The sequence below is a fragment of the Rhinolophus ferrumequinum genome, chromosome 6 (genome assembly GCF_004115265.2).
Source record: "Rhinolophus ferrumequinum isolate MPI-CBG mRhiFer1 chromosome 6, mRhiFer1_v1.p, whole genome shotgun sequence".
Lineage (NCBI taxonomy): Eukaryota > Metazoa > Chordata > Mammalia > Chiroptera > Rhinolophidae > Rhinolophus > Rhinolophus ferrumequinum.
Window position 1 is genome coordinate 86,524,187 of NC_046289.1, and position 144,179 is coordinate 86,668,365.

At 35.6% G+C, this 144,179-nt stretch overlaps 2 protein-coding genes across 12 annotated transcripts; one reads left to right on the forward strand and one right to left on the reverse strand.

Moving 5' to 3' along the window:
- The first annotated feature begins 7,690 nt into the window (after nt 1–7,690).
- MIA2 (MIA SH3 domain ER export factor 2) lies at nt 7,691–92,404 on the forward strand. 11 transcript variants are annotated; one of them, XM_033107814.1, is made up of 30 exons: nt 7,691–8,010; nt 10,042–10,175; nt 12,895–12,981; nt 16,117–17,332; nt 22,727–22,945; nt 23,045–23,145; nt 34,654–34,785; nt 39,440–39,461; nt 40,148–40,236; nt 44,529–44,600; nt 46,466–46,492; nt 47,056–47,166; nt 47,806–47,877; nt 48,423–48,527; nt 49,035–49,157; nt 50,685–50,802; nt 52,043–52,089; nt 52,836–52,926; nt 54,972–55,110; nt 59,122–59,223; nt 60,345–60,405; nt 60,958–60,993; nt 64,320–64,387; nt 65,590–65,672; nt 67,319–67,447; nt 71,019–71,177; nt 86,663–86,785; nt 89,741–89,799; nt 90,488–90,722; nt 91,837–92,404. In XM_033107814.1, the coding sequence occupies exons 1-30, from the start codon at nt 7,896–7,898 to the stop codon at nt 92,001–92,003; spliced, it is 4,242 nt and encodes a 1,413-aa protein (XP_032963705.1). In that variant the 5' UTR covers nt 7,691–7,895; the 3' UTR covers nt 92,004–92,404. The 11 variants fall into 11 exon arrangements, with proteins under 11 accessions (XP_032963705.1, XP_032963708.1, XP_032963706.1 ...); XM_033107817.1 differs by lacking the exon at nt 67,319–67,447; XM_033107815.1 differs by lacking the exon at nt 46,466–46,492.
- A 15,706-nt stretch (nt 92,405–108,110) lies between these two features.
- On the reverse strand, nt 108,111–127,662 carry FBXO33 (F-box protein 33). Its single transcript, XM_033108366.1, has 4 exons — nt 126,730–127,662; nt 113,173–113,283; nt 111,927–112,612; nt 108,111–110,142 (listed from the first exon to the last, which is right to left on the reverse strand). The coding sequence occupies exons 1-4, from the start codon at nt 127,326–127,328 to the stop codon at nt 109,871–109,873; spliced, it is 1,668 nt and encodes a 555-aa protein (XP_032964257.1). The 5' UTR covers nt 127,329–127,662; the 3' UTR covers nt 108,111–109,870.
- Between the last annotated feature and the right edge of the window lie 16,517 nt (nt 127,663–144,179).

Here is a 144,179-nt window from a genome sequence, read left to right on the forward strand (position 1 = left end):
CTTTCTATTCTGCTAAAGGATTAATGAGCCTCATGAAGAGAGAACTGGTGAAGTTAAAAATTCTCCCCTTAATTTAAATAACTTAAATAAAATAAGTGTTTCGCTTAAATATTAATTTCGAAATGACTTTGAATTGTTTTATATGGTATAGTGGTAGTGGATACATAACTCAGAACCCATATAACTGTATGCCATAAAGAGTTCATTTTACTGAATGCAATTAAAAAAAATCAACTTGGATGGCAGTGTAGCCCAAGACAGAAGGTAGGCTATGACAAATAAATCTAACTGTATTACAAATGTCTGACACGCCACACTGAAGAGGGTGAGGAAGAAAGGAGCTGACCTAAATAACTGTAAAAATGTTTTTGATTAGATACTGTTAAGGCTCTAGACAAAAAGAATTATACACAAATATTTGACTCTGGTAAATTTGTTTATCACAGAGTATGGGTTATCAATTTTGAAACTACAAGTATCTGGCATTGAGCTAATAAGTAAATATATTCTAGATAACAAGCCACATTTCTTACAGTTGGAGAATTTACTGTTGAGTTCTCTGATACTCCTCCCTCCAGGACATGGAGCTAAATTTCCATCTCTTGAAAGTGAGTGGACTTAGTAACTTTCTTCAAATGAATAGAGTATGGAAGAGAGAAATAGTTACTTTACGCTAGAGACACCTAGTAGACATCATCTTAGCCAAGTGACTAAGGTTAACAATACCAGTTAGACATCGATATTATGTCTAACTGATAGGCTGTGATGAGAAGGGCATGCTACTCTTGGGATATTCTTTCTCCCGAATCTACAACCTTGCTCTAATCATGAGAAAGCATCAGACAAACACAAACTGAGGGACATTCGAAAGCCTCAAGACAAGGAAAGGATAAGAGACTGTCACAGAAGATTGTCATAGAGGATTGAGGAGGCATCATGACAACTAAATACAACGTAGTATATTGGATTTGATCCTTGAACCAGAAAAAGGACATTAGTTGGAAAATTTGGGAAATTTTCCCTACACTAAACTACAACAAAGCATGTAGTTTAGTTAATGTTTTGTATTAATGTTAATTAATTGTTTTTGTTGTACTATCCTTACATAAGATGTTAACATTAGGGGAAGCTAGGTGAAGAAGTATACAGGTAGTCTATATTTGCAATTTTTCTGAAGATCTTAAATTATTTCAAAATAAAAAGTCTTCTAAAAACAGGCTTATGAATAATTTTCCAAAAACATTGAATTTTGATTTTATTTTTCCCACGAATAACTTGCTTCTCTTTACTTTCATTCACTCAAACTGTCCTAAATCAAACTCAGGATCTTCCGCTGCCTGTCTTCCAAACCTGCTCCCCTTCTGTGCTCCTATCCAGTAAATGGCACCAACATACTCTCTCTCAATTGTCTAACCAGGAAGTTGAGAGTTACCCTGTTTGGGTTTTTTTTTTTTTATTTCAATCCCATTAATTTTCTTTTATTTTTTAATAACAGTTTATTGGGATGACAATAGTTAGTAAAATGACATAGGTTTCGAGTATACAAGTCTGTAATACATCATCTATATATCACGTTATGTATTCACCACCCAGAGTCAGCTCTCCTTCTACCACCATATATTTGATCCATTTTACCCTCATCTACCATCTCCCTCACCCCTTACCCTCTGGTAACCACTAAACTATTGTCTGTGTCTATGAGTTTTTGTTCTTTGTCTTGTTCCTTTGTTGCTTTCAGTTTTGTTTTTGTTTTTTGTTTTGTTTTGTTTTGTTTTTTGTATATCCATTTTTACTAGCTGGTCTCACTTTTTTTTTTTTTTTACTTTTTAAAAAAATTAGTTTCAGATGTACAAAACAATATAAGTTAGACAGTTATACCCCTCACAAAGTGATAACCCCACACCCAATCTACTACCACTCTGGTATTGTGTATAGCTGTTACAATTCCATTGACTCTATTCCCTATGCTGGACTCCATATCCCATGATTATATATATATATATATTAAATTATAGTTGACATTCAATATTTTCAGCTTCAGCTTCAGGTGTACAGCACAGTGGTCAGGCATCTACACCTTTCATGAGGTGGTCTCCCTAATAAGACAAGTGCCCATCTGACACTCTACAAGGAGAGTCACCCTTGACTTTTCCTTCTCTCTCGCTTCACAGTGAATTAACCACCAATCCCTAGCATCCTGAATATCTCCATCTTCTTGAATTTAGTTGTCTTGTGTGTCTTCCCCCGTGGATTATAATCTCCATGGGAGCAAGGGTACTGTCTGCTCTTTTCTCCATGCGTCCCATGTGCCTAGCACAGTGCCTGGTGCATAGCAGGCCCTCAAAAGCTATTTGTTAAATAAGAGATTGTAAGCATGTTTTATTGTATCTTACTATTTAATGGCATTTTCACATCCCAATCCCTTTGTATCTAACATAGTGGGATGCATCCATAATCTCGTGTGTTAATTGATTTTTAATCTGTGGTAAAATCAACTTTTGGAAATGAAGTGTGACCTTCTCATGAACAGAAGTTTCACCAAGTCCAACTTGATCTTCTGATTGTAGAAGTCAGTAAAATTTCAGAGAATTACAGCATATATGAGCTGGAAGGACTTGTGGAGGTCATTTCATGTAAGTCTCTCACTAGTAGGAACAAAGACTTTGAGGCTCCAAAAGGCTTAATAATTTGCTAAGTCCTAGCATGAGTCCATTGACCAAAGGGGAATTTATTTCTGTGTCCTAGAGAATCTGGAAGAAGAAAAAAGGAAAATTATGGTAGCAGATCCTTATTCTATACATCTTTGACAGAAATGGATCAAATAAATAATCATAAGGAATTTATTCATTTCCATGCCGAAATTGTATTCTATAAACTTAAATTTTTAATTATTTGGAGGAGGCATACACATTGCTGATATTTTTGTGAATTAGTTAATTTTTTTTTTCTTAAAAAAGCTTGGGAGTTTTTTTAAAAAAGCTTATGAGGTACTTAGGGACATGGACACCAAAAAAAGCAAGAAGATACATAAATAAGAGGGTAGCAGTAGGGAGTGAAGGAGGAGGATTCTGGAGGGGAGGGTTTAAGAGCATATAAGATTGACCCATGTGGGTTCTTAAAAGACATTCAGGGGCGGCTGCAGTGCTCATAACACCAAGGTCGCCGGTTCGATTCCCACATGGGCCAGTGAGCTGCGCCCTCCACAACTAGATTGAAAACAACGACTTGACATGGAACTGATGGGTCCTGGAAAAACATACTGTTCCCCAATATTCCTCAATAAAAATTTAAAAAAGACATTCAGGTTATTGGTAATTGAAAATTAGTAGGAATATTAAATATTTCTGTATTGTTGCTCATTAACTTACTCATATGTAGCAACTTGTCAAGCACCCCTTATGGTATTTGGGAATCCAAAAGGTTTTTATAGCTTAGCTTGCTGCATATCTAGAGTTCTACTGCTGCTACTGATGCCAAGCCAATAATAAAGATAAATAGGGGATCCAATTCTTTTTGTCAGAACTTTTTTTTACAGAAGAGAAAATTTAATCAAAAGGTTACTTGACTTTCTTTTTGAAATGAGAGAGCAGTTGAGCTACACAGCTGAAGATAGAATTTCATTTAGTCATGAGGCATGAAGAGTCTTGCTCGAAAAGAAATCAATTCATTTATTCACTCATGCATGCATTCTTTCATTCATTCAATAAAAAGTTATTGAGTGATGTATTTATTGATCTAACCTAAGAGACTTGAAGAATAAGTAGGAATTAGCAAAGCAAGAAAGTGAAGTTATATGATAAAAACACAAATAACGCCATTCCCTTCCTTAAAACTTTCTATGGCTTCCCATTGCACCTAGAATAAAACTCCCATTTCATTTCCACAGCCAAAAGTCCCTGGATGATTTGACCTCTGTCTTCATTTCCTAGTTTATCTCCTACCACTCTCCACCTGCCTTTATGTTTCTTGATTCTCTATGCCAAGTTAGTTTACACCTTAAAGCCTTGTTTCTGACATCCTGAAATGTATCCAAGATGCCTCTGTTTTTTCTTTAAATCTTTGTAAATCAAACTTCAGACAATGAAGTATGACCTCTTCATTAATTCTTCCCTCTGCACAGAATGTTCTGCCTTCGTATTCCCCCACTGTAAGTCTATTGTCACTCTCCCGAGATGCCTTCCCTGAAAAGTTTGTCTAAGTAGACACTTTTCTCCACAATAACTTATTACTACCTGCAATTATTGTGTTTACTTATTTGTGTGCTGGTTCTTATCTGTCTCCCTTCCTTAGCATGCAAGGTCCATGAGAGCAAGGACTTTGTCCTGTTCGCTCCTGTATCTCCAGTCCCTAGATTGGTGTCTGACACATCATGGGCCCTCCATAAATAATACCCATCCTGGAAGATGAGATTTGTATGGTACAAAGTTGGTGCTCAACAAACATTAAATCTCTTTCCTACTTCCTGATAAGACTAATCAGCTCGGACCCTTGCTCAGCAAATATCACACAGGTATCATCTTGGCTGGATAGCTTGGCTTGTTCCATACTATTATTCAAAAACACACAGTAAAGGATAAGGACCGTGTGTGGGGTTTTCTCTTTTTGTTCCTCCCAATCCATTCTCCACTCTTTGCCATGTCCTGCCATCTCCTTTTTTTTTTGCATCTGTGGGTCACTAGCTTCTGAGGTTGGGTCCTCTAGAAACAGACACTAAAACAGAGTTTTAGTTTTACGGGATCAACACCTATGAAAAGAAGGGGGAGAGACCCGGACTGGGCAGAGGGGAAGTTGAACTGCAATATAGGCTCTACAAAGCTTTAGTCAACCCAACAGGGAGGGAGCTCTGGAGTGAGGCGTGCCTGCCAGAGTGTCTCACATGAAGCTGAAATGGCCCTGTCTTTGTACTTCCTTGTCATTTACTCACTAGGTTCACTAGATCACCTAGGAAGGGGTAAGGTGGCTCTCTGCAACTGATGTAGACCTTGGAGTGGCTGCCAGGCAGAGGCTGTCTGCTAACTGCATTTCCCGCAGCTGAGCAGAAAGTCTTAACTTGAAGAGGGTGTGTTGAGAGCCATCTCCATGTCTTCCACACCAGTTTGAATCTCAGTGTCTCCTGGGCCTTGTCTCTCTGTGCATGTATCTACCATGGGAACTGTTTCCAAGCGCTCTGTTCTAGTGCCTCTTCACTAGTAAACAACAACAACAACAAATCCAGCTTCATCAGTTCAAGAAGTTCTCCCAAGTAACTTCTAATCAAATTTCTCTTTCTTATAAATTACCAGAGTAACAGGCAATTCGTTGAAGGAAATATGCTCCCACTTTAGGAAATGTGAGATATTACGAGAGAAGATAGTACTATACAGTATCAGAAACAACATCACCAAGAAGTACAAGAGCAGCATTCATGATTATGTCTTTCTATTCTCATGAAAAGGGATGCTCTGTGATATCATCTCTCAGACACTGAACATGTGGGTGGCTTTCATGATTCCTTCTTTAGCTTGATGCAGTAAGTTCTCTTACCTCCTGTATGGTTTCTGAAGGATGCTGTAGGCCTTCCAAACCAGTATTCCTGAGTGAGTGTTACCATGAAACCTTCTTTAGCAGCAGTACTATATTTTAATATTGACACACACTTGATTTGCAAAATGCATCAGCCAGATAATATCTGGCTAAGTTAATATGACTGTTTTTACAGTGAAAACTGATACTTTATTTAAACTAAATACTCTTATCTCTTGCATGCACTTCCTCTTCATTTGGGTTTATTAGATAAGTTAACATTGTGCTACTGTATTTTCATATATAATTTCTTGTTAAATTATATTTAAGTAATGAGTTGAATATAAAATTAGATCACCTGAGTGCATTAAGTAGCAAGAAAGTGGGAATATTTCTAGCACGTACCTTAGGAGCAAATCTCTCCAGGATGGTATCTTAAGCAAGGATTTTCTTCTCATTTTTCTTGAATCAAATCTCATGTAGGCCAATCAATAGACAAACTTAAATTTATCTGGGTTCTTTTCTCTCTTAACTTAGAACATAATTAAGTCAGTTAGTTCAAAATTTAGCTGTAGTATCTTTAATGTTGAATACAAAAAAGGATAAAGTACATTAATTATTGAATATTCTCAATTTGATATTATAAATTACGCAAATTAGCTGAAGAGCTAATCCTGTTTTAAATGTCTTTGACAACTTATATATTTATAGATTTTCAAAAGCATTCAAGAAACCAACCTATACCTCTTTGAGTGTGCGTGTGTACAGCTATGCAGTACTCTGATTACAAGCCAAATGATCTGCAAATTCATGCCATATTAGATTCTTCCTAAGGACATAAAAATCTTTGATTTGAGAAAGCAGGCTTCCTACTAATTGTTGTTTTCGGAAAACAAGCAAAAAAGAAGAAAACATACTTCCTTTTTTTAGGACTTTGAAAGCAAATGTCCTTCACTTTAGCTTGCTCAGGTGCTGGATATTTGTCTCTCTTATGTCAGGCACTAGAGGGGAGTGTGGTGTCATACATACAAGAGCTACATTCTGCAAACCACACACACGCTGGCATGCCCAAATACAGGGGAAAGCTACAGCAAAGACGGGCTTAGAAAACTATTTCCTCAAGATTGAAATAGGACAACTGCGATTTTCAAAAATCTACTGAGATCTAGTGTTATACAAAAAATTCCCAATATAGGGCTTTGATCCCTTTTAAGTGACAATAGCATTCAAATAACTTGTTTGCCTAACTTTATTGGTATTTTTGAAAGGATATATGCTCGCTGATTTTTAAAAGAAAGTCCAAAACTATGGAACAGTACAAAGAAGAAAGTGAATACAAGTTGAAATCACATCATATAGTTCCATTGTATGGGGGAGCATTCTTTCAGACATCTCTAACTCTCTCTCCATTTATAGAAATATGCAGACAATTTTACATACATGGAATAATACTGTACCTGCTCTTTCTGGAATAGAACTGTTGCGGACGATATCTTTCTGTGGCAGAAGTAGATATCTTTCTGTGGCAGATGACTGGATTCTTGGTAGGAAGGCATGGTGGTTGTAAGTAGGGGGAAACACAGTGCCTAGGTTTAAGTTTCTTCTCTACTAACTATGTGATGTTGAAGTGATTTAACCCTTCTCTATGTACCTCAGTTTCCTCAAATACAAAAATGGGGATGATAATATTACTTACCTTAGAGAGCTGGTGTGAGGGTTAAATCAGATCACATATTTAAGTGTTTAGGACAGTACCTGGCACATAAGTACTACTACATTTTAACTAGTATTCTTACCTAAATACAAGATTCAACTTCATAGTAACACTGAAATTTTTTAAAATATGAAAGTGGGATAGTTTTTCAAAATAACTTTCATCATGATATTTCAAAAACTTTTTGTGACATAAATTGTTACTGCTTCTACATGTAATAATAATACGTACTTTCTCCATTGATGCTGATATTTGCATGCAGCAAATACTCAGTTTGTACTTATTGACTGACTTACCTGAAGTTTTTAACAGAAAGAAATGATCTATCTTTTCGTAGAGGCTTGTTTAAGAAATGTTGAACGCAAGGTGCCTTTAAGAGAGACAGTTTCACATAGGCCACCTTTATAAGACATGAGTCCAACTAAAAATTCCTGTTAATTATTAAACCCCAATGTATTATCTGGATACCTGACACTGCAGATTGAGAACAGACAGTGTTTGTCTCGAAAGTTAAGCCTAAATACCGATAGAAAAATGTAGTTTTCAAGGGATTTCTTTAAAAAAACTATACCTTTTTCTCTGGTATTTAGAAAAGAGAGTGGGGTATCTCCTGTTTTGGGAGGCCATATCTACAACCTATATGGTTTAAACCTCATTTGGGATTCTTGCTTGTTTTAGCATGGCGGAGCTTGGAGTTCACAGAATCCTTCTTTTGGTTATTTCTCTGACAAAGTGTCTGGAAGGCACAAAACTGCTGGCAGCCTTTAAAAAATGTGGTGACTTGGAATGTGAAAGTAAGTTTGCTTTTCTTTTTTTTCTTTTCCTCTTAAATTGAGGCTCTGAAATGAAATAAAATGTTATTGTGGACATGCATGGTAAAAATGAGCATTGATATCATTGAGAATTATTTATAAAGTATAGTTCAGTAAAAAAAGAAAATGTTGAAGACATTTTGTGATTTTTTTTAAATGTAAATATACAAAAAGGCAAAGATCAGCCTGATGTATAATTATGTCAGAAATTATCAATATATTAATCCAGACCTCAAACTTTTACTATTTTTTAAGATAAATATAATTGATTTATATTAGAAAAGATATCAAGCCATTTGATATTTCTTGATTTATGAAGCCCCGATATTTTTCAGTTTCTATTTCACAATCAGAACTTTCTGATTCTCATGAGTTCTCTAAAAATGAATTTATTTCAAACCATCAGGATATACTGTCTAAACTTTATCAAATATTAATAATTTCTAAGTTCACTAGTTATATAAACATATTGAAATCAGTGTTGGCAATATATAATTTTATTTATACCCTTGAATATTCAACTTTATATTCTATAAAGGTATATTAATGTTATTTTATTTATTTATTTTCATATATATTTTGATTTTATTACAAGATATTTTAAATTTTTGGCAGATACAATTGTGACAGAAAACCAGCTTCACACACAAAATTAATCTTATTTTCTTGCTTAAGAACTTAATTTATTTTCTGTTATTAGCATTCTGGTGTAAAATGAATTACATACTAATATATTATAATTGCTTTAAATAAGGTTTATCTCTCCAGTATGTGAGAATTATTTCTGATTTGCAATATGTAAATTAAAAATGGAAAATATTATTAGTGTAAACAAATAATTTACAAGCAAATGTTTTATGAGTAAATATTTTCTTTAACCATTCGGATGTGTAATTTAATATGTTGAGGTTTACTAGATAATGTTTTATAATAATAATAATCTTTCTTTCCCTCTTTACAACCTCATTTTAGTTACCTTAAGGCCAGACGCAGAACATGGAATGAGAATATTCAAATTTATAATGTTATTTTAACTTTGATTGCATAACTTAATTAAAATGTTTTACATATATTAATATAATTATAAGTTAATTTGGTATGTATATTACTGTATGTATTAAATCTAGCATATGGGTTATGATCATTCATAGTTATTGAGGGCCTGTTATGTGCTGAGTCTAGATGGGGGGGATGAATCTAAGAGAATAAAATGAAATGTTAAGATAAGTTTCTTGACCTCCAGGAATTTTCATTCTACGGAATAAGTGAGACAAGATATTGATTAATTAGTAAACACTGATACAACCTAAGGATAATAGGTAATACTGAAGTTCAGAGAAGGGGCAGAGTAAGCTAAACGGATTAGGGATGTCTCCCAGAGGCAGTAGTTATGAGTTCACCATGAAGAGAAACCGAAGGGTTTCTAGGTTTAGGAAAGAGCAGAAAGAAAAGCTGGGAATACAGAAGATAGATGATACAGCGAAAAGAACCTCAGTGCAAATCTTGGCTCCACCATTTGTCAGGTGAGTGACCAATTCTCTGAGACTTAAAGTCTCATTTGTTAGACTGAGATGAGATGAGATTATTTACCTCATAGGTCTGTTTTGAGGATTTAATAAAATAAAGATATAAAAGAGCTTAGTATAATGGCTGGAATACATAGGTACCAGGAAAAACATTAATTATCTTTTCTTTCCCTTCCCTATTCACTGGAAAATGATAATGACACATTCCAGGGACAATGGATAGAGGAAATTGACTGTAAAGGAATCAGAGGATGTCATTTTAAATAGGGTAGGAGGACCAGGTAATGGACAGCTTTGGATACCGAGCTAAAATGTTTTGAATTGATTCTGTGTGCAGTGAAAAGTCTATGTAGGTTTTTGAGACCATAAATTATATAAAGAAAATTAGCATGGAAATACATAGGATGGATTGGAAAAGAGCAAGATGGGAGGGGGAGAAATAGCATTTTAATTTAAATTGTGTGTTTTTCTTTACATGTTTACATAGCGTTAATAAGCAGAGTCTTAGCCATAAGAGATTACAGAGGAGCTGACTGCCGATACCTGAACTTCACTAAGGGAGAAGAGATATCTGTTTATGTCAAACTTGCAGGAGAAAGGGAAGATTTGTGGGCAGGAAGTGTAAGTATCTAGTCTTAAAATCTGAATGCAGAATAAATGGCTAGCTTGTACAAGGATGCCTGCTTTTCATCTCTAAAGGAACTTAAAGAATTCCAAAGTACTTTTTATACATTTTAAAAACCCTTACCATATTTAAACAAACAAAAATGGTCTTGTTTCAGTATTGGTTCCAGAATATCTATGAAGTAGCTTTTGGGAAGGCAGTCTGGTTGGCATGGAGAACTAAGAGTGCTTTGAGATTATTTTTACATAGCATTCGTAGTTTTTGAACGTAAATTTTTATATTTACTTGGAGAGACTTTAGAGGTGCCCATAGAAATTATGGGATGACCCCAGCCTTCCCTTGCATCCTATGGTGCTGCCAATGGCCAAGTTTAAGAGAGACTGGGACCTTTTAGCTTATCATATTAAAAAGGCACATCTTGGGGTGACTTGTTGGCTCAGTTACTTAGAGTGTGGTGCTAATAACACCAAGGTTGCCGGTTCAATCCCCGTTATGGGCCACTGTGACCTGTGCCTTCCTTAAAAAAAAGAAAAGAAAAAGAAAGGCACATCTTTCTGAGCAAATAAAGGACTGAATTGTTAACTGAAAAGGTCCTCAGAAAAATTAGTAGCCCAGGGAAGCAAAGTATATGAACTTTTCATGGAAAACAAGAACTGGCCCAAAAAAGACTTTGACCCAAAGTCCTATTACACTGAAATTCATTGAAGCCAGAATCATCTCTCTGAATATATAACACAGGAAAATTAATGATTAATGTTTTCAGTTGAAAATAGGTTTGTATGGGGCAGCCGGTTAGCTCAGTTGGTTAGAGTGCGGTGCTCTTAACAACAAGGTTGCTGGTTCGATCCCCGCATGGGCCAGTGTGAGCTGTGCCCTCCACAACTAGATTGAAACAACTACTTGACTTGGAGCTGATGAGTCCTGGAAAAACACACTTAAAATAAATAAAAGTTAAAAAAAAATAGGTTTGTATGTTTGATTATATCATTATGCTTTATAATGAAAAAATGCTATGATAAGCATTTTTCCCAAGCTGAATAAGCATGACCAACCTGATACATAACATTATTTCCATATTGCATATGCATCAGATCTCTCCCTCTCTCTCTCTCTCTCTCTCTCTCATAGACTCTGTGGTCACTATTTGAAAGAACAGATTCTATTTGGATCCATCCTGCTTTTTAGCATCAGGGGCTGTATGACTGAAACTGACTGTCACTGGCCAGAATTGTTTGTCTGGCCTCTGCAGCTCCCAAGATTCCTTACTGCTCATGGTCCCTTAAATATGCCAATCTATGTCTTGAATGCATTAGAGACACCCCATGCACCTATAAGAAAAATGACACAGTAGGTATAAGAGGAAAAGAAAGCATTCTTTCTTGTTTCCTATGCCTGAAAATGATAGTTCCACACAAAAGCAGCGTGTAATGTGTGGAGCCAGGGTGAAGTTTCAAGCATATATAATTTTATGCATTAGATGTTTAGTCCAGGCAGATGACTGTTTAAGGAAACACACTGTCAGTTCACCCACAGGCTGTCAATTTCCAAATAGTTGCAGCAACTGCAGAGCTGGAAGAATTACAATGAAAGTGTAATGCTGCTGGATTGAGGGACCAAAAGAAACATGTTATTTAAAGCTTGATAGGGATAGGAAATGGGCTGAGAATGGTTGTGTGAAGCCCTCACTCTCAGGGGACATCCTACATGTACTTAAACCGGATTAAGAGGATCTCTGTTACCAAGGTAGCCTCAGAAAAGTTGAATGGAACCAAATCCTCCCTGGAGGACTCACAGATCTTTACTATCTTGATGAATCTGTCTCGGTCCTTCAGAATTTAAACCTTTCACCTAATTTTGACATCCTGAAAATGCTGAATACGTCACAGCTTTATCTAGCTTGGCTACTCCCACCTTTCGATATCCCAGGTTTACTAGTGTACATCTGTGGTCCACCTGGGCAGGGAAAGTCATTAAGGAACACAAAAAGGAAGAAAACGAGTGTGTGGGATGGTTCCCCTCTGAAGTTTAAAAAAGTGGCATTTGATAGCTTTGCCTCTTTGTTTCCTCAAACTAATGCTGTTCTTTTGAATAACAAAAGGAATATAATATCACTCACTTTCTCTTAGATGGCATATTAAAGCCACTTAATATTTGTGATATTTAAAATAGATGAAAGCCAAGGACATGGGGCAAAATTACTTACTTTTTTTTTAAAGATTTTTTATTGGGGAAGGGGAACAGGACTTTATTGGGGAACAGTGTGTATGTACTTCCAGGATTTTTTCCAAGTCAAGTTGTTGTCCTTTTAGTCGTAGTTGTGGAGGATGCAGCTCAGCTCCAGGTCCAGTTGCCGTTGTTAGTTGCAGGAGGCGCAGCCCACCATCCCTTGCGGGAGTTGTACCAGCAACCTTGTAGTTGAGAGGTCTCACTCCAACCAACTGAGCCATCCAGGAGCTCAGCAGCAGCTCAGCTCAAGGTGCTGTGTTCAATTTTAGTTGCAGGGGGTGGAGCCCACCATCCCTTGCAGGAGTTGAGAAATCCAACCGGCAACCTTGTGGTTGAGAGCCCAGTGGCCCATGTGGGAATCGAACCGGCAGCCTTCGGTGTTAGGAGCACGAACCACCTGAGCCACCAGGCCGGCCCCCAAAATTACTTTCAATAGTTTATTGCTTTGATTACTCTTCCTTGACGACCTTTTGTTTTTCATTTTGATAGAAAGGAAAGGACTTTGGATATTTTCCCAGAGATGCAGTCCAGACTGAAGAGGTGTTTATATCTGAGGAAATTCAAATACCAACTAAAGTGAGTAAACTCATTTTGGTTATTAATTGAATTTAAAATTTCTTGACTAAAACAGTTTTCTGACGTATAAGTGCGCACTGGTTATGTGTCTTGTATAGTGAATATATAAAATCGTTGGTCTGAGAACACACATTAGGAATAGTTGGAGAATGTAAATAAAATTAGGTAAGACGAAGCTGATGACAAACAAAGATTTTGCTTCCTGAAAAATGAACAGACAGGCCGTGGAGTATAGTGGCTAAGAGCATGGATTCTGGGGGTGGACTCAGTTCAAAGCCTGACTCCGTCACTTAGTATCTAGCTATGTGGTCTTCATTTTCTCATGTGTAGAACGAGGATGATGATTATAATGTAGTGCTACCTCATAAACTTATTGAAGAAAATATGAGCATATGTAACGTACCTAGAACAGTAAGTGCTACGTAAGTGTTAGATATTATTACTAACGTGATTGTGCTACTGGGACAAAGTTTATTTCCCCTGACATTCTTGTTAAGAAACATAATATAAATGGATCCACTTTAAAATGGAACCGTAGCTGCCATCCCAGAGGAACTGCCTTGCATGTCTTATGCCTCAAACTGTTGGAATGTTCAAGCAGGGCAAAATAACCTTTGGACTGGGCCTGTGTCCCAAAGAACTGTTGGCAATGATAACAAGAAAGCAGATATTCTGACTATATGACTGAAAATTAAAAACATTGTTTAGAATTAGCATCACCATGTTAGCTTATCTGCACCAATAGAAATGCCTTCCTTCTATTGATATAATTGTTCCCCTTCCCTTCCTCATAAATACCCCCTTCCTTTGCAGTCCAGACTGAAGTCCAGACTGAATTGGAACGCTACCAGTATTTGGGTTTCTGCCGGAATCAGTGATTCCTAACAGCTATTTTTTTTTTTAATATCTCACATAAATTCTTCTTGCCTCTCACTTTGAAAGGCCTTGTATTTTTTGGTTAACACTCTCTAGATCTCGTATCTGTACAACCTCTTTTGCTGTTAGAGTTTTGAATAAACTTGATAATATTGGGCTTGATAATGAGAAAGGGAATCAGAAGGTGACTTTTTAATATATGAATTTGATTAGCCCATTTAATTCAGATTCCAGAATAAGCCAATTTACCTTAAGTGAGACCAGTGTCAAGCGAGGCTGCCTAGTTAGGCAAACTATTATCTGGCTCTTTCCCAGCACTAATTCTGGGATTAACTGTCCACTTACTGTATAATCACTGGTCCTGTTAGTTCTATCTCCAAAATACATCTGACTTTATTGTATTCTCATCATTTCACTCTCCCGCAGAGCCCTAATTCATTATCATTATCTCTTAATTAGAATACTGCAATAGCCTTCTAACTGATCTCTTTCCCTCTCCTTTTGCCCTTTCCCAATTCATTTTTCAAACAGCAATGCATCTTATAAAAACAAAAAAATCAGGTCATGTCATTCCTTTGGTTTAGAGCCCTTTGATGGCTTTTCATTGAAGCTGGAATCAAGCCCTGTCTTCCTTACCCTGGTTCCACTTGATCTCCTGTCCCTCTTGCTGACCCTATCTTATGTCACTCTCCACTCACTCGCCATCTCCTGGCCGCCCTGGACTGTTGACTGTTCTTAGAACGGGCCAAGGTCTTTCCCAGCCCAGCGCCCCAAATAGGCGATTTTCTCTGGTTGGAATGCTTTCCCCAAGTTCTTCACTTTGCTAGTTCTCTCTTATCCCTTAGGTCACAGCTTAAACATCCGTGCCTCAGAGAGGCCTTCCGTGGTGATTCTTATGGAATCACTGCTTCTTAGTCACAGCTTCCCGTTTATTTCTTCCATAGCACTTACAATTTACAATTACTTTTTTTTATTGTTTACTATAGAATTTCAGCACCTAGCACAGAGCAAAGCACATTGTAAACATACAGAAGCCCCAAATTCTTAGGTCAAGTTCCTTGGGAAATAAGATTCTAAGATGGACCTTTGTATCCAAGAAGTTTACTGGGGAATCCTCTTGGGAACAATAGCAGCTGCGAGGGAACAAAAGAAAAGACAGGACTGGCCAGACAGAGAAGTTGAACTGTGAGGCAGTTGCAGCAAAGGTCTCAGCTGATTCGATAAGAAATTCTGAATCTGGGATGTCCTTTGAGAGTTGTCCTGAAAGAGACAAAGGGGTGGACCTTTTTCCCCTTGCATTACTGGCTCATCTGGGGTAGTGTAACCTTAGGCTAATTTAGGCTGGTGTTTACTAGAAACAGTTATTATTCTAAGCACTTGATTCAATCAATCCTCAAAACATCCCTATTAGGTAGGTGCTGTCATTATTCTCATTTTACAGATGACAAGACTGAGGCATAAAAAGGTCATATGATTTACTCAAGGTCACAGAGATAGTAAATGGCAGAGTCAGGATTTGATCCCAGAGGGTTTGACTCCAGAGTCTGTTCTTAATCACTATATTGCAGTGCCAAAAACATATTGTAAAGTTGCCAATTCTTATTTTCAAAAATTCTAAACACTATTTTCATTTCATAATGGTGATATCCAAAGAGCAGTGCATTTCAAACAACGATATGAGTTTAAGAAAATAGCTTTTGCATTTTCTTCTTGATGATTTGGTTGTTCTGTAAGACAGGCAAGGGTATCCCCACCTCCATTGAATACAGGCAATATCTCAGTAAAAGAAATCTAAATATCTTAGTGCAACTCTTAACCAGGCTTTCATGCTTTAGTCTCTGGTCTGTCTGAGCTGTGACCACGTGCTGTGGAATTCCCTTCCCTCAAATCACTACACAGCTGCACGTGTCCGTTCAGTACACTCTCAGGAGGAGCAAGATTTTATGGATATGTATGCTTTTCATCAGAGTTTATTTGCAGAATATACTCAAAGACTTGATTGTCTCTGCTTCTCAAATTCTTCAACTATTTGATAACAAGTAAATCCTAATGTAAAAGGATTTTCATTTAAGTTTAATCATCAACCTAAGAAGTCTGTTGCAATACAAGTGTCTGAGATTAGGAGATCTGATGTTAGTTTTTGCTCTGCTGTTGAGTTAGTTATGTGGTCTTGAATCATAGTCATTCATTTAAAATGATTTAGAGAGAAACAAGGAGTTTTAGTAGAGTTATGTCAATCATAATTTTTTTTCTTTTTAGGAATCTGATTTTCTTTGTCTTCTTGGAGTAAGCTACACATTTGAAAATGAAGATAGTGAGTTAAACAGTGACGATGATGGTGAAAATATATATCCATATGAAGAAGACAAAGACCAAATGTATGAAAGTGATTTTCTGAGAGAACATGGATTTTATTCAATGTCTGAAAGTACTTGGTTTGAAGACCAATTTCCAGCATCAGAGGCTCCTGAAGATATTAGAAGAACTAGTGAATCAAAAAACTGGGAAGGAGTAGAAGCTGGAAATGTGAAACAGGATCCTATTCCAGAAACCGATTATGTCCCACCATCCTCACCTGTGCCTGAAGTGACAGGATGGTTTGGATTCAGAAGGGAACAAGCTGAAGGGAAGACTTTTGAATCAGTTATTGAACCTCTGCAAGAAGGCTCATTTCCAAGTAGAAAAATAGCAATAGAAGATGAGAAAGACCTAGAGGAATTAAGCAATGGTGAGCCCCAAACAGAACATAAGCAAGAATCTGAATCAGAATTCAATTCAATGCCAAATAAACAGTCTGAAGCATCTGAGTCAGAGCACATTCTCAATCCTCAAGCCACTGGTTGGTTTGGCAATGGATTTACAAGTTATTTAGGTTTTGGAGGTGAAGATGCAGGGCTTGAATTATTGCCCAAAGAAAGTGACCCACCACTACAAGATGTTCCTAATTCCATATCATCTGAGGAAGAACCCACAGTTCCATGTACAGAAATATTAACAGAAAAAGGAGACACAATCAATAATGGTAGCTCAATTCTCAAACCAAGTTGGTTTGATTTTGGTTTTAATATGCTAGGCTTTGCATATGACAATGAAGATAAAATTGTAACAGGTAATGGAAAAAATGAAGAAAGAGGTGAAGGAGATAAACATGAACATCCTCCAATAAGTGAATTTGACCCTGATAAAGAACAAGAAATAAAAACAATACAAATTATGGAACCTGAAGATCAATTAGGCAAGGAGAGAGTCTTGGAGAAAACAGATGATTCTGATACCTTACCATATTTTAAAAATTTCTTGTATAATTTTGACAACCCTTGGAACTTTCAGAAGGAAACAGAATTGTCATTTCCCAAAGAGATACTGGATGAAAATAATATAGTGGAAAATGATGAAACAGAAGAATTTTCAGCTGAAAATGATCCCACAGCTAATATGAAAGTTATGATGTTGAAAAGCAGATACAGTCAGTCAGGTTTGTATAAAAATATCTATAATATAATTTACTTTTTAAACATAATTTATAAGTAGAAATAAGATAAGTACTTTTATAAGTACAAAAAGTCCAGGAATCCATGTTCTTAAAATAACAATCAACAACTTTATTAATGACCCTTTTTATCAGTTTCTGGTTTACTCTGGGACTTAGATCTTAATATTATAAAATAAAATCCTAAGGGAAAAAAATGATTTGAAATAGATGGATGTTCCAGTAAGATCTTAAAGTATTTTACAATAATTAAAAAATTTTTTGCGAGGCGCGGGGGTGTGGCTGGTTAGCTCAGTTGGTTAGAGCACGATGCTTATAACACCATGGTTGCCGGTTCGATCCCCGCTTGGGCCAGTGTGAGTGAGCTGCGCCCTCCACAACTAAATTGAAACAACTACTTGACTTGGAGCTGATGGGTCCTGGGAAAACACAGTTAAAATAAATTAAAAAAAATTTTTTATTAAAGTAGTATGTGTAAACAGGTTTAAAAATATAGTACTAAGGCTTTTTTTTTTTTACCGATGGAAATTTTGTTCCCTCTGTCCATCTTTACTCCCACCTCTATCCCAGGGACAATAATTTCGTTTCATGTTTTTAAGCAAATTTCTTTTACTATTTATCTCTATTTTCAAAATAAAACCTATATCATTCAACTTTGATTAATCTATTTTAGATGATATCCATCGACTTCCTATTCTGGTAGTTGAGGATGTTAGCTCATTGACACACTTTTTAGGTCATTTACACCTTCCCAATATAGCTATAGTTGTTTTTTTTTTGTTTTGTTTTGTTTTGTTTTTTTAGAAACTTAAGCTAAGGGAAATTTCAGTAATTCATAATAGTCTTGATTCCTAAATTTTATTCTAGGTCTGTACTCCACCCCTATCGCACCCCAACAAGAAGAACTATGTTAGCAAGGGTTTTTTTTTTTTTTTTTTTTTTTTTTTTTTTAAGTATACAAGATAATAAGGAAACCCAAGTTTTCAACCTTCTCAAGTTTTTCAATTCTGGCAGCTCAACAGAGGGCAAAAAAAGAGAGAAGAGAGTATCAGAGGATACTTCTAGATCTAGATGTCCAGTTCCTAGCAACTCCTATTATTAACAATATGTGGATTGTATTTTTAAGTAAAGAATTATATAACATGACTTTCCCACATCTCCATTATGATGTCTCTATGATGGACAGATTAGAAACTCAGCAAATATTTGCCAGTAATACAGAAACAAATGAACCCTAGAATGACAGAAATCTTTCATAAGCAGAGGTCAACAACATTGCAAACTCAGAAAGAAACACATTAGAACGAGTTGATTTTCTTGAATTTCCAGAAGAACTACTTGTTGTTTCTTAATATTCTCCAAAATGTACTTTTCCCCCTCAGATTTTAACCCTCTCTAAATGAGAAATATGTGGGTGTAATGTGTTTCATGACTAAAAACATTAGAAAACTAAATTGTCAAAGGCTGAAGAGGAAATTATTTTGTTCTAAACTTGTTAGATTCTAAAGGAATACTGTGAAAAAGTAGATAAGAGTAATTGGAAAGGAGAAGAACTAAAACAAAGCAAAACAATATCAGGTCCAGAAATGCAAGAGATTTAAAATAAAATGCAGAAGATTATAACTATATAAAAATGTTTTAGAGCATATTTATAGAAACTCCAGGGCCACCTGAATAGTATTTTAGTAGAATTTATTTATCATTTCATATAGTGATACTGGGAAAATTTCTAAATATGAAAAACTTGATGAATAGTCAAATGAAAATAGGGCATTTATGCAATTATAACTAGTTTTGGGGGACTTTTACCATTAAAATATTCAAAAATTCCTTTAAGTTTTCAGAAAAAAGATATACTATATAAACAAAATGGATTATTTCAAAACACTACAATAGTAATCAAACAAAAAACAGCCTGGGGTCACACAAAATTGGTTTAAAAAAATACCCAAAAAAGGATTCAGATAAAGGCACAGGCCCTATTTTCTGGATATTGGAGAAATAGCTAAAACAGCCAGTATTTTCAGATAATTTCTACAAATCTAAGGTAATAACAAATGAAAACTTGCCTTAATTAGAAAAAGTGCATAAGAAAAATGAATCACTGATGTTTAGTTAATATTTGTGAAAGGCTGAGACTTGCAATAACTACATTTACAGAAAAACTGATATGCTAACATAAAAATTTACAAAACAGATAAATTAGGGAACAATTATTTATGTTATAATATTAATAACTATTTTACAAAAGGATTCCAATTGAGTATATTTAAATAAGTTTCCCAAGTACAGTTAAATATGAAAAATTATTCATTATTTTATTTGACTTAAATTTTTGTTTATAAACAATTGTAAGAAAGGCATATCTGTAACTAATGTAAATCATAAAGTTTAGCTTTAAGTCGGGTGAAAATGATACCTGACTGTAATTAAATATAAAAATATTATAGGAAACATTCATTTTTCCTAACATATATATTATTTCAAATGTAGTTTAAAACAATATTTTAAAAAACTAATATAGCTACATATAAATTTGAGTGCATTTAATTATCGAGTAAGCCTTTTTTTCCCCTACTGCCATTAAACAGTATGGTAGGTAGATCACTATGTGAGTCCTGTATTTATAAGAGTCCTGTTGGATTCAGATTCCTAAGTTGATTGTTCATTTTTAATTTTAATGTTCACAAGTGGCATTTAGATTACTAATAAATGTTTGCTTACTTGGGACTTTCATCTTTTAAACACTGCTAAGTAAATGACAACATCAAAGTGCTGTGTTAAATTCATAACACAAAGAGCAAAATTAGACATTAATTCACTTGCAACTCTTTAATATTTTTTTTCAGGATTGCACTGATACTTTTATCTCTGTCTTAAAAAGTAAAAAGTAACTGAGAAGTAAATCCCAAAGTTTACTTGAATACTATACTTCAGACTAGAACTAGTTAGAATTTGTTTTTGTTAATCCTGTTTGATTAGTTAATTCAATCAGTTTAAACGATGAAAATTGAATTGTCTTAAAGTAAGTTGATGGCTCTTTGACATGACATGCACAAAAATATAGGATGCAACATTACAAATACAGCAAAATTTGATGTTTCAAATTTAAAATTTTTAAATTAATTTTGGGGAAAGGTAATCCTTTTTAAATGAAGGTTCTCGAGATATATGCATACATATTTTCATTTCAAATTTGAACTGAGGCATATTATCATTTAAAGGTATAAATCATTTAAATATTTAATATGTATCATAAAAGCAGAATAATCAGGAATATTTTATTTAAACCTGTATCAGCTTTGTTTTATTGAAATGCAAAATAAAACTTTTATTTTTCCTAAAGTAATGATCATATTATCAGTTGGCTAATATGCATTTTTATCTGATAACATAGGTTTATCTGACTTCTGTAAAATAGCAGTGATAAGATTTATAATTTCTTGAGTTCCATTTCAAAAGTCAATGACACTCTCATCTTACTGAAGCAATATGTTGATTTCATGAGATCACCAACTTAATGAAACATCAGTCTCATGTGAAGTTTTGATACACATTCATAACAGAAATTAAATTCAAAATACAATTTAATATTGATTTTAACTTGATTTCTCAGCACAGCCTTACGCTGTTATTGGGTCTGAAAGAGCAAATAAGCATATAACTGTGTATACTCATGGCAGCATGTATTGTACAAAGAGTTGAATGAGAAATATCTTGTAATTGTTATTTTTACATTCTATTTATATGATCAGTCGTTTCCCTCTACTGGGCCAACACAAACATACAAAATGTTGTTTTAATACAGTCAATCTTTTCTTGATAATTTCTAAAATGAATGGATAATTCCTAAAATAACAAATAATGACGTCAATACTATATTTTGGACTTATGTTATCTATATTTGTTTTATACAACACACTCCAGTAAATTAGTAAATAATATAATCTACTTTAAAATCTAAAACATTCTAGAAGTGCTAAGTAGGAAGGATTGCTCTCAATCAATTTCCTTTAAAATTTACATATAATATAAAGAGTGTGTTTGATTTGGGGATTTAAAAAGTTTCTGCTTATTCATTGTTACTTTTAATATACTCACTGAATGATATGATACAGCATATGATATGATATATAATAATATAATATACTGGACATGGGATGAAGGGGAAAATAAAAGTTGGACTTTGAAAAATATAGTTTCTTTAGTAGTGGGTGGTTCTTCCACCTTTGGAGCAAACTCATTAAAAGTCTGAGCAATAATGGCCTTTATATTTAACAGTAGATATTTGCAAATACGTACTGTAGATATGCATGATCCAGTGGGCTAGATTGCAGAACTTGGAAATTAATTGCTGTCAGTTCTAACATTACCTTTCTTTGTGCAACTAGTTCAGTTTGTTCTATGTATTAAATAGAATTAGCTATTAATATCAAGTAGGCTGTAGATACTGTAAATAATTTTGGTCATTTTGACTCTCTTTCTGGTTCTCTAACAGATGAAGTAAGAAAAATGATCTCACCAATTTTCTTGAATGGTGGGAATATATATTTTTACAATGGTATTTAGAAGTTACACCTTCTTGGATAATAAATGTATCCAAAAGGAATGAAATCCTATGGGGATCTGTCTTATTCTTAGTTATAAGCTTACACTGTATAGTATAATAGAATTGTTGACAGTTACGTTATTTTTTTTCTTTTTAAATAGTTTTTAGGACGATGTAGAGAATAGAATTGTATACAGTTTTAAAAATTCTTCCTTTGTCAAGGAATAAAGGAAAGGCTATGTGGGAGGCTGAATAATGGTGCTTCAAAGATGTCCATCTCCTAACCCCCAGACCCTCTGAATATGTTACTTTACAAAGCAAAAAGGACCTTATGGATGTGATTAAATGAAGCATCCTGAGATGGAGAGATTACCCTAGTGGGCCCAATATAATCACAAGGTTTCTTACAGGAGGAAGGCAGAAGGGTCAGATTAAGAGAGAGATTAGAAGATGCTGCAGTACTGGCTTTGAGGATAAAAGATGGGGCCATGAGCCAAGGGACACAGGTGGCTTCTATAAGGTAGAAAAGACAAGGAAATGGATTCTCTTCTACAGCCTCCAGAAGGAACACAGCCCTGCCAACACCTTGGTTTTAGAACTTCTGATCTCTAGAACTCTAAGAGAATGCATTTGTATTATTTAAGCCAGTAAGGGTGTGGTAGGAACTAATACAAGCTACAATTTATGTTTTAGTGAAATTCTTTTTTCCAAAATGAAGCATCATAATGATCACAAAGGTTCAAAGAATGACCTGCCTAGTAAACAAAAGGGAAGCCCACAACAAAGCAAATATTAAAAAAAAGAAAAACATCTCTCTTATTTATTTGCAGATATGGTCTCTGAAATAGGGTTACCTATGAGAATTCATGAAGAAGTACACTTCAAAACTCCATCTTCTAAAAATAATGATGAAAAATCAAAAACATCACTAGATATGGAAGGGCCGACTCTGGAGGAAATAGACAGATCTGTAGAAAATACCCTGCCAAACAGTCAGATGTTTTCAACTGATTACTCTTTGTCTTCTCAAAATCAGATTGCTCAAAAAGGTAAGAAACAAGTTATTTGTTTTTTAATGCAGAAACTAGGGAAGAAAGATTCAAAAATTACATCATATCAAGTATTAACATTTTTTTATAAATCCATAGAAGATGCTTCTGAGTATCAGAATCTGAAATATTTATTTCAAATTGATGTTTATGATTTCATGAAGTCTGCATTTTCACCAGTTGTAATTCTTACAGAAAAGGTAAGTTGACCTTTTTAATGTTTTGCAAGAATTTTACCTATTTTGCTAAATATAGAAGCAGCTGAAAATTATGTTTGAGTGAATCCTATGAAAACATTACATAATGTTTCTTTTTTCCATAAAGTCTTAATAGGTAAGATGTCTCCTTACATGAACATTTTGTTGCATCATATTGTTAAGGATTTTTTTTAAAAAAACCTTTCCTTAAGCTTTGGTGATCTTGAGCTTTGGGTTTTTTTTTTTCTTCCCTTTTTTCTAGTCAGGGAAAATGATACTAAATGAGTTAACTCAGGAATAATATTAACTAAAAATTAGTCTTAAGCACATTATGAGTACAGTCAGCTCTCTGTATCTGTCAGGTTCGGCATCTGCAGATTCAACCAACCACAGATGGATATATTTGAAAAAAATGTTACGGTGTTGTCGACATATACTACCGTGTTTCCCCGAACATAAGACCTAGCCGGACAATCAGCTCTAATGCATCTTTTGGAGCAAAAATTAATATAAGACTGGTCTTATTTTAATATAAGACCAGGTATAATATAATATAATATCCGGTCTTATTTTACTATAAGACCCGGTCTTATATAAGACCGGGTCTTATATTAATTTTTGCTCCAAAAGACGCATTAGAACTGATTGTCCTGCTAGGTCTTATTTTCAGGGAAACACAATATGTAGCTTAGGCCTATGATGGTTTGGTCTGTAATGAATATGTATAGATTTTTTTTTTCTTGTCATTATTCCCTATACAAAATAGTATAACAATTATTAATAATTACGTAGCATTTTCATTGGATTTAGTATTTTAAGTAATCGAGAGATGATTTAAAGTAATGGGAGGATGTCTGTAGATTATATATGCAAATACTACACTGTTTTACATAAGGGACTCGGAACATCTGCAGATTTTTGGTATCAACCAGTCCGCAGTCGATACCAAGGGATGATTGTATCCGAATGACAGCTGTGACCTCATAATGGTATAATGTGAGAATATTATAAAAGCAACTAATATCTCAAAATTTAACCAAGCCATAACTAAAATTTCAAAATCTGTATACTTTTTCATTTACTGTAAATCTTATTAAATCTTATTTCATTTTTTATTGTAAATGAGATATTGAAAAAGGACCTAGATGTAGTACTTGGCACATCGGAAGTCTTTTACAAATGTTAGTTCCCTTTTTTATCTGCTGCTACCATATAAATAATTGAACATGTTTATCTTCTCATTTACATTTTAAGATGGAATTTAACAGTGGTAACTTTCACTCTAACTAGCTCACTCTAGTTGGAGAACACAGATTTTAAAAAAAAGCAATAATTATAATACAGTACTGTAATAGCCATAGAAAGCTACTAACGTAGCCTGGTAGACTGAGCGGAAGTGGTAGGTAGAGAAGGTTGGGAGGAGAAACCTGGGAGAGTGTCCCAAAGATCATACTTGAGCTGATCTGAAAGGAATAGTAGCAGTTAGCCAGGCAAAGAAAGGATGGGTGTTCTAGGTTGAGGAGAGAACAATCTTAAAAGTACAGAAGTGGGAGAGATCATGGCATTTTGGGAGAACTGAAAGCAATTTGGTCTGACTGGATATATGGTGAGACTGAAGATGCACATAGGGATTAAGTCAAGAATAGCTTTCATGTTTTGATAGGAAGTTGAACTCTATCTTGTAGATGACGCGGCACCATTGAAGGATTTGAAGCAGGGAGTACAAGGAAAAGGTTTCATTTACGAAGTCTATTTGTCAGCATTGTCAAATTAAGAATTGAACAGGTTCAAACCAGAGGCAGGGAGCCCAGTCAAGAAGTTATTGCATTCGTTCAGGAAGTAAATTATCAAAGTCTAAATCAGGGTGTACAAACTCAAGCAAAATTAATGATGTATAGGTAAAGGTGAGAACTGTAACCAACTAGAGAGTGTATGCCTTCTCCACAGGATGGGGCTGCTATTTACCTTCATCCTGGTTTTTTCAGATCTTCTGATATTCCAAGAAAAGCTGGAAATCTGGTTTTGTGTGTGTGTGAAATCTCTCAATTTTCAGTGCTGGCAAATATTCACATTTTAAAAAAAATTTCATGCACGTCAGACAAAATGTTCTGTGGGTTGAGTTTGGCCCACTGGTCACATTCTTTAACCTTTGGCCTAATATCTGATAGTGGTTATTAAAATGATTGGATGGACAGACAAGATAGATCTCTTGAAGATGGACTTCATTGGATTTAATGATTGATTGAATGCAGCAAGGAGAAGAATGTAGTGAGGATAACTTACCAGGTTTCAAGCGAGGGTGACCAGGTAAATGGTGGTGCCGCTGACTGCGATAAAAGTTATTGTGAAAACTGGGCTTAAATGGCATGTATCATTTGGCTTTCAGAGTCTTGCTCCATACTTTATTTCTTTGCTAGGTTCCAGAGAGTTGATATTACCTGATAAATAAGCCCAGAGAAATGATTAATTTTACTCTGTATGATTTGGTCATGAAGAGATTGATTTTAAACTTTACTTAGAAATCTGCTCCAGCATAGGAGAACTGACATATCCCTCACCTGTCCCTCACCTTTCCCCAACAATTATACAAATGAAGTTACTAAAGTACAAAAATAATTTATTAATCAGTACACCATGTTCACCTCTCATATAAAGTGCTTATTTAAAAAAGGTTATGCTAAGTATGCTTATTTTTGAGGACTCAGTAAATATAGTCAAATACATCTTACTTGAACTATTTTGGTTGACATTTTTTAGATGTGAAAATATTGAATTTAAATTTATATTAATTATCTTGTGGCCTTGGAAAGTCACTTATTTTCTGGGAGGAATTTCAGGTTTAAATCTTAGTTTCAGAATCTGAGACTAGATGACAGGCTGCTGATCAAAACTGGCTGGTACATTGCTTAAAAATTATGAACCGGTTGCCAACATTTAAAAGGTGAGTTCATATAAAAATCTGAATTCTCTTGAAAAAGTAGAAGACTGTAATATATCATCTCCCACTCTCATACAGCAACAATCTTAAGCTGAACAGTGCTTGAATAGACATGTATTCTTCATTTGCCTACATTTATTTGGCCTCTACAGCAATTTAAGTTCATAATATTTAGACTAAATGTTCTGAAGAGTTCCTGCTAGATCTAGAATTCTAACAATCTTAGTGTATCTATTAAATACCCATATTATAGTTTTTTAATAGCTGTAGTAAATTGGAGGAATTTTCCAGTTAAATTTAGGTGAAAGGATTGCCTTTTCTTCTTGCTTAAATATTTCAGGTAATTGTTTCTATTTGCTGGTATTTCAGTTAGATTTTGTACATAAGATACTTTCTTTGAATTGTTTAAGTAATAGGAATCAACACCACTTTGTCTACTTGATTTTATAATTGAGGAAGCTCTTTTAGTTCCAACAGTTATATAGTCTTAACTAGAATGCTTTAGTTACATGTGGAATAAACAGTGGAAATTACCTAGCTCTTGTTCAACAGATAGTTAGCTCCTGATTCAATATGTTCTGAGAATAACTCTTACATCACAGTTCAGAGAAGCAAAATGTGGCTCAGCATGTTTGATTTTCTTCCAAAGGACTAGATCTTTTAGACTTAAGATTGCCTGTTTAATTAAATGGGAGTAACTAGAACTTAAAGCTTTGCAGTGGGGCCCTTCATAAGGGAATCATTCCTAGGTTGCAGACAACGTTTACTGGTTAGCACATTTTTAATGTTCCTGGATGCTTTCTAGTAGCTGTCACAAATACTAACACCATTTGTCTTCATTTCCTTTAAAGCAGGCCTATATAAGACAGAAAAACCCCATGTCTACTTAAGGAAAACAATCTTTGAATATCTTTTACGTAGTAAAAATCATGTACTCTATATGAATAAACCATAGAATAAACCATTCAATTTAATTTTTAACACTTATCATACTCAGTATTTCTCTTTGTAATTGTAGATTTTAAGAGGGTAGTAATAGTATGATATTTAATCAGGAGTGATGTCCATGAAATTGAATTATGGTTGGTAGTCACAACTCCACCTATAGCACCCCTTTACCACACAAGTGTCAAAACAGGATCAGTCAGTGTGGAAATAGAAGAGTGTAGGATATATTAGAATCTGAACTCTTTCTCAAGGGTATGAAGTGCTTAGCAAAACTTTATTTACATGTTAGGATATTTTAACATGTATTTAAAAAAATGGAATGGAAAGATCTAGAGGAAGAGGTAAGTTTCTATATAACTATTAAGTGTACTGGAAATTAGGTTAGAATCTGGCACTGAGTTGAAGTTTTACTGTTTTTGCTATGGGCGAAGTGAAACTTTTAGGTTTTTCTTTTTAAAAGTATTTATTTATTCTTTTGTCCCTCATCCATGTTTTTAATATTTGGAAAGGTAAATATTGAAAAATTGGAAAAAGGCACAAACTGCCTTAGGGAGAGCAAAGAGGTGTTTTTTTTTTTTAAATGTTTTATGTTGTATTTAACTCCTAAAAGGTGCAAATGATTCTGGAGTTCCCTAAAGACGTTGAGACTTATTAAATGATTTTTATAGAGTACTACAATGTTCTAATTGAAGCATATACTGTTCTAAGATTCTGTGAAATTCTAAAGATAAAATTTTGATTATGCTTCTGTTTTGAGCAATAAGCTATTCACATAATTTCAGTGCACATTGTGTAACTAACACCTCTAGAGGTTGTCTAAGAGCTTAAAAATCGAGAATTATTAAGCAATTTCACCGAGTCTCTGATACTGATAGTTCCTGAAACTCTTTAGGCTGATGTGGCAATGAAGAGAAAACACTTTTGAGTTCCAAAAAAACTAGGCCTCATTTTAGTCCTGAAAATCACTTGCCGTGAATTTGGGCCACTGTTGATCCTTTTTGGCATAATTTCTGTTGCTGTCAGTTTACATTAGGGAAATTTCCTAAGGATTTAAGATTTTGTTCAACTATTGAGTTCTCTTGGGGGATCTGCTTAGGAAGAAGTATCGTTCCTTTTAAAGTTGCTTCACTGGACTTGAGTTAGAAGGCCGAATATGGTGAAAAGGATTATTATGCTGGCAATGAAGATTCAGAGATGGGTTATCCTTTACAACTAGGTCAGCTAAAACCATCTCCCACGAACAAATCCAGCCCCGCGTACTTTATTCAACATACCTAAAAATAGGGTCCTAAATTTAGAGGGTAAGGTGCTACTTCTAGCTCCCCTTCTCAGGAGGAGAACAGAACTTGTCCAGCCAAGGTCCACCAGGGTTTGATTTAGCATTTGGGTAAGTAACTAGGAGGTCATGGAGTTTAGGCCAATTTTGTCTAACAGGTGTCCAGGTAACTCAGGTAAAAGTGAGTAACCCTCTCCACCCCTCCGCTGAGTAGAGAGACCCGATCGATGTTCTCTTGCGTGGGTGAGGTTAAACTCTGCCCAGACCAAAGGTGACCAAAGATGCCTTCCTGTCCAAAGTCGAAAGTCCGGACACCGTTGGCAGGACACACAGGCACGGGTTCTGCAAGCCATTTTCTAACTGGAATGGAGGCGGCGGCCGGTCATCCTGGACCCCGCGGGGTACGACGGGATACCACGCTGTCAGGGCTTCCGTGGGGTGTAGAGAGCAGACTCTAGCGGGGCTGGGAGAGGAAAGTGCTGGAGGTTGAGGCTCGGCCTGCTGCTGGCCTCTGGGTCGAGGGGTCGCGCAGCGCTCAACCTGCCAGGCTGCACCAAGGGGCCTCCAGGAGAAGCCTCAGTGCCGCCGTGGCCACCCGATGTGGGGAGACCTGGGCCATAGCCTTGTCGTCGGGGCTGTGCATTCCACAGTTCAGCGCAGAACTTGAGGCCGAACCCCATTCTCTCAGCCCCTTAGCCCCTCGAATTCTAAGGGTGGGTAGCTTCGCCAGGTAGAGCGCCGGTCCCTTTAAGAGCGAGCGCCCGGGACACGTCTACGAACCTCGCGCGAAGAAGGAGGGGAAATGCACGGTGTCCCCGCCTCCCCGCCTCCCTTCCGCGGCCTGGCCTAAACCAAACCGAGGGGTGGGGCGGCGAGGAGATGGCAAGTCGCAGGCTTGTGCGGGGCCAGCTTGGACCTTCGGATCCGGCGGACGGAAAGCGTAACGTAGGGGCTGAGGCTCCCCGTGTGGGCAGCGTGGACACTTGAGGCCTGTGGGCACCGTTCCCTCCAGCAACCCCCCGCAGCCGGCTCCTCAGTGGTCTGCCCCGGTTGCCTAGTGCGGGTTTGGGTTCCGGACCGAACGCTGCGTGTTCTCTGCCGGTTGTTGAGGCTTGGTCAAGGCCCTGGCTGGGGCCACTACAGTCCAGGCAGCCTTGGCGCCATGGAGGGGTCCAGGGCTGCCACTCAGCCGTATTTGGGGCTGGTCCTGGAAAAGCTACGCAGGGTGAGTCCTGGCGCGATCAGGGTTACTTGGCCCCGGGGTCGCGGAAGCCGCCCAGGGAAGGAAGCATCAGACTTTGGCTTTGGGGTCTGAGCCGCAGTGGTCCGAGGTTCCGAAGCCAGTCTTCACCTGCCGCCGGGCTCCGGCCTGTGTCCCAGGCAGTAGCCAGGTTCGTAGGATGCTTGGACGTTTTTTTTGGGGTGGGTGGAAGGGGACCAGGAGATGAGGAAGGTTAAGAGAGCATTTGCTTAGTGGGACTTTGTAAAGGTGTGTTAAGTGTTTCCCGATTCCTAAAAAGAGTTAGCCTTTCCATCATGTTATTTTGAACAGGGTCCCGTGACACTTGGTCCTCCCAAAGGCCCCCGCCCCCCGACTGTAAGAAACTTAAGGGTAAGGAGTGATCTTCCGAAATGAGTTCCCTTTAGTGATGAAACTTCTTCTTGTGCTGAAAGGGCACCTAAGCCTGGACTGGGAGTTAGGATTCTAATTCTGCATTTTCTTTTAATAAAGAATGCTCTTCTGAGATGCTTTACCATAAGTGAGGTTGTTTTTCGCTTCTTTCAGTGTCTTGTTAATGTAAAAGGTCGTGTTAATGTAAAATCTGAAGACATTAAACTTCCAGTGTTCAAAATTTATTTATTTATTTTTGGTTCAGTTTATGATCATGTTGCAGGGATTTTTCTAAGTGTTTATAGGTGTCTTTGTTGACATGTTTAGAGACATTTATGTCGCCGGGTTTTTTTTAAAAAAAAACACTATTTGTATTAAAAATGTAAAAAGCCCCTTTCAATATTGGGGCAGTTATTACTGGTTTCTTGTCATGTAAATTAAAAAGTACCGTTGCCGTGGTATTCACATATATGTATACATATGACAGTTCTATGGAGATTCTAAATGGACCAAGACAGTTTGGGTGGGAAACTGATACGCTGTCTGTTAAGGGAGACAAGAAAAGAAAATAGTACGAAGTAGAAACTGAAGTGCTTACTGAAGCATACACACCAAATGCTAGGGAAATTGAGGGATGGGAGAGATTACATTTTCTTGACTCTTTAGGAAATCCTTTTGGGAGTAGCTTAAGAGGTTGTATGAAACAGCATGGTATGTGGAGCTGTATTACTAGAGTGTAAAGTGGGCTCAGGGAGTGATGTGCAGTGATGCTTGCTGGAGACATAGTAGGTTCCAGGTAATGCAAGTGATGGAGAGACAATGTGCTTTTATTTAGCACTTTCCACTAGGCCTAATTCCTCATACTGTAGCTGAAACAAGCCTGAAACATGTAAATAAACCTTTACTTACTAAATGTAAATTGGTTCTAAATTTTAGAAGTGATGGTAGTAATTAATCACAGAATACTTAAAACCTTTTCCACTCTCAAACAGGAGTACAAAAGGAGTTCTAGACCAAGTATCTTAAAAGACTCAACCAATCAAGGTGACGAAATACTCTAGGGTTAAATCAAAATTGTTTTTCATCTACCTCCAATAAGCATGATATATATTAATAAAAACAAAATAATAGAATGTCAACATGCATGCCCTGAAAATACTTGATTATAATGCAAAGTTCCATTGAAGGGTACACCTCTCCAAGTTATAAAACTTGAAAAATAATTTCCCCTCTACATATTACTAAATGTTAACTAAATACTAAAAAAGAAACCACGGAGAAAAAGATACAGACAATTCAGCCTACATATAATAGGGCTTCCTCTCCAGGCTCCTAGGCTCTGTCCCATTTTAAGACTTGGCATATTTTTATATGCTGAGCACCATTTAGCACCTTTCTCAAAGTCTGTGTTTCAAAAGAGAATGACCAAAGTAGAAATGGGGGTTTTACCAGCTTAAGATCAAACAGTGGTTTCCTTTTAGAGGTCCTCTCCTGTATGATTGGCTTTGGGAATGACTACCTCCCTCCTCCCATCAGGGGTCCTAGACCATATCCATTTGCAGGAAGTTTCCCTGTTTCAATAGAGCACAGACTAGCAGATGATCCTTGTGTACAGTGACTCCTCCAGATTTGTCCAATTAACTGGTATCATAAAACTCAGAGTTGCAGTCTTAGATTTGTGAGCTATCATCATAGTGGAAGTTGAAACTATGAAAATGGATAAGAGTAAAAGGAGAGAATATTTTTTAAAAGTGTCTGGAATATAATTTGTTAATAAATGTAGAATGTGTGGATGGGCAGAGGACTAAATGAATACTAACAACTTCTCATGTAATTATTCATTTTGCAATTCCTGTTTCAGGCTGAACTCTAATTCTGCCTTAGCTCTTTTTAGACCATTTGCCCCAAAATCTCTTTTGATCCCTTTATAAAGGGAGAGTTATTATTATTATTATTTATGGTCACCAGTTTACATTTGGGTAAAATAAAGACCTGAGAAAATTAAGAGGCATATTAAAAATAGGTTTTTATCAAACTTGTGAATAATGAGTGAGTCAGTCTCCCTTTTAAACTCTGATGGTTTACTACTAAATTACAGGGAAAAAATATTCCAATTTTTAGCATGACTAATATGTAAAGAGGAAATTATTTTTCAAGTTTTATATCTTGGAGAGGTGTACCCTTCAATGGAACTTTGCATTGTAAAGTATTCTCAGGGCGTGTATTCCATTATTTCGTTTTTATTAATATATATCATGCTTATTGAGGTTAGATGAAAAACAATTTTGATTTAACCCTAGAGTATTTTGTCAACTTGATTAGTTGAGTCTTTTAAGATACTTGCTCTAGAACTCCTTTAGTACTCCTGTTTGGGAGTGGAATAGGTTTTAAGTATTCTGTGATTAATCACTGCCATATTTATGGAGAGTTGCCCATCACTTCTAAAATTTAGAATCTATTAACCAAATTGTGTAATCGTGAATTGTATTATACAAGCGTGCCAAAAAAAGTATACACATTTTAAGAAAGGAAAAAAACTATTAAAATTGTAATAATATATACTGGTAACAAAATATGAATACAAGTCATGTGTGTACATTTTTTTGGCACCCCCGGAATTTATTGATGTTTGATAAATCTGGTTATTCTTTCTGTGCTGTTGTGAGATAGAGTGCTATGTTGTAGTTAATATTTAAAGGTGAAAATTCTCCATGAGAAAGCCAGAACAAGTAAGACTGGAGCAATGGATTTGAGATGAATTCTTGAGACCCAGATTCGTTGCTGTTCCTCAGTCCAACCAGCTCAAAGCTTGAACCTAGAATTTACCATCTTTTAGAATAGAAGGGCTGATAAATGCTATTGAATTTAAGAAATATCATGTACTAAAGATAATTGCATGTTTGATCTGAGAGATGGTTTTAGAATTGTTGCTTAAAGTGTCGTAATATTGTAAAGGAATCATATTGATTATTACATTTTTGAAGTGTACATTTTATATTTTGGAATAGCTGAAATTAAGATTCTTGGAGAATATATACACTAAAGAAAACTTGTCTACTATGTGTGTTAAATGCCTCTTTTTTTTCAGAGGCAGAAATAGATTTTTTTTAAATAACTGATTGGCTTTAGTGATGTGAATTTCTGTTAACTGGTAACTGGGATAATGTAGACAGAGACAGAGGCAGACTGCGTTCAGGGTAAAGGTATTTTTAAGAAGCAGTATAATCAGGTGTATTTAATACAGGTTAATGAACTATAGATAGCAATTTGGAAAGAGTATGTATATAGATTAGAACTATAAACAAAAGCTTTTGGATGGGGAATAGACATTAAAGGGGGTTTTTCTAGGTAGAAAGGACCTAAAAAGGGAAGATACGCTCCAGAGGTTTTGGGCTGAATTGCAGAAAGAATCTAATATGATTAGACTTCTCGTTGTTCCTTAAAAGGGCATTTTCCTTTTCTCCCCTGCCTTCTTTTTATTATGTGATCGAGTAACATCTGGGTTTTGGTAACAGAAAAGAAAACCCCATTGGGTGAGGAGGAAAGATGAAATACTGAAGCAATCGCAAAAGCCCAAGCTGTTTTGTGTAGAAGACCTGCTAAGTAGTAATGTGGAAAGGCCGTGGATACAGGATCATGATCTTGAAGGAGGAAAAATAGAAATAGTTGCCTTTTTGAGTACCCACAGGCCTTGCATGTTGCAAGCATTATTCCCATTACGGATAAGAGAAGGGAGCCACAGAGGTAGGATAGAGGGATTCAAATTTCAAACCCAAAGCTCCATCGTGGTTTTTAAACTTTTTTTTTTTTTAAAGCTGCAGGTCCATGTTTTTGTTTTTTTCAAATTAAGAGATTTTATTGCTAGTTACAGATGCATGGGCAGGGTTAACAGAATTATTAGGAAATGGTGAGGCACCCAGCAATAGTGGGTAACTTTTGCCACCTTTAAGTCTGAGGGGTTGCAGATCCTTTCTTTTTTTTTTTTTTTTTAATTATAGGGAAATCTTATATGAAACCCAGTGTGCTCTATAGATAAAACCTAAACTGGTTGAAATCAGGATAAGAGCACCTGAACTCTTCTTCTTTTTTTGGCCTTCTTTCCTCTTATTCTCATCCTCAGAAGTTCTGAGGCATCTTGTCAAACCCCAGTTTGAAAATCAGTGCATTTCACCATACTGCTGTTTTTCACTTGGTGATAGTGTTTGAAAGTTGCCAGAAAAATATTCTCATACATTCTGTTTGGTGGTAATCTGGCAACCTGTTTCATGAAAAGGGTGTTAATAATATTTACATATAAACTTGTACTTATGTTTGTGTCTTAGTCTGTTTAGGCTGCTATAATAAAAATACCATAGACTTGGTGGTTTAAACAACAAACATTTTTATCACAGTTCTGGAGGCTGGGAAGGCCAAGATCAAGGTGTCACAGATCCGGTGTCTGGTGAGGGCATGTTTCCTGGATCATAGTTTTCACACTATAACATCACATGATGGAAAGGTCAAGGGATCTTTCTGTGGCTTCTTCTATAAGGGCATTAATCCTGTGGATGAGGCCGTGACTCATAAGCTAATCACCTCTCAAAGGCCCTACTTCCAAATACCATTACATTGGGGATTAGGTTTCAACATACACATTTTGTTTGGGGGGGACACAAACATTCACTGTATAAGCAGTTTGTAATCAATACTTCTAATCAAAAGTACATTTAAAGAAAGTTAATTTTCTTTGTCTTGAAGGTTGCAGCAGCATTACCTGAAGATATGACACCAGGTCCTAATTCCTATGGTTTTCCAGGGGAATTGCTGATATGTGCAGCTACTGTTGGATTTTTTGCTTTTTTCTTGTTTTTGTGGAGAAGTTTTCGATCGGTAAGTAAGCAATGCTGTGTACTAAGGGAATGTTCATGTTTGTTTTCAGGTTGAACAAGTTATATGAGAAACACATCTTTTAAGGAAACAAGTTAGGTTGTAGTTATGTGGGTTATTGATGTTAATGTGTGGATACTAGAAGCAGTATGGATTTAGAGGAATTTTTTTAATTTTTAAAAAGAAAATTTATTCCCAAAACGCTGGAGTGCACAGGCCCAGGAGGAGAGCGACTGTCAGGAATTTTTTTAAGTGTAAAAATTTTAAAGGATTTCTTTATAGAAGTATTCTACACTAATACTAAAACCCTTCATTCATTCATTCATTCATTTTTGTTTTGTGCTTGTTTTTAACAACATACTAAGCATCTGTGAATATACCACCAACCTAGAAACAAAAACACTAACTATCACTTACATTTAGGTGATCTTCCTTCATTTCATCCCCCTGCTTCCCTGTAGTAAAGGCAACCCTGTTCTGGATCTTGTGTTGATTAATACCATGCCTTAAAAAAATTATTTTTGGTCATATTTGCATATATTCCTCAAAAGTATAGTAATGTAATTTTACTTGGTATCATGCCATATGTCATGTTTTGGAACTTTTTTACTCCATCCTATGTTAACATGTTAATCTTATGCTAAGCTTCATCCCTATTTTTGGATGAGGCTTTAATTTTTTTCTGTTTTTTTTGCTCTGGAATATTACAGGAATATGCTAAAGTTTATAGATTTTCTAGTCTTGGACATCTGGGTTGTTTCGAGGTTTTTTTTTTCTGTTATAATTAGTGCTGCTGTGTGTATTCTTATACATATCTCCTATACATTTTTAAGTTTCTCTTGGGAATATACTTAGGGGTGTGGTTCCTGGGTTATAGGGTCTGTGGAGGTTCTCCTTTTAAGAGATAATGCCAAATTCTTTTCCAAATTGTATCAATTTACACCCTTACCAGCAATATATAAGAGGTCCTGGAGATCCATTTGATTTCTGTCCTTTCCAACACTTGTTATTTTGCCACTTGAATGGGTATAAAATGGTATCTTGATGTGATCTTGATTTGAATTCCTCCATCAGTAATGAGACTGAAAACTTTTTTTAATTAAAGTTTATTGGGGTGACAATTGTTAATAAAGTTACATAGATTTCAGGTGTACAATTCTGTATTACATCATCTATAAGTCCCATTGTGTGTTCATCACCAGAGTCAGTTCTCCTTCCATCACCATATATTTGATCCCCCTTACCCTCATCTCCCTCATCTCCCACCCTGCAACCCCCTTACCCTCTGGTAACCACTAAACTATTGTCTGTGTCTATGAGTTTTTGTTTCTCATTTGTTTGTCTTGTTCTTTTGTTGTTTTTGGTTTATATACTACATATCAGTGAAATCATATGGTTCTCTACTTTTTCTGTCTGACTTGTTTTGCTTAGCATTATAATCTCAAGATTGATCCATGTTGTCACAAATGGTCCTATTTCATCTTTTCTTACGGCCGAATAATATTCCATTGTGTACATATACCACAACTTCTTTATCCATTCATCTATCGAAGGACATTTTGGTTGTTTCCATGTCTTGGCCACCGTAAATAAAGCTGCAATGAACATTGAAGCACACGTGTCTTTATGAAAAAATGTTCTCAGATTTTTTGGGTAGATACCCAGGAGAGGGATTGCTGGGTCATATGGTAATTCTATTAGTAATTTTTTGAGGAACCTCCACATTGCCTTCCTTCCATAGCGGCTGCAACTTTTTTTTTTTTTTTAGTTTTATTGGGGAATATTGGGAACAGTGTGTTTCTCTAGGGCCCATCAGCTCCAAGTCGTTGTCCTTCAATCTAGTTGTGGAGGGTACAGCTCAGCTCCAAGTCTAGTTGCCATTTTCAATCTTTAGTTGCAGGGGTCCGCATCCCACTTTCCCATGCGGGAATCGAACTGGCAGTCTTATTGTTGAGAGCTCGCTCTCTAACCAACTGAGCCATCTGGCTGCCCCTCCAGCAGCTCAGCAGCAGCTGGTTGTCTTCAGTCTAGTTGTGGAGGGCGCACCTCACTGGCCCATGTGGGAATCAAACCGGCAACCTATTGTTCAGAGCTCATGCTCTAACCACTGAGCCATCCGGCTGCCCCGAGACTGAAAACTTTTACTAAATTTACTGGCCATATGTATTTATTATTTTGGGAAATAATTGTTTATTTCTTTTGCCTAATTTTCCATTAAGTAGTTTGTTGTTTTTTTATTTGTAGGTGTTCTTTATGTATTCTTGATGCTGTCTTGGTTGATTCTGTGTAGAGTAAATGTCCTAGTATGAAACATCTTTTCATTTTCTTTCAGATGTTTTCTGATGAACAGATACTCTTAATTTTAAAAATTTGCTTTTAAAATTTAATTTTAAAAATTTGCTTTTAAACACTTGAGTCCTTGATTCATCTAGAATCCTTTTTTTTTTCCCTCTGATACGGGATAGGGATTCAGTGTAATATTTTCCCCTGAGATATAACCATTTTTTCACTTTCATTTATTGAATAGTTCCTCTTTTTCCTATTCATCTGCCATGCATGTTAAAGTTCTGCATGCATATAGAGCTTTTCTGCACTCTTAATTCCATTCCATTGATCATTGTTGAAAGCAGATACATGGATACCATTCTGTATCCACCCCTTAGGTCAAATGTACTAAGTGACTAATTTGTGTTGTTCATGTATTATATATTCTTGCACTTTTTTTGTTTGTTTTCTTTACCAAGAATGAAGAGAAGTGGGTTGAATCCCACTGTCATGAGAGATTTATCACTTTCTGTAATTCTGTTAGTTCTTTACATATTTTGAGCATATTTTGTTAGGTGGATACATGTTTAGAATTGCTACGTTTCATGGTAAATTGAACCTTTTATCGACATCTAGTGACACCCTATAATTCTAGTGATGCTTTGGTCTTAATATCTATTATTTGAGATTAACATAGCCATACCAACTTTCTTTTGGGTGACATTTAATTTTTCTTTTTTCATCCTTATACTTTTCAGCCTTTCTTTGGTCTTTTACTTAATGTGTGCCCTGTATCATTTCTTTTATATCTAATCTGACAACCTCTGTGTTTTCACTGTTGAGTTTATCTACATATATTATGATTATTGATGTATTTGGATTAGTTTCTTCCCGCTTAGTTTATTAATTTGTTTGACTTTTTATATTTCTACTAATTTCTTTGTACATTGGTAAGTACATCTTTCTGCTAAGAAAATAAGGACCATAGCATACTCTTACATTCTCACTTTCTAACCCCCATCTTGTTGTTATAATCTAAAACTGTAGTTCTAGATATGTTTCTCTTTTTCTTTTCTTTGTTCTTTACTTTATCCTCCACCCATCGTTACCCATCACTCAAGACTACAAAAATAAATTACCAAGATATTTGATAACCCTTAATTAACATATCTCTTACAGGATCTTCTAGATTTAATTCTTCCCGTATTTGAATACTTCTTTCAAGATTGTTTTAGTGTGAGTCTTTATGTGACAGAGCTTCTGAGATTTTATTTTGAATGCTTGATATTTGAATTAAGTCCTCACACTGAAATAATTTGTTCGATATAACCATTCTAGGTTTAAAGTTCCATTCTTTTAATACTTAAAAAGCTGTACTTCCTTGTCTTTTTACATCTAATGTTACTTATTGAAAAGTCTAATGTCAGTCTGATTTTTATTCATTTGTAAGTGATCTGTTCTCTGTGGAAGCTTTTAGAGTCTTTTAATTTGATAGTTTTATTTCAATATAATGTGTCTACGTTTGAAAATTTTTTTTCTTATTTCTCCTTTAAAATTTTCTGGAATCTTAATATGAGATCTTTTATAATTTTTTTAATTCTGGTAAATTTCTTCTGCATGTTACATTTTTATTTCTCTTTTTGGGACTAGTATGTTTTAGATGTTGTTCTTTATACTTAAGACTTCTAAATCTCTTAATGTTTTTCCCCCAATTTTTTTGTAGTTTCCTGTTAACCTTTTGAGATAGTTCCTCACTTTGATGTTTCATTTAAATAACTTGTTCCTCATCTTTACCTATTATACTGTACCTTGACTTTTAAATTTTGTCTCTTTTAATTTTATCCCTATACATTTTCTGTAGATGATGTAAGTCCCCATTGTTTTTTATACTTACTTATATTACCTCAACCCTAAACCTGACCTTCTTACAAATGGAATTTTTCCTTCATTATTTGAGAAGAGAGGCTAAAGAAGAAAAAAACCTTTACTGTTTCTTTATAGTCATTTCAGATACATGGCCCTGTGGTAACATTTCTGAAATTGTGTTATTTTGGATATTAGCACTAGGGGAGATGATAATAGGAGCTTCCTGAAATAGTTTGTTTTAGGGTCAAATATGTTTGAGGAACAATGGGGTAAATGAAATTAAATAGATATTTTTAAGATAGTTATTTCAGAATCTTTAATATGCTAATACACAATGTGAACCTTCAACAGGGATACTTTAATATGTAACATTTATCTCGTTGGACATAGAATACTAGGCTAATTTATATTCATACTAAGGCAATAAGAAAAGTATTGTTTTTAAGTGGGCAGTATAAGTTAAGTAAATCATATTTACTTGAATGTCTGTCTGTTTTAACGTAATTTTGTTTAAAATTTGTTTCAGATTCAAAGCCGGCTTTATGTGGGTAAGCTCTTTTTTATACTTTAGATCTCACCGTTGTTTATAATTCTAAAACTTAAAACAATTTAAACATGATAATATTAACTTCAAAATAATTTATTGGGGTAACATTGGTTAATAACATGATATAATTTTTAGGTGTACAAGATTGTAATTTGACATACATGTATGCTCACCACCCGAAGTATATTCTCCTTTTGTTACTATATATTTGACCCCCTTTACCCGCTTCGTCCTCTCCCTATCCTGTTTTCCCGCTGGTAACCACTATTCTGTTGTCTGTGTCAGTGAGTTTGTTTTTGTTTGTTTTGTTGGTTCATTTGTTACTTTTTAAATTCTACATATGAGTGAAATTGTACTGTTTGTCCTTTTCCATCAGGCTTATTTCATTTAGCATACATAGTACTCTCAAGATCCATCCATGTTGTTGCAGATGGCAATATTTCCTCATTTTTTTATGGCTAAGTAGTATTTCATTGCATATTTATGGCTAAGTAGTATTTCATTGCATATATGCAATGTGTATATCTTAAAGAAGATATACACCACATCTTCTTTAACCAGTCATCTGGCAGTGGACACTTAGGTTGTTTCCATGTCTTGGCTATTGTAAATAAGGCTGCAGTGAACATAGGTGTTCATATATCTTTATGAGTAAGTGTTTCACATTTTAACTTTTTTTATTTTTAGGAAGAGAGAAAAAGCTTGCTGTAGAACTTTCTACACTAATTGAAGAAAAATGTAAACTACTTGAAAAATTTAGCCTTGTTCAAAAAGAGGTAAGACATTTTTGAAAATGTTAATATTCATGTTAGAATCAGAGGACTTTATACTTCTCAATGCAGGTACTTCTATGTCAGTTTATTATTAATGATTTGTTTGCAAAGTATGAGAGTTCAGTTGCTCCTCATATTACCAATCTTATCAATTTTAACCATTGTGGTAGGTAGGTGCGCAGTGGCGACTCATGGTTTCAATTTGTGTTTTCATGACTTATGAGGTTTCATGTTTCTTGGCTGTTTGGATATCCGGATATCCTTACTGTGAAGTTGCCTGTTTTTTTTTTTTTTTTTTTTTTTTTACACTTTTAAAGGTTTGGTTGTCTATCTTTTTCCTTTTTGATATGTAGGATTTTTTTCCTGTATTTTGGATACGAGTCCTTTGCCAGATACATGTAAATATCTCCCACTCTGTGTTTACCTTTTTATTTAAGATGGTGTCTTGGTAAGCAGAAGTTCTTAATTTTAACATGGTCTAATTCGTCAACTTTTTCTTTATGATGACTGCTTTTTGTTTCCTACTTAAGAAATTTTTGTCTTCTCAAGGATATGAAGATATTCTTCTGTGTTATCTTTTAGAAACTTGAATGTTTTACTTTTCTCATTTAGTCTTTGTATTAGTTTGCTAGGACTCATAACAAAATACCATAGACTTGATGGCTTACACAGCAGAAATTAATTTTTTTACAGTTCTGGAGCTTAGAAGGTCAGGACCAAGGTGTTGGCAGGTTTCTTCTGAGGCCTCCCTCCATGGCTTGAGGATGGCCGCCCTCTTTCCCTGTCCTCACATGGTCTTTCTTCTGTGCCTGTACCAGTTTCTGGTATCTCTGTGTCCAAGTTTTCACTTCCTATAAGGACATCAGTTAGATTGGATTAGGGCCCACCCTAACAGCCTCAGTTTAATTTAATTACCTCTTTAAAGGGCCCATCTCCAAATACAGTAAAATTCATACTGGGGGTTGGGCTTTAGTACATAGGAATTCATACACAGGAATTTTTTTAGGGGGAACTATTAAGCCCAAATTTAATCAGTTTTTAATCTATTTGAAATTGAATGTGAGATGGTATGACTTGGAGGTAAGAGTCAATGATTTTCATGTGAATATTTTCATGTGAAAAGACCACCTTTTCCTTTTGTTCTGTAGTGTCATCTTAAATTGAGTGACTGCATATATCTGTGTCTGTTTATCTTTTGTCCTGTTGGTCTATTTTTTTTTTCCTATTCTCATCATGTCCACCATTTTTTTTAAAATCTATTTTATAACAAGTCTTGCTATCTGACAGTGTTTGTTCTTCAACATTGTCTTGGTTGTCTTGGCGTTTTGCCTGTCCATATACATTTTAAATCATTTCATCAGTTTACAACATGCACGTTGCCTGCTAGGAATTTCATTGGGATTGCATTGAATATATAGTTGAATTCTTCTCAATGGACTATGGTATATCCCTCCACTTATGTCTTAAAATTCTCTCAGTATTATTTTATACATTTTTGAGTTGCACATCTCTTGCACATCTCAGATATATTCCGTGGTATCTGATGATTTTTATAGTGTAGTGTTTTTTTTATAGCTTTGTTGGGATATTATTCACATACTGTACAGTTCACCCATTTAAAGTGCACAAATGAGTGGCTTTTAGTATATTCGCATGTTACATGTATATATCCATTACCAAAATCATTTTGTACATTTTTACTACCCCAGAAAGAAAACGCTGTACCCCTTAACTATCACCCTTTCCCCAATCTCCTCCATTCCCAAGCCCTAGACAGTTAATCTACTTTTTGTTTCTATAATTTTTCCTATTCTGGATTCCATTTCACATAAATGGAATTGTTTAACATGTCCTTTATGACTGGCTTTTTTGTTTAGCATGTTTTCAGGGTTCATCCATGTTGTATACAGATTTACCTATTCTTGACATCACACATAAATGGACTCATATAATATGTGGTCCTTTGTGACTCGCTTTTTTTCACTTACATAATGTCTTCAGGGTTCATCCAGGTTATAGCGTGTATCAGTATTTAATTATTTTTGCCAAATAATATTTCATATCACAGTTTATATATCCATTTGTCAGTTGATGGACATTTGAGTTATTCTTCTTTTTGGCTATTATAAATGCTGCTGCTATGTGTAAGCTTTTGTGTGGATATGTTTTCAATTCTTTGGGGTATATACCTAGGAGTGGAATTGCTGGGTGTATATTTAACTTTTGAAGAACTACCAAATTGTTTTCCATAGTGACTGTACCAGTTTACATTCCCACCAGCAGTTTGTGAGGGTTCCAATTTCTCCATATCCTTCCTGACACTTGTTATTATCTATCTTTTTGATGATAGCCAATATCTGACTGAGAACTCCATTATCTGTGTCCTCTGAGACTATATATTTTTTTTTTTTAATTGGGGAAGGGTAACAGAACTTTATTGGGGAACAGTGTGTCTTTCCAGGACTTCCAAGTCAAGTTGTTTGTCCTTTCAATCTTAGTTGTGGAGGGCACAGCTCAGCTTCCGTTGTTAGTTGCAGGGGGCACAGCCCACCATCCCTTGAGGGAGTTGAACCGGCATCCTTGAGGTTGAGAGCCCGTGCTCCAACCAACTGAGCCGTCTGGCCACCTGGGAGCTGAGCGGCAGCTCATTGACTTCATCCTAGTTGCGGAGGACGCAGCTCACTGGCCCATGTGGGAATCGAACCTGCAGTCCCGTTGCCCAGAGCTCACGCTCTAACCAACTGAGCCACTGTCCTCCCCGAAACTCTATTTCTTTTGCTCACTTTTTCCCCGTGGCTCTCAGTTAAATCTTGTCTTCTTGAATACCAGGTTATTATTTTATGTTGAGTATCAGTGATAGTATAACAAAAGCTGTGTAGATAATTTTGAAGCTGTAGGTGATATTATCTTTCTCCAGTGAGGATTTACTCTTGCTTCTCATAGGCAGTTGGGCTAGGGACATTTTAAATCTTCGATTACTTTAATCACTGATTAAGGTGTGCGGAAAGTTGACCTATTAAAAGGATTAGTGTGTTTCTGGTTTAGACTTGCTTATAAGGTAGCCACTGTGGATTGATATCAGTTTCTTATTGCTACTATAACAAATTACCACAAACTCAGTGGCATAAAGCAACACAAATTTACTCAACTATAGTTTTGGAGATCAGAAGTCTAAAACCACCAGTCTCATAGGCTAAAATTAAAGTATCAGCAGGTCTGCTTCCTTGTGGAGGCTCCAGGAAAGAATCTGTTGTTTGCCTCTTCCACCTTCTGTAGGCTACCCACATTCCTTGGCTAATAGCTGCATCACTTCATTCGCTGCTTCCATCTTCACATCAACTTCTCTCCTAACATTGATCCCCTGGCCTCCCTCTTATAAGGACCCTTGGGGTTATGTTGAACCCACCAAAATAACCCTGTATATTCTCCTCATCTCAAGATCCTTAACTTAATCACATCTGGAAATTTCGGGGATTGGGGCAGAATTTGGAGAGGTCATTATTCATTCTGTCACATGGTCCCACCCTGAAACCTGAGCTCCATGGCTCATCCTACTCATCAGGTCCTGAACTTCAAATTTTGTCTTCTCAGCTCCCAATTCTACTAAAATCTCTGCTCACTTTCTTAGCCTATTGTTCTCTACTTTTAGGGATGGGGGGGTGGGTGAAGGAAATGTCAAATGCTGGACTTGCCTTTCTGAGGATGCCCATTTTTGTCACAAATTGTCACCATTTTGATAACTCAGAGGCCTTCAGACATATCCTGTTTTTTGGTATTTTTGTCCAGCTCTTTTTCTTGTTCTTAGCAGGAAGGTTGATCCAGAACAATCTGGTATTTCCTTTAATTACTTTTTTTTTTTAAAGCATTGAAGTGAATTTTGCTACATTTGACAGCATTGTGTGTTTCATTGTCTTAATTTTACGATATCCTTGGTTCTCTTTATCTTTGAGACATTTTCTATTCCTTACTTGCCTTATTTGTTGTATGATTTGAATTAGAAGTGAAAATTTCTGATGGCTCTTAGTATAAATTTTTCTTTAATGGATAGGTAGACTTGCACACCTCTCTTAATCTTAAGTGTGAAGTTCTTTCATGTGTTGCCCAAGCTACTGGGTTGTGATGTGTTAGCTGCCCGGGATTTGTTTGTTTTTAGTATTCATATTTGAAAAATTGAAAGTTAAGTAAATCCACGGAAATTTAACAGGAAGTAGATTCTGTCTGCTTCTTAAGACACCTATCCAAATAAAATTTGGAATAAAATTGGTAGAGATTTAACAGTGTTGCTTTCTTTTCAGTATGAAGGCTTAGAGTCATCTTTAAAGGATTCCAGCTTTGAGAAGGAGTCAACAGAAGCACAAAGTTTGGAGGTAAAAACAAATAGTATAATTATGAAAGCTGGGGGAGGGTTCTTACTAAATAACATAAACTTTACAAAAGTTATGTGTCTTCTCCAAACGATTTCAAAGGAAATGTGAAAGAGCATCTCTGTATGTTAAATGTGAATAAAAAGTTAAATATAGGAAATAGTAAGTAGCATAAAATATTTTAAATATTTGAGCACTTTTTGCTAACTTGTTTTGAGTGAGGCACGTTTAGTTCACTAGAATCTAGGCTATATAGGAGCTCTTTAGTCTTCATTCCTGGGAAGTGTATTATTTTTTGTGACCATTTTCTTCTTTTCTTTTTTCTTTTTTTTTTTAGATTTTATTGGGGAAGGGGAACAGTACTTTATTAGGGAACAGTGTGTACTTCCAGGACTTTTTTCCAAGTCAAGTTGTTGTCCTTTCAATCTTAGTTGTGGAGGGTGCTGTTCAGCTTCAAGTTGTTGTCCTTTTAGTCTTAGTAGTGGAGGGCGCAGCTCAGCTCCAGGTCCAGTTGCTGTTGCTAGTTGCAGGGGGCGCAGCCCACGATCCCCCGCGGGACTCGAACCGGCAACCGTGTGGTTGAGAGCCCACTGGCCCATGTGGGAATTGAACCAGCAGCCTTCGGAGTTAGGAACCTGGAGCTCTAACCGGGCTGGCCCTTGTTTTTTTTTTTTTTTTTTTTTGATTCACTTTCCTGTAGAAAGAAAAACAGGATTGTTTCCATAAATTTAGCAATTTAGCAATAAATTATGTATATTGTGGTAGTACTTGTCATTACTTCATCCCCAGTATATTAGGAGCTGACTAGAATTAGACCAAAGATTTATATTATAAGCAGTGGTGTGCTGGTAAATATTTAACAATGGGCTCTCTGAAAGGCAGGAACCCTTATTTGTAGCATTTTGCTGAGGTCTGTTGTGTAAGTACTCTGTGACCAATTTCCAGCTGCCAGCATGTGACTGAGTGTAGAGTTTTGGAAGAGATATGCATATATGATTTGATTAATAGTAAGGAAGGAAAGTATGATAATTTGTCGTTTAGCTAAGCTATGACAAGTTAGGATACTGGGAGTGCCTTACTGTTTTGAGATGGAAGTGTTATAAAAAGCTTACTAATATTAAAGTAGGATACAGTGGACTCTGTACTTTTGGTGGACGTGTTCAGTCAGTCAAGCTTAGCAATTCTCAATCACTGATGTCTAACCATCAGAAAGTCCATATGTCATGATTCAAAATTTCCTAGTAGAGTGCAGAGTAGGTTATAAATTGAATTCCAAATGAAATAAATTTAATCTTTTCTTTCTTCATTTGTTACCTATTAATATTCTCAAGAACTTGTTATATTTGTTGTTGACCTCTTTTAAATTGTTCTAGTGATAATTTATTAGTTTGATTAAAAAAGAATTTTAAAAAATATTTGGCATGCTAACAGGAGAGCAAAAACTGGATTACATAGACATTTCCTCAAGATTGGTGGAATTGTGGATAAAATAAAAGCAATTTTTTCTAAAGGCATTGAATTTACATAATCTAGCAATAAGATTAGTTGAATTTTACTTTAAAGTGAACATTTTGGAAAATTTTCTCAATTTTATTAATTTGTAAATACATAGTGTTTATTTTCAAGATTGGTAAATATAATTGAATATAAACTAAAATACAATAAAAAATTTGATGGTTGAATCTGTGGATAAAATCAAAACAATATGGTAATTTGGATTCAAGTCAGAGAATTCATATAATTAAATAGTCAAATTTGGGGAAATATATGTAAATAAGTTTTTTAACCAATATAGTATGTACTTGTTCTGCTTTTATTTTGGCCTGCATTAAGTTCTTTGAATTTTGGGTTTGTTTTTTTTTATCAAGTTTGTTGAAGGATCACAAATATCCGAGGTATGTTTATTATAGTATTTAATATCCAATTAGAATAATCTAATAACTCATCATTTTAAATTCAAAAACGTCACAGAAAATATGTCTTAATTCAATGTGGAATATTATTATGAAGCAATCTTGATTGGTTTTGGAATTTATTTATTTTGCCTTTAATTATATTAAATTGTATTTATTTCTCCTTTTCCCCTTGATAATGCTTTAGAGCAGAGGTTGGCAAACTGGACTCTGGGCTTTCTACCTGTTTTTGTGAATAAAATTTTATTAGAACATTTTTGTTAATTTACATATGGTCTTTGCTTTCTCATTACATAGGCAGAGACTATTACATTTGGGACAGAGACTGCATGGCCTGCAAGACTAAAATATTTACTCTCTGTCTCTTTGTAGAAAAAGTTTGCTGACCGCTGTTAGAATTGCCATTATTTCAATGTTATAAAAATAAACAAATACATAAACTAAACTTATTTAACTTCTAGCATATGTGTTTGATTATACTCACCTGATTTACCCTAACCAAAAATTCCTATGTCTGTCTTAAAAAGTTGGCTTCTTTTTTTTAGGAAATCTGTGAAAAGCTGAACTTGTCCAAATCTGAACTTGAGGATGAAATTCTCTTTCTAGAAAAAAAGTTCACAGAGGAGAAGTCTAAACATTCTGAGCAAGATGAATTGGTAACGCTTTTGTGTTTGAGGAGACTATAGGAAAAATAAAGTTACTAAATTTTAAAAAATTAATATGACTTTGGTTAAAGTATTACATACACTGTGAAAAATCAAAGAATACAGAAGGCTGTAAAGAGTAGAGTAAAAATTTCCAGATCCTCTGGCTCTTTCTGTTCACTGGAGGTTACCATTATCATGTTAAGTTTCTTGCATATTCTTATAGAAATCTTCTATATGCACTATGGAAGTAGCTCACATAAATAAGTTGAATAATCACATACGTAGTGGATTTTATTTTATCACTCAAAAGGTATGTTGAAGAACATTAACTTTCTTTTGTCATCCTATTTTAAAATCTGTCTTCAGGAAGATCTTGTGTGTGAGATTATTTAGTAAGAGATGATGTTAATGGACTTATCTGAAGCCTATAAAACTTAAATGTTATGAAATATTAAAGATGAGATGGATTACTATTATGTAACTTTCACATAAAGTCCCTTTAAGCATATGGCTGAGAAGGTTTCTTAATTTGAGCCCTCAGCTTTTTGAGAAAAAGTGTTAGGTTAACAATATATGTAATACATGTGGCATCTTGGAAACTGAGGAGTTTGGTAAATACTTGTTTATTGATTGATACTGTATTTCCAGATGGTGGATATTTCAAAAAAGATACAGTCCTTAGAAGAGGAATCAAAATCCCTCAAATCACAAGTAGCTGAAGTAAGTTGAATTAGTTAATAGGTCTGTTGCTTTTGTTAGTCATTTTAGTTTTATTATTACTTTTATGAGTAAAGAATAAGATATAAATTAGAATTTGCGATACAAGGGACTTAGATATATATTTTTTATACAAGGTACCACAGGAAAGTCCATTTTTTTATTGGACTGTTTATTGAGCTATTGCTATATGCTGATCACTGTTGAAAGGTTCTTGGCACTTAACATTAGTAGACAAAATTCACAGAAAAGTTCTCATAAAGTTTAATTCTGGTAAGAGAGACAGATAATAAAAAGTTAACAAAACTTGCTACATAGTACATAGAAGGTTACAAGATGTTAAATCAAAGTCCAAGGTCACATGGCAAGTTAGTGGCAAAGCCATGACTAGACCCTGATTCTAGGCCAGCCTTTTTTATGCTGTACCATGCTGTGTCTCCTGTTAATATAGGCATGTTTTTGACTTTAATTCCATGTTATAGGGAGTATATGTAAAAAAGAGCTATTAAACTAATTGTTGTAAACTTGATATGTTTTATTTTACTTAGGCCAAAACAACCTTCAAAATATTTCAAATGAATGAAGAACGACTTAAAATAGCTATAAAAGATGCTTTGAGTGAAAACTCCCAACTTCAGGAAAGCCAGAAGCAGGTTTGTACTGTATAGGGACTCTTCAACTTGTGAGTATTGTAATTATAAATCTTCTGGGCATACTCATGGCTGACCCTTGCTAGGAGCAAGAATAGGCTTTTCCTGGAGAGCGGGAGAGCAGGACGGTCTCCTTTTTAATTCTTCGGTGTCTCTCTTGGTAGGATAAATTTTCATATAAGTAAGGTATGCATGTTATATGGGATATAAGGAATGTTAAGAAATGACCAAACCTAACAGATACGTGTCAGAAAACCTTTTATTTGATATAGATTTATTATGCTAATCAGTAGAAGGTTTAAGAGTCTGTTATTTTACATTCCCACTCCTTTGAAAGTTCTTTGAAAACAAGAGCCTACTCTGCCTTCCCTTCTTCATTCCATCCCTTCCTGTCTTCTTCCCTTCCTTCTCAGCAACACATTATATTGTATAATATCTATTAATGATACATAAATACATATGGATGATAATATGAATTGCTCTTCTTTTTTTGTCGGGTTTGAATTTTAGCTTTTACAAGAAGCTGAAGAATGGAAAGAGAAAGTGAGTGAACTTAATAAACAGAAAATAACATTTGAAGACTCCAAAGTATATGCGAAACAAGTTCTATGTGATAAAGAAAATCAGATCAAGGTAAATGGTCCTGCTGATTACCGAGTGACCAAGTCAGCTAGAATTTTATACTTATTCTGAAATTTGAAAATTTTTGTTTTCAGAAGCTTTTATTTTGATCATTTATTTGGCCAAATTTGAGGATATGTACTTTTTTGGCATATTTTCCAATTTGTACCTTACAGATTTGTAGTATATGTATCAACATTCCATCTATCCCTTTCCCCCTCTCTGTATTTAAGCCTCGGTATTGAATGAAGAAAGAAAAAGAATAATGGATTTTATCTTTGTCTTTAGACTGTCATCTGTTTCTAGTAAATATTATTTATTGATAAGAAGAGGTTGGAAAGAATTTTAGAAATTGGACAGATGGAATTATATGTATTGATTGAATATCTTTAATACTGAAATTAGCTGGTATATGTACTTACACAGAGATGAATACTTAAAAAAAAATAAATCTGATTGAAACTTTAATAGGAATGAATAAAATAATTGATACTACTGTTAGGATTTGTTGATTCTTTCCTATTCCCTGCTCCCCCTCCTAGCCCTTTTTCCTACCTTCTCTTTTAAATCTTACGTTTTCAAGCTGCAAACAGATACTCAGATATCAGTATCAAGTAATAAGATGTAAAACTAACATTCTGTAATCTATACAACAAAGTGGACATTACCATCTTGAAAGCTTCACATTTATGCTGTTTTATGTTGCTACTAAGAATGTTTTCAAGATTTCGTCTTTAGGAATTGTATTCATAATTTGGCATATTATTTATTTTTTTCCCTATATTTAGTAAAGGACTTGGGATTCTTCCTAAACAGAACAAGAATGAGATGCTAATCTCAAGCTCTACACAAAGCGATAGGCCATGTTATTTGTGCTTGGAACTCTCAAGAGGGAGCTGATCGAAGGGTGGAAATTATAGAGCAGAATGGGTTTTTAGGTGGGTCCCTCCACAAACATATATGGCACACTCATTTTATTATCTGTAGTGCTAGAAAATCCTTCTCTATTCAAGAAAATTCTAAAAGTATTGTTGGAAAACCTTTTATGCTCCAATTTAGATTCTCTTTTATCATTTCTGTTTCTTTATGTGAGCTGACTTCCCAGCTAGTTGTTTACTTGAATAAATCGAATCCGTGAAATCTGATTTTTTCATATATCATGTACCTCACTTGCAGATTTGTTTGACTTCACATAGTTTATTCTCTTGTAAGTGGCCACTTTTATTTGTGGCATGTGAGAAATATCATATAAGAAAATGTTTGGTCACTTTATAGCAAATATGGGCCGTTACCAAGAATTGTATTTGGTTTAGGAATAACCGGTTTTGGTTTTTAACTTGAAGAATTGAACAGCCAATGAATGTTAAATTTTTCAGAGTTATTTACGTATCTTGATACCAGATGGAGAATAAGAGTTCGTGTACTGTTATTTATGTGCATTGGTTTTTAAACTACAACTATACCTTCAGAAGTTGTAAATCATTAGCGTGAGGTATTAATTACCCTCTCTTTTTTTTCCCCCTTTTGCTAAATGTCAAGACCCTGACTGAACGCTTGCTGAAGATGAAAGATTGGGCTGCTGTGCTTGGAGAAGACCTAACGGATGATAACTTGGAATTGGAAATGAAGAGTGATTCAGAAAGTGATGCACACTTAGGTTTGAAATGACTTGCCTCTTGTTAAAAACGACAACTAGCTCTTGTATTTCCTTTGAGCTCCCCATGTTCACCCTGTTCTTTATGCACTGCTTTGGCCCATCTTGTCCACCTTTCTTTAGTACTCTGTCCCTTTCTCACCATTCCTCATAGTTAAGCTCCAGCTGGAATACAGCCTTTTCAGTAAATCTCTCTCCAACTCCTCAGACAGACTTACAGCCTCTTTCCTCTGTTCTTTTCACATGTTGTACATACCTTCATTATAGCTATTTTAACATTGCATCATAATCATTATAATGCCTCTTTTTACCTGTACTGTAAGATAATCCAATGGATGGGTGAGTAGTTTGAAAAAAAATGAGTGTTATATAAATGAATACCTCAGGACACGTTTTTTTTTTTGTTTGTTTGTTTGTTGTTTTTTTTGGTTTATTTAGTTAGATGGTTCAGATGGTTACAGTGCTTTAACCTTGGCCATCCCAAATTGTTACTGCTGTCCTTGGTTGCAGTGTGGAAACTGAGGAAAAAGTTAGGTTCACCATAGCTACTCACTGTATTCTCAAACCAATTCCTTTGACTTAAATTGTTTTTTTATTATAGACTCACAGAAAAGACTTGCAAAAAGAGTACAGAGAGATCTTATGAATCTTTCACCTAGTTTTCCCTAATGGTAGTCCTTTTCACTTTGTGTCTTTTCTCTTTTTCTCTACCTCCACCCATGCATAATTAACAAATTTATTAAGGAGGAGAAGGTATGATTTTTAAAAAGTTTTCTTTGATGGTAACATTAATGTACTGGTGGAAAATTACATTTCCAAAGTAAACACATACAGTTCTGTTTGTACTTTCACTTCCACTTTTTTTGTAAGAAATAATTTTTTAATGAGAAAACTGATGTTTGTTTAATGTTAATTTGGAGTATAATTCCACTCATGTTTTGTATGGTGAAGGATTCCAAGAATAGTCTGTCTGTGGACTGTATTTAGGTGAATACCAAATCCTTGATATAACTGCTTGGGGTGATGAAGGACCTTGTTAAATGATACTCTTGTGCCTCTGGTGCTTTTATTCTTTAACTTCTTGGGAGCAGATTCAAGGCCATTCTGCCTGATATCAAATTCATTACTGTAGTGAGGAGAGAATTGTGAGGCTCTAGTTGAGTGAATTAATAAAATCATTTGGATGTCTATTGTGGCATTGCATTTTCCCCCCAATTTATTATGTTTTTGTTTTTTACTATAGATAATCAACCACAAGGAGCTTTGAAAAAACTGATTCATGCTGCTAAGGTTTGCATTACTACATAAATATTAAAAAAAAAGAAGTAGAGCATAGATTAAACCTGTATGTCTTTAGTAATTATTTTAAAAGTCAATTTTATATTTATAGTATGAGAGAGATCAGAATTTTCAGAAGTGATTAGAATTATCTTCATTAATTTCTTTTCTTTTTTATGATTAGAAATTCATATTGTTAATTTTTAGAAATTATAACAAATTTTCAAGGTCTGAATTAATTTCTTTTGTATAAGGAATATAAAAATGTTTACTCTATTTTTCTCTCATACTTCCCTCCTTGAGCATTTTTCTTTCTCTGGTCTCAGTATTTTCCTCTCTCTATTGCCCCATATCCTATTTTGAGAGGTAAATACTAGGTTCCTTTTCTTCTGCTTTATCCCTTCTCTTTTCCACTCTAGTCTTGGTATCCTGATCTTTACTGATCTATGAGAAGTCTTGGTAAGACTTGAAGATTGCTTTAATCAAAACTTATGTGTTGAAAGTAAACAAAATGAAAATAGCCACTGTGTAAGCATCTGTCACTTATCTTCTCTATCCCTGATCTGGAATTTACAACTGTTGAGGACTTTGGTACTTTGTAAGATGGAAACTGCTTTGTTAGTTTGCACATTTTAGGCAATAATTTCATCAAAGTTATAAAAGAGCTTCAAAAGGTTGGGATGGCATATTGAGATTTTTTTTTTTTTTTTTAGTATAACTGATTAATGTTGCTTTTTACTTTCTTCCATTCTTTAAAGTTAAACGCTTCTTTAAAAACCCTAGAAGGAGAAAGAAACCAAATTTACACTCAATTATCTGAAATAGATAAAGCAAAGGAAGAACTTACAGGTTGGTAATGTACATACTTTTGAAGTTTTCCTAAATAAATACATCTTTTATAGAGAATGGCACCATGAATTGAATTAATTATGGGAAAATTTTATTGTGTTTTTTTGTTTGTTTGTTTCTGTTTTGTTTGTTTCATATTTGGGAAAAAATCCTGAGCTTTTTATCGTTGTTAATAAAGCCTTATCAGTTTCCTCCATATTTATATGAAATTAAAATAATTAAATCATTTTAAAAAATGTAAAACCATACTTACCTTTGAATTTCAGTGTTGTATGTGTGGTATGGTTTGAGATATTAAAGAGTAGCAAATTAAAACTACTGGTTTCAAGGTCTTTGTTAATTTCAAAATTAACCTTCAGTAATGATATTACTATATTTTATAGATTTTTTTACAGTATAGTTTTCTCCTTTAATATACATGAATAGTATATTAGCACATGCAGGAGTGATATTAGACCTATAGAATGAAGTTCTTTTCATTGAAAACATTTGTTTTGATTATATTTTTTCTCTTTTTCTTAATTTTTAAAAAATTTTCAATCACAGTTGGCATTCAGTATTATATTAGTTTCAGGTGTACAATACAATGATTATAGACATTTATGTAACGTGCGAAGTGATCACCCCAATCAATCTAGTACCCATCTGACAGTGCACATAGTTATTACAATATTATTGACTGCATTCCTTATGTTATACTTTACATCCCCATGACTATTTTGCATCTATCAGTTTGTATCTCTTAATCTCTTCCCCCCTTGACTCATCCCTCCCATCTCCCCTCCCATCTGGCAACCATCAAAATGTTTTCTGTATCTCTGAGTTTGTTTTTGTTTTGTTTGTTTGTTTATTTTGATTTTTAGATTCCACATATAAGTGAAATCATTTTGTATTTGCCTTTCTCTGTCTGACTTATTTCACTCATCGTAATACCCTTTAGGTCCATCCGTATTGTTGTAGATGGTAGGATTTCTTTTTTTATGGCTGAATAATGTTCGAAAACATTTTTATTTTGCTGATATAGTTGATAAAAGTAATAGCCCATTTTGTTCAAAAAAAAGAATTTCACCATAACCACTTGCATAAAAAAAAAAAAAAAGGAAGGACATATACTCACATGTCAGTAATGATTATCTTTGAATATGACATGAATAGAGTTCTCTTTTCTTTTTACTTGTCTATATTTTCAACAATTTCTACAATAAGTGAACTATATTTATAATAAAACACTTTTGAAAAGCTTGAACCACCAAAGGTACAGATTATTGAAAACAAGATTATAGGCTTATTCACATGAGATTGGTAGTTGGATTATTTTTGATTTTGAAAAGTAATATTAACTTAAAAATAAGGTTTTGCTGTGTGTAATGCATAGTAAGTACTAAAAGCCATGGGAGAGTCCCAGAGGAAAAGATGTGGGGCCTGCTTTCAAGGAAGCTGTATTTTAGAATATTAACAGACTCTCAGCAAGGGATTATTTAATAAGTGCCAGAATACCAATTTGCTCACCATTTATCCTGTTGATTAATAAAATTGCTTGGAAAATCTTTATTATTTTCTAAAGCTAGTATTTGGAGACTCTTTCTGCCTGTACCCTCCTTTCAAATCTAACTCTCTTTTTTTTAATGGATCATGAAAGAAATTTCTACAATTGGTCTTCTCTATTCTTAATATGAAGGTTTTCTTCTAAACTGTTTCTTCTCATTGGTAATCATTTACAGTGCTCTTTTAGGATACAGAGGATTTAAACAAAATAGTTACAATAGTAGTACAAAAATATAATGAAGATTGAAGTGTTGTTGTTTTTTTCCCCAATAGGGATGATCTAGTTTTAAGAGATAATACCCAACATTAGTACCCATTAAGTGACTATTCTTGGCACTAGCTTAAAACTTAAGTCAACAGATATATATTTAAAAACATCTTAGGGATTTTCTGTTGCTGTTGGAAAGAATTTAGTTTATTATTTTTATTTTTAGTAATTTTTATCTGTATGAAATGTTAATATGCAATTTAAAATATTTACTTTTAAAAAATTTCTCTAGAATGTATTAATAATCTCCAGACTGAACAAGCATCTTTGCGGTCAGAAAATGAACAGTTTGAAAGTGAGAATCAAAAGCTTCAGCAGAAACTTAAAGTTATGACAGAACTGTATCAAGAAAATGAAATGACACTTCACAGGTAATAAAAATCATGTTGATAATGTTACTGAATGGCAAGTAAAATAGCTTAAAAATGTTGCATATTCAATTTATGTGATTATCCAAATTTCTCAGTTTATGATTGTATTATATTTCATCAGTTCTTTTTTTAAGGAAGTTATTTGATCTTGAAACACTTTTTTTCAAGGAAGACTATGTAAGTGACACTGCACTTTGCAAGCTGTTTCACAAAATCGTCTTTAACTTCTTATAGTCAGCAATTATGGCTAATTAATCTTCATAATACTATAAGCCAGGTCAGGGAATCTGAATGGACATCCTAGTAATTAAACTCTATCCATTAGTTCCATCTCTGATATATATAAAACTGATTCCTTTCCCCTGTGTAAATTGTTCCTGCCGAACCATTCCTTGTCTCAGTAAATGGCAGTATTATTTGCTGAGTTTCTCAGGGCAGCTGATGAAGCCATCCTTGACTTTCCTCTTTTATATCTTCAAATTCTGTCAGCTTTCCTGTATCTTGAAACTGACTACTTTTCTCCACTGCCTATATTATACTCTGATCCAAGCCATCGTAAGTTAGGACCTGGTTTATTGCAGTAGCATCATGAGTGGAGCATCTCTTTATACTCTTAGCTTCCTGCTCTGTTTTCGGCAGCATGGCCCTTCTAAAACATAAGTAATGCATATTGTCCCTCTGTTGTTTGGAACCTCCAAGTGGCTTCATATCACACTCAGAATTTAAATCAAAGCTTTTGTCATGGCCTGCAAGACCCTACAAGATCTGGCCCCTGGCTACCTCTTTAATTTTACCTTTTTAATTTTCTTTTTTCCTCACTACGTTACAGCCATACTGGCCTTCCTGATGACCTTTACCATACCAAACCCATTTGTATTTCAGGGCCTCTTATATTTGCTCCTGCCTAGAATGGTGTCCAGATTCTAATGTTTCCTCAAAGAATCCTTCCCTGGCTAGCCTAACTAAAATAATACCTGCCACTCTCTATCCTCTTAATCTTGCTTTATTTTTCTTCATAGCCCCTTTTCTCCTCTGAAGATCGATTGTATGTATGTATGTATGTATGTATTTCTTTATTTATATCTTTCCCACATTCAATGTAAACTCCATGAGAGAATTATTACCTTTTGCCTGAAACTATGCCTGGCAGATGGTAGTTATTCAATAAATATTTGTTGACTATACCTTTGTATTTTGGAGTGAGAGACTGTGTGTGTGTATGCTGATGCTTGATTGCATAGGTGCACAGAAGACCCCTGAGATACCTACCTATTTGGAGACTGCAGATATTCAAATACCACTGTAGCACATATTTTTCAATCATAAAAAGAAATAAAATGTAACAGACTTTCAAGCCCCTTTACAAACTTAATGAAAGATACTATAGTTGATCCTCATTATTTGTAGATTCTGTACGTATGGAAATTTATTTGTAACCCCAAATTCAGTATTCGTGGAGCTTTAGTAGTCATTTGCAGACATGCACAGAATGGCGAAAAGTTTAAATTGCTCGATGTGCTTGTTCCCAGTTGAGGTCGAACAAGGTGACGCTCTGCCTTGTTGTCTGCTGTCATCCTCTAAACAAGTGTCCTTTTCGTAGTATATTTAGTGCCGCATTTTTATGCTTTTTGTTAGTGATTTATCTGTTTAAAATTCACCCAAGCGTAGTGCCGAAGTGCTGTCTAGTGTTCCTAAATGTAAGAAGGCTATGGCACCGAAAGTTAGTTATTATTATTAAGAGAACCAGAAGTGGTAAGCAGGACTACTCCTGTGCCTCACAGAGCAAACACATGTGTCAGATTACCTTTGTTCAGGCCTTAGGTACAATTCTGTTACAGACCAGGAGTGCACTTTAATGAATTAACAACATGCATTCAATAAGGTGTCTTTAAACAGAAATCCATAAAACAGTTATATACTAATGGGGACGAAAATACTGTGACCAGCGCTCACAGGAACCTAATCCTGTACTTCTCTTAAAAGCATTTGCTAATTTAGGATTTGTGGTGACTTTTACACAATATAAGTAGTGGGAATAATGAGACTCTGTTGTATATATTTGGAAAGTGGTAGAGAATATGAACATTCCCTTGACGTCAGGCCTGAGTGGTTAAGTTCTTCCATTGCCAAGTTGTATACTTCAATCATGCTTTGGATTCTATTAAAAATTTGAACACTTGATATTCATCGTGGCCTTCTGGGCCACTTAAAACTGCTTAGGATATAAAAGAGAAATGAACTTGACTAAATGATAGAACTATGAAATAGCCTCATGGTTTATATCACTAAACCTAGGAATGAGCCGTTCTTTTAGGTTAGGATGAAAGGTAGTGTGTGAAAAATTTGGACATAAAAGAGACTTACTTGAAGTGAAAGAAATACTTTTGAGTGTATCTTCTGGACAAAAAAATAGTGATTGATTATAGAATTTTAATGAGTAGTGTTTAAAATTTTAAAGAAAAATTTCTGGAGCTACTTAAGGGTGGGAAGCTGACTAAAATCCTAGCTGTATGTGTCGTGTTTACATTGTGATTTCATTCATTCGTTTGAAATGCTTTGAATTCCCAAAGTATTGCATATTCCATTCTTACATGTAAATTAAATTATTTACCACTCAAATTCAGTGAATTATGCCACTGGTTGTTCTTCAGAGTAGAATATAGAGAGTTGACAGTAGAGTAAAATGTTAAACTTCTTGCCTGCATACAGTGTGATTTAGATTCGGTCATTTTCTAGATGCTAGATGTTAACATTATTAGCGCTTTTCCACATTTAATACTGGAGAGAGGTGAAATAGTATAGAAGCTTGATATGTGGCTTTAAATATGTGAAGTCAGATGTGATAGGTTTTTTAGTCATATCATTGGGCTTTGTTTCACAGTGTAATTTTCATCATTAGTAAGCCCACCCAAATTCAAGGGGGGAGTGGTTCATAGACTACCTCTCAATGGGAGGGGTGTCAAAGAATTGCTGGCTATTTTTATCTACAGTCTGTAAAAACACTTCTCGTCCATCTCCAAGCCCATTATCCTTCTATGCTTTTCCTAAGGCGATGACTTATTTTCTTATAACACCTATGAAATACTTGATCTGGGAAGTGCTTTCTAAGCAATAGGTAATGTAGTGTGTACAGTATACAACATTTACTGCTGCCCTGTAGAATTTCTTCAGTTGTTTATCATGTTCCTCCCCAAAGTTCATGAAGAAGGGGAGACACCCACAGTTAGGACTCCAAATGTGTTTTCCTGTGGTGTTTAAAAAGTATTTCTTGAGAGACCAGTGTTATTAATGATATCATATGAAATAACATGGGGAATATAGTATAATGAAGACACTTGCTAGCTCTATGTGTTAGTTTCTTTGTGCTGTTCTTTTTTTTTTTTCGTAAATAGTACCCTTCTTGTAGAGTTGTTGTGGTAATTAAATAAGATAATACATGTAAAGGTCTAAGAACAGTTTCTGGCACATACTAATGGCACAATAAGTTAGCTATTATTATTAAAAAAACTAAAAGTAGTAAGTAGGACTACTACTAACTTTGGGTTCGTTGTAAGTTTTTTTTTTGGTGAAGGGTCTGGCAGATTAATCACTGTTTTAACAACTTACCAACCAACTTAAAAATGATTGAAAAACAGTTCATTAGTTGGTGACTTCTTGTCTACTAAATGTAATACTTCTATATACAATAAGTCTTGATAAAATATTTCATAATAGTTTTTGCTAATGTTTACCTTTGATAATCTTATTTTTATGATAAATTCTTATAGAAAACTCTTGAAACTTTTATATTAGTAGTACTGTTATTAGACAAGATGCTTTCTAATTTGAGTTTGTAATATTAAATTGCATGCCAGGAACGTTTACACAGATACTTTTTTCCTTGCATGTGATGTTTTTAGTGGTATTATGCAACTTGCTTTCTGGGAAGCACCATTTGTGATGTAGTGAAAGATATATAATTAATTGTTTTATGACATATAGTAAAAGAAATAAAACATTTTTTGTTTTAAGGAAATTAACAGTAGAAGAAAATTACCGGTTAGAAAAAGAGGAGAAACTTTCCAAAGCAGATGAAAAGATCAGCCATGCAGCTGAAGAGCTGGAGACCTATAGGTATTAAATATATTTTACCCCTTTCTTTTTGAGGTTGGGAAAGCCCAATACCAGAAGCCCAATACCAAAAGCCCAATACCAGAAAAAATAATACAGCAGGCAAAAAAACCCCCAAAAAACCCAACAACGAATTTCTGTTTTATTACTTTCATTTAGATGTCTTTCTATTATGAAGTTATGCAGAAAATAGAAAAAGAAAAAATGTTTTTCTTTCAGTGTGTGAGATTTTAAGTCTTTCACATTAGTTGTATTTGAACATGAGCAATCCTGTCTTCTGTTAATCTCAAGAAAACTATGAGTAGCTATTGATTTCAAAGTCTTTCCTCTTTGGTTCAAATGGGGAAGAATGTATACAATATGAATGAACTCAAGAAGTATGCCCTCCAAAAAGAAGAGTGAACCACAATTAAAGTTCTGAAGTGTTTATAAGACTATAAGTCTATCAGCAGCATACTGAATAGTTGTGATACTTCATTTTACATTAGGAAGAGTAGCTTGAGTTTTATCCAGAAGAGTTATCTTGTTAGTCTTATGAAAGTAGCAAGTAACATTTTATTTCACACGTATTAATTTCCTAGAATTCTATTACGATTACAGACATCTGAATAAATCTTGCAAGGTCATACTTCTTAAAAATAAAAATAAGGGGCGGCCGGTTAGCTCAGTTGGTTAGAGCATGGTGCTCTTAAAACAAGGTTGTCGATTTGATCCCCATATGGGCCTCTGTGAGCTGCACCCTCCACAACTGGATTGAAACAACTACTTGACTTGGAGCTGATGGGTCCTGGAAAAACACACTTAAATAAATAAAAGTTTAAAAAAAGATAAAATAAGAAAAAATAAAAATGAACCAGTGTACCATATAAATCTTTGCATGACCTTTGGTTTAGGTAAACCCAGCTAGTATTACTTTTAAAGCTTAATTAATACTAAAATTGTATCAGAAAAAATATATACTTTAGAACCTCTTAAAGGTGGTTAACATCTGGAGTTCTAGTGTTTTTTTTTTTCACATGAAACAAAGCACTTTGGGAGCTTTAATTAGTATTTTCAGTAGAGACAGTGTGTTCTGTCATTTCTAAATATATGTTAATAGTAGAATAATTATTTCTTTCCTGTAGAAAGCGAGCCAAAGATCTTGAAGAAGAATTGGAGAGAACCGTCCATTCTTATCAAGGGCAGGTATGTGTGTGTGTATGTGTTTTTATGTTTGTATAATTTAAAACAATTCTGACTTGTTTGAATTGATATCTCTTTTGATGCCGGAGTATAGTTACTTGACTAGTTGTGTGTCTATCTCTCTTGGGGTTTTGCATGTGGCGGAGGAACATTTCTAGGGAGTCAGAGATTCTGGGAAAAGAGATCTTGTTTGAAGTTGCCATGTCTTCTGCTGCTTTGGGAATGTGGATTGGATAAATAAATAACCTATCAGCATTGGGGTCGCATATTCAGTCAGGCTGGTTGTCTCTTAATTGGGAACTCATATTGTTGTTATAGTTAACTATTGCATAAAATAGAAATTTACTACACAAAAATTTTTGTTGTCTTTACATTCAGTTTTGCTTTAAAAGTATAATAGAGTAGATCATGTGTATATGAAAATTTGCTTTAAAATGACTTCAGAGATGCTTGAGGTATTTTTCAGTGTGTAAGTTGTATACAAAATCATAGTTATAGATGTGCATGCATATATATGAGAAAAATAGTTACCAGTATTATAATTTTCTTTTTCAGATTATGTCCCATGAGAAAAAAGCACATGATAATTGGGTAAGGATTAAATTCTCTTAAGCTCTTTTATCAAATTGTTCTTTTTCCTAATTTAAAAGAGCAAGGTAAAAGATACTTTTACACTGAAAATAAAGGTAGTATTTAAAAAAGATTATTTTCTTTTATATGTTCTTTATGAACTAAATACTTTTTACTAAATACTTTGCAGTTATTCATAAAATCTGATTTTTCTTCTCTACTTTCAGCACATTGCACCTTTGCAAGGAGTTTGTACTCTCTCTAGGGGAGGTGGTATAATGTTCATGGATTTATTGTTTCAGGGCACTGGATTACCACTAATTACTGCGGACAAATCACTTAAAATTCTCGGGCCTGTTTACTCATCTGTAAAATAGTGGCATCGGACTAAGTGATACCTAAAGTCCTTTCAAGTTCTGAAAGTTCTAAAAAAAAATCTAAAAATTCTCGTAACTAATTCTCAGTATTGAATTACTTGATAAACATTAAGAAAAAGACCATCATGAGAAATGGCATGTCAGTACTCCAGAGGAGCTATGTAATGAAATCATAAGGATGCAGATTTTGACCGATTATAAAAGTGATCCCTCTAACACGTAGAACTGCTGTAATAGCCAGCCTGTGGAGGACTTGTCTCAGGCATATTTAAGGGCAGACAGTTTGCACAGTGGGTGAATACATGGGGTCTGGAGTCGGCCTGTTGTGCTTGGTATCCTGGCTTCATCACCTATTACCAGTTTCCTTACCTATAAAATAGGGACATCCTTAGGACCTATTTCATTGAGTTATCGTAATGATTAAGTAAGGTAATTCTTGTAAGGTATTTAGCCCGGTGTCTGACACATAGTAAGCGCTCAGTAAATGTTAACTGTTACTATCGTTGTTATACTGAAGCTTGGAAGATATTTCTTAGGCATGGATGTTTTTTGGAGTGGAGATTCCAGCTTAGGGTGAGAAATTAGATATATTGAATGTCAAGGTCCTTTCCAGATTCTAAGATTTTGTATGTTCTGTATTGAGAGTTCATGTGAAGATTTGTTATTGAATTAAGTTGGGCTTGGATATGAATTTAGTCTTTTTCACCACTCCTCATCACTTTCTAAATATAAATGCTCATATGTTGATTATTTTTTAAAGATAGATAGGAATTGATGTTTATTAATATCTCTCATGTTCTAGGCACTGTACCTAAAGGCATTTTATATATATTACTCATTCAGTCCACACAGTAATTCTGTGTGGAGGTATTATAATTCAAGTTTTACAGATGAGGAAATAGCCCAAGGTCACATAATTAGTGGAGATTGAAATATTAACCTTTTAAATTCCAAGTCTTGTGTTTTTTCTGTTACTTTACTTTGAACTATTTAGTAAATAATGACACTGACTTTAAAATATGTCTCAAAATGAAGATATTTTTCAGATTTTATAAAACTAATACATATTCATTAAACAAATGTTCAGACCATATAGAAAGATACAGAGAAATAATCAGTATTATTTTCATTTATTCCATACTTTTTTGAATACATTTAGACATAAAAGCACATAAATATTTTTAAAAAATGGAATCATATTATATATAATGTTTTTTAACCTGTTTACTTAATAGATCAGATATTTTTCTGTGAATGTTTCATAATTTATATAAACCTTTTCCTTTTGCTAAACCTTTAGTTTGTTTCCATTTTTTACCCTTAAAAATAATTTCACAATTTCAGTTGTTATTTTATCTACTGAGCATTTCTTTGCTCCATCCTGTGAGATTTAATCTTTGCTTTCGAACTCACAGAGTACTTTGTTTATTTGTGTCCTATGGCAAGTACTATGCTCATTTATATTTGTCCTTAACACAGATTAAGCTTCTAAAGATAGGGACTATTTCTTTTTCCTTAGCACCTGTAACTAATGGAATGCTTTTTGCATATTGTAAATATTCACTATCTGAATACAGTGTTTCAGAATACATTGTGGTCCATTCACTGAAATTGTAGTTTTATCTAGCCTTTGGGTGTAAGTTTTTCAAAAGTCTGTAGTCATTTGCCATCAGTTTGTTTTTAAATTTTTTGTTGTAGGTATATCATTAACACATACTATCCTATAATCATAGTTGAACTTTCTTTTGACTTATTAACTGTACATTTTTTGTGCCTTATCTTAAGGGTACATGTGTTATACTATGTAGAAAATATTTAGAAGTGATTTTGGCTCTACATTGTTAAAAATTAAATGAATTGGCATTTTATTAGCTAAAATTGTTGTGGTGTAATTTTTTTATTTGTTAGTACAAAATTGATTACGATTATATACTGGAAAAGGATTTACACATGGAATCTTTTTAATGAGTGCTAAAGTATGGTTAAGCTATATTTTTTTTGTGAATATTTACATAATTTATTCTTTGCCAGTTAAAGTCAGTTCTCATGTAGTTCATAACTTTAAGTGAGCACAGTGATAGTATAGTTCTTTTACTTGTAAAAAGTTATGGTTATAGACTGAGTTGATTTACCTATCTATCGTATGATAGATACATTGGCCCTAGAATTCCATGAGTTGAGCTGGTCTGATGTTCCACACACACTGCTGCTTCTAGTCTGGAGAATCCACAGAATGACTAGGAAACGTGCAGGAGTCTGTATAGGTTTAACCTTTGACCACAACTATTTGAGAATATTGCATGTTCTTGGTAATTATTATAAGTGTGAGCTTCGTTTTCTATAACACAAATTCTGATTTCTAACCTTTTATTTTACTAAATAAAAGTGCCACTAAACAAATGTAAAAGACTATAGGAATATTATTGCATATAGTGCCGTGTACTTAGTAGACTTGCAGCATGCTCTGATTATATTCAGCCATTTAAAAAAATGGCCTTTACTGGCATGCTGTGAAACTGTTTTAGATCTTTATGGTTTCACAGCATTACAGTGATTCTTTCCAGAGATGGTTACCTTGTTCCATAGCCAGTGCTGCTATGTATAATGATCCTGAGTCTCCATTCCCGTTACCCTAAGCCTGGGTCCTTAACGTTGCTCTCTTCATTCTATTTGGATATCTACAGCACCAAATAATGCTAATCCTTGACTTCACATCGAGATAACAGCTTTTATTGGGAAGTACATGATTGAACTCTAGCCTTAGGCTCATCTCTTCTGGTTACAGGAAACTCATGCCCTTTTAAAATTATTCCCTAAATTAAAATTGTTTTCCATTGAAATTTTCAATTTATAGAAATGGATACTTACTTAAATGACTATGATATTTGTATGCCATCATATTTATGTACATGTATCTTTCATTTTAAGTTTGTTTAAAAAGTATTTGTAAAAAATATTACTTTCTTCAAGTTGGCAGCTCGGACTGCTGAAAGAAACCTCAATGATTTAAAGAAAGAAAATGCTCACAACAGACAAAAGTAAGTATCTTAGGGGGAACACTTTAAAAACTAGTTATTACTTTTATTCTTAGTTGTTATTTTATTAATAATACTTTTGTAACGATAAACAAGAAAATTTTGCAGTAAATCCTACTGGTAAAATATCTATTAGTTTTACTAGGATTTATTAGAATTTTTCGTTTGAAACACTTGTCTTAGGTCTAACAGAAGGAAACTGTTCACTGATTCTTTTGTAAAAAGTGTAACAAAACTTAGAAACAAAACAGGGTAGGTAGAGGGAGAATTTATGGGATGGAAAAAGAAAGGATGACTCTCTCTGACATAGTAATTCTCAGAGTATCAGCATCTTTTAATGGGTTAATGGGATAAACGTTTATTATTACTTGTATCCCCTGATTTTAATGTATCGAGTAGCATTACTTTATAATAATAAAATGAAAAGGAAAATAAAAGTGTACAATATACAGGTGAAGGGAAGAGTAAGTGCTTTTCTGTGAGGATTGTAACATTCTTCCCAGAGTGTTATAATTTCTTGCCAGAATGTACTATTAACTTTATCCAATATTAGCTTTAGTCTTCTTGGTTGCCTTTTCTACTCAGAAATTAAAACCAAATGATGAAATATTTTATTTCAGTTCTAATGGTCAAGAACTAGAAATAAAATTCTTTTAAAATAGCACATTTCTAAGATAAAAAGTTTCTAAGATAAAAAAATTGTAGCATGAATTTAATTGGATTCCAATTTTATGTTACGGTTGGAATCATATGGGTAACATTACAATGGGAAACATACATGACTTAGAGACAGGAGTCCAGTGTTTTAATCCTGGCACTTTCATTTTGAATAAATCGTTTAAACTCCTACGCTCAGTTTCTGTAGTTGAAAAATGATAGACTTGTATTGGTTGACGTTGGAGGACCCTTCTATTTCTAAAATTTGGATTGTGTGATACTGTACTCTTTGTAGCCTTTGAATACAAAACAATTCCAAACCTCAACAAAATATCACTATCACTAGGCAAAGAGAAACTAGTAATCTTAAAATAAGTAGTGGGGGATATTGAAAGGTATTTTGGTCAGAATAATTGTAAAGGGTATGTTTCTTTTATGCAGATATTGAGAAAATGAAGAGTAGCTTGTACTTGATAGTCTCATTTTTCTTGAAATGTGGGTGCTTCTTTTGGATAAGTAACTTAGAGATGTTTGTTCTTTATTTGCAGATTAACTGAAACAGAGTTTAAATTTGAACTTTTAGAAAAAGATCCTTATGCACTTGATGTTCCAAATACAGCATTTGGCAGAGGTAGTCTTTTTTTTTTAACTCCTCATTAAAAAATATATATTTATATATATGTATATTGCACATACAGTTTTTATTAGTATAAATTTAACACTGTTATTTATAAGCATTTTAGATTTTTGAGCTAGAGTTCTAATCGGAGTTCTCTCACAATCTCCCAAGTTTCTGAGTTGTGTTTCCCTAGCTCTACTGTAAATAATTGCTTCCTCTCTTTCTCAGTGGGATTTATAAAATGATGTATATTTAGTACCTTGAGCTTTTTGAAAACTAAAGTGCTCGGCACAATGTCAGGTACTCATTAATTATTTTGGGGGAGAATGAATAAGGAGTGCTTAAATAGAATAGCATTGTGACAGCTTACATAGTAACTATTCTTTGGTGTTAGCTTGAATTATAAAAATGAAAATTAAAACAGTTGGTTTTTAATTACTTAAATATATTAATTAAAAGGTGGGAAAACCTGAGTAATCTGAGTTTTGATTGTTTTAATACCCCCGAAAGACAACCACTTTTTTGGAAGATGTATTTAATATTTCTGTTCACTCATAAATGAGTTAGCATCTTTGATGATCTCATACTATTTCAAATAGTTTAAAATTTTCAAAATAATTTTGTTTGAATTAGAATTAAGTTTCTGAGGCAGTGAAAATAAACCTATCTTTATATAGGTAGAATCCCATTATAATAACCTTTGAAAAGTTATAAAAATCATCTTGGAGAGTCCAGTTTCATTAAAATGAAATTCTATTTCTACGTTTTAAAGATACCAGATTATTACGAATTTCAAATAGTAAAAAAATTAGGAGAGGGAGGAACTGTACAGAAAGAATTTTTGTCTGAAATTAATGCGGAAGTCTCAGGGAGGGTAAATAATGCTTTGATCTTTTGTTGTAACTACATTTTAATATTATATGAACTACATAATAAAATTTAGCATATTTTAAAAGTGTTATTTTGATGGTATATAAGTTTGTTTTTTGATGTAGATTTTTGATTTTCTGAGGCATAACCATTATTTGGGAATGGTGAAGTTTGTGAAATGATAGGGCTCTTGGTCATATGGTTTATAGATAAAGTAATAATTTTTTTATGAATTAGTATATGTAAACTGACTTTTCACTGGTAATGAATTAAAAGTAATTTCTGATGCTTTAGAGTATTTTATGCTTTTCGTATTCCGAAGCTTTACTCAAACAATTCATGGCCCAACACAGGCCATCAGGTCCTGATTTAAACTGAGCCCTTCCATATTACAACCCTCACCAGCTGAAATATCAAGAAGCGTACTGCCATTAAAAACCAAACCAAACCAAACTAACTTCATGCCCCCCCAAGTCTTATAATCCCCAAAATATCACCAGTATCCTTTGGTTAATGCTTCATGGTTATATATGTATATTAATTATCAAGAGGATAATGTTTTTATTGACTAAAATATATATTAGGTAGACAGACTTTATGAAACGTAGAGTTCCGTATTTAATTCTGTCCCATGCTAGCAAAACCCAAGGCATAGTTGGTGATCAGGACATGGATTAAACTTAAGGTGGCAATAGGATGACCTGGTGGTAATTGTTGAAATGGGATTCTAAACTATAGTGTAGCTAATTGAAACTATGAATTTAAATATGCTGTTTTAATTATTCCAGAGCATTCCCCATATGGTCCCTCACCATTGGGTCGACCTTCATCTGAAACGAGAGCTTTTCTCTCCCCTCCAACTTTGTTGGAGGGTCCACTCAGACTCTCACCTTTGCTTCCAGGGGGAGGAGGAAGAGGTATATTGTTTAAACATCTTTATTACTCTAGATTTCTTCCTTACTTTACATTTTCATCTCAACTTATCTTTAAAACGATCTTTAAAATAATCCTTTGGAAAATACAGGCATTCCTTGCACTTATTTTGTGGGGTAGGTTTTTTTTGGAAATTATGGCGTCTAATTTTAATATTTTTCTCTTATATACAATATTATAATACATTACATTTTGGTCAAGCACTTATTGTGTATCTTTTTTAAATCATATTTTGACTTCTTAAAAACTATATTACACTACAAAATATAAACGTTTATAAAGATTACCCAAAATAGCAATATACTATAGCATAAAATTGTATTTTAATGAAACATTATTAGAATGTAGAGTTTTAAAAATCTTTGTTACTTCATTATCATGATCTTTTTATTGTAGAAAATCAAAGTGAAAGGACCTTTTTTTCAAATTGAGGAATTCAGAATTGCTTTTTTGTAGGTAGTTTTCATGGGAACCTTAAATGAGACCTCTAAATCATTTCTTAATACTTTGAAAAACCAACTTGAGATTGTCTGCCCGTTTGTGTTTTTGAAAAACCAACTTTGAAAAACCAACCTAAGATTGTTACCCGTTTGTGTTTTTGAGAATTTCCTGAGCTACTTTAGGACTAATCATTAGCTGTTGGTTTTTCTGCATTTACTTCATTAGCTCTCACCCTGGTGTTACCTATGTACCTGGAGTTTTCCTCTTTTGATTTATTACCATACTTTGTTCACTCTGTCAAGTTGCTTTAAAATTTTCCCTTAAATTGTGGCAAAATTCAAAGATAGAGAGCCCTGTCTATTCCAAAATCAAAAGTCTTAGGTTTTTAGCCCCACGTCTGTTTTATAAGAGCTGATAGCATTTTTCACCAGTATTACATCTCTATTCCCCATTTTTATCAGTAATTTTAGCATATTGAATCTGAGAGGAACAAAAAGTAATGAGACCAAATAAAACAAACTAAACCTAACATACCAAAGCTCAAGTATTCACAGGGATATTACCCATTGAAGTAGCCTCTCAGAGAGAGTGTGTACTGCCCTGTTGAAGCTGTCATTATTTTAAATATCTTTAGAACTCTTTCTTTGGAATTGCCTTCAAGAATATGAAAAAAAATAAATTTTCCTCCTTTATGTTCATGAGATATTCTCCGTTTTCCCGTTTCTTATTTATATCCTCTTTCCCCATCCTCAGTTTGCTAAACTTAGCCCTGGTCCTTTCCAGTACCACAGTTGATTTGGCCAACAGCCTGGTGACACTTTTATTGGCTTTGAATTGAAAATTCCAGGGAAAGAGACTGAGTTGCAGACTGACACTTGGAACCCTAGGAGAGCTTTTTTTTAAGCACTCTAGGAAGGGGACTAATTCTGAAATACACATGTGCACTGCAAATGCCCTAAATCCATTCCCCCACCTCCCCAATTTTTTGCCTTGACCTACAGCAAGAAATAGATTTTATATCATCATATTACATACTAATATCAAATATAATTGAAACCAGTTACACGAAATAGTACTTACACTGATTAAGACTAAATTAATTTCATACACCAAAATGGGTTGTAGCCAGCAGTCTGAAAAACAGTGCCCTAGAAATAAGGGTATAATTGGCTAGATTGTGAATCACTGGAAGTTGAATGACATAAGTCAAGGATTGCTTGTAGTCAATTGAATATTTGGAATAAAAATAAAAATTATCTTTAATTTCTCCTCTCCTGTTTAAATTACTTTCCTTTCCTTTATAATTACTTTCAAGATAATATGTGTCTAGGTTATTTGCAAAGGTGTTTAACTACTTGTTAGAAAAGCTACAGAGGTTTTAGGTAAGTAATCAGCAGGTGTTAAAAGACTTGCTTTGAACTGCAAGTTTCTGTGATCCACCAAAGAAGGATGACTAGTACCCTTCCTTTTTCTTCCTTTTATTACCTTTTTAAATTTGAAAGTTTGTATGAGATGTATGTTTGAATAAAATTGAGTATAAGGAAAATAATTTCTTTTTAGAGTAAATTGTATATAACATTTGGTCTGAATGAAAAATTTTAACCTTTAGCACTTTAAAGTTTGTAATTTTTCACTTGGCAGTCAGTTGGCCTGTACTTGGTCTTCTGTAGGTAAGCAGTCAGAAAGCCTGTGAATGTCTCCTTAAAGAACTGTGCTTCACTCAAGATGAATTTAGCGTAATTGACTCTTGCACATTTCTTACCAATTTTCTGCTTTCCCAGCCTTTTTTTCCCTAATGGAGTGATTAGAAGGATGAACAAGCTAGAAGGAAAGATTTGGGGAGTTTAACAGAGTGTACAACTATAAGGAAAAGAGATAACTGACCTTCTAACATAAAAGTCAGTTTACCTCTTGACTCTATAAAAGAGAGCAGATAGAAAAAAATTTTAGAAGATAACTACATATTTTTTTTTAAAAAATGCTTAAACTGATTTGCACAAATTACCAAGAAAAGGTCAAATTAATTTTTGTTCCCTCTTTTTAAAGGAAATACTGAAATATGGGAAGCATTTTAGAAAGACTTCTACTAAAAAATGTTTTTCTTTTAAAAAGCTGTCCCTTGAAAGGAATAAGCTTTTGTTTTCTGGGCCATATAATTTTGAGAAGACCTCATTTACTCCTCAAAGATGGACAAATGCAGTATTAATATATTGTTATTTAGTGTTAAATTTTTTTTTATATTTGTCTTTTCTATTTTCATTGAATAAGGATTATTGAGATACTATCCTTTCTGTAGTCATAAGAAGGGAATTTTAAAGTGATTCCCCTTCTTTTTTATTGTAAGCATAGCAAATTTTCATATCCAAGTGACTTATTACTTTGCTTGAAGTGATTGTTCCAATAGTCCTATTACTGCTGAAACTCTTGGTAGAGACTTGCCTTCAGAGTATGAGCTCTTTTTGAAGGTGAATTTGACATATAGAAATTGCTAAAAGCCATTTATAGCAAAATTTATCTGATGGCATAAAGTTTGTAATCAGACTGGTTGAAATCATTTTTGGGCAGAAGTAGAGAGTCATATTACAACATTGAGATGCAGTTTCTTGAGTGGCTATAAAGTTAATCTGAGTACATTTCCAAAAGAGTTTTTCTAAAAACATACTTTGAGTAGTCAGAGAATTATTGAAATATGTGTATTGCCCCTAAGATAGCTGTTTTAAAGGAATCATGCTGTTTTTGATTACTGGCATATTAGTTTAAGCAACAAAAACTTCATTTTATAACTATTTTATTACACCTGGTTTAGAAATCTTTACTTTGCAATTTACTTTCTACATTTACTTTTCAAACATGATTTATAATTTGCAATTTAACTACTGATTTTATGTGTAACACAATTATGGTAACATTTAAAAACAAATTTTGTAGTGTTTGTTTATGCATGTGGCAGAATTGCCCTAGAAATGGCTTTGGTGGGATAGTTACAGTCTAATGGGTCTTAGGAAAACTTCATTGGAATCTGACTTTTCACTTTTAAAAAAGTGTCTGGAATTTGATGATAGGTCTTATAATACTTTTTTAGATAAAACAATTATATTTTTTTTCTTTCATTAGGCTCCAGAGGCCCAGGGAATCCTCTAGACCATCAGATTACCAATGAAAGAGGAGAACCAAGCTGTGACAGGTTAACTGATCCTCACCGAGCACCTTCTGACACTGGGTCCATTTCACCTCCATGGGAACAGGATCGTAGAATGATGATCCCTCCATCAGGTGTGGAAAGAGTATAGTTATTATTTATATTTGAAAGGCAACCAGTATGTGCAACATACAGCAATGGAAGAAAAGAGTACATGTGTGCCCTGTGTTAAGAAAAACCATGATATTATGTATTAGAACATAATAACAACACAAATTCCAAACAAACTAAGTGAGGATAATTGTTCACATTACAGAAAGCTGTTTTACGCCCACTCTCTTCCCACCCCCTCCTAACCCCCCGCCCCCCATGGAATACCGTTATTGTTTTTGTTGCTTATGGAAGATACATGTTTATTTTGGAAAATCTAAACAATACAGAAATACGTAATTAGGGAAATGAAAAAATCCCCCTTATCATCTTAGCATGCCCTTCCCAGAATTACATCTTTTAGGAATTTTTCTTTTTTGGTATGCATTCATAAACGTAGATATATAAATTCCTTCATCATTTTTGTGCAATTACACTGTCCACTCTCTTTTAATTATCTTTTTTTATTGAATAATGTATCTTAGATATCTTGCCAAACTAAATATATTTCCCAGGAGAATCACAGCAGAATATCCTGAAATAATGCAATTACTAGTCTCATAATAGCCTCTACTCTCCCAAGGTCCCTACTCTCCCAAGGAAGATATTTCAAATCATTTATGTAGTTTGCTCACTTTTATTTATGCCCCTTATTTCAGGGACATTGTTATGTGAAGTAAGCTATGCCTACTTTGAATAAATTAGTTACATTTAAAACAATATACTATTTCATATTTCTTCCTGAGAAGCTGGAGAAGGAAGAATATTATGGTAAACTTTAATTCCAAGAGTTAGCCTTTGCTGTGGTAGTACGTGTCTGTTCTGAAAAGTGATGGCTCCTTATACTGTGGCTTCTCCTGTGTTTGATATCACTAAAGATAGAAACTTGTGTTACTTTTATTCACAACACCTACAACAATGCCAGGTACATCGTATATTCTCAGTAAATATTTGTTGAATGAATACCCAAATAATTCTGAGAAAGCTGAGTATTTTTTCTTATTGTTTTTATATTTAGAAATATATATGAAGTGACTGACAAACTTAAGAACTTGGAAAGGGGTGGCATAGAACATCTCTGAAAGATTCCTTCTTGACCTTTAATTTAACATTCTTTTAAAAGCTGTGATTAAAAATAAAGATTAATAAAGTACAGCCCTTGTCCTAAGGGACTTTATTGTAAGATTTTGGCAGGTATCATGTCTCATCTGTGTAGAGGACTTTCCTTTAGAGAATGCAGAAGTTATTATTACCAAGAGTCTCTGTCATACTCTGTCTTCCTAAAGTATCATCTAGTGTAGTGTTCTCAAACTTGGCTTATCATCAGAAATAACCTAGGGAACTTTAAGAAAAATGCAGATATATGGGTCCAACCTCAGGTCAGACTTTCTGAGCATGAACTCAGGAGGTGAGGCCTGTATTTCTAAAAAACTCCATAAAGGTTCTGAGGAAAAGTTAAATTGAAAAACCACAAATCTGGCCATAGCCCTTATTATATGGTGAAGGGCACTGTGTCACGAAATAGATAAGCTGGCAATCTTAGGTTAAAATAGTTAGCTAACAGAATAGCTCGGGCTAGAACTCAGAGATCAATGACTTTGTTATTGTTGTTCATTTCACCAAACTAGAAAATATTTTACATGTCCTTTAAAATTTTTTTGAAACCTGTAATTTTTCAGACCTTTTGATATTGTCTTACAGATCCATGAGTTTCATTTTGTTTCCAGTTGTTTTCTCTTTCCTTGTTTGGTTAAATAACTTCTGTTAATCTATCTTCAAGTTTACTGACCCTTCCCTCTGTCATCGCCATTCTGCTATCAAGCACATCCAGTAAAAGTTTTATTTATTTATTTATTTTTAATTCAAAAGCTATTTATTAGACATTCAACCTGTAAACAAAAATTCTAAATTATTTCACAGAAGAACACAAGTATGAACCTGCATCAAAATGGAAGTGCTTGGAAATCACTTAGAGTCTATTTAAGGTCTATGCTCATTTCCTTATTCTAACCTGTATTAAAGGATCAATGATAAATCAATGGATTAAATAATTAAGTCAGATCAACCAGATGAGCTCTAACTGGTCCTACAATTAAACTCAAGTTAGCTGTTATTTGATCTAAAAGTTTTATTTTAGATAATGTATTTTTCAGTTCGAGAATTTCCGTTTGGTTCTTTTTTATTATAGTTTTGATTTCTCTGCTGAGATTTCTTATTTTTTAATTAATTATAAACTTTTTAATCCTCACTGAGCATAGTTTTATACTAGCTGCTTTAAAGTCTTTGTATGATCATTCTAACATCAGGGTCATTTTGAGGATAGCCTCTATTGATTGATTTTTCCTTTAAGCATGGGTCACATTTTCCTGTTTCTTCCTATTTAGAGTAATTTAGGATTCAAAACATTGTGAATATTCTGCATTCTACTATATTTCTCTGAAAAGGGTTATTGGTTTTGTTTTACAACACAGGTTGGTCAAATTATAGACTGTTTCTTTCCTGAGTGGGCAGCAGCTCAAATATCAGTTCAAATATCAGTTTTTAGCCTCTTCTGAAAACTGCTTAAGTTTGCCTCACACATGTGGGTCATAGACTTGGGCAGAAAACTCGGAATTTTGAGCTCTACTTCTCTGACTTCCTTGGGCTCTGTCATTTAGTTTTTGAATCCAGAAAGTTCTGTGAGTTTTGACTGTTCTGTGTTGCATCTTGACCCTGGATTTCCTTAAGGCTACACTATAAAAATGGAAAACTCACCTCATGATGGTCCCTTCTTCCCAGTTCCCACTTGTTTACCTAATCTACCTACTTTTTTTCATGTATAAGAGCCTTAAGGTAGTTATTTTTTGTGTATTGACCAGAGTTACTATATGTGGGAGGGTCAGTCTATTATGAATGTAATGGAACCTAGTATCCATTACTTTAAAAGTCTGACTAAAAATTCAAAATTGTGAGCTTCTAAATTGGTATCTTCTTAGATGATACCTATCGTATTTGTTTTACAGTATGTCTCCAAATAATGTACCTGATCCATTCGGTTTGACACAAGAGTCACTTATGTCTATTGTAATCTCAATGAAATAAGTAATTCTACAGACAAAGCAAAGGAATTTTACATACTATTCAGAACTTTATGATTGAGTTGCATTAAATGTCTCCTGAGGTTCTAGAATGTACGTAGTTTGAATTGGAGTAATGTTGATGAATGTATTTAGCTATTAGCCCTATTCTCACCAAGAGTAAATTTATAAAAATATTCTGTTTGCTCTTGGTGCTTCTCTGTCCCATCTAAATAGTCACTGAGCAGGTTTCTGGGTTGGTTCTTTTATTTTGTATTACAGTTAGCTAATTGGTAAATTAGAGCACTGAACAAGGAATGAGAAGACTTGGGTTTTTATCTTGTCTTTACCGTTAATTTCTAATGTAATCTTGAGCATTTCATTTTGCCTGTCACTGTTTTCTCAGCTATAAAATAAGGACTTAATGTAAAATACAGGGGTAGTGATAATCTAAAGTAATCCCATTTCTGATGGAATGGGCACTGAACAAGGTTAAGTCACATTGGTTAAATTTTTGTTGCAGTTTAGTATTTATTAAGAATTTATAATGGGTTTGTTATTTCCAAAACATATTCCTGTTAAAATTCTTACTCCGATTGCTGTATGATAGAGGCGTATTAACAACTTATATTATGCATCAAAAACATCTTTTCTGCTAAAATTGTAAATATTTCTAACTAAATTAATAAGTAAAAATAAACTGAAAACTGTCACTTGATTTGAATGCTAATTATACATGTATACTCAAATTGTGAAAAAAATCAAGTTATATGCTTAAGAATACTTGCACTTTTCTGTATGTGTACTGCATCCAATAAGGGTTTTTTCACTTTTGATTTTAAAACTTTCTTTTTTTCACTTTTTCCCTTCTTACTTTTACTATTTTTACTGTAATAAAATAGCTTTTTATTACATTTACAGATTATTACATAATCAAAATCATCTTGTAACCTACAATTATATAGGAACTTCAAAAATAGGAAAATTAGCAACAACCTTAAAGAAATAAATAAAAACTACAATTGAACCATGGTCCCCTGCTGGCACATATAACACTTATTTTAGAAGTTTTCTTTGCAAGCATGAATTTGTTAGAAAAACACTCCGGTTTTGTTTTGCATAGGTCATGGCTATTTTTCAGTTTGCTTTACGGTTCAGTGATTTGTTAGATACAGGTTTATGTCCAGATGCAAAAACTCTTTCATCCTAGGAAATAACCATAGTTTAGTATTTACCGGCCAAGGTAAGTCTGTAGAAGTTAATAAAAACATTTTTTAAGGCTGTGCCCAAATGCAAAGAATAGTTGGAATTCAGAAAAACACACGTGTCAGAAAGGTTGAAATTAGTCAGTGTATCTTTCCAATGTTTTATTTATTCCTATTGCTAGTTAGAGATATGAGCTGCATTCCTAACATTCATACCAAACTTCTACATTTCTGAGCTTATGACCTATATTGACATATTAATTTTTGGTCCACTGATTTTTCTTAGCCAGCTTTAGGTTTAGATATATTCCACCTTGCTAGCTACTTCAGAAACGAGCCTCTTAAGTTCAGTGTGATCTGTCTATCTATCTATTTATCGATATCTGTAGTTCTGTTTTCACAAATTTATACAGAAGGGGAGCGATCATAGCTTTGAAATGATTTAAATGGGACCTATAATGTGAGTACTGAATGTATCGCTAGCCCTTCAATGGGAAAGGTTTCCTTTCGATTTAAGTTCAGTTTCCATATCCTTAGGAAAGGATGCCTTACCTGACCTTTCTGACTAGCTCAAGTCCCCTTGTTATGTGCTTTCAAAGCAACTTGTAACACTCCTCCTTGTATTATGCTATGTAGTATTATCAGGGTTCACGAAGAACCCTGCTGCTTCCCACTAATGATTATCTTTTAAGATTTTTCTTAAATTTTAAAATATTTTAATTTAAAACACTTATGTTAAAAATAATATGACAACTAACATAACTAAGTTTCTGAAGAATATGGATTCTGTAGTTGTTTGAGATTACCTGGAATTTAGTCCCATCATGCATACTGTGTAAAATTTATATATTCCCTTAACATCTTAGTACTTAGAAGAAATTTTTAAGATTTTCACGACTTCAGATGAGTAAGCAGAAATAATTTAAAATGGTTCTGTAATTCCAAGGAATCATTTGTTTTTTACACTGTTAAATACTCTGAAGAGGGGAAAAATACTTTCTTACCTTATATAGTCAGAAAAGATATGCTATAACTTGTCTTTTTTTTCTCATATATTCTATTACAGACATTTTTATTGGTTAGAGGATCTATAAGTATAGATTATTTTCTTCAAATCAACATTTTCTCATAATTTTCAGCTGCAGACTCTTCTTATAGACCAATATATGTTTTAATTATCTTTTCTTCTAAAACTCTGTGTAGTATATAAATGATTAATAAAGATTAATACACCAATTTGACTACCATATTAAGATAAGGCTTATTATGCTTTGACATAATTTGTACACGGAATTGATTTGAATAGCCTACAGTGCAGTGTATCTATTCATTTAACGTTTTTTTTGGTGTGTTTATAACTTAGATTGAATATTGTAGAGCAAGAATGGTTTAGGTGAAAAAACATTTGGACTTGAAGTTAACAGATATGGTTTCCAGTCTTCACTTTATCTTTTTGTGTGATTTTTGAGACTTGTTTCATCTTTTTGGGCCTCAGACCTTTTATACAGTGAGAGAGTTGAACTAAGTGATTTGTCTAGCTGAGTAATAATAAAATTTAGCCAGGTATTAGTGGTTAATATTGAGATTTTTAAGATAATTTTCAGTAGTTGGAAGACCAAATAATGTATAATGTCAGTAGAATCAAAGGCTATTAATCAGCACTTAAAACTTGTAAATCACTCTTCTCTAAACACAATTAAAAAAGACATCTTTTTTAGTTTTTAAAAACTTCTTACTGGGAGACTTCCCACTCCAGATCAAGCTATAATGTATTCGAATTGATAAATGTTGACACTAGTAAACTGTGAGAAGTTATGTAATACCTAGAGCAACTACATACTAAAAAATCCATTTAAAAAGGTACATTCGAAAACACTATAGATCAGATAAATCAAAATGGAATTCTAAAAAATGTCCAAGTAGGGGCCAGCTGGATGGTTCAGTTGGTTAGACGTGAGCTCTGAAAACAGGGTTGCCAGTTCGATTCCCACATGGGCCAGTGAGCTGCACACTCTAAGTCACTGAAGGACAGCGACTTGGAGCTGATGGGCCCTGGAGAAACACCCTGTTCCCAAATATTCCCCAAAAACACTAGGAAAAAAAAAAACTCCGAGTGACTAATATGAAGGCAGGAGAAAGAAAACAGAAAAATCAACAGAAAGAACAAATAGAAAACAAAAAATAGCAGATGTAAGCCCTAACATATCAATCACTATGTTAAATATAAATTGTCTAACATCAACAATTAAAAGACAGATTGGCAGAATGCATGAGAAAAAACCTACAAACAAACTGACTCAACTATTTGCTGTGTATATAAAACTCATTTACATAGAACAGTGTAGGTAAGTAGGTTGAAAGTAAAAGGAAGGGGAATGATATACTATGCGCACGTTAATAGAAAGAAAACAGAAGTAGCTAATAGTAATATCAGATAAAGCAGATTTCAGAGCAAAGAAAATTACCAGGGACAGAAAAAGACATTACATAATGAAAAAAAGGATGAAGAAGACATAGCAAATCCTAAATGTGTTTATACCAAACAAAAGAGCTACAATGTATGTGAAGCAAAAAGTGATGGAACTGAAAGGAGAAACAGTTGCACAGTTGGAGACTTCAGACCCCTCTCAAAAATTGATAGAACAGCTACACAGACAATTCAGCAAGGATAGAGAAGAGCTGAATGATACCTAATCTTATTTATAGAATATATCACCCAACAGCAGCAGAACACACATGCTTTTCAAGCTCCAGTGGAACGTTTCCCATGATTGATCAAATGCTGGGCCTGAAACAAACCTCAACAAATTTTAAAAAATTGAAATCATACAATGTGTTCTCTGACCAGAGAGGAATCAAACTAGAAATAATAAACTATTGATACATGCAACAATTTGGTAGATCTCAAAGGCATTATGTTGAGTCGGAAAAAAAATCTCAAAAGGTCAGATACTGTATGATTCCTTGTCTGTAACATTTTCAAAATGACAAAATGATTGAAATGGAAAACATAGTAGTGGTTGCTATGGGTTAGGTTTAGTAGGGGGAGATGAGTGGATGTGACTAGAAAGGGTAGCATGGGGGAGATTTTGGTGATAATTTGATTGCAGTGGTGGTTACACAAATCTTCACATGTGATAAAATGGCAAGAACTATGTATACACATGCATTGTACCAATGTTAGTTTCTTGGTTATTATATTGCACTATAGTTATGAAAGATGTAAACATTGGGGGAAACTGGGTAAAGGTTTTGCAGGACCTCTCTTATTTTTGCAGTTCTGTGACTCTTTATTTTAAAATCAAAAGTGAAGGGGCCGCCCGGTGGCTCAGGCGGTTAGAGCTCCATTCTAACTCCGAAGGCTGTCGGTTGGATTCCCACATGGACCAGTGGACTCTCAATCACAAGGTTGCCAGTTCAATTCCTCGAGTCCTGCAAGGGATGGTGGGCTCCGTCCCCTGCAGCGAAGATTGAACATGGAACCTTGAGCTGAGCGGCCGCTGAGCTCCCAGATGGCTTAGTTGGTTGGAGCGCATCCTCTCAACCACAAGGTTGCCAGTTCGATTCCTCGACTCCTGCAAGGGATGGTGGGCTCTGCCCCCCGCAACTAAGATTAAACACGGCACCTTGAGCTGAGCTGCTGCTGAGCTCCCAGATGGCTCAGTTGGCTGGAGGGCGTCCTCTCAACCACAAGGTTGCCGGTTTGTCTCCCACAAGGGATGGTGGGCTGCGCTCCCTGCAACTAAGAGTGAAAGGACAGCAACTTGACTTGGAAAAAAGTCCTGGAAGTACACACTGTTCCCCAATAAAGTCCTGTTCCTCTTCCCCAATATAATCTTAAAAAAAAAAAAAAAGTGAAAAAAACCCAAAAATCCCTTATTGGATTCAGTACACATACAGAAAAGTGCACGTATTCTTAAGCATATAACTTGATTTTTTTCACAATTTGAGTATACATGTATAACTAGCATTCAGATCAAGTGACAGTTTTCAGTTTATTTTTACTTAACGAATTTAGTTAGAAATCTTTACAATTTTAGCAGAAAAAAATGTTTTTGATGCATAATATAAGTTGTTAATACTCATATATCATAAAGTAATCAGAGTAAGAATTTTAACAGGAATATGTTTTGGAACTAACCAACTCAGTATAAATTCTTAATAAATACTAAACTGCAACAAAAATTTAACCAGTGTGACTTAACCTTGCTCAGTGCCCATTGCATCAGAAATAGCACTTTATTCTGTGAGTCTCTCATCCTTCTTGCTGAAGTACAGTAGAAAAACAAAAACATGCAAGTGGTTTTTTAAAGCCTCTCTTTGAATCACAGCAGCTAACATTTGATTGACAGGTCCCATGGCAGAATATAGAATTAGTGGGCAGGAAATATATTCCACTTCTCGAAGATAAGGATGCAAGGAGGGATAAAGAATTGAGGTCATGAATGCAGCTACCAGAGGGATTCTACTTTTGTAATGTTTTCACTTAGGATGTATGTATGTTTAAAAAACATATTTGTGTACTATAATTTCTTAGACTTTAGAATTACGCTTTGGAAGAAAGGAATACATAATATTTTTTTGTTTAACTTTTCTAATAGCTTTTAAGTAATTGTCCTGTTTTCTTTGCACTTGCTCTTGTTTACAAAGCTGTGCATATTAAGCAATCTTGAAGAGTAATAATTTCAGCAAGTTTTTAGAAAATCTTAAAAAAAGATCTCTTAACTCCCATGTTTAGTAGTCACTAAAACATTTTAAGAGACATGGATATTAAAATATTTTTATGCCTCATATAAACTATATTAACATTTTCCAACAATAGTAACAATTCAAATAAGAAAAGTCATGCTAGAATTTAAATGAAAGGTTTTTGACTGGGGAATGAATTTGCTGAATTCTTGGCTTTTAGGCTTTTAGCTGATTTTTTTTTTTCTTTTTAAAGATTTTTTTTTTTTTTTTTGAATTGGGGAAGGGGAACAGGACTTTATTGGGGAACAGTGTGTACTTCCAGGATTTTTTCCAAGTCAAGTTGTTGTCCTTTCAGTCGTAGTTATGGAGGGCTCAGCTCAGCTCCAGGTCCAGTTGCCATTGTTAGTTGCAGGGGCACAGCCCACCATCCCTTGGGGGAGTTGAACAGGCAGCCTTTTGGCTGAGAGCCCACTGACCCAGGTGGGAATCGAACCAGCAGCCTTTGGCGTTAGGAGCACGGAGCTCCAACCGCCTGAGCCACCGCGACCTTTAACTGATTCTTGAGAATTGTATCTACAGGGCAGTTACAAATAATTTATAGTGCAGGTATTAATCAGAGTAATGATTCATCACATATAAATGATTATGTGCATGAATTTAACAAGAAAAATATTGTGTCTAAGTCATATGAATGTTTTATTGTGGTAGTATTTTAACTTTAAAAAAAAATAAGAAAACCACAGATAGTTTAATGAAAGCAGTTTCAGTTTTTATCAGTTTTTTTACTATTTGGTATTCTTGATCTCTCAGGGCTCTTGATCTTTCAGTGCTCTAACTTGAATATCCTTCTATTTATCTAGCCTTACAGCCTCCTTTTCCAACAGGGAGAAGTAATGGAAAATAATAAAGAATCTTAATTTTCAGCAAATCTCATGCTATGTAGATTAGACAGATATAAATTAAAGGGGAATTATGTCACTTCCCCTTCTTGTACTTTTCAGAGCTTTAATATTCTTAGTTTTAATTGTTAAAAGAGCAGGGAGTATGTACGTGGGTTCTATTATTTTTGTCAGTGCTTCTCTTTTACTGATTTTGGAAATAATGTTACGTGAAGGGTAGCAAAGAGACTTAGCAGCTATACCTTGGTGGTATTATCATGAATGAAATCTGGTCTTCAGCCTTGGCATGTTTAAAAACTTACTTTGATCTCTTTTTCTTGAAGAGCTGAACAAATAAGAGGCATACACAGCCAAATTGATAAGGGCAGTTTTAAATTTTACTTTGAGAAACAAAAGCAGTCTAAGCAGATCAAACACTTTGCATACTTTAGAAGCACAGTTATAGCTTTTACTTTACTGGCTCTGATTTGTAGACATTAATACAGACCATTGTCTTGCATTGTGAACTTTTCTTTCTAGACGATTCATTGGATAGAACTACAGTTTAAGTTAGGCGCATTTTGATCTCCTTGTTGGGATTTTGTAGCCTTCATAAACTTAGTAAGTTGTCCACAAAACTTCAGCAATGCTTTTATCCTCTTAGAGGATGATATTTACTTTAACGTTGTTTCCAAATTTTGGGACTACCACTTTTTGGGGGAGTGTATATCTCTTGTATCACATATATTGTATACTGATCCTGTATAAATTCTAATGATTAATATTTGGTTGATGAGTTATGCTATATATGTTTAGAGAAACTTCAAAATTCTGTGTTTAATTCTTCAGTTTTACCGAAGAGAGTAGATTGAGGAGAGATTAGGATGTGGGGACAAATGTAGACAATGTTTCGAAAAATTTTGTTTTCAATTAAAGTGAAAGATGAGATGGTAGTTGGAGGAAGAGGTATTTTTGTTTTTTGAAGTTGGAAAATACTACATAGTTATTTGTCGATGAGACTAATCCAAGATAGAATGAGAAATTGATGATGTATGGGAGAGGATATAATTATAAAAGTGAAACCCTGAGTAGTAAACAAAAAGCATGGGATCAGGAGTGTAATTGAGAAATTAGATAGGAGCTGAATCACTTTATCCATTGCAAAAAGAAGGAAGACAGAACAAGTGGGTACAGATGTAAAAATTGGGTGAGCATGACTGAGGATGTCTAATTGCATCACTTTTCTTGATGTGGCAGGATTATGAACTTGAGATGGTAGAGGAGGGGATTATCAGAAATTTGGAGAGAGAAAAAAAGGTGTACAGTAGCCATTTAGGACAGTGAAGGAGCTCAAACGTCAGTGAAGTGTATGATTAAGGTAATGTTGTGTATCCATTTGAAATTTATGATAATAAATTTGAATGAGACCGGTCAATACTATACTATAATTATTCTAACACTCTTGAGAGTGTTATTCCCATTTTACACAAGAAACGAAAACACAGAAAATGTAGCAAAATTCTATATATTACCTCCCCGATTTACATGTTAATATTTGCTTCAGAGGGTGTGTGTGTGTGTGTGTTGTGTGTGTGTGTGTGTGTGTAAATAAAACATAAAAGAAATAGCACATGATATAAATGAGTTGAAGTCATCTATTTCCTTTTCCAGGACCATTACCTTCCTTGTTTCCCAGAGGCAACTACTCATAAATTTAGTATGTATAAATGTATCGTCCATATATTTCTTTTCTTTTCTTTTTAAGGAGGGCGCAGCTCACAGTGGCCCATGTGGGGATCGAACTGGCAACCTTGGTGTTATTAGCACCATGCTCTAACCAATTGAGCTAAGCGGCCACCCCCATATATGACTTTTTTTTCATACTTTTTTTTAATTTTAAGTGTGTTTTTCCAGGACCCATCAGTTCCAAGTCAAGTAGTTGTTTTAATCTAGTTGTGGAGGGCGCAGCTCACAGTGGCTCATGAGGGAATCGAACCAGCAGCTTTGTTAAGAGCACAGTACTCTAACCAACTGAGCTAACCGGCTGCCCTGATTTTTAAACAAAGTATATTTCTGTTTTATTAAGTTTATCATTGAATTATTTCCATTTTAATATATATGTTTATTACTTTAATTTCTATATAGTACTTCAATATATAAATCTACCATAATACATGTATCGAGTCTCCTTTAATGAGCATTTAGGGTCTTTCCAGTGTTTACCATTACTAACAATGCTGCAATTAATACCCTTTTTGCACATATGTTCTTTATAGATGATTTGAAAAATGAAATTTTGGGGTAATAGGAAATGCATATTTTTGATTTTAATAGATATTGCCCCATTGTCTTCAAGAATGGGTATGCATGAAGTATTTGAGAGTAGCTAGTTCTTCAAAACTTGATGTAAAACTTTTTTGAATATTTCCAGTTAATTGAGTTAAAATTTTATCTCATTTTTCTCTGTAGTTCTTTGATTATTAGTGAGTTAGAGCATCTTTTCATGTTTATTTTCATGTTCATTTTTATTTCCTCCTGTAAATTGTCTGATCCATTTTATCTCTTGCTTAACAGGAATTCTTAGTATATTTTGAATACTAATCTTTTGTCTTTTGTAAATATTTTCTTGAATCATTATTAATGGATGTTATTGTTATACATAAGTTTCAAATTTGGTTTTAAATAAGTTAACCCATCTTTATAGAATTTTTTTAAGATTTATCCCTATATCAAAAAGATATTCTTTGTTTTCTCCTAAAAATTTAAAATTTTGTTTTGATTTCAAGCCTTTAACCAGGATTTTATTTTTTAGTGTTTAATGTGAGGAATTATATTTTTCCCATTGGCTAGACAGTTAATATAATACTATATATTGGTTCATCACTTTAAATGATCACTTTTATCTTGAATTATCAATTCAAATTATCACTTTTATCTTAAATGTCCATATTTGCTTAAGCCTGTTTCTTAGACATTCTTTTTTTCTATACAGTTGGTCTCTTTGTTCTACCATAACCTATCCATACTCATAGCTTTTTTCAACTTATTTCTGGAAATTTTCCTTTCCATTCCATTTAAATTCCTTAAGCATTAAACTATTTCTTCACATTCTGTTTTAAGTGAAGATGCTTATTGTAGTTGATAGTAACCAGCACTAAACCAAAAAAAATTCTAACCCTTTATCCATCTTTATGATTCTGTTTTCAACCATGTTGATGTTCCTGTTATGTTATAGAACCCCACAAATATTAAAGTAGGTATTCAGGGAACAATTGGAGTCCAAGTCTTGAAAAGAGATGAACAGCGTTTTTGTTTAAAACAGACCTCTTGAATTTTATTCTAATTCATAGTCTGTGAAACTGCTTCAGAATTCCCTGTACACTTATTCCCACTCTTTATTCATTTTTTTCCCTGATCCTTTTCCTTCTCCAGTATTTTCTTTCTAACCATCTTTTCTCTTATAAGGGTAGTACTGTGTTTCCCCGAAAATAAGACCTAGCCAGACAATCAGCTTCTAATGTGTCTTTTGGAGCAAAAATTAATATAAGACCTGGTCTTATTTTAGTATAATATAAGACCGGGTATAATGTAATATAATATATAATATAATACCAGATATAATATAATAATAATACCAGGTATAATATAAGATGGGGTCTTATATTAATTTTTGCTCCAAAAGATGCATTAGAGCTGCTTGTCCACCTAGTTCCTATTTTCAGGAAAACACGGCAGAAAACAAAGATAAGAAGGCAAAAAAGAAAGAAAGGAATCATTCATGTCCTTATTTTCTGTATTTCAGCCTTCCATTGGTCATATGCCTTCCACATATTTCCTCTTATTACATTGTGTATATATGTATGTGTATATGTATATATATATGTATGTGTGTATATAGTTGAATTTGACCAGAATACCCTTGTTTACTTGTTCCTTCCTTTTCTTTCAGTGCATGCTGTACCTCTTTGGTGATACCATTTCTGACTCCTCCAATTAGAATCAGACAGTCCCCCACCTGTCATATTAATTGTATGCCCTATTATTAAGGCATCGATCACATTGTATGTATTTGTTTCTGACATCATTAATCTATAAGAGCACAGACTATCAAAATTAACTTTGTATCATGTATAATACCTGGCACATAACAGGCCCTGGTAGATTTAAGGAATGGATTAGTTTTACCAGTGGAGGGCAACATGGGTATATGATTTATAAAATAGTAAGCTTTTAGCAAAATTTTGTGTCTCTAAAGTTGCTGATATTGTGGGGATTATTTTAGAAGCAAAATAATGATATGGTTTCTGAGGTCTGGGTAAAAAAGAGTTATGAGGTTTTCAGGTTTCCCCATTTTTATCCCCTTGCCCAACTCTGCCATTTAATTAATCCCATGTTTGAAGTAGAAAGGGAAAACTCAGTTTCGATCATGGGGCTTGGTATTGGCCTTTTCTTCCGTTGGGCTAATTCAGACACGTGAAGATAGCTCTTTGCTAAGATTCTGAAAGGGGGAGGACATGAGCCATCAAGCCTATCTGGTTCTTCTCTTGAGGCACATTCCTTGACCCTTGGGAGCTGGTTAAATATAATTCTATCAGCTGGTTGATGCCAGGTGTTTTCTTGGCTTTGTGTGGGAGAGTTGTCAGTAAGTTCCCATGTGACTGAGTCAAATGAGGAGTGACATATCCAACATTGTATGGAGTTCACATGATGAACCACTGTCTAGGACTGTTATGGAAGGTAGTTTGGGGTTATTTCTCCATACCTATAAGGATAAGAGAGAGTCACACAATTCACCCCTTTTGACCTTCCCCATATTTTTGGAGCTGGGCGTATGCATGCCTAATCTAGCAAAAGTCTGCCATCACCTATCAAAGATGAGATAGACTTACCTATATTTTTTTCAAGAGTGATGAGTGCCACAGGGACCCAGGAATAACCATTTTGTCATCTTAAATGACCCCTGGGGACAAAGGAGGGTGGCTGTAGAGGTACCTGAGTCAGAGTCTGCGCCCAAATTTGTGTCTGTCCAGATGTCCTTAATCTGAGCATTGCGAACCTTCCATTCATCTTTTGCATCAGAGATCTTCCCCTTTATTTTGGAGGGATGCTAAATTTCAAAATATTTAAGTTACTAAATTTACTGAAGTTACTAAAAATTTGATCGCCACTAATGACCTCTAAATGATACTCTTTCTGTTTTGGTGACCATTTCTTTTGTCATTGTCTGTTGTGTTAAATTTCTTGCTATGCTAACAACATATTCTGTTTTTTCTTTCTTTGCTTTCTTTGATATCTTTTCAGAATCATTTTGATACATTGATGTATCCACTTCTATTATTAAAACTGAAAGTTAAATGAATACATATGACTAAATTCTATTCATATATTCTGATTTACATATAGTAATTGAAATTTTAAAAATCCAGGGTAGCATATTATACCTGTGTTTACTATAAAAGCAAATAAAGTTATTGCCTTCAGTACAATATGTAATTTTCCTAAAATTGTTTACTATTGTCTACCAAGAATATGGGTCAAAGTCTTTAGGAAGCAAGAGAAATGTGTACATTCAACATACTAAACTTAAGTAAACTTGATTTATTTTTATACTAATGAAAATGCTTTAAAACTTGTTTTCTAGGCCAACCATATCCTGATTTAACTCTTCCTCCACAAAGGCAAGACAGATTTTATTCTAATTCTGGTAGACTATCTGGACCAGCAGAACTCAGAAGTTTTAATATGCCATCACTGGATAAAGTAGGTAAGAAATACTTTGTGTGTGTGTATGAGTTTTCTAATAATGGTGGAAAACTAAAGAATTAAAAGCTAAATAAAGGACTAGTATAATTGCTATTTCTGGTAACTCTTAAAGCCAAAATCTATTTCCTGAAAACTTCCTGATTTTATGTTTTTTGTTACACTGTACACATTCATGGCATCTGCCTATACATAGGTGATTGGTTTGGGCACCATGGTAATAGGTTTACTGTATGTACCTATGATGGAAAATTTTAGTGTGTTCCATGATTAATTTTCTAATTTTTCCAGTCTGCTTACATATATCCTATTTAGTAATCAGGGAAGTTAGGCTAATGTGAAAATCCACCAGAAAAATAATTTGGGTACATGCTCTGTTGCTGGTTTAATCAGTTATCTTATCTAAACATTTCATACTTAGATAGATTTAACTAACATTTACTCATGAACCTACTATTTGTAAGGCACTCTTTTCTGTAAACTACCTTACAGCAACCCACTGAAGTTGGGAAGTATGTATATCCAATGTATGAATCAGAAGTGATAACATTAAGAATATAAAAAGATTAAAACATTAAGTAGAACGTTAATATACATTTATTGGTAAATGTTTCATTAATTTCATTAATTAAATGTTAATATACATTTATTGGTAAATGGTAGGAAAAGGTATATAATTGGGGGAGGGAAGGACATTATTTGTTGAAAATGTTTATTACTTTAGAAAATTTTTTTGAGTAATAAGCAGAGAAGCAGACCTATGGCCTGATTTCTATTATTATTTATAATTAATGCTTTCTGTTAGGCTTTGGAAATTGTTTTTCCCCGTTAATTCAAGCTCAATGGAATGAAAATAGATGTATAATTGAACATTTATTTATAAACTAGTGCTGTATAAAATTTTGTACATGTCAGTTTTTTTTTCTGTAGTTGAACAATATCTAAGGAGATAATTTTTAAGTGTTTATTGTTTAAAAGGTGCCCTGCATGACATGGCAGACAATATAATTATAATAAGATATAATTTATTATAATCACATGAATAATTAAATAGGGGAGAAAGACTTATATCTGTAATACTGGTCAGAATAGTAAGTCCCATTAGAGAATATGCTGTGTTCATAGAAAGTGAGAACTCTTCATCTAGTTGAAGTATCAGGGAAACCTCTGTGAAGGAAGTGTTGTACTGTGTTTCCCCGAAAATAAGACCTAACCGGACAATCAGCTCTAATGCGTCTTTTGGAGCAATAATTAATATAAGACCCAGTCTTATTTTACTATAAGACCTAGTCTAATATAATATAATACAATGCAATACAATATAATACCCAGTCTTATTTTACTATAAGACGGGGTGTAACATAGTAAAATATAATATAATAAATATAATATAATATATAATACTGGGTCTTATTATTAATTTTTGCTCCAAAAGATGCATTAGAGCTGATTGTCCAGCTAGGTCTTTTTTTCGGGGAAACATGGTATGAGCTGCTTTTGAGGGAATTTGAAAAGTTAGTTGAGAGATTTGGGGTCTGTGCCAATAATAATGAACAGTATAAGCAAAAAAAAAAAAAGAAAGAAAGAAAGAAAAGGAAAAGGGACAGCCTGAATCATGGATAATGGCCTTAAAACTAAGATAGTAATCACTTGAAAGGCCTTCTGAGGATTAAATGAGTTCATGTATGTGGAAGTGTTTTGTGAGTAGAAAAGTTCTGTAGAAAAGTAATATGTTACTGTTGGTTTGTCAGTATATGGTATTTACGTGAAGGAGAATGATGCAGAGAGATGGGTGAGACACATTGACTAGCACTAGTGCTCAGTAAGCATTTATTGAATGAAAGTGAATTATCTCATTTAATCTTCACTATGAACCTATGAAGGAGACACTGTGATCCTCATTTTATGGGTGAAGAAACCAAGGCTCAAAGGTGCTCCAGGTGTCAGATGACGAAGTATCAGAGGCAGCATTTGAACACATGTCAGAGGTAGTGGAGCCCACCAAAGAGACTGCGAAGGAGCCCGTAGAAAGAAGAGATAGAGAGAAGGAAGGGTAGCCTCACAGAAATGAAAGGCTGAGAGGATTTGAAGAGGGAGGGAGTAGTCAGCAATGATGAGAAATACTATAAGGACTAAAAGTGTCTGTTTTAATTTAGCAAACAAAGAGATCATTTTTGATCTCGGGGAAAATAATTTCAGTGGAGCAGTTGATGTGGCACATAGATTATTGTAATGACAAAATGGGAGGAATTCTGGACAATATTTATAGAACCATTCTTGATTGTGAAGGAGATAGGTAGCTAGGGGATTCTCTTTTTCTGTTCCACTTTTAATTCGTTGGGAGAGACTTGCAGATAGGATAGGTCTAGCTGAAAGGGAGGAGGTGGGTAACACCGGAAGATCTCTGTGGAAGCTGGAAGGAAGGGTTTCAGAAAACAGAATGGGGGTTATAGATTGTCTAGATGGATCCTTTTCCATGATAATAGCAGGAAAGATCATAGGAATATGGTTGCTGTTATATTTATATGTTTAATTACAAAAAGTTAACGGAGTTTCTAAGTAACTGGTGTAGTAGGTTTGAGGAAGATGGAGGTTTGAAACTGCTGAGGAGAAAACTGGCATAGAAGCTACAGAAGGAAGGCTAAGCCGTGAGCAGCTGAAGTACGGCTGGAGATCTGTCAGCTTGCTGTGGTGCTGGTCTACGTGGCTCTGTGTTTTCTTTTACCCCCAGAAGAGCTAAGTGGCTCAGGTATAGGCAGAGTGGCAGCAGAGAGCTAGGGAAGTCACTGCCAGAATTTCCAGGGACCGTAAGCTGTTCTTGGGGCCCTAACACAGGTTGCCGGTGTCAAGCTGGTTTATGTGCTGCCAAGGGCAGTGGGGAAGTCCTTTGTGACCTGCAGCCATTCTAGGAATGGAGTGATAAGTCATGTGTTTTTCATGATTTAACTTTTATCTCCAGATGGGCCAATGTCTTCAGAACTGGAATCCAGTAAAAGTGATAGCAGAGACGATTTTGGGGTAAGTATTGAAAGTGGAATTTTATCCATTCTTCAGGAGCCATCTGATCTCTTGGTTTACTAGAATAGAAATTTAGCTGGCAATCTAGTTTTTGACATAAAGCTGTTTCTTTCATTTTGACAGACATACTTCCTATTTAGCCTTATAGCTGTTTCTTTTCTGGACTTTACCCAGTGGTGGTACAAGTACAACTTACATACTGTAACCTAGCTACGGATGAGAGACTTGAGTTAGTTTATCATAGTTACACAAGAATTTGGATTTTCCCCCTTGGATTTTTATTTGAATATTTTAAAATATACTTTTGTTATTGTGTTTACAAGTTTGGTTTTGGTCACCTTATTTTATGTTGAAAATAGTAACATAAGCTTTTTTTTTTTCTTCCAGTATAAGCTTGATAAAAGGATGTATATTTTGGTACTCTTGGATTATTCTTGTGTTATATCTTTAGCTAGAATATTACTTTGTTCGTTAAAGCTGTTTTCTATTGAGTTAATAAAGTATTTGTGATGGCAGAAATCCATCTGATGCAGAAAACTGTTGGAATCTTTCTCTGGAGCCTTTTAAGACTATCATAGACTTTCTGCCTAGGTGCCTATGTGCTTTCTTCTAAGCCTAAGATTTTTCAGGAAGATGATTACAAATTTTGCTCTTGTTTTAGTGACTGCCATGTGTCAATTTGTTATAGAATTTAAATGTGCCTGATTCATCTCCCCCCACCGAAAGTGAAGCAAGTGGCCCTGGCTTTGTTCCTCCACCTTTGCCTCCAGTCAGAAATCCCTTGTTTCCAGTGGATACAAGGAGCCCGTACATGAGAAGAGGTCCTCCTTTCCCTCCACCTCCTCCAGGAAGCATGTATGGAGCCCCCCGAGATTATTTTCCTCCAAGGGACTTCCCTGGTCCACCACCTCCTCCATTTGCAAGTATGCTTTTTTTAAAAAAAACAAAAACTTAATATGTGTTTTATAGAGTAAATCAGAGACATGAATTCTACTTTCTATTCATGTAGTAATGCAGTAGAGGAAAATTTTTCTCACATTCCATAAGTGTACCATTGCTTTCCCAAATTGGGAAGGAGGCTAGCCATCAGTAGACTGTAATGATGCTTCAACTTGATTCATCTCAATAATGTGGAATTTTTTCTGTATTTCACTTGACAAGAAAATCATTGGCTTTTTGCAGCAGTCTTATGTGAAGACTGAAATTATTTGTATCTTATTTGATAGAAACTGCTTATTATGTCAATTAGTAAAAATAATTACAGTTTATATTTTAGCATAAAAATTCCTGGCTAAAATGTTTTTTAAAAATCTTTTTCTTAAGTATTTCTCATACAGTCCTACTTATTTAAAACCTAAAATGTGTTTGTTGTGTTTGGACTAGTTGTTGAATTTGTTGAAATTCTTTTATAGCCTCACATCAGAAAAATGGAATAATTTATTGCTTTTATAGCTATTCATTGCCATTTTGAACTGTAGGTTTCTGCAGAATAAATACATGGTTACCGAACACGAGGCAGAAGCCTATCATTAACCTGATGTGGTCATTCCTTCCCTTATTCCCCTTGCATTTTGAAGTTTAAGGTGAATTAAAATGAATTTTGTTTGGGGAATTTTAAGATGGTGTTTTATGTAACATATAAATGTTTTAGGATAATATCAAATTAGGACTGGGAATTACTGGTCTAAATTTTAAGTCTGCTGAAAATGATATTATAGGAAAACTTATTTTAAAAGTAAGTTTGTATAGTTTGAAATACTTCTCCTTTTTAAAAAGTGTTAAGATGTTAGATTTTTCATAGGACATAAATTGTGTCTAAAATGAATGACAGTCCCTTTAATAATGTGTAGTTGGACAGAGTATGTTTTTCTCAATGTTGTAAAAATTCGTTTGTTAGATTAAGTAATTATTAAGTAAATTAAGTATGAGTATTTGAATATGAAGATAGGTACTGGAAGTTACAAGCTAATGATTTATTAGAACCGCAGTACAGGTGCTTGAAGCTAAAAAATGTCTTTTGTCAATCTCTTTGAACAGTGAGAAATGTCTATTCACCAAGAGGTTTTCCTTATTATCTTCCCCCACGGGCTGGATATTTCCCCCCACCCCCACATCCTGAAAGTAGAAGTGAGCTCCCATCAGGGTTGATTCCGCCTTCAAATGAGCCTACTACTGAACATCCAGAACCACAGCAAGAAACTTGACAATATTTTTGGTGTCTCTTCAAAAGTAATTTTGACATCTCTCTCATTTTCAGTTTAAGTAACTGCTGTTACTTAAGTGATTATACTTTTGCTCAAATTGAAGCTTAATGGAATTACAATTCTCAGGATAGTATTTTGTAAATAAAGATGATTTAAATATGAATCTTATGAGTAAATTATTTCCATTTTATTTTATTCTAGATAGTATAATTATTTTAATCTGATTAACAAATCCACTATCACATAAACAATAATGGGAGTTTTCTATATGTAATCTTCCAGTCAGGGATGTTTTAAACTCCAAAGGCTGTGTCTTTATGCCAAGAACTGTATTTACTATGGTTGTAGACAAATGTGAAAGTAACTTTATGCTTAATTAAATAAATTTTAATTGATTTAAAGACTTGTTTGGCATTGATAATAATAATAGTAATAAAATCAGCTAGTTTTTCCTTAAATGACTCCATTAGTTAGTTTTCTTTTCTCTCAATGGCTTTGAGGCTCACAACTAATGCTTCATATTGGTCTTTCCCATTCAATTATCTTACCAAAAATGTGCCGTATTTCTTGCAAATAGAAACGAATGACCCAACACAACAAATTAATAGTTTTTAAAAGCCAAAATTGATTATATTTTAAAGAAAACCAGGATATTATCTATTGGTGAGTTTCAGAATTTGCATCTTCTTAGTTCATTCACTGCTTTCCTGTACAATTTTTATTCTTATGTTTCTCTTCATTTGTAAGATATTTATTTACCGTTTTCAGTAGGAGAATGTTGAGATTTACTGTAGGATAACTGTATTGAGGCAGTGTATCATCATTTTGAGCTTTGGACTCAATATCTTTAGAATGTTTCCCTAACTCGGGTTGGTATTCTTAGTTTTCTTACAGATTATGAAAGACTAATAAATATGACAATGCTTAAGGTGGAGAGGTTGGTTGTTTGTAGTTGTTAACTTGGATTTTTTTCTTCAGTGCCATAAGACAGAAGATTAAATATTATTTTTTAAAATTTGTTTATTCTTTATTCATTAATGTATTCAATCATTTAAAAAATATTTTTATTAAAAAAATATAGCTAACTTACAACATTATATCAGTTTCAGGTGTACACAATAGTTATTCAACACTTACATACCTAAAGAGGTGATCACCATGATAAGTCCAGCAACCACCTGACACCGTACCACGCTATCACAATATTATTGACTATATTCCCCATGCTGTACATTACATCCCCATGACTTACTTGTTTTATACCTGGAAATCTGGACCTCTTATTCTCCTTTACTATTTTCCCCACTTCTTAAGTATTTCACTAATGTTAACATCCAGTATTATTTTGTGTTAATTTCAGGTGTACAGACATATTGGTTAGCAGGTTCTAAGCTGCAGCTTTCTCTACCTTTTTTATCCTCTAACCTAGTCCCTTCTGTTCCTTCTGTCCCTTACCAAATTTTGAAACCTCATTTGTTGGTGATCTTTTTTATTCTTTTCATGTTAAGGGGTTTATTTCTCTAGGCTCTTGTGTTTATTTCAGTGGGGACTTGAGGGGCAGCTGGTAAATGCATATGATTAGTCTGTCACCTTGAAACTTAAGTTTTCCAAAGCTGTTGTTATCACCATCAAGGCATCAAAGTTCAAGATACTGAACAGGACATTATTTTGGACTGATACGCAATAAGCTTGGACATGTCAAGAAAGAATACTTTTTGGTCCTGGTGGGACAATTTTCCCTCCACTTTGATCTTACAATTTTTAAAATAGAAGAGTAATACATTGTCCTATAAGAAAAGTTAGCAAATGGTCAAAAGCAGAAACAAAAACAATCATCTACGGTCATCACCGAAACAAAATACTTTTTACGTTTTATTTTGTATTTCCTTCAGGCCTTTTATCCTTCAAGTATCTTTGTATGGTTGTAACTATGAGTTTATAATTTTATATTCTTTTCTTACATTTAATCTCCTAATTGTTTTATGTAGTCTTTGTAAACTTCATTTTTAATGGTTGTATAACTTTCCCTTTTGTTAATATGATTTACTTGACTATTCTCTTCTTGCTGAACACTTAAGTTGTTTTCATTTTTTTTAGAATTTATAAAGACCTATTAGGTTGGTGGAAAAGTAATTGCGGGTTTTGCAATTATTTTTAACCTTTTAAAACACAATTACTTTTGCACCAACCTAATATATAGGTTAGTATAATATCTCTGTGCATATACTCCTCCTCTTCCCTCCCCCCCGGGTTTAAGATAATTTTTTTTAAGGGATATATTCCTAAAATATATTCTTGGGCTAAAATTTGGGGCAGAGGATAGACGATTGTTAAGAGGAAAGGAAATCACATTCTTTGAAATGAGGTTGGTTGAAAATAAAACGGACTTTTTTTTTTTTTTAAGCCAGGCAATATGTAGACACGCTTAGATGCTATGAAATTATTTTGTGGCTATGGTCAGTGATTTTTAGTGTGCTTCTGCAGGTGTGGTTCAAGTTTCACCATGAGTCTTTTCAGAAAAACCTTATAACCTATCTAGCTTTATAACCTTTGCAACCTAAGTCTTCTGTTTCTTTCAAAGTAGCAGCTACTTTGATGGAATTTGATACAAGTGCTAGAAAAGAGATGGTGGGTTTTTTGGTTGTATATGAGAGCTCTCTGATAATTGTCTATAAAGAACAGTGAAGCTTATTATATTGTATTAGATTTTTTGCTTGCAAGACAGAAATGCAGCTCAAACCAGTGTGAGAAAAATAAATGGAAGAATACTGGTTTTTGTGTAACTAAGAATTTCAGGGTCTCACAGTTATATCCAGTAGCTTAAATTATATCATCAAAACATGGTCTTTCTCTGGCCGGCCCGGTGACTCAGGCGGTTGGAGCTCCGTGCTCCTAACTGAAGGCTACCGGTTCAATTCCCACATGGGCCAGTAGGCTCTGAACCACAAGGTTGCAGGTTCAACTCCCGCAAGGGATGGTATGGTGGGCTGCACCCCCTGCAATTAAGATTGAACACAGCACCTTGAGCTGAGCTGCCTCCTGGATGGCTCAGTTGGTTGGAGTGAAGGCTCTCAACCACAATGTTGCCAGTTCCATTACTCGACTCCCGCAAGGGATGTTGGGCAGCGCCCCCTGCAACTAAAATTGAACATGGCACCTTGAGCTGAGCTGCTGCTGAGCTCCCGGATGGCTCAGTTGGTTGGAGTGCGTCCTCTCAACCACAAGGTTGCCAGTTCGACTCCCACAAGGGATGGTGGGCTGCGCCCCCTGCAAATAGCAACGGCAACTGAACCTGGAGCTGAGCTGCACCCTCCACAACTAAGATTGAAAGGACAATAATTTGACTTAGAAAAAAGTCCTGGAATTACACACTGTTCCCCAATAAAGTCCTGCTCCCCTTCCCCAAAAAAAAAAAAAAAAAAAAGAAGAGGTCTTTCTCTTCTAATCTCTTAGATCTGCTTTACTCTTAGTTTCGTTCTCAGGTATATTGTGTCTCATTGTAGCATTTCCACACTTACATGGTACCTAGTGTTTACAATCTCAGTAGGGGAGAGAGCCATTATTTTGAAAATTTCAGCAAAATTCCAGGGGATGGCTCTTACACTTCTGGTTTGGGGTAAAGTCCCATTTCCAAGCCAGTCCCCTATGGGAATATTGTCTTCTTCAATTTCATTCATTGATTTGTATTTTTTTAAAAATAATTCTAATATTTTCAATAACAGTCCACATACAATCTTATATTAGTTTCAGATGTACAACATAGTGATTAGACATTTATATAACTTAAAAATCTAGTACCCATCTGACACCGTACAGTTATTACAATATTATTGACTATTCCCTATACTTTATAGCTCCATGACTGTTTTGTAAATACCAATTTGTACTTAATCCCTTCACCGTTTTCACCCCCCTCCAACCGCTTCACATCTGGCAACCATCAAAATGTTGTATCTATGAGTTTGTTTCTGTTTTGTTCATTTATTTCTTTGTTTTTAGAGTTAACACACAAGTGAAATCATATGGTATTTGTCTTTCTCTGACTTACTTCACTTAGCATAATATCCTCTAGGTCCATCCATGTTGTTGTAGCTGGCAAGATTTCATTCTTTTTTTATGGCTGAGTAACATTCCATTGTATATATGTAGCCCTTCTTCTTTATCCATTCATCTATTGATGGACACTTAGGTTGCTTCTATGTCTTGGCTATTGTAAGTAATGATGAAATGAACGTATGGTTGATATGTCTTTTCAAATTAGTGTTTTGGGTTTCCTTGTGTCTTGTTATAGCTTCTGTTTAAAGTCAGTTTTGTCTGGTATAGGTATTGCCACTCCAGTTTTTTATTTTTTATGTTTTATTCCATTTTCATAAAATATCTTTTTCCATCACTTCACTTTTTTAAGCGAGTCTCTTGTAGGCAGCATATGTAAAGGTCTTGTTTTCTTATCCATTCAGCCACCCAGTGTCTTTTGAGTGGAGCATTTAATCCATATATATTTAAAGTAATTAGTAATTTTTGATAGATACGTAGTTATTGCAATTTCATATTTTTTATTTCTTTTTCTTAAAGAAGGTTCTTGAACATTTCTTGTAATACTGGTTTGGTGGTGATGAACTCCTTCAGCTTTTTATTATCTGGTATTTCATTGCTTTCTTACAGTTTTCAGTGAACAGATCTTTCACTTCCTTGGTTAAAGTTATTTCTAAGTATTCTTTTTGATGCTGTTGTGAATGGGATTGCTTCCTTAGTTTCCTTTTTGGATGAACTGTTGTTAGTGTTTAGAAATGCAACTGATTTTTTTTTTTATTAGTTTCAGGTGTACAAAGCAACATAATAGTTAGACATTTAAACACCTCATAAAGTGGTTACCCCTCTGACATCTTACACAGCTGTAGTAGTAAAGCTACTACCCCTCTGACATCTTACATAGCTGTTAAAATACCATCGAATACCTTCCCTATGTTGTACTCCGCATCCCGTGACTATATACACCTATAAATTTAGTTGACATTCAGTATTATTCTACTTCAGCTCTTCAGGCGTATAGTGCATTGATCAGGCGTCTACACAGTCTATGACGAGATCCCCCTGATAAGTCCAGTGCCCATCTGGCACCTTACGTGATCTTTACACACATTGTTGATTATATTCCCCATACTGTATTAACTATCAATTTATATTTCTTAATGCCTTCATCTTTTTCACCCTGACCCCAACCCCATTCCCATCTATCACCATGATAGATCTAGTACCTATCTGGCACCATAACTAGTTATTACAATATTGTTGACTATATTCCTTATGCTATAACCTACATCCCCATGACTCCTGTATAACACCCCATTTGTTCTTAGTCTCTTCCCTTTTCACCTGTCCTTAACCCCCCCTCCCATCTTAAATAAGTCCCTCTAAGAGTCCTTGTAATACTGGTTTGGTGGTGATGAACTCCTTCAGCTTTTTCTTGTCTGGGAAGTTCATCTGTCCTTCAATTCTAAATGACAGCCTTGTTGGGTAGAACAATCTTGGTTGTATGTCGTTGCTTTTCATCACTTGGAATATTTCCTGCCACTCCCTTCTTGCCTGCAAAGTTTCTGTTGAGAAATCAGCGGATAATCTTATGGGGGCTCCCTTTGTAGGTAACTAACTGGTTTTCTTTTGCTGCTTTTAAGCTTCTCTCTTTGTATTTAACATTTGGCATTTTAATTATGATGTGTCTTGGTGTGGGCCTCTTTGGGTTTCTCTTATTTGGGACTCTCTGTGCTTCCTGGGCTTGTATGTCCATTTCCTTCACCAGGTTAGTGAAGTTTTCTGTCATTATTTCTTCAAATAGGTTTTCAATTCCTTGCTCTCTCTCTTCTCCATCTGGTACCCTTATAATGCGAACATTGGTATGCTTGATATTGTCCTGGAGGTCCCTTAAACTCTCCTCAGTTTTTTGCATTATTTTTTCTTTTTGCTGTTCTGGTTGGGTGTTTTCTGCTACCTTATCTTTTACATCACTGGTTGGATCCTCTGCTTCATCTAATCTGTTGATTCCCTGTAATATATTCTTTGTTTCCATTATTATATCCTTATTTTCTGACTGGTTCTTTTTCGTGGTTTCCATCTCCATTTTTATGAGATCATTGAGCATTCTTAAAACCAGTGTTTGGAACTCTGTGTCTGATAGATTGCTTATCTCTGTTTTGCTTAGTTCTTTTTCTGAAGCTTTGTTCTGTTCTTTCATGTGGGACCTGTTTCTTTGTCTCCCCATTTTGGCTGCCTCCCTGTGTTTGTTTCTAAGTATTAGGTAGGGCTCCTATGTCTTCCGGTCTTAGTAGAGTGGCCTCATGTAGTAGGTGTGCTGTGGGGTTCAGTGGCACAGTTTTTCTGGTCACCTTTTCCAGGTGTGTCCCTTGTGTGGGTTGTATGTGCTCTCTTGAAATTGAGCCTTGGTTAATAATTGCACACCAATGTGAAGGACTGATCCTTGGGCTCACTGGTTGTGAGGACTGGCCTTGACTACAGTGGAAGGTTGTTATGTAGGGGCTGATCCTACAGAGCAGGATCTGCCTCAGCAGGACTCTGGTGCCATACTGGGAGATGGCTGGGTGATGCTCCAGCTCGTTTTGAAACTGGCCTCTGGGACCGCCAGCCCCAGGACCACCTTGAAAGGGATCTGCTGTAGGTCTACTTCATCCACAGCCCGTGCCCCACCTAGGGGTACCCAGCGGAAGCCAGAAAGAAATCCGCAGATGTCTGCCTCCTGTGCTGTACTTAGAAGCGCCTTTGAGAGGCCAAGCTGTGAACCAACGCTGGCTGCCACTAGTGCCAGCTTAGGGCTGCTCAGCCAGAGGTACAGGACACGCTCAAGCCAGATGCTGCTTGTCTGGGTTCCACGAAACTTTGAGAGACCCGAGGAGAAGTCTACAGCTTGAGCCAAGGCGAGTGGCCACTGAAAGCAGCCTGGTTGTGTCCGAAAGTTGGGCGGGACCAGGTCTCAAATCTCCAGGGCGGGGCAAACGAACTGCAGAGACTCAGAAGTGGAGTCCACCTGTGTTCACGCCGGGAAGGGGGAGGGCTCAACAATGAAACAATGGTCTCCACCAGCTTCCCTTCCAGAAGAAAGCCGCCTCTCCAACCCCCATCCCAAGCCAGACAACTCAGTTCCCCAGCATTTGTCCCTGTTGCCTTTCCAGCTGCTGCCCCAGTGCTGGAGCTCAGAACGAGTGATTCCACTTGTGGGTAAGTCCGCGCGGTCCCTTTAAGAGGAGCGCCTGTGAGTGCAGCTGCGCTGTCTCACTCAGTCACAGTTTCTGCTGTTTTTCACAACCAAAAATTACGGGGACTTCTCTCCCTGGCAATGGAACCCTGGGCTGGGGAGGGGCTGGTATCTCTTGCTCCTTTAGGCAATGGGGGGTGGTCCCCACAGCCGAAATAGCCTTCCCAATCTTTACTGATCACACACGGGTGTGAGATGAGCCCGTTCTGTATCTCTGACCTTCTTACCAGTCTGGAGGTAGCTTCTTCCGCTCGTCCTTAGTTGAAAGGCTTAAGTTCAGCTTGATTTTAGGCAATTCTCAATAATTGTTGTTTTGTAGCTTAGTTGTAATTTTGATGTGGTTGTGAGAGAAGGTAAACACAGTGTTTACCTACTGCGCCATCTTGGTTGTCCTATCGCAACTGATTTTTGTATATTAATTTTGTATCCTGCAACTTTGCTAAATTCATTTCTTGGTTCTAACAGTTTTTTGGTGCAGTCTTTAGGATTTAATACAGTCATATGTCACATAATGACGTTTTGGTCAATGCTGGACCACATAGATGATGGTCATCCCATAAGATTGCAATGGAGCTGAAAAATTCCTATAACCTAGTGATGTCATAGCTGTGCTAACATCTTAGTGATGCATTACTCGTGTTTAGGGTGAGGCTGGTGTGAACAAATCAATTGCACTGCCAGTCGTATAAAAATGCCAGCTAGGTTTGTGTCCCTACACTCTATGATGTTTGTACAATGATGAAATTGCCTAACAATGCATTTTGCAGAATGTATCCTTGTATTAAAGCGATGCATGATTGTGTATACAGACTGTCCCCGAGTTAGGATTTTTTGATTTTACAATGGTTCGAAAGCGATAAGCATTCAGTAGAAACTGTACTTTGAATTTTGAATTTTGATCTTTTCCTTGGCAGTGATATGTGGCACCATACTCTCTTGTGGCAGTAGCCACAGCTCCCAGTCAGCCACATGATTGCAGGGGTAAACAACCGATACACCAGTGTGCTGCGTTGCCAGCAGTTTTTGGATATTGCATTTTGTGTTTTCGCATCCCATCATGTCTCAACTGTGTCTCCTGCTGCTTCTTACAGGAAGAGGAGAGCAATTACTCTTGAGATGAAACACAAGATAATTGCCCAACTTGTAGGCTAAATAATGTTAGTATTCTGAGGACGTTTAATGTAGGGTAGGCTAAGCTATGAGGTTCGGTAGATTAGGTGTAGTAAGTGCGTTTTTGACTTACAATGTTTTAAATTTAGGATGGAATTTATCAGGATATAATGCCATCATAAGTCGAGGAGTATCTGTAGAATCTTGTCATATACAAACACAGTATTCTCTGATTTGGATGCCCTTCCTTTCTTCCTCCCTTCCCCTCCTCTTCCTTCCTTCCCTCTAATTCCTCTGGCTAGGACTTCCAATATGATGTTGAATAGAAGTGGTGAGAGTGGACACAAATGTCATGTTCTTGATTCTAGAGGAAGAGCTTTTAGCTTTTCCCACAGTTGAGTATGATGTTAGCTGTGGGCTTGTCATGTATGGCCTTTATTATATTGAAGTACATCCCTTTTTCACTTTGTTCCAGTTTTTGGGATATGTTATTTTATTAAACCATAATTATACTGACTCCTTTATTTACAAATGATATAAATAGTGCTTTAAAATTTTTATTACCATTTGTTTGTTGAAACTTGTCATTTTGAATTATGTTATTTTGAACCAAAGAAAATTCATTTTCTGTGAACTTACAGTCAAGTCCTTTCTGATTGTTTATGAAATTAGTAAAGATTTATGTTAACTTTCTATTTGGAAATAGTTTGCCTTCAGAGTATGTTTTATTTTAGTCTTTAAATCTATGTAAAGAAATCTTAAAGTCTCAAGTATCTACTTGATATTTTAATAAAATTATACTTATTAGTGTAATAAGAAATATTATCAAAGAATCTGCTATGATCAAAAGATAATTTAATATTCTTATTTTGGTGAAAGGAGTCAGGAAACTATCTAGGTCTGAAAAATTTGCATCGATTAATTTGATGGCCCTTGATGCCAAACCAATCTATTGATTTTATTAATTTTGTGGAAAACATGATCAAGTCAGTCAATAATAATGGGTTAACAAAACTGCATTTTAGTCAACTAGCCTTTTAAAAATTTTTCTCAATTTGTAGGGTCCATAAACATAGATGTTTATAAAGGACCAAAATTATATATCTTTCAATCACTGGAAACTCTTAACAACATATCTTAGGTAAGTAGAGTTCTTAGCTTCCTGAAATAATTACAATGACAAGGTAGTAACTATTTTAATTTTATAGTTTTCTTGCCTGTCTCTTACCAGTAGGTATGTTAACCATATATATATTAACAGCATAATTTTTTTATTATAAATTAGAATGAAATTATACACATACATTAGATTATGTAGTGCATTTATATTTTCAATGTTTCCACATGTACACTCACTTATGTGTGTTACACATAAATTCATATACCTACTTGATCATTCTGTTGCTTTATGATTCAATAAAATCAGACAATGTGCGCGCGCGCGCGCGCACACACACACACACACACACACACACACACTGAAATATACCAAGGACAGTTAACACAATTTAAGAAATACAGCAAGAATACTGGTACACGGAGAAAATGGGACTTTAAAAGTTAATATCTACACATTTGAAAAACTAAGTTGAAAAACAGTATTATGTCCCTAATAATAAAACTGTAGAGTTGTAGCATTTAAGAGTGGCAGGATAGAGGTCATATAATAAAGAGGCTCTTTCTTAATCTGCGTTCAAATTTGCTAAACCCCTTACTAGTTTTATGACCTTGGGCAGGATTCTTAATCTTTCTGGGTCTCAGTTTCCTCCTATATGAAATGTGGACGATATGTCCTGCGGATTGCTGTGAAACTTAAATTATTGTGAAGTGGTTAAAATAGTGCTTGGCATACAGTTAATATTCAATGCATGTCAGTCATGATATTTCTTAGCTAACTTATCCAATATTTTCTCAGAAAATTTTCACTTAAGTGAATATTTCTTGATTAACTAAAGTCCATTCTTTAAAACATCAACTTTTCTCTTAACCATCTTATGTGAAAATATTTCTAAAATGTATTAAATGTTTCGTTAACTTATTACACAGGTATACTAAAAATAATATATTTTCCTACTGATATGGGTCATTACAAATATTTATCATTTCCATATTTCAATCTTGTTATAGGGTATTAAGTCTGTTTCAAGTTCGAACACAAATGACTTAAAATTAGATGTGTTCTCTTTTCAGGTGTGTAAACTCCTATGTCTTTCACAGTCACTCTTTCCCTTCACTTCCAATCTACTGTAGACTGAGAAATCAAACAGGCTTACTAGAATTATGCTAAACATAAGAAGAGCCAAAAGCAAGTGGCAGTGGCTCTTCTGAATGTGACACTTTTAAGTATCAGTGCAGGGAATAATCTGGCCCCGCAGGACTTTTACACTTACTTCTAGATCCTTGGCTACACTCTAAATAGCTGAGGTTTTATATAATGCCAATATTAAATTATTAACAACAATAGTGCTTTAAATTGAAATATGATAGAATCAACCGCAGTGACATACCATGTTTCCCCGAAAATAAGACCTAACCGGAAAATAAGCCGTAGCATGATTTTTCAGGATGCTCGTAATATAAAAAGCCCTAATGCGTCTTTTGGAGCAGAAATTAATGTAAGACCTGGTCTATTTTCAGGGCTTATTTTATATTACGAGCATCCTGAAAAATCATGCTAGCGCTCATTTTCCAATTAGGTCTTATTTTCGGGGAAACACGGTATTAAAACTATTTAAGGGGTGGCCATATGGCTCAGTTGGTTAGAGCACTATCTCTGAACAACAGGGTTGCCGGTTTGATTCCCACATGGGCCAGTGAGCTGCACCCTCCACAACTAGAATGAAGACAACGAGCTGCCGCTGAGCTGCTGGAGGGGCGGCCGGATGGCTCAGTTGGTTAGAACGTGAGCTCTCAACACCAAGGTTGCTGGTTCAATTCCCGATTGAAAACGATGACTGGACTTGGAGCTGAGCTGTGCCCTCCACAACTAGATTAAAGGACAACAACAAAAATATTCATTGAAAACTTTCCTACCTACAATTAAATTAGTATTTAACCCCTCAATAGATCTTTGAGCCTCTTTCAGTTTATGTGACTTACTCCTCTGTGAGTGAGAGAAAGGCGATACTTTATCCTTCTGCTTTGGTCACACTTTAGACTGCCAGGACCATAAACCAAGTCAGTCTATACATATGCATTTATTGGTAACTTGGATCATACTGACATTATAAATTACACATATTTTAGACATTTAGGAAAGAACCAAATAATATAATGAATTCCTTTTTACTTGCTTCCTGGAGAAAATTTAATATTTGCCTTTGTTGTTTTCAAGAAAAAATGTTATAGATACAGTTGTCCTCATGCTCATTCCAATTCTTGCCCTGATGCCCCAGAGGTAAGCAGTCTTGTGAAGAGGATGTGAAATGTGTTTTGTTTTTCCAGTGAAATGTTTATGTGCAATATGTGCCTTTTAAAAACGTGTATCAATAGCATCATTACCTATATCCTTTAGAAGTTGGCTTTTTTTCACTCAACATTGAGATTCATGCATGTTAATAAATATAGGTCTAGTTAGTTCATTTTGACTGCTGTATAGTATTCCACTGTATGGCTATGCCACAAAAAATTCATTCTGCTATTAGTGGGCATTAGGTTGCTGCTGAGTTTTCATGACAACATGGAAATAAGCATCTTAGTATTTGTCACATAAATAGTTCTCTAGAGCTATAGTTTTCAAAGTGGGGTACATCCGCTGAGAGTCTGCAAAGAAGTTCCAGGCGTATGCAGGTATAGAACTTTCAGGTGTATTCTTTTCCACAGTTGTTCTGCCTAAGGATGAACTGATGAAGAAGGTGCCAGCTTTCTTTTCCTACCTCCCTTTGGCAGTTACCCTTCTCCCGTGTTATGAAGGAACACATACCAGTCCTGTTCTTATTCACCCAGTCCTGATCTTATTATATATATTACATATATAATATGTATTATTATGTATTAAGATGTACTAACCTCTGGAGCCCTAAAGAGGCAATTTGAAATATTGGTGTCAGTGCTGAGAAAGTACATAACTCTGATTGTTTTCAACCATTGCTTTTTTCCTCTTCCCATCTACTTATTTAAGTGACAAACACTTTTCAGCACTCATGTTTATAAAAATGAACAATAGGAATAGAATTTGTGCTGGACCTGACTTATTTCAGGTGGGGAGCAGGTGAGCAGTAACCAGTGGCATGGGTGTGCAGTGGGAATCTGCGTGCCAAAGATAGGGAGGCCCTAAAAGCCAGTGAGTGTGCCAGGCAGCGGCGAGCCCCATGTGTGACCCTGGGGACCTGAGGAGCAGCATGAGGCCGCCAAGGTGGGCAGTGGAAGGGCACACGCCAGTGCCAGCGGGAGGCTCTCAAAGCAGTGGGCTGTGCAGCAGCTCGTGTCCATGTCCAAGCAGTTAAAGGTCAGGCTGGAGTTGCAAGGTTGCCGAGGGACAGTGTCTGGGCCCCTGGCTGGGGCAGGCTCCATCACAAGTCTTCATGCCCAGGCTGCCGACCTTGACCTGCCCTGGGGACTACAGGAAGCCTCTGCTTCTACCAGGTTCTCCATGGCTCCTAAAGTGCTGAGGTTAAAGGAGCACTACCTAAAGGCGTTCCGTTGTGGGAGAGCATGTATTGAAGGTGCACTCAGAGGTGAGGCTAACTGACAGTGTATGAGTTTAAGGAGGAAAACGAATGATGTAAAATTTTCAAGTGACCAAGAGTTTACTGAATCTTTTAAACGGATGGGTGGTAGTAGGTACCAAATTACTATGGCATTTAGATCCCATTATTTTTTTAAAAGATGTTTACAGTTCATTTTAAACTCTTTATTAAATTTCTTACGATTATGACCAATATTATATTCCTAACTTAAACTGGGGAAAGGAGTACATGGTTTTTCAAATTCCTTTTAAGATTTTTAGGAACTATGAGAATAAAAGGATCGAAGACATGGTGTTGAGAATATATCTAGAAGTGAAATTGCTGGGTCACAGGGCACAGGCAACTCTAACTTGACAAGATATCACAAATTACCTCTCTAAACTGGATATGACAATTCAAGTTCCACCTGTCAGTGTTTCCCTCTTCCTTGCCAAAACTTGGAATTATCTTGCCCTGATGTTGTTTTTTCTTTCAGAAAGGAAGGATGATTCAAGTGTCCTGAAAATTTATTCACAATATACCTTCCATCTTCTTTCCATAACCAGCAAGCCAAGTTAGTTAGGAGATTGTTCCAGGGTGCTGACCCTCTAGGCACGTGAATTCTGGGGTGGCTGGTTGCCTTGTGATGCTTTCAGTCTCTTCGTGGAGAACAGCTGGAGTGGAGCTGGGTTTGACAGTGTCCCCAAATAGATGGCAAACTCAGGCACTCGTTACTCCCCAGCCAGATGCAGTGCTCAGCTGTCCATCAGGGACAAGGGGATGGTGTGTGAAGCTGTGAGGGAAGTACTGTTTCCCTGAAAATAAGACCTAGCCGGACAATCAGTTCTAATGCGTCTCTTGGTGCAAAAATTAATATAAGACCCAGTCTTATTTTACTATAAGACCCGGTAGAATAGAATAGAATAGAATACCCAGTCTTATTTTACTATAAGACCAGCTATAATATAATAAATATAAATACCGGGTCTTATATTAATTTTTGCTCCAAAAGACGCATTAGAGCTGATTGTCCGGCTAAGTCTTATTTTTGGGGAAATGGTATGTTCCAGGTGTCCAAAGAGGATATAGGAAAGCCCAGGTGTGATGCCCCAGATGTATCTGGTTGGGAGCTGGAGGTGGGAGGCGGGCGCCCTGGAGGCTATTAATTGCCTTCACATACATCCCATAAATTCTGTGTTGGTGGCTGACCTCTGCTCTCGGAGGTGGCTGCACTAGTGGCAGGGTGATGTATGGGAGACTACAAATTAGAGCTGCATCGTTATTTTGAAATACTTGTAATGACAAAATTACTTGAATTTGAAATTAATTCACATTACAAGCAACCTCAACATTACATTTACATTTAGAGTAGTTAGATTTCTTAAGTATAATTTCAGCTGTTTAAGTTTTTGAATGGTTGTAGAAAAAAGTTAAAAATCACTTATTGGTGTGGTGTTTCTCACTGGTGGCAATATTAAAGTTTTTAAGAAGTTATCAGTTGAAACATTTGACAAGATTTTATTTGAAAGTTTTATACAAATTCAATATTTATGTCTCCAAATCCTCTGCATTTTTTCTCATCAATTATATAATGATTTTTTTTTTGGACCAGTTCCTACCAGTTTATACCATTTTGCTGTACAATATTTTCTATTTGTGTCAGACATGAAAAAGGTTGGAAAGCACTGATACAATGTGGTGTGGTGGCTGGGTTTTCCCACCTTTCTTGTGTGTGACTCCATTAGCACCATTTTATGTACTGGCATAAAGGTCCAGTCTGATTCATGCTGTAAGCCCCAAGCAATTTAGTTTCTTGTTTTTTAAGGAGGGCACAACTCACAGTGGCCCATGTGGGGATGAAATCGGCAACCTTGGTGTTATCAGCATCACGTTCCAACCAACTGAGCTAATAGGCCACTCAGCAATTTAGTTTCTGAATCTATTATATGTGTTCAGCCATAAGCATACTGTCGTTCCCAAGCCCTCCACTGAATCCCTAACATTTTTTTTTTTTTAAGCCAGTCAAATTTAGCAGTGGGGGGGAATCCTTAACTTTTTAATTCCTACGGTGGTGGGGGAAATTAGAAAGCAATTTTAGATATGTATATGTAATATAGTTTAGGAAAATATGTTTTGAAAATATTTTATTTAATACATTTGTTCAAAGATGATCTTGTAAAAGTCTGTAAGCTGTTAAGCTAACAAGGGTTGAAACTTTCGATGAAGAATCGGTTTTAGATAACCAAGTCCAATCCCTCCTTTCACAGATGAGGAAAGTAGCTCAAGAAAGAGCCTGTGGTCACATAGCAGTAGTCAGAGCGCAGAGTAGAAAATACGTCTAGCCTCCCAGTTTAGTGCTTTACTATACCTTTCACTTGTATGCTACTCTTGTTTATAAATAGTTTTTCATACATCGTGGGTACCATTTTGGTATTTTAAATACACACACGTTGATCTAATTAAAGGAATTGGATGTGTCTACTAAGGAAGCGCAGGTCTGATGACAGTCCTCTGTGAGTACCAGATTATTCCAAGGTGAGGCAATGTCTGGAAGAGTCAGTGTCTGGAATGATTAAGGAAGGAAAGATGGAAGAAGGAAAAGACGCCATTTTCTTTCTCATAAGTGACAGCTATTTTTTCAGTACCCGAGAATGGAGATTTCAAAGCCAAACTAAAGGAATACAGGGGTTCATGAACTATTTAATACTGGCATATTAAAATATTTTTGCATCCAGAATAGGAATTTTTAAAACTAAGTTCTTATAATCTATTAATTGTTTTACCACATCAGTAATGTCTTCTAAATGCATAACACACTTGGATTTTGTGCTAACTAGTCTTTTGTTGGCTTTAAGCTTGTCTTTTGCCCAAGTGAGTTAAAAAAATTAAAACTTCCAAACTACTCTACCTAATACTTTTTATGACATATTCTCAAATTTAAGCTTTGCTGCCCAGATTACAATAGGAGCTAACATATGATTATACACAATATAAGGATTATTGCAGTTTATTTAACACTAAAAGTTTTCATGCTTCATATACAATAAAATATATTTCAGTGATCACTTTTTAATGCTTTATTCATTGATTAAAAGAATATACATTTAACATAAACCATATAACATCAGTCACCAGGTCAAACATTCAGCTGGTTTCCTTACAGTTTCTGTCAGGAGTTATTTTATCTGATCACATTTATAAGATAAAATCTCACCACATCTGGCATTTACACACACTGTGCCAGTGGATTCACACTACTGATGTACATATAAAATCCGCATGGTATGTGCTCACTGGAGACAAAACAGTGCACACCTGTCAAAAGGTCATTTTAATATAAGATGGTAAAACCATTTGTAAAACACATATAAACTTTTTCCATAAATAGAATCATATCTGGACATCTGTTGCATAAATTGTGTTTCCAAAGCTTACAATAGAGCAGCCAGGTCTCAGCACTGCTGGGCACCCACGTTGGCTACTTACTTTATTATTGCAGACTGTCCTTTAACATTAAATGCACAACATTCGTACCACTTAAAACTGGGGTCAGGTGGAAGTCTCACAGAGACCACGTCTGTACCGCGGTTGCCCTGAAACAGTTAAATCGGCTTTTAAAGCCTCTCAGATATAACAAGGTTTTAAAACATACTTCATGGAATGTTCTTCATGTATCATAGCAGCTCATACCTGTGATAGAACAAGCGTTCAGTTTTTCCTTTCTACTTTACATTCACTATTCACAGTGAAACAGGTGCATGGTTTTTTTTTTTTTTGTTTTGTTTTTCAGAGTTCTGAGGTTGCTGACTGAGCCACAGCACAGCTGTGTACCACAGGTCGAAATTCGACCTTAAATATTACAATCTAGCAGTATCTGGCTGGCCAGAGTGGGCCGGCCCCTGCCAGCATGTGGGCACTTCTTCAGTTAAGTCTATTCTTTGGCAGCTGACACGCGCGCTGACAGAGAAAAATCCAGTGACTTGTTGCTAGGGATTTCACGACTAATGTTTGTTTGCAAGCATATGTGTTTACAACTCTGGGTTTTGATTTTCTCTTAAGAGGTTTTACCCTGGGGTATAGTTTCTTTCTTCCTCTACTATTTGAAATCTGGGCTAAAAAGCTAACTTGAAAATATAATGTTATCGATGAATAAAATTATGTCAGATATAGTCTTAAAAAAAAAAAATCCAACAATTTGAATATTCATGTCTATGTAAATGCATTTAAAAAAGGGTTAAGCAATATTCTAACCTAGTACTATACAAAATTCAGAATGGGAATTGGTGATATCAATTTTATATATGTAATGAAGGTTAAAGTCTTGGTTCTTCTGTTAAAGATAACTCATTTGGGGTATTATCCTCCCTTCCATTTCAAATAAAAATTAATGAAATGCTATTAGAATGCGTGGATGCAGTGCATTGCATACAAATCCACCAGGCTATGGATATATATCTATATATGTATAAAAATATTTTGGCTCCTGAGTTCTGAACTCTGACACACAAAGAATAGAAACATCGAAAAGGCAGAGTAACTCAGTGAAAAATAAAGTTAGCCAGCAACCTCAGACAGCCTTCAGTTGTATATTCTTAAGGTTTAGTAACAAGTCCATTAACCGTGAAAACCCTATACATTGTCACTTTGAACTTCTAAACCAATACCCGACTACGTTCTTTGATCAAGAAGTAGAATATACACATATAATTCTATGAAGCTAATACTGATTACACACAGCACAAAGGGATTAATTCACACTACTGAAAAAAACATAATAGGACCCTACTTGCATATGTAACCACAGGAATTGTACATTTAAAAACAAGCTAAATGTCTTCGCTGAAGCTTTGCATCTCTCTGTAGAAGTGACGATTTGGTTCAGTGAAGACACTGAGTGATTCGATGTCCATGACTGCGTGCCAAGGTTGACCCAGGCCCAGGGATACCTGCTCAATAAGGTTATGCACTGGATCCACATCCTGGTCGGCCAGTTCACCTTGGTCAAAATCAATGCTTTCTTCGGTGACTTCAAGTACTTTTAGATCAGAGCCACGAAGACGAGCAATGGCAATGAGGTTGTGTGCCCACACCGTGTAACCTTGAAAATAAGCAAAAGACAAGCACCGTCATTTCCTTGCGTTGTATTTTGTCTATTTGGTAAGTCTTGCACAAATTTTTATCTCAATTACCACTTTGGTCCTTTTCCTTTAAATATATATTGAGATTAGAGATTGAAAAGCAAGTATGATTGTTTAGCCAGAAAAAAAAAAAGCCTAGAAGTTTAATTTCGTCTCCAAGAACATCACCGTGGGTGGTGAACTGGAAGGTGCTAATCCTATGCTGATATTGCTGCATTTAGTAGAATCAAGGACATTTAAAGTATAATATATAGCTTTGGATAGTGATGCATTGTAAAGAAAAATTTTTATCTAATACATAGCAAACTGGTATTTTTTTCATTAGTGAAAAATCATACATAGTTCAAAGTTATGAAGTGACACTTTAAACTTTAAAGATAAATTGTTAATTGTCAGTAACTATGTGAAGTACGGAACAGTCATGGGAATGATCAGTACTAACTTCAGAATAATTATTACCCCTGGGAAGGAATAAGGGGAATAGATGGAGGGGCATTAGCTGTATCTAACATCTTATTTCTTAAAAGAAAAAACAAAGCTTTAAAAAGACTGGGTTAAATTAACTTTTGAATAACCTGACATTTCTTTATCCTTAGAAAAATCCTCATTTTACTTCTTAACTTCAGTATTGGCCTATTCTTAGCTACTACCTCTGCTTGCTGACCAAGATATAAAGCAAAACTTGAAAAGGAAGACACATATGCAGGCTAAAAAAGTATTTTCAAAAATAATGAAACATGGCTAATAAAAAAGAGTTTATGATATTCATAGAGACTATTTTGTATCCTATAAATCTCTTATAAGTACCAAAAAAGGAGGTAAAATGTTCTTCTAATTTGTCAGAATAGCAACTCGCTCTGCAAATGAGAATACTTTGTATTAAGATGAAAGGACCTAGTAAGAAAAAGAATATGCCCAATCAGTGGAACCACCATTAAAAAATGTCATACAAATTACTATGTTGAGACCTAGAATCTAGAAGATGAGGCAGGAAGCATGAAAGAAATTGTACGTTCTCTTCTTTCTGTGTTATGTTTTTAAGAGATCTGTGATTACAGGAAACAGATCTACTGTAGGTACATAAATATGTATGTTTTCTTAGATAAATTTTTGTGAAATGCCATCATACAGTGGAAGAAAAAAATAACAGGGAACTCTGAGCAGAACACTTGAGGTAGAAATATGACTTTCTACTCGTAACAGGTATATCTTACAGACCTTAAAAAGTATGAAAATCTGCATATCAATTTGTTATAAGATTTCTTTTTGTTTTCTTTTAATTTTATTGGGGAATATTGGGGAACAGTGTGTTTCTCCAGGGCCCATCAGCTCTAAGTCATTGTCCTTCAATCTAGTTGTGCAGGGCACAGCTCAGCTCCAAGTCCAGTCGCCATTTTCAATCTTATTTGCAGGGGTGCAGCCCACCATCCCATGCAGGAATTGAACTGGCAACCTTGTTGAGAGCTCACGCTCTAACCAACTGAGCCATCTAGCTGCCCTTCTGGAAGCTCAGCTGCAGCTCGTTGTCTTCAATCTAGTTGTGGAGGGTGCAGCTCACTGGCCTATGTGGGAATTAAACCAGCAACCCTGTTGTTCAGAGCTCCTGCTTTAACCAACTGAGCCATCCGGCTGGCCCTGTTATAAGATTTCTTGACACTATAAATACCAGTGCTATCTTTCTATTAACATAAAATGTTTTAGATGTACTGTTAATATCAAATTATAGTGAACAAAAATCACTTACCGTGAATTGCCAGAAGACAGAGCTTTGTGCACCTCCATGCTAATAAAACCAACGGATCTTCGTTTCTGTTGTCACTAAGATCTGGAAAACCAGACGTGTCAATCACATCATTCATTAATATAAAATGAGTGAGGAACTTGTCATACTGCCTGGATATGAGATCAACAATAGCCCCCGAAACACAAGTGATGTAGCTGTCAAAATGAATCCTCTCTAGTGGTATACTGGGTTTCAGAATCTTTAACATATCTTCACTCTTGATATCAAAAGCCATTATATAGACCCGAAGGCTGGTGCTCTTTCGTGACAAGGCTTTCCAATGCTCATCGTTTGGCATGTTGTCCAGAGACTTGTGCATCACGGAAACATTATGGACCAGGAGAGACAGTCGCTGCAAAGGCACATGGTTGCTATCAGTTAAGACTCTTGCCATCTCAGCTGTAAAGTCACAGAAATCCAGGGCAAGTGAGCGCAGATTCACAAATCGCTCCAGTTCCACTGCAGTGATAAGGGTGCTGTTACCAGGAATATTGTTGTCCAGTAAACTCAGGTGCTCCATGGTGTTGGCAATAGAGTTGGAGAGAGATGATAGTGATGTTGGGGTTACTATTTCCAGCATAAACCCACAGGACAGCCATTTCAGTTGCCTACTATTACTCAGTATTTCTTCAAACAGCTGCTGAATTCTGTAAGGAAAACAAAAGCCACAACGATCCTGTTAATAGTTAGCTCTAATCTTTTAACACTGCCTTTTGAAAACAGACAATGAAATGGCATGCAATGTGGAGATCCATTTTCTCTCTGTTAATTTCTATCCAACCCACAAGTATTATTATCCTAAATACCATTAAATTCACAGTTAAATGTGAGTAAGATAGATACATTAAACCTCTAGATGTATTAAACATGTAGATGCATTAAACATATAGAAATATACTCTCCATCCAAGGAAAGCACCAGTATGGTAGAAAAGACTAATGGTATACAACTTATGTTATAGCAAAGGCAAGTAGAGAAATAACAGTTTAAAAAGCAGTAGTTACCCAGAAAATTCTTCGATTTGTCTTAAATATTTATGACACGGAATGGCATATATTGATCACTGTACTTCACAGTTAAGATATTTCTAGGACATATGTTCTTTTTAGAAAAAAAATCATTCGTCTTCTGACTTGTATCTTACAATGTCTCAGGAAAAAACTAAAATTATTAATATAAGCCCTTTTCCACTAACTATATAACTTACTGCTTAATTTTTTTGCCATCAGGGTCCACTTTGCTGAGGTATGTATTTGACAAATTTCCTTGCTGTTGTAGAACGCTTATGTCTCCAAAGAGGCTAAACTTCTGGAGGTTCCTACAAGGAAAAGAATTTAAATGATTGTCTATAAATAATTAATATACAAAAATACAAAAATTAAAACTAAAAATTCACAGAAGGGGTATTCTAGAAAAATTTCTACCTTATAAACTCACTGAGAATCTAATTAAGGACTCACAGATTGCTTTTTACATACAATGAAAAGCAACGTGATACAGAAGAAACAGCATAAGCTTTAAGGAATGAGAACTAGGGTTTAACAATTAGTTCAGGAACTGAATATTTTAATGACCGTGGAAAAGTCTCTTAATGTCCCTCAATTCTTTATTAGTAATAGTAAAACCTACCTTAAAGGGTTTAGGTTTGAATAAATAACAAAATGACATATGAAATAACTGTGTAAGCTCTAAATTTTATGTAGATGTTAATTATGTAAAACTTTCCGAAACCAGTTAACTTAGTCAACGTGTTAAATGCTCAAGTGTGGGGGGCACTGCCCTGAAGATGCCTTCTCAGTAAGAAATATTCTTTGACTAAAATCTAGAGAACCTTCCCCAGTTTTATGATCAAATGTATAGCTTATTACCAAGAGAGATTAAAAAACTATGTAAAAATCTTTCAATTTCAGATAATTTTAGCTACAAAATACATACTTTTCTAATATTAAAATTCTACAGCAAAGTAGAAAGCTAAAAACTGAATACAGATAAAAAAGCTTAAATGCCAATACGAGATTCCACTTATAACTTAGGATATCTTTAATAAGAAATGTGTATCACAAGAGTGATAAAAGATTTAAGTAAATAATAACATTTCTTGATAGTGTGCCACATTTTCCTAAATTAATAACCTTAGGTTCACTAAGAAGCCCGATGAGTCTAAAATTTAGCTTGAAGAATACTCAGTAATTAGTTTATTCATTCAGACTAATAGTCTCTGACGGCCTACTCTGTGCCAGGCACTGTGCACTCTACTGGAGACAAGACGGGACTCAAGCACTGTGAAGGACGAGCTTACAGGGTCACATATTGCAGGGTATCTGACACTGTAAGTCACAGGAGGCTTCTCTAAATAAATCGCTTAAAAGCGGATCTTAAGGATATGTGGGAGTTAACCAGGAGAAAGAGGCTGAGGAGAAGGTGTTACAGGAAGAAGGAAAAGCACATAGAGCCCCTGAAATGGAGGGGAGCAGACTGAGCTTGTGATACCGAAAGGAATCCAGACTATGGAGAGCGGGAACATGAAATGAGGCTGTAGCGGTAGATCAAGTTCTATATCAAATAGAAAAGTTTGATGTTTGTCTTCAAAATAATGAGATGCCCTAAAGTGGTTTTAAGCAGGGAATAATAACATGATTAAATTTGTGTCTGGAAAATATTGCTGTAGTGTTAGAACGACGTGGAAGGAGATAGAGTTAAAGTGGGGAGACTAGTTAAGAAAGTATTTTAGTAATAGAGATGAGAAATAGTGGTACCTTAAGTGGGGTTTTGGTGGTAGAGGTGAAGAAAATAGAGTCTCAAAGCTATATTTAGGAGCTAAAACGGACAGGGAGGGTTGCTGGATTAGCTATAGCAGGTGAGCAGTAGTCAAGAATAACTCCTAAATTTTCTGGGTTGTGGAACTGCATAGATGGTAGAACTTTTCACTAAGACAGAGATTCTTAGAAATGAGTTAGAAATTAATTAAGGTTTCCTTTTTTTTTTTTTGAGTGGGGCGGTGGAGGTGAGGTGATAGAATATTTACATCATGAACTCTATTCTGAGCATGCTGAGTTTGAGGTGTCTTTAAGACAATCAAGTTAAGATGTCGAGTAGGCAATTCCACATCTGGAACTGAGCAGTTATCTGGATAATAACTGAAGTCGTGGATGGGGCAACGGGGCTCGGGTAAGAATATAAATGAGAAGAAAAGCAGGCAAAAAGTTAAGTTGTGAGTAACTTCAATAATTAGAGAAGAAGGCTGCAAAGGAGAAGTCAGAGGTTGGAGAAAAGTCAGGAATGTGGAAATCACAGAAATCAAGGGATAACTTTCACAAAAAACAACGTAGTGTCAAACACTGCTTGCGAGGTCTTACAAGAATTCAACATGTCCATTTGGCTTAGCAACACGATGATCAGAATGGAAGTCATTTATGTGGTGTGATGAGAAGAGGTCAGACTGGAAGTGAGGAAAGAGAGACAGTGGATACAAATTTTAAAAAATTTTTGCTGTGAAAAGGATAGATGGAACGGACTTCAGAATTATAAACATTACTCACCAAAATATATATATATATATTTTTTTAACCAAGGATGAAACTACATTGACACATCATAATCACCAAAGTCCATAGTTTACCTTGGGGTTCACTTTTGGTGTTGTACATTCTGTTGGTTTGGACCAATGAATAATGACATATATCCATCGTTATATTACACAGAGCTTTTCAATGCTCTAAAAATCCTGTGCTCTGCCTGTTTATCTCTCCCCTCCCCACCTTTGGCAACCACTGATCTCTATTGTCTCCATAGTTTTGCTGTTTGTAGTGTCTCATATAGTTGGAATTATACAGTATCTAGCCTTTTTAGATTGCCTTTATTTACCTAGTAATATGCATTTAAGTTCCTCTATGTCTTTTTTTTTATTGGGGAAGGGGAACAGGACTTTATTGAGGAACAGTGTGTACATCCAGGACTTTTTTTCCAAGTCAAGTTGTTGTCCTTTCAATCTTAGTTGTGGAGGGCGCAGCTCAGCTCCAGGTCCAGTTGCCATTTTCTAGTTGCAGGGGGCAGAGCCCACCATCCCTTGCGGGAGTCGGGGAATTGAACTGGCAACCTTGTGTTTGAGAGCCCACTGGCCCATGTGGGAATCGAACCGGCAGCCTTCGGAGTTAGGAGCACGGAGCTCCAACCGCCTGAGCCACTGGGCCGGCCCCTCTATGTCTTTTTATGGCTTGATTGCTCATTTCTTTTTAGCAAAGAATAATAATTTCACTGTCTGGATGTACCAAAGTTAACATATTTATTCACCCACTGGAAGACATCTTGGTTGTTCCTAATTCTGGTAATTATGAATAAATCTGTTATAAATGTCCACATGTAGATTTTTGTGAGGACATATGTTTTCAACTCCTTTGGGTCAATACCAAGGAGTATTGATTGCTGGATTGTATCGTAAAAGTATGTTTAGTTTTGTAAGAAATTATATTCCATAGTGACTGCACCATTTTGCACTCCTTACAACAATGAATGAAAAGTTCCTGTTGTTCCATTATCATTGTCAGGGTTTGATGTCATTATTCTGGATTTTGACTTTTCTATAATAGTAGTTAAGTAGTGCATGACAGGATTTTTGATGATGTGAAAAAATGCACAAGATAGAATATTAATGGAAAACCACATGGAGATTATTAATCCTATTTTGCAAAAGGATGCATCACATTTTACCAGCGATTATCTCTGGTGAATTTTTAATTTTATTTTTTCTGTATTTTTCAAATATTGTATTTTTACAAACATGTACTACTTGGGATTTCAGAAAAGAAATTTAAATTAGCTTTACATAGCTTTTCACCTTTATAAGAACTTAATTCACATTAAAATCATTTAAAACGAACAACCTGCACATTAGTAAAGTTTAACAAATTAATACAAAGAGACTCTCTGGTAGATTTCTTTTAGTAATTTTTAAATATCCCAGCAATGTTAGAAACATGCCACTCAAGGAAAATTTAACAAAAATTCTATTTGCAGCAGTAAAATGGTAATAATCTTGTTACAGTAGAACCAATGATACATGCATAAACTTCTGACATATGTAATTAATCACTGACATACTTTTGCAGCTGGAATGATTTGTGGGATCACCCAGTTCAACAGCTTCTCTTTATAGATGAGGAAATTGAAGTGATTTGTCCAAGACTGCAATACCAGTTAGGGCAGAGCTAAGTAGAGAACTTGGGTTCTGACTCCCATTTAGTTCACATGTTGATTCTTATAATTAAACTACGTCCTTGAATACAATTGCCTTACTGAAAGGTATTGGGAAAGTTATAAATGGAGTATTTTAGAGTAGTAGTATATGATAGACATTTGTGGGAAAAAAATTTTAGGAACTTACTTTTCCATTCAAAATGAAATTTTATTTATTAAGCAATAGAGAAAACAGTAATTCACTTTAAAACTTAGAAAAAAAAAACCCACTGGCAATTCAAGGGCAATTTTCACATGTATCATGTTGAAATTAGATTACAGATTATGGTGAAGCCAAAGAAACTACATATAGCTCCCAGGTGGCTCATTATTGTTTCAAATGATAAAAAAGAGGCTGAAGAGAACATCTAGGCAACAACACTAGAATACAACCTACTGAACCATGGCAATAAACAGAGGCCTCTTTTGAGGCCAGGAGACATACAAAGAACAAGGGAATTGTGCCACATAATCCTTTTACTTAAAGATGAAATCTGTGACCTGAGTTTTATTTACTTAGTTTATTAATTAATTAATTAATTCATTCATTCATTCTTGAATCAGCCAGTGAGCTAAAGAAGCAAACAGGGTTCTTTGCTGCACAATGTGCAATTGCTCAAAAGGCATGTAACAAAAACATATTGTGCATGTAACAGTTGGTTAGAAACTTCTTTTCATCTTAATTCTTCAAATTAATTTAGCTCCGTTCCTATGGTAATATTAATAGGATATAATCTACTTTCTAGTCCCTTTGCAAATTCTAAAATATGTTGTGAAAGAGCACAAAATCATAAACTGTTTGATAATCAATCTTTCTAAAACATGAAAAACCCATACTATTGCCAGAAGAGAATGAATTTCAACTTAATTGCATTCCTCTTTAATCCTATTTTAAAAAGTCATCAGTTTCAGATCCAGAGCTAAATCAGATCACTAAGTACTTATAACTTAGAAACTTAGCCTACAGACTCTTCTCTTACTCTTTGCTCACTCAATTATTAAAGTATGCATTGTGTGCCAATGATGTGAAAAGTTATGATGGTTACATTTCAAGTGTACATGAGTTTAGACTCTTGGACTGGAAATAAAGATTTTAAAAAGACTCATTTTTAAAAAAATTGAGAGTAACGAATTATTGATAACTATGTTACGTGTATTAAGAACATTGTGGTTATATATAAAAATGTCCAGAATTTTCAGAGTTTTACACTGAATTGTGTAGTATAAAATGACATCGATATCTTGGATTTGCTTTACAATACTTCAGTAAAGATAAAAGAAAGCAAATGTGGAAAAAGCCTTAAATTATTGAATCTGGGTGATAGGTTTACTGTGTCTAGTTTTTGTGTGTTTGGAAATTTCATTAAAAAATTAGAAAACAAGGCAGTCATTACTCTAATTGTGTAACTGGCAAGTTCATTTAACTACTCCGTGCCTCAGTTTCACCATCTGTAAAACAGGGATAATAATGGTGCCTATGTCACACGGTGTTCAATGCTGCTGCTTCTCTGGGAAAACTAGCTTATGATTTTAAGGGTTGTCAAGAACATACTTATTCAGCTCTCTGCAGTACTGGAAATACGACTAGGCCTAACCAAGCCCCATGACCCTGGTGGTGACTTTTGTATGGAGTGGTTGTGAATGCTTGAGAAGGAGGGTCTCAGCCACAGAAGATCAGTCTTTTGCCTTAGGTGACTACCTTTCTTCTTTGCCTTAAAATTTCCTTTTGAGGTTTCTAAGAGTGTGATTCTTTTTTGAAGTTACCAGCAACATCTGTATAGCAAACCAGGTTAAAAGGTAGCTCAACTCTGGCCTCCCCCACCTTTCCTTGTCCACTTGAGAGATGTAACAGAAGAAGAGTACACATGATGACCGTCTGGATAGAAAAACATTTACCTGGGCCTAGTGTTATAAGTGATGAGAGCAGATATTTGGAGGCAAATGGAAGGAAGAATCCTTGTGCAGAGCACCACCTGCTTCTTTCTTTCCACATACTCCTACCATCTTGAACCCATAGTTCATATGAGGGCCAGACTTAGGCAAATTCCAAGTAGTAACTGCTTTACATGAAGCAGGAAAGTGAAAAAGGAGAAAATGAAAATTCCAACTGACTCCAATAAGGAAGACCAGAAGCTTCCGGGACAATTCAACAGAATGACTCAAATTTACGCAAGACGCATATGAACAGGGCACTGTGTGAAAGTACTTGGTGGTTAAGTACAAAGATAAGCCATGTTTTCAGAAAATAAACTGTGTCTAAACTCTAGGTCTTTTTTTTTTTTTTTAAGGAGTACAAGTCATTAACACAAAACAAAATGAATAAAAACAGTCAAAGGAAAAATATTTTTAGACCTATGTAGGGAGTAGCAATTAAAGGGACATTTGTAATGTTAGCTGAACAATTTCATCTTTTATACTTACATTCCGCTTCTAGAGGGCCTCCAGATAAAAATAAATACAAAATCATACTACTCCTCACTTCCACTGCTCCCATCCGGGTCCACACCACTGTCATCTCTTGCCTGGATTACTGCATCCGTCTCCTAAGCCAGCTCATCCCTTCTACCCTTGTCTTGCTTACAAACTATTCCCAACACAGTGCTAGAATGTTCCTTTTGAAGTATCAGATCATGTCACGACTCAAAACCCTTTCATGGCTCCTCACTTCACTCAGTAAAAGTCAAAGTCCTAAGGGGAGCCTAAAAAGGGCCTATTGATTTCCACATCACCTTCCCCTTCATCTGGCCGACCTCTTCTACATCTCATTGTTTTCAACAATGTCTTAGGATGCAGTTATAGTCCCACTGCAGTAACACTCCTCTGCATACTGCTACTTCGCGAGAGGGCGAGAGGGCAAGGAGGGCGAGGGCCAGGACCAGGGCGAGGAGTGCGAGAGCGACAGACACTCCCATGGCTTGCTCACCCCCTCTCTTCAAATACTACTTCTGTCCTTGAGACTTTCCTTCAATTTACTATTTTAGACAGCAACACTCTTTCCCACCTCCACCATTCCCATCTCCCTTCACTGCCTCATTTTGCTTCATGCATATATTACCAACTGTGGTGCGATATATTTTACTTATTTTTGTCTTCTTTTCTCACTAGAATAAGCTCCGTGATGGCAGGGCTTTGTGACTACTGCTGTATCCCTAGTAGCTAGAACAGTGTCTGGCATTCAACAAATGTTTGTTGAATAGTATATTTACCTTGGTTCATGACAAAAACTAGGGCCCATTTAGGTACACCTCAAACATCACAAATTTAGGGTATAGACCAGTTTTCAGGTACATTATATACTAGGACTCCCTCTAAAATAACACATTTGCCCAGAAAAGTGAAAATTCTTTTCTCAAAACCTGTGATTTTCACTTATCTTTTCAACCATAGTTTTAATATACATATTTAAGTTGTACAAAAACTTCCACTGAAAAGACATATCTTTATTTTAAGCATAACAATTTCCCTATGAATTAAACAACCATCACTGTTTTTGACAGCCTTTTATAAAAACCTACGCATATAGATTTAGTGGGTTAGTTTGAGCAATTCCTCGAAAACAATCTTAACCACCTATGAACCTAAGAAATATTCCTTACAGTCTAACTGCAGAGGGCTGAAAACCTTTCATCTTTTTATGGTATTTCTGTTGGACTGTTTAGTACAATTGAGGACCCAAAGGCTTCTGATGTCTTGCTCATGATGACCTCGTTCTCTCTTTGTGGTTCAGAATTGGGGAGCTTCATCTGTGGCAGTAACTTTAGTATGTTTCCTTTCATTTCAGAGGACCCAAAATTATTTCTTTGGTAATATAGTATCATGAGTGGCAAAATGCAAAACAGCCACCTTAAATTTGAGTTAATAGAGCCAAGTCTAATCACCTATGAAAAAGAGGAATACATAAGAAGTTGGTACTTTCAAAAGATGCTCTTAAAAAGCTTAAAACCTTTCATAATGCTGTAAAGTAGCTCATAAAATGCAGCTTTTCCTTTTCTAAACTAATAAAAGCTAAAATAATCTACATCATTGCATCAAATTCTTTCAGGTCAATTCTATTCTTTTTAGTTATGTTCACCATCAAGTGTGTTTTCATCCACATAACACTTTTTGATAACGTATGTCATCTAACAAATGCTAATGAATGGTCACACCCAAATCAAACAAACACAAACTCTTTAGAGAAATGTTCTCCAATAGACCTTTTTGCCATGATGGAAATGCTGTAGCCGATGCTGACCATTATGGTGGCCACTTACCACCTATGACTATGGAGCACTTGAAATGTGGCTAGTATGACTAAATAAATCTTTCATTTTACTTAAAATTGTAATCGCTTTATGGGGCTAGTGGCTATCATATTGGACAGCACAGAGTTAGAGACCAGAAATAAGTCACCGGCTTATAAAAGTATGCCTTCTAGCTTTATTAGATCTGTTAACTAAAAGTGATTTCTTAGAATCTGCTTTACAAATTTACTTACGCAGTTACCACAGCAGAATTCCCATCATCCTCAAATCCCAGGGGTTGCACAGAAAAGACTTTTTAAAATAAGACTGACATTTAAAATTGCTATTTAACATGTTATTAAAAGACAATTTTAACAGTACTAAGGACAAAAAAACTGAGTGAGTCTACCAGGGAAATGACGAATATTTGACTCTTCCTTTTCTTTATCTACATCGAAGCAGCAAGTTCTCTTGGCTCTATTTCCAAAATATGTTCCAAATCCATCCACTTTTTTTCATCTCCACTGTATCTCCATCATCTCTTGCCTAGATTAATGCAACAGCTTCTCAACCAGTCTCCCAGCTTCCCATATTGCTCCCTCTTATCATTCATTCATTACACAGAAACCAGAATGATTATCTTAAAATGCAAATTAGATCATATTACTCTTCTCCTTAAAAGTTTTTCAGTGACTTCTTCTATTCTTAGAATAGTCTAAATTTCATCCCTAAACCCACATACCCCATTCCTTCCTCCCTCTACATCTCAGAGCTCATCAGGACACCATTCTTTTCCCTATTCACATGATCCTGCCATACTTTCTTTTTTACTGCTCCAACAGCCAAAAATTATGTCTGGCCTAAGGACTTGGTGCTTTCTGTTTTTTCCTGCAAGGAATGCTAGTTGCTCAGGTCTTCAGATGGGCAACTCTCGTCATTCAAATGTCTTTTTCCGAAGATTTTCCCTCACCACTCTACCTAATATTGCCACCTAGTCAATATTACATAGCCCACTTTCATTTTCAGATTTTCTTTTATTTTCACAACCTAAATATACTTTCTTTCGTTTACTTGTTTCTGTCTGCCTTTCCCCTCTAGAATGTTGAGTCCATGGGAACATGAGGTTGTCTTCACTGCTTGGCACAGTAGGCTCTCAATATATAGAGGAAAAAAAATAGATTTTTTAAATAACTATCATCTTAGGTCCTATATAAATTGATCAAGTTGGGTGAACTCTTTTGGATGATCTCTTCCGAGGCAGCTTCAGAACTAACACATTAAAATGCAAATAATTTAATCACCTCACTCAGAAGTGCTAGACAGCTTCATTTAAAACAGAAAAATATTTCACTCTGACAATCTTTTACTTCCTGTCCTCCATCCATCAATTCTTAATCATTCTAAGAATGTATCTATGGGCTAGAGAGAGCACTAATTCCTCTCAGCAGCCCTCGCAGGAGGTTAGTTTCTTTAGCAGGTTAGAGTCTGATCCCATCCCAAAGACCTTGAAGCTATCCCCATGGAACCACTTTAATTTGTAAGGAGTCTGTTGAGTATGCACTGTCTCACTTCTCTACGGGCAACCACCTCTTGGTAGTGTAGACTGGTTAGGGGTCCTATATATATATTAATATATTTATTCTGTAAATGGGCTTCATTAAGCAAATAATAAAAGTAAACTGCTATCGTTACATGTATTTATTAAACTATGATGGGGAAAAATATTTCAAGAAATTAGGCCAAGGGTTGTTAGTGATAACACCTTCAAGGCATTTCCTACCATTTTAGATAGTAATGGGAAATGTCCAAAGAACTTTTTACTGATTTTAAGATATATTTTTAAATGGCCTTATCAGTTATTGGGTCTTGGTGCACTGGTGTTGAGAAAACAATGCAAAGGTAAGACTCCCCTTCCCTGCCCATGTCAAATCACCAAGACCAAATCTAAGAATTATTAAAGACCTTCTACTACTAAGCTAGCAGAGTCACAAAATGGTCAATTTACACACATCTAGTTAGAGTTGTAACCCAGAATTTAAAAAAGAAAGTCAACCTCATACAAATCTCTCACCTGTGGCAGAACTCATCTTTTAAAAAAGGTACTGACCCCAATCCAGCATTTCACCCCAAAAAAGCTTATTAAAATATTTATATAGCCCAGAAAAGCATAAACCAGATGATAACAATGTACCTATGCCTACTGTTTAAGAGTAAGTATTTCTAATAATTGAGTCTAGTTAGCTGTTATCATAAATCTTGTTGTCCATGAACTTTCATTTTTCCTAAGGAGTCTGAAATAGTCTTTCAATAGGCAGTACTCAACTTGACAACCAGATTAAATCCTAAAACTACATATCTAAATGTATTATTTTCAACTTCTAAGTACAATTTCTTGTAAGACAATAGCAAAAAAATTTCAGCCTACTTAACCTATAATACAGTTGAATGAGTACATACTGTGTTTCTGTTCTTACTGTTCATCAAGAAGGCAGGTATCCTAGCACCCTGTAAAGAAGGTAGATCTGAAAACTGAAGGACTGTGTTCCGCCCTCTGAGAAGCATTTTTGTACCTCAAGGATTTTGATCCTGATCAGTTGTTTCTAACACCTAAGATATCAGTAAGGTGGCTACAGTCACTCAGAGTACATGTGCAGATGAAATCCAGAAATCGTGCAAAACAAAATGCTGAGTATCCTCGCAGAATGGTATCCTTGACAATTTCCCACAATTCTAGGTTATAGCTTTAGTTCTTTTCCTGAGGGACATGAAAATAACTGGAACACAACAAAATAAGATTCTGAATTGTATGACTTATATATATAAAGGAAATCAACACAAAGGCTGCCAACATAAAGCTTGTGACCTGGTAGGTTTCATACCCTGTTCCTACTTATAAAACAGCAGAAATTATAAAACAAAACCACTGTAAATTTAACTTGGAAATGTAAAGAACAACATCAACTGTTCATTTTTCTCATTAGTTATTAAATTTTACATTTTTAGAAAACCAAAAAACATGAAATTAAGTTGTTTTTGGTCTTCACTGAACCTGTCGGTAGTTTAAGTGATTATGGAAGGAAATAAGAATAGGCTTGACCAGTTGCCAAATAAACAACTTGGTTTAAAACATGAAATTTGATAAAATTTAAAGAAAACTAGTCCATTTATGTTTTTAGCACTCACATTAATATTTCCAATATTACTAGGATGTCTCAAGACATTTTCAAAAATAAAGGTCAGATTAACTTATTTTCAAACACATAATTTAAAAAAACCCTTTGAAATATCATTAGAAATAATTCATGTAATGACACTACACTTTAATTTTAGACATACACAATGAATATGCTACCAAAGCAGCACAACATGCAGCACCATCCTTACAGTGAATGAATGACAAGAAAACCTTAAAATCCGGAATGATAGTGTGTTGTATTTGTGTAGAAGTGATAGCTGACCCAGAAGGAAAGTCATACGGTGGTCTTATAGACAGGTAGTCGGGGATGCTAATAGAACTGGAAGGTATGCTTGTATGTGTTAACTATACCTCAATAAAGCTGGAAAAAAAAAAGTGGTAGGGGGAAGAAGAGAGGGAGAGAAGAATTAAACAAAGGGAAGACATACTATACCACCATTTTGCCTATATAACGTTATCCATCCATCCATCCAACCAACCAACCAGTAATTAAAACACTTAAAAGGAACTAGGCACTGTGCAAGACTTGTTCTGACTTAGACCAAAGGCACACATTTTTTGGATGGTTGTTCAGAAGTGCTATTGGGTCCCAGAACAGAAAAATCTAATTGGTTCTCACTGAATTCACCCCCCAGTCTCTGTCTCATCAGTGGTTAAGTGTTCACTGACTGAATCTTTTCAACTTCTGGGTGAGTTGGTCCTGTAGCCATACATTCAACTCTGACCAGGAGTCTCTAGCCTGGTCAAGACCAATTTATAGCCTCAGAAGGCCTCTCTTGCTACATAAAATCAAAGTAAGGGAATGGAATGACTTGGTGTGAAAAGCAAGGGAAATACACAGGCCACGAAATGACGGAACCATGCTCTAGATACAACTTGGAGCTATATGCTTATTTCCAGCCCTTTTGATTCAGGCACAGAATTAAAAAATATATATATATGGCTTAGCATTCAACATACTGTATTTATTGCAAAAGTAAGGACACTGCTCTTGGAGAAAAACAATGCTGTATGACAAATGTGCACATCAGCTGACCCTGTTAAGTATCAGTTTCCTTTCTATAAAATAGGGATAATAGCTGTCCTGCCTAACTCATAGGGTCAAATAAGAGTGCATATCAAAGTACTTGTAAACTGCTAAACTATTATTACTATGTACACTGCTCCTTTTTGACCCTTTGAACTTTCTTCCAACTCATAGTTTAATTGTAAGGTTAGAATATCCAGATACAGAAAATAAAAATTAATAGGAGTTTGGAGAGAGCAACAGAGAAATAAGGGGAAATACTGATTAGGATAATGGGTCATAACATAGGAAGTTCGTCCCAGAATTACAGTCAAGTCCTGATGCAAAACCAGGACAGTAACGTGCTTATTCTTTGCAGACACGGGCCAATTCGCCCGACACACACAATCACCATGCTGTACTGTGCTACTTTTAGGTGAATCACTGGGGACAAGTTGATTCTGGAGGTGCAAGGCGTTGGGACTTCCAACCCTGATAATCAGGCTCTTCCCCAATCCCTAGGTTTAACAAGCACTCCTCCTACTCTTTGTGCCTGGCCCAGTTAATCAAAACTATTCCGGGTAAGAAAATGGCTGTCAAGGATTTCTTTTAGGGAGAATCTTTATAACTATGAGACACCAGTGGCATACCTACTCCTTCACCCACCACGAACTATCTGTTGAACGAACAGTTTCGGAGTCAGAAAAACCGAAATTATGTTTTGTTGCTCCCAAGACTCAGGCCTCACCGTCCAAGCTTCAGCTTTCCCATCTGTAAAAGGAAGAATGACGGAGCCTCTCGGCTCCATCGCACCACCACCGAGAGGATGAATTAGAGTGCCTGGAAGGCGCCAGGAGTGATGTCTGATAAACACCAAGCACATCACTGTTTTTCAAGTATTTTGATGAGTCCCGTTATGCCCTCCCGCCTCCAGGAAATCGCCAGGTTAGAACTGATAGCCCCAGTCACTGAAACAAGCAATGCTGAAGCCGGCCGGGCGTATCCGCACTGAATCTATTTCGGGGTGACAGGAAGGAAGCGACTCTGAGCCCCGGGAGAGGGGGAGGGGAGGAAGGCGAGTGGATGGAAGGACCAAGAGGAGCCTACCTGTTGTTCCGGATGCTGACCAACACGCACAGCACCAGCTCCAAGTAGGTGCGCAGCACTTCCAGCCAACGGGTTGAGAGCTGCAGGGCCTCGACTTCTTCCCCGCCAGTGCCGGTATCCGCGCCGCCTCGGTCTCCCGGGCCGCCTCCTCCGCTCAGGTAATTCTCCGCGGCGAACTCAACGCGCAGCTCTCGCACGAACCAGCCGCACTTGCGCATGAGGAATTCGAGCCGAGGCTGCTCCGCCGGTGAGATCCGGAGGCAGATGCGGAGCTGGGGCCACAGTGCCGGGTAGAAGAGGCACTCGCGCCAGTGCGAGCAGGAGGCCGAGGCCCGCAGCCGGTCGGGCGCCGGTAGGAAGGAAAAGATGTGCACGATCAGCTCGCTGGGCAGAGACGCGGCGCCCGCCGCCTGCCCGCACAGAGCCATCCGGCCCCGCCGACGGCTGCCGGCCCCCGGCCGCCCCCGCAGTCCCCGGAGCAGCCTCCGCAGCCGTCGCAGCCGCTGCCGCTGCCGCCGCCACCGCGCCGCCCGGGCGGCCCCGGCTCGGGTTCCAGCTCCCGGCGGTCGGGGCTGCGGCACTGACAAGAACAACAACATCAATGACAAGGAAGAAGGGGGCGGAACCGTCGTGGGTCTCGGCGGAACCAAGTGCAGCACAAGTTGCAGATAGGGGGAAAGGCCTCTGCGTGGGTGGCCTCCAAATAGCCAGTCTCTGGTCTCTCAAACTCTACTCATGCACATGCAACTCTTGCAAAGTCAGGAACTCTAAAACGATCGCCTGTACTGTGTAAGCGCCCGGAAGCCGCAGGATTTATTGTTAGGAAACGACGGCCCTCCCCGCGTCTGGAGGCGGAGGCAGAGCAGTGGTAGGAGCTAAGTTTGACGTCGCTGGGGGTGGGAGGAGCCCGGCGCGGATGGAGAGCGACTTCCGGGAGAGGGAAGCGCCGGGTTGCCGGTAGGGAGGGGACATGCGGCACGTGACCGCTGACGCGCGCAGGCCGCTCGGGTGGGGCGGGAAGCGCGAGTAGTCCTCGTTTTGGGCGCCCTCTCTCGTCTCACAGCGGCTGCTGAATCCCATCAAATCTGTAAGTCGGTTAATTTGGGCGCTCAGGCGGTGGACGTCGCGGAACACGCGTTAGTGTGAGGGGTCGTGACGCTTCTCTTTATTCGTTTCGCAGTTGTTGGGCGGAAGACTCAGGGCCACAGCGGGGTCTTTTTCAGCCGTCCCACCTGTCCAGCGTATTGAGAGTTTCTGAGAGCGAGCCACTGAGGAGCGGGAGCGGGCGCACTCACCTGCGAACGCGGGTGGGTAGTGTTGGGAAAGGAGAGGTGCGGCGCCCGGCGGCGGAGACGTCGGTCCGAGTCCGCAGTGCACTTTCTGCCGGGTGTGACTGTGCAAACAGACCTCCGCGCACACCTGATGTGTGGGGAAGGCGTGAGGGCAGCGCCGCCACTTGGATTTAGAGGGAGAGGGAAAAAAGGCACACGAGTTAGATCGGCTGCTTGATTTATCACCGTCTTCTCCATGGTTTGAAGGAGGCTCTCAGTTCCGGATTCTGAGATTTTTACGCCCTAGATAAAATGAAGCTGGTGGTTACGGTAAAGGGTTTTTTTTTGTTTTTTTTTTTGGTAGCTTGAGAGAAAGGGATTTTGGAAACTGTCCCTTCATCACAACTTGGGAAGTAGTTAACTGGTTGTAAGGGGCGGTGAAGTCAGAAAGGATTATGATTTTATGTAATAAATGAGGCTTGCTTTCGTGAGGCTGACGCTTCCAAGTCCTAACTATGATCTTGGAACAGCCTTGTTCTCTTGAGGTAAACACCAAGAAGCTGTTCTAGATACTTTCGGCTCTTTGAGGGAAAGCTCTCTCTGATCATGCTGCTTTGATGCCGATCGGTGCCTTGCGCGTATCACTATTAGAATATTGTTATCGCTGAATTCAGCTCAGTACCTGTTAAAAAAAAATGCTATCACTCATAGTAGGTCACTTCTCTGAACCTCTGCGAGAGTTCTTTCATGTAATTATATCGTATGATAAATGAGCATTTACGGAAACAGCAGTGAATTAGGAAGTTAAGACTTGGATTTTAATTTCTTTTATCTTAAGTTCTGTAGTATTTTGACGTGAATCATAGACACCTAGATCTTGCACATCTACGTACTTCAGTATGCATCTGTATAAAAGCATATTACCATATAACAAAAATATTATCACATTTAAAATAAATAACAACTTCTTAATGTTATCTATTATTCCATCTTCAAATTTATCTAGTTATCTCCCAAATACCCTTTAGAGCTGTTTTGTCCAAACCAGGATTTCATTAAGGACCATACTTGGTTTTGGTTATGTATTTAAAGTCACGTTTAATGTAAACTAGTCACCCTCCCCTTTAGCTAATCAGAGAAAGATTTAGCTAATCTTTCTCTGATTAGCTAAAGAGATCAGGCTTGGACGCCTGTAGAACATCTCACCTTCTGTAATTGTTTGACTACTTTTTTTGGTGTTTAGCTTACTCCTCTAGTCCTTGCATTTCTAACAAACCTGAACTCAATGCTAAAGGCTTGACTAGCTTGGGGCCATCTTGATCAACTCCCTTGTGTAAAGTTCTGTGTTTTGTTTTTTTCTCCTTAAGACAAAGTAGTCTGTGACGTCCGACTGTAGTTTCCTACAAATGTCCAACTCCCCATTAACCATTCACGTAATTGCCTTAACAATGTTTGATAACTCTTGCCTGAATCATAATTTTATTAGGGGTTGCAAAATGATAATTTCTAATTCTTTCATTCCACCTACATTTAATAATTTGCATTGTTCTGTAGACTAGGAGCTTTCTTTTATAAACTGGCAACATTTATTTACCTCGAAATGCAGCTCCTGCAGAGAAAAAGTGCTTAGTTCATTTTCTTATCAACTTTGAAAGTACTATGGCTTCAAACAGTGAAAAATGAGTTTTTCTGGCTTTTATTTTTTTTTTTAGAATATCATTATGTACTCACAGATTTTTGGTACATTCTAATCATTCTTTTTGTTTCTCAAATTTTGATGCTTTCAGAACACCTCTCAAAGAGTTCTATGTAATTATTATAATTTTTAAAAATTCTTTGAGCATTTTTTACTAGATGTAACATTAGCCTAGGTGGGAGGGTAAGGCTAGATCTTGATCTTTTTTGCTTTTGCCACGATCTAGCAGGCTGACCTTTAAACAAGCTGCTTAATCATTTTGGGCCTTACTTTTTTCATCTATACAAATAGAGAGTTTTGGCAAGGTTCCCTGCAACTCTGATGTTCTTGACTTAAAAAAAAAAAAAGATTTTATTGAGATATATTTTGCATATCGTAAAATTCACCTATTTCAGGTATACAACTCTGATTTTTAGTAATTTTGCCAAAGGGTGCAACATCACTGTAAATCTGTTTTAGAATATTTTCATCCCTTTGTAAGATTCCACTTGCCCATTGACAGCTAATCCCCATTCCTACCCCCAGGCAACTACTAATGTACTTTCTGTTTCTGTAAATATGCCTTTTATGGACATTTAATATACATGGAATCATACAATATATAAGCTCTTGTGTCTGACTTCTTTCATGTAGCATATTTTTGAGGTTCATCCATGATGATGTAGCATGTGTCAGTAATCCATTCCTTTTTTATTGAATAGTATTCCATTATGGGGGGTTTTTTTGTTTGTTTTTTGTCTCCCCATTCACCAGTTAATGGACATTTAGGTTTCCGTTTTTCAGCTATTATGATTAACATGTCTATGAACATTCATGTGCAAGTCTTTCGTGGATATGTGTTTTGTTTCTCTTGGGTAGATACCTAGGAGTGAAAGGGATATATTGTATCCCTTTCTATGTATAATCTTGGAAAACTGCCAAACTATTTTCCAAAGTGGCTGTACCATTTTCCATTCCCATGAACAATGTGTAAGGGTTCCGAGTCTCTGAATTTTTGATGATCTGGAAATATTTTCTGATTTATTTGAGATTGTATTTTCTTATTCTTAGCATTTTACTACAGCAAACTACCTTCTCTTTGGATATCATTAGTAATTGGTATTTAATTATTAGGAATAATACCTAGAGGAAATAAAAAATATATCAATCTGCTGTAAAATAAAATTCAGCTTAATGTTGTTTTGAATTTTTTACTTTCACTTTTAAATGAAGGATGGTAGGAATCCTATTAATGACAATGAGTTAAGACATGAATTAATAAGATACGGTCTTGCCCAGTTATAATAATAAAACACTAAATTTCAGTGATGTCATTCAATTTTATTTTATTAAGCCAACATCTTTAATATTAATTAAATATTTGTTGAGTGTGTATATTCTTAGCATGTTAGGTGCGTTAGGTTATTTCTCATGACACTTGTAAATATGTAATAATGTACTTGATAAATAAAAAAATTAAGTTCTAAAAGACAGAATAAAATCACATACTGTGAAGTTATAATGTCTGAGCTGTGATTCAGTGTGGGAGGAAGTACTGACGTTATGAAGCTCATAAGCACTCAGTAGTACTAAGCTCCTGGTTCCAAAAGTGGCATATTGTCACTATAGCAACTATCCATTTGGATTTGAAACCCAGGCAACAAATGGTGGATAAAACTATAACATTGAGATGGATATGTGCTCTGGTAGTTTGATGTGCGTACCTGTTATAGTAAAAGATTTGTTCTGTTTTTCTTGTTATATTTTTTTATGATTGCTTCTTTTATAGAGATATCTTATTTTTTAAATCATTGGCTCCTTTAAGGATATATATATATATATACACACACACATATATATATATATATATATACACACTCACACATACATACATACAAATATATATTCTTCCACTTTTATTTCTTTGTTTAAATTGTACTTTAAAAAACCACATAACAAAATTTACCATCTTTACCATTTTTAAGTGTACAGTTCAGTAGCGTTAATATTCACAGTGGTGTGCAGTCAATATTTAAAACTTTCCATTATACAAAACTGAATCTCTCAACCCATAAAAAATCAACTTACCCATTTCCCCCTCCCCCAGCCTCTGGCAACCACCATTCTACTTTTTGTTTCTATAAAGTTGATGACTTAGGATATCACATTTAAGTAGAATTTTACAGTAAATGTCTAATGACATGGGTGTGCAACTATCTCCAAGATCCTGCTTTCAGTTCTTTTGGATATATATCCAGAAGTGGGGTTGCTGTCTTCTAACACTTTTTATCTAATATATTGCATCGATCTTCTGTGTAAGAGATTTGGTGAAATGCAGTCAACAGAACCCCATCAGATAAGGAATGCAGTAGATGTGACGGACGTTTGTTCTTTTCTGTGTGTACATTTTCTTTGCAAGTCTTTGCAATCTTTTTTTATTTTATTTGAGTTTTTTTTAGAGATGTCTTAATTCTTGTTAATGTATTTTTCTGAAGAGAAATTAAACATTCAGTATTCTTATATTCTTCCTTTTCTAACATGCTAAACACAGTGCTTTTCCCAGTTAGGTTGTTACATATAATTTTACTGTAGCTTTCTTTCCATTGTTGTTTGGCAGCTTACCAAACAATAGTTATAAAAATATAACTTTCATTATGCTGAATTACTTCTGATTTTTTTAACAGAAAAAACCTACGGTACAGATTTTTTTTTAGTTACATCTTGAAAAAAATGTTCAAGACTACCAACAAACATGCACAGTGCCTAAATTCAAACATTTCTCGAAAAAATGTTTTTCTGAGCAAGATCTGGTTTTCAGACCCTGTTGGCAGGTAGAGATGACATAACTTCCTAATAGTTCTCTATTAGTAAGTATCCATAAATTTACTTAGAGGCACAGGAGCCTCCTGAAAGAATATAACTGGGAACCTGATTCCTTTCTTTCCTCCCTTGTCTGATGGATTGGAATGGCTCCTAATGAGGTCATACATATTACAGGAAAAAGAAATAAGGGACTGAAGGAAATTTGTCTTAGGGTAAGGTAAGTCTGCACTGGTGAGCTGGGTGCAGGACAAAGGACCAAGTCATTGTTTTGTTTTTTTTTCTATGTGTACCATGTTGCTGATACCAGAACTTTTCCTAACTAAGCCACTCATACCTTGATTGTGCAAGTTTATGAATTGGAAGATCTGTCCATAAAGCATGTGTTGATAGATAATATCCTAAAGGAGACTGCAGAAAGGAGAGAAAAGCAATGTGATGGGGAATGGGGAGGATTTTAGCTTATCAGAGTATGCTCCCCTCAATGGGAAAGCGGACTCTGTGTTTCCAGATTTCCTAGTTTTTCGAGAGAAACTAAAATGCTATCTTTTAGAAAAGATGCAAGGTCTTGATTGCCAGCTCATTCACATTAAAAATACTCTGTGGGCAAAACCAAACCAGATTTGGTCTGCAGGACATCAGGTTACCACAGAGCTCTCATACATGTGGGCTGGATCCACTTTGTGTTCCAATATCTAGGCCTGCTATGTACGTAGCTAATTCCTGTGTTTTAAGTCCACTCCTAGAGCTACTTTTTCTCATGCATCCCTTTCAGAGTTTAAAGAAAAAAGAATGAGAGAGGTTTAACTTGAATGTTTATTTTATAGCATTACTGATTCTTGTCTTTTATTCAAGAGATGGGTGTTTTTAGAGGTACCTTTTGTTGCCAGAATATACAGAGGGTGCCCAAAAAAATGTATATACATTGTAAGGAAGGAAAAAACTGTATTCAAATTGTAATACTCAGTATATACCGATAACAAAAGATGAATACAAGTCATGTGTATACATTTTTTTGGCACCTCTGGTATATTAAAAACAGTGTTGCTATCTTTCATGCAGTTGATTCAACCAATAGGGTTTCTTGACTTCTAGTTAAAATCAGTAATTGGCTGATTTTAATTAGCTTGGTTGGAGCTGTACAGCTTACATTATAGGCAGTATCCCACAATGGGGCTCACAAGGAAGGACTATTACTCAAGGGGCACAGTCTCTAAGTAGTCATTTTAATAGGGTTCCTTAACTAGCTTAAGTTAGGAGGGGATTTTTTTTTTTCTTTTTTTATACATAACTACAGGGAGTTTCGAGGACATCTATACACATGCCTCAGAGCGTACCTGAGTCTTACAGGTACTTGAATTGGGAACTGAAATTCCCAATTCGAGGAATTCAAGGAAATTCAAGGAATTCCTGAAGCTAAATTCAAGGAAATCCCAATTCAAGGAAATTCCCAGGAATTAAGGTTAGTCTCTTCATCTCTCAGAGTACCCTAGTCTCTCTTTCCTCTTCTCAGCAGGCTTCCTTAGCTTTTTCATGTTAGATAGGGTCCCAAACTGCTGGTCCTTAGTAGTCTACATGACCTTCTAGCTCCAGTATGCACTTTCATTTGCAAATTTGTTTTTTGTCGTCAGTTGAAATTTTTGAGAATCTGATGGGGTTATCTTTGGAAGATAGGCCATAAAAAAGTTGGTGACATTCCTATTTTTTATTAGTTTCAGGTGTAAAACAATGTAATAGTTAGACATTTATACCCTTCACAAAGTGATAACCCCCTCCCCCAATCTACTACCCCTCTGACATCGTATATAGCTGTTATGAGTTCCACTGATTCTATTCCCTTATTCAGCTGTAGCTTCAGGTGAAAACTGCAGTGGTCAGGCATCTACACCGTCAATGAAGTGATTTCAGTAATAAGACAAGTGTCTATTGGGTACCATACAAAATCTTTATAACATTGTTGATTATATTCCCCAAACAGTCTTTCGTATCCCTATCGCAAGCTTTTAGAAAACTGGAAATGGAACTACCTTATGACCCAGCAATTCCACTCTTAGGTATCTATCCAGAGAAATTCAGAACACTTAATTCAGAAAAATATATGTACCCCTATGTTTATTGCAGTGCTATTCACAATAGCCAAGATTGGGAGACAACTGAAATGCCCATTGGTAGATGACTGGATTAAGAAATTGTGGTACATTTATACAATGGAGTATTACTCGGCCATAAAGAAGAATGAAATCTTACCGTTTGCAACGATATGGATGGACCTAGAGAACATTATGTTAGGTGACATTCCTATTGATTGGCTGCTTTAAGGCCAAGTGTTCCTGCCCTAGTCCAATGCTGAATTTAGAAGGATGGACTGATGTGCTAAATGCTTTGGACAGATGGATGTGGAGATTCGGGTGAAAAGAGGGAGGAGCTTTCTTCAGAACAAGGTGTAGCCAGCAACCACTCTGAAATCCATCTAGTACAGTAGATACCATGTCTCAGTGACTTTATCCAGAGATGCCTAGAACTCTCTATTGAACGAAAATGGCCTAAGATGACAACTGATCTTTTTTATATAGTTGTTGGAATAGTTTTCAGATAGTCTCTTTGGCTTCCTCCTGGAATACCCATCAAACTTTTCTAGGTGGTACTAAGTGAATAGCTATAATACTTTGTCATGAAGAGTTGTATCCTTCATAGTCAATTACTATAATATTCTCATTGAAGAATTTCATATTTAATTTATTTAATCCTTAAATCTCTTTAGCCCATTAGGTGCTGAAAAGGAGAAATGAAGTATGAGGTGTGATAAAATACGGTGAATACTACTGCGGAATGCCATCCAATGGAAAGGCAGGGATCTTCAATATGGGAAGCAGAGCATCGAAACAGTAACAGTGTGACAAGTTTCGACTTGTTTGGTACAGTCAGTCAGGTGTGAGCTACTTATGGTTGAGAGAACGTATGTTTTAAAGTGTGCCATAAATCATGGATTATGAACAATGTGTGAACATGAAATTTTGTTTCAAATGGCAAAAAGTGCTGAAGAAACACCCAAAATGTTAAAATTGGTTTATGGTGATGCTGTATGACCATGAAGACAATTTAACAAGTGGTTCGAGCGATTTTGTAGTGGTTAATCTGTTGAAGACGAGAGATCGGGACGTCCTTCAACATCAAAAACCGAAGAGAATGTTGAAAGAGTAAGTGAAATGATTCGATCAAATGTGATCGACTATTAGGGAAATTTCTGAGGATCTTAAAATCTCTTACGGTTCTGTTCAAAGCATTTTAACAACAGATTTGAACATGAGGCGAGTGAATGCGAAATTTGTTCCATACGTTTTGACTGTTGAACAAAAGCAACAGAGTTTGTCAATTTTGTTGGAGTTGCGCTATCATGCCACTTCAGATTCCATCTTTTTAAGACATGGCATCATGGGAGGTGAAACTTGGGTCTGTGGTTGTGATCCTGAGACCAAGGTTCAGAGTTCTCAATGGAAATCATTCAGTTTTCCTTGTGTGAAAAAAACACGTCAATCAAGATCTACAAGTAACATCAAGGTCATGTTAATTGTGGTTTTGACCTCGATGCAATTGTGCCAGCTGAGTTTGTATTCAGGAACACTACGGTGAACTTTGAATATTATAAGGGCTTATTAGAGTGTTTAAGAAATGATGTGTGTAGAAAACAGCCTGAGAAATGGATAAACAGTTTCATCCTCTGTCATGACAATACTCCACGACATACATCACTTCTGGTATGGCAATTTCTGTCAAATAAACACATTACAGTGTGTCCTCATCCACCTTATTCACTGAATGTGGCACCATGTGACTGCTGGCTCTTCCCCAAAGTCAAAATGACCGTGAAAGGTAAACATTTTGAATCATTCAGGACATCCAGGCAGCCACGACAGCTCAATTAAAGACACTCGCAAAAGAGGACTTCCAGAACTGCTTCAGAAAGTGGCAAGAATGATGGGATAAGTGTGTTCCAAGTGAGGGGGAGTATTTTGAAATGATTAATGGCAGTGTGTCCTTCACTGTAATAAATTTTATTTAAACATTCATCATATTTTTTTGATCACACCTATTGTCTTACAAGAAACATTAATTGGAGTGTTGCTTTGCTCTAGGGCAAAGGGGTTTCCACTTGATATGCCATCTCCAGTCAGTTTTGGAGGCCGAGGAGTACAGTGTTAAGAAGGATTTTGAGATTGTTTTCTTGTTCTACTGGGAAGAGTGCCATGTTTGATTTGTGATGTCTGCTGTGGTCTGAAGTAATTGTTGAACTGAATGACCTGTATTTTATATCTCTAATCTGGGTTAATTATTGTCTAAATGATATATTAGTGTTTATTTTCTACTCTCCTTTTGTTCACTCTTTAGTGGATTGTATTCATGTCAATTCCTTAATTTTTGAGTAGCAGCAGACCACGTAAGTGTTAAATTTTATAAGTAAATTTTTTTCAAATAAAGAATTTTTACAAGCCACAATGATATCAAGTAATTTTCTAAATTTAAGAATTGTTATGTCTTAACTGGATTCTCTGGAAATATGAACTACTTTATTTATATTGAATGTTAAAGGTGAACTCATGCTTTTATACTACAGTGAAAATATAACAATTTTTTCATTCACTTGAAGGATACAGACTTTCTCCCAGTTTATATACATGAAGATTGTCAGTCACATCTCTAAAATCTAGCCTTTCAGCAAGAAATTTCTAGTAGGAATTCATTTATTTGTTTCTCAATTAGAGAAATACATAAACATGGTAACAAAACAATGTAGTACAAAAGTACTGTTGATGAAAAGCAACAATTTCTCATTCTTTGCCTCCCTTGTGAGGCCTACCTCCAGAAACAAACATTTTGAACTATTTTGGTGTTACCTTCTTCATATGCTTTTATCTACACTCCTTGACTGATTAACTTTAAACATCATCTGTTTACTCCCTTTTATAAAAGATGAAGATTTAGTTTAATTACATTAATCCCCATCCCTCCTCCATGTTTCTACCAATATTTGATAGTTGATTACAGCTTTTAGTTTTCTCTTGATTCTTACATTAATCAGCCTTTGCTGCTTAGCAGGCAGTCTTTTGTGTATAAGAGGGTGGTTTATGGCAGAGTAGATAACTGTTCAGCAAATATTCACTTCTTCCCTCACCCACCTCCATGGGAAGAGTATACTTTCCCCCTTGATCTTTGATGTTGGGCTTTGTCTTAGAACTTGCTTTGACCAAAAGAACATGGGCAGAAGTGACAGTGCACCAGTTTTGAGCCTAGGCTTTAAGGGGCATTAAATGTTTTCATTTGCCCCCCTGGGAGTTTCTGACCTTTGCATAATAAAACATGTTTTAGGCATCTGCTTCCCAACATTGAGCCCCAGATGGAGAAACATGGAGAACACATCAGCTTGGTCTACAGCCTGAAGCAGGGCTGCCCCAATTGACTTAAAGAATTTATTTCTACCTGAGAAATACATGCTTATTTTTGTATGCCACAGAGATTTTTGTGGTTGCATATTTTGAACAAAAAAGTTGATAAAAATGGGTACCCAGAAGTGGGGTGCTGTTGTAACAAAAGCTTAAAAAAAGTACATGTCATTGTCTTTGGGACTGGGTGGGAGTCAGCAAGAAAACTGATGGAGGCTGAAAAAAAAATGGTGAATTGTGTTACGTAGTAGCAAAACATTTGATAAAACTTGTCTGAGGCAACATGGAAAACAGAAAATGTAATTAACGAAGTTGTAGTGTGGGGTACAATATTGAAAGTATGAGCTGGTGCTGCTAGAGCTGTACAGGATAAGGTACTACAAGAATAATTCAGTTTACCATATCTGATGTGTAGGTCATAATTATTCATGTTTCTCCCATTCCAGCTGCCTAGTTCTTCATCTTAATATGTATGTGTGATGGAACACACCAGCTGGCAGGCTTCCCTTTAATGTGGGTAAACAGAAAGCTGTCTTGCCACAAAGAAGAAGGCCTGTCTCTGGGTCACTAAAACTACAGTATAAAATTAATTTTCTGGTGATGTTTCCCCCTCTCCCTTCTTTCCTTTTAAGAAAAGGACTCTAGGGGGCCGGCCCGGGGGCTCAGGTGGTTCGAGCTCCATGCTCCTAACTCCAAAGACTGCCGGTTCGATTCCCACGTAGGCCAGTGGGCTCTCAACCACAAGGTTGCCAGTTCAATTCCTCCAGTCCCACAAGGGATGGTGGGCGGCGCCCCCTGCAACTAGCGACAGCAACTGGACCTGGAGCTGAGCTGCACCCTCCACAACTAAGACTGAAAGGACAACTTTAAGCTGAACGGCACCCTCCACAACTAAGATTGAAAGGACAACAACTTGCCTTGGAAAAGAAAAAGCCCTGGAAGTACACACTGTTCCCCAATAAAGTCCTGTTAAAAAAAAAAAAATTAAAAAAATTAAAAAAAGGGCTCTAATGAATAGGGATACTGTTTGCTAGAATAAGTAAACATGAAAATTTCAATGGCTTAACAAAATAGCAGTTTATTTTTTAATTTGTTTAGTAGTCCAATGAGGGTTTTTCTCTCAGCAGGCAGTTTTCCTTCATGTGATGATTTAGAGCCTGTCTTTTCTTTTGTCTTGGGGTTCTGCCATTTTTAAACTGCCTTGTGGTTCTCTGTCTCCTGCTAATAGAAGAGAAAATGGAGAAGGGACTTTTTAATTTTCTTGGCAAGGGAATGACACTACCTCTACTTACATTTCACTGTCTAAAACTAGTCACATGGTGCCACCTTAGTGCAAGAGGGTCTGAGAAATGATGTTTTTGGCCAAACTGTTATTTCTTGGGGACAACTCTATACCATAGAAAGAAGTATATGAATTTTTGTCGAAAGTTGGCCATCTTTGCCACAAAAGAGAGTTATTCTGTTATTATTTTTGACTGGGGCTCCACGTATGCTTTACAGGTGGAGGTTGGCGAGGAAGGTGGAGGTGGAGTATTTGATTGGTACAGTTTTTCTATACTCAGATCTTCAGTTAGTCTCTGTTTTTAGCCATTCTTCTCAACCCTTTCCTACTGTTCCTTAGAGACAGTTTCTCAGGTGTCTCTGAGCCTATAGTCTCTCTAAGGTTCCAGTGGTGAGGTGAGCTTTCATCTCAATTGCAACTTCCTCCTAGTCTATTGTTCTGTTTAAGTTGTCAATACATTCCTGTCTACTTTTGTCTTTCAGAAACTTTTTGAAATTTCTTGATGGCCAATGAACAACTCTTTTTCAAGTTGTGTTCTTGTCACTGTTATATGGTTAAGTATACATTGTTTTTTATTTTAAGTTTCAGGGCTCAAGTGAAGTAAATATGGAATATCTTCAATGAGTATCTCTAACAAAATTGTAATTTTTTAAAAATATGTGCTGCTTAAGGAGGATGCATTTACTCTGCACCACGGGCTGAGCATTTTTCTAGGTCCTGGAGGATGTGTTTAAAAGGGTATAACGTATTATCCTTGCATGTGAAGAATCGCTAGCCACCCTACTCCAACTTGGATACCACTATTGGCTTATCTTTTTAGGACACGTATTCCATCATGGTACTTCTTTAGAAACTTCTGATGCTTTTTTCTAGCTCATCTTTCCCCATGTAACCTCTGCTTGGCTTTCAATTCTCTGTTTAGCCGTACTTGCCCTTCTAGTGAGAGTTCATTGTGTCATCTGTGCTATGTTCATTCTCATCTCCTTGCCTTTGTACATGTAGTCTGTTCTCAAGAATTCTTTCCCCTTCATATTTGAGTCCTATTTAAATATAAAGGCTGAATTCGAATTTCACTTTTTTTTTTCAAGTGCCCTATCCTCATTACTTTAGACTTCAGTTACCTTTTCCCTCTGATCAGCAGCAAAACTATTTATTTATATTGTTGATTCACGCTTGTTCATGTTCTTTCCCACAAAATATAGACTTCTTATGCTGTGTACCTCTTTGATGACCCTACAGTGAATAGCATAGTGAAAAATTCATGCTAAGTACATAATAATCTTCATTGACTGAAGCCCTGAATTGTTTAGACCAGTGCTCCTCAAAATGCAGTCTGCAGACTGAGGCTGGTGTGTGTTGGAATATAAGTACAGGAATTGAGAATAAACTTCAGAAATTTGACAGTAATTTTATGTTTGGCTTCTGTGTTTCCCCGAAAATAAGACCTAGCCAGACAGTCGGCTCTAATGCGTCTTTTGGAGCAAAAATTAATATAGGACTGGGTCTTATAGTAAAATAAGACTGGGTTTTATATTAATTTTTGCTCCAAAAGATGCACTGGGGCTGATGGTCTGGCTAGGTCTTATTTTTGGGGAAACATGGTGTTTTGCATGTTTTAAAAAAAATACTGGTAATTTTCATTTCATTTCATAAAAGTATCCATCCACAATGGATTAGAAAACTTAAAAAAATGACATCTCATCACAGTTCAAGAAGTGCTAATTTAGACTACAAAGGGTATGAGAATTTAGCAGTGAAGAGGTCAGGATATTTTGGGCTACTAGAAGATTTCATGAAGGAGTTGAGATCTTTCTGAAGGATGGTTGTAAAGCAGTGGGTCATTTCCAGCAAGGATAACAACTTTTTAGATTACAAGTGGAGAGGGGCGCTATGGAGAGGGAGAAGAGTTCCTGACAGTTAAAAATTGAGAGCACGGACAGCTGACCAGATGTCAGATAACATGAGCATTTTCTATTTATTTTGTTACTGCTTGTGTTATAGTGTCCTGAAGATGTTTCATTCCTATATGTCTGCTGTTAAGATTTTCCACAGGACTAGTAGTAGTGAGTACATTTTAAATATTGCCTCTTTGAAACATTTGTTTTTAATTTAGCCTTAAAAAAAATTAGATGGTTGACTTAGGGATATGTTGTTGCTCAATTTATTCTAGCTTTAATATGAAGCTAAATAAGTAAAATATAATAAAAGAATAATTGATAAAAATTAGTTTCAGTGAAAAAAACTTGTTTTCATCTTGTTCTCCACTTTCTTTTGTCAGTTTCTTGGATCAAAGCTTTTCCTCCTCATTACTGAATTACGTTCATATGAATTCAGAGACCTGGGATTAAAAAGAATATTGATATAACCATTTATTGTTCCAGGAGATTTAACATTTAGTTTATGGCATAAAATGTCAGTTGAACTAGTTATCTTTCTTACTGTGGTAAAATATATAACATAAAATTTACCATTTTAAGTGTGTAGTTCAATGACAGTTAAGTGCATTGACATTGTTGTGCAACTGTCACCACCATCCATTTCCAGAACTTCCCATCTTTTCAAAGTCAAACTCTGGCCCCATTAAATAATAATTCCTCATTTACCCTCAACCCTCTGAACGAATTATTTTAAATTTATCTATTTCTGTGTTTTCTTGTCCTAATTGCTATCATTATAGATGAATTATATATTGAGTGCTCATTTTTATATAAGTGAATAATAATAATTACATAAATGAATAGTCCTTATATATGTGGAACTGGGCTAGGGTTGAGTTACATTTCTAAGGAAAGTTGAGCCATTTACCATGATAATAGAAGGTTTCCTGGATGGTAGAGTTTTGTTGCATCATTTTCTTTTTTTTATATCTACATTCTAATCCATTAAATGTGCAAAAGTACAGAGGTATTTTTGTTTCAGAGGTTACCTGCAAAATGTCTAATTACACCAGTCTGACAATTTTAAGTCAGAATTGAACTGAAATACTGCTTTGATTTCATCTGAGATTTTGAGTACTTAAATGAACATATTTACAAAATTATTAAATATGAAAGTGGATTGTAGCTTGGTTATTTTTTAAAGCCTGGATAAATTTTTAGTATATATATATATATATATATATATATATACACACCTGTGTGTGTATGTGTGTGTGTGTGTGTGTGTATATATATATATATATATATACACTCGTGTGTGTGTGTGTGTGTGTGTATATATATAAAAATATATATATAAAATCATTTTATTAAAAAAAAACTTTATTACATTTTTTAGGGTTGTTACCAAAAAACCCAGGTTTGGCTGCTTGCTGCACAAAAGCCAAAGTCTGAGAGATAAGGGTTGGTGGAAAGCAAAGGAGCTTTATTCAAAATGCCGTCATTTAGGGAAGATGGTGGACTTCTGTCTCAAAGGCCATCTTCCTCATTTCTAGAACAGACAGAAGGTTTTATAGGCACATAAGATGAAGAGAACAAAGAAAAGGGGAAGTCAGGTGATTCCTGGGTGCTGATGTCCAGAAAAACGCATCATAGGGTCTGGTTCATTCTGAGATAATGTTTTCTTGGTTGCAGTCAGTAGGGGCGACGTGTGTCATCTGGTGGAAAATTACAAGAGAGTTGAAGCCTGGTGATCGGTGTCTAGAGGTCTAAGGGCTGAAACAATTTCTTTTAAGTCCATGTCTGGCACTTAACCAGATTGATGAGGTATGTATGTAACCTTGGGAAAACAGCAATTGAATCAGGGAGACAGGGAAGGAAACAAAAGAAGAAGAAAAAAAAACTGGATCGTCAAATCTTGCAGAATATACCGTCACCCTTACAGGGGGAAATTGGTTAGTAAAATTTTACAGGTTTCAGTGTACAATTCTATAATACATCATCTCTATAATGTATTGTGTGTTCATCACCCAGAGTCAGTTCTCCTTCCATCATCATATATTTGACCCCCTTTACCCTCTTCTACCTTCTGCCTCCCCTGGTACCCTCTGGTAACCACTAAACTGTTGTTTATGTCTATGAGTTTTTGTTGGTTTGTCTTGTTCGTTTGTTGCTTTCAGTTTTATATCCCACATATGAGTGAAATCCTGTGGTTCTCGACTTTCTCTCTCTGACTTATTTTGCTTAGAATGATAATCTCAAGATCCATCCATGTTGTCACAAATGGCAGTGTTTCATCTTTTTTATGGCTGAGTAATATTCCATTGTATATATGTACCACATCTTTTTTATCCAGTCATCTATCAAAGATACTTCACTTGTTTCCATGTCTTGGCCACTGTAAATAATACTGCAGTGAACATAGGGATACATATATCTTTGCGGATAAATGTTTTCAGATTTTTTTGGTAGATACCCACGAGAGGGATTGTTGGGTCAAATGGAAATTCTATTTCTAATTTTTTGTGGAACCTACATACTGTTTTCCATAGCGGCTGCATCAATCTGCGTTCCTACCAACAGTGTATGAGGGTTCCTTTTTCTCCACAACCTCTCTAACCCTTGTTATTATAATACTTGTCTTATTGATGGTAGCCATTCTAACAGATGTGAGGTGATATCTCATTGTGGTTTTGATTTGCATTTCCCTAATAGCTAGTGAAGTTGATCATCTTTTCATATATCTGTTGGCCATTTGCATGTCTTCTTGGGAGAAGTGTCTGTTCAAGTCCTCCGCCCATTTTTTAATTGGATTGTTTGTTTTTTGTTGAGTTGTATGAGTTCTTTATATGTTTTGGGTATCAGCCCCTTATCGGAGGTGTTGTTTGTAAATATCTTCTCCCATTCCTCTGGTTGCCTCTTGCTTTGTTGACAGTTTCTTTTGCTAAAGGTTTTTAGTTTGATATAGTCCCATTCATTTATTTTTGCTTTTACTTCCTTTGCCTTTGAGGTCAAATTCATAAAATCCTCTCTGAACCCAAACTCCATAAGTTTAGTACTTTTGCTTTCTTCTGTGCAATTTATTGT

Coding starts and splice junctions, on each gene's coding strand:
- MIA2 (XM_033107814.1), top strand. CDS start 7,896: ATGGCGGAGCTTGGAGTTCACAGAATCCTTCTTTTGGTTATTTCTCTG. Junction 64,388..65,589: donor AATGCTCACAACAGACAAAA/GTAAGTATCTTA, acceptor CTTTATTTGCAG/ATTAACTGAAACAGAGTTTA. Junction 71,178..86,662: donor AATGATGATCCCTCCATCAG/GTGTGGAAAGAG, acceptor CTTGTTTTCTAG/GCCAACCATATCCTGATTTA.
- FBXO33 (XM_033108366.1), bottom strand. CDS start 127,328: ATGTTGTTGTTCTTGTCAGTGCCGCAGCCCCGACCGCCGGGAGCTGGA. Junction 113,284..126,729: donor GTCAGCATCCGGAACAACAG/GTAGGCTCCTCT, acceptor TTTTCCTTGTAG/GAACCTCCAGAAGTTTAGCC. Junction 110,143..111,926: donor CTGTCTTCTGGCAATTCACG/GTAAGTGATTTT, acceptor CTTATTTTCAAG/GTTACACGGTGTGGGCACAC.